Source organism: Indicator indicator, chromosome 14 (genome assembly GCF_027791375.1).
Source record: "Indicator indicator isolate 239-I01 chromosome 14, UM_Iind_1.1, whole genome shotgun sequence".
NCBI lineage: Eukaryota > Metazoa > Chordata > Aves > Piciformes > Indicatoridae > Indicator > Indicator indicator.
In genome coordinates, this window is record NC_072023.1 from 24159226 (window position 1) to 24284644 (window position 125419).

General features: G+C 48.5%; 1 protein-coding gene across 2 annotated transcripts; it reads left to right on the plus strand.

The window, feature by feature from the left end:
* The first annotated feature begins 5533 nt into the window (after positions 1-5533).
* IQSEC3 (IQ motif and Sec7 domain ArfGEF 3) lies at positions 5534-109674 on the plus strand. 2 transcript variants are annotated; one of them, XM_054386675.1, is made up of 14 exons: positions 5534-6027; positions 52493-52573; positions 72925-73213; positions 79482-80575; positions 85730-85891; positions 97398-97520; positions 98143-98309; positions 100945-101084; positions 101894-102019; positions 103223-103322; positions 105360-105521; positions 106282-106374; positions 107032-107075; positions 109237-109674. In XM_054386675.1, the coding sequence occupies exons 1-14, from the start codon at positions 5534-5536 to the stop codon at positions 109672-109674; spliced, it is 3513 nt and encodes a 1170-aa protein (XP_054242650.1). The 2 variants fall into 2 exon arrangements, with proteins under 2 accessions (XP_054242650.1, XP_054242651.1); XM_054386676.1 differs by lacking the exons at positions 5534-6027; positions 52493-52573; positions 72925-73213; positions 109237-109674 and adding an exon at positions 107159-107233 and having other exon boundaries at positions 79488-80575.
* Positions 109675-125419: the final 15745 nt, after the last annotated feature.

Genomic DNA, 125419 nt, shown 5'->3' on the forward strand with positions numbered 1-125419 from the left:
GATTTTTTCCCCCCTGTTCATGCGTTATGGATGAGTACATTGTGATTGTCTTGATTCTATCCTCTATTTTGAAATTATTCAGCTAATTCCTGCAGAAGTTTGCTGGGGTTTTGGGCGTTTTTGTTTGTTTGTTTTGTTTGCAAGCAGTTTGGAGGAATTCTACTCAAGTAGCTGCTAACTTCCAGGTGGGGCTACAAACCCCCTGTCTGGAAGGTGGCAACACAAGACCCTGATTCCATTATCTCATCTCTCCTATCTTTTTCTCTAATGCTTTTCCATATGATGTATGTTATGCTTCCTTGTGCACATGTCTTAAGAACTGTATGAGAATGGGTCTGGTGGGGAACACTGGCTGCAGGGATTTCACCTGACATTCTGCCATGGTTTTGAGAGACAGGAAGGATAGAAAATGCTGGGCTAATGAAGGTGCATTTGCTTGAATACTAAGGACTTGACCTTGAACACTAACAACTGCTGTGTCCAGGTGCTCCTAAAAGAGGAAAGTAGAAATACATGTCTTATAAAAGTATATAAAAAAACTTATCATAAGCTCCCAAGCTTATGGTAATAAGGCCATAAAATCATAGCAGGGAAACTAAGCTATGTGCCCTGCAGCTCAAACTGGCAGCACTTTGGATGCTGAATTACCAGAGGAAAGTTGTTACCTTGTAAGGCCTGGATAAAGAAGGTGGAGGAGAATAGAGTCAAATGCAAGAAATGGGAAGAAGACTGCCTGGGTTTGCTGTGAGAAGCCCCTGACCAGGAGTCCTGGCTCACTAGAGAGGTCTCTGATGACTAGAAACTGGCCAGTGTGATGCCCAACCACAAGAAGGGCTGGAAGGAGGAATCAGGAAGTTCCAGGCCTGTCAGCCTGACCTCAGTGCCAGACAAGAACAGGTCATCTTAAGGGCAATCACAGTGCACCTGCAGGACAGCCAAGGGATGGGCAGGATGGCCCAGCCAACATGGATTTAGGAAGGGCAGGTCCTGCCTGACCAACCTGATCTCCTTCTATGCTCAGGTGACCACCTGGTGGATGTGGGGCAGGCTGTGGATGTACTCTGCCTGGACTTCAGCAAAGCCTTTGACACCATTCCCCACAGCAAACTCCTGGCCAAGCTGTCAGCCTGTGGCTTGGACAGCAGCACTCTGCACTGGGTTAGGAACTGGCTGGAGGGCAGAGCCCAGAGAGTGGTGGTGAATGGTGCCACATCCAGCTGGCAGCCTGTCACTAGTGGTGTCCCCCAGGGATCAGTTCTGGGCCCAATCCTGTTCAATATCTTTATTGATGATCTGGATGAGGGGATTGAGTCCATCATTAGTAAATCTGCAGACAACACCAAGTTGGGAGCAGGTGTTGAGCTGTTAGAGGGTAGAGGGCTCTGCAGAGGGACCTTGCCAGGGTGGATAGATGGGCAGAGTCCAAGGGCATGAGGTTTAACACATCTAAGTGGCAGGTTCTACACATTGGCCATAACAACCCCATGCAGTGCTATAGGCTGGGGTCAGAGTGGCTGGAGAGCAGCCAGGCAGAAAGGGACCTGGGGGTACTGGTGGACAGCAGCTGAACAGGAGCCAGCAGTGTGCCCAGGTGGCCAAGAAGGCCAATGGCATCCTGGCCTGCATCAGGAAGAGGAGCAAGGAAGTCATTCTGCCCCTTTTCTGAGCTCTGGTTAGGCCACACCTTGAGTCTCATGTCCAGTTCTGGGCCCCTCAATTCAGGAAAGATGTTGAGATGCTGGAACGTGTCCAGAGAAGGGCAACGAGGCTGGGGAGGGGTCTGGGACACAGCCCTGTGAGGAGAGGCTGAGGGAGCTGGGGGTGTTTAGCCTGGAGAAGAGGAGGCTCAGGGGAGACCTCATTGCTCTCTACAACTACCTGAAAGGAGGTTGTAGACAGGTGGGGTTGGTCTCTTCTCCCAGGCAACCAGGGATGATGTTTGGAAGAAATTCTTCACAGAAAGAGTGATTTGCATTGGGATGGGCTGCCCAGGGAGGTGGTGGAGTCACCGTCCCTGGAAGTGTTTAAAAGCAGACTGGATGAGGCACTTGATGGTGTGGTTTAGTTGATTAGATGGTGCTGGGTCATAAGTTGGACTTGATGATCTCAAAGGTCTTTTCCAACCTGGCTGACTTTGTGATTCTATGAGGAGTTGTAACAGAGAGCAGGGAAATGAGAAATGCCTTGAAATGAATTTCAAACATGTGAAGTCTCTGCCTGTTACTGAGCTGGAGTGACTGGCCTGCAACAAGTTTCAGTGAGTAAAGTGGGATTAGGACCTCTCAGAAAATGTGACAAGAACATTCTGTGGTAAAATATTTTCTGCAGATGAAGCACCTGAAGATATGACTACCTTCCCTATTAGTATGCCCTTATTTATGGATTTACTTTCCTCTGACTGAATTACAGAGATAAATAAATATAAAATTAAACCATGTACTATTAGACCTTTTCATTAAATCCTGGGGCTTGACTAATTTGTATTGTGCTTTGGTTTTATAATGCATGCTTATTTTAATTAGTACTTCTGCACTTTACTTGTATTTGTCTGCAATGCCCAAGCACCTTGCTAAGTGGATAAGCGAAGCACTTTATTCCATAAGGGTGTAATTAATCCATTTTTATTCGTTGTTATTTTTTTTCTGGAATGGACTGAGAAGAATCAGGATTTTGAAAAATACAATACCAACAAATTATGACAAAAAGAATTTCAGCAGAATTCATACTTTCCTTATCTTCACCATTGTTTCCCTCTAGATATCATCTCTCCTAAAGAGAGAAGCAGCAGCAGCATTTAATGACCAGAGGACAGGGCTAAATGTGAAAGATGTCTGAAATCAGAGAACTGTCCCCTTGGCTTCCTGCATGGCCTCAGACAAGTCATTTAACCACTCTGTGTCCTTATTTCCCTGTTTCTGATGGCTACAGTCCTAACATTCACTAATGTGCAGAGATGTGCCAATGATGTATGCTAAGTACAAAGGTGGACAGTGATGGCTGGATAGAAGAGGAGGCACCTCCTAGCTCTGCAGGATTCCTGTTTACCAAGCAAAAAAAGACTTTCAGTCTCTTCTCATAACCTTGCAGACTCCTCCTGAACGAACACCCTAACTTCACTGACTCATTATTGTGAGGGATTATGCAACTTTTACCTCTAGAAGTTTTGCAAAGAGATGCCTGCATAGTCTTTCATGTTAGGCACAGAAGCATTATGCTGCGTTTTCCTTTGGCTCATGTTCCCTGTAGAAACCTGGAAGGTCAGGGCTACTCTTACTACTTCTGTCTGCCAGTCACCACAGCCACACAGAAAACTTTCTGATTCTCCTAGGCTGTCTGTAAGCCTACCTTTCTGATCCATGGCTGTAAGTCTCTTACTAATTAATGACAAAGCATAAACTAGGCTACTAAAGCTGGTCAAACAAAGTAAAGGTGCAGAAACAGTGAATGAAGGAACTCCCCGGAATAAAAGTCATGTCTTCTGATAGGCCTTTAAGCACCTTGACACTAGGCTTCCCAGCTCTTTGCCACATCCTCAATCATGTAAAGCAGGATGGCTTTTTCTTTGTAGTTAGTATTCCCTTCAGAATACATGCCACCACCTGCCTGACCTGGATAGCATAGTACAGTGTCTGTGACCCTTATTCCTTCATTGATGACCTGTACAGGGAAGTGATGTCCACTGCAAAGACAGAACTCTGTATAAGGCTTGTCTTAAAATAGCCAGGGCTTTGTGTGTGTGTGCAGGCACACCTGTGAGCCATGGCCACCCCTGGCTCTTTCCCAGAGCATATTCATGCCAAAGACATGTTAATTCCATTGGTGTCCCTGGGCTCTGCTCCTGAGGCAAGACTAAAATGATGCTGTCTCCTCTCTCTGAAAGGAGACAGCATGCCAGCACAATTTCCCACTCGCTCACTTCCACTCTTCCCAAAGTATAACTTAGGTCTTTCTGTGTGTACCTTTTTTTCACATGCCCCTCTAACCATCTCTCTCCTCTTGCTACATAATGCCAGTTCCTGCTCAGTCAATCTCCCGGCACAAGACATTGATGACACACTAGGCAATTAGCTGAAGGAAGGTCTCTTCTAAAACTTCTCAGTCAAGTAAGTGTGGAGGTTTTGACTGCTTTGGCTCCTAGGAATTCACACCAGGGTCTTCCCAAAACACAAAAGGGGAACATATGGCAATGTTTCACAATCCCCCAAAGCCACCTCTAAGTGCTTGAAGGAGAGCTGTGAATAGCAGTTCTTTTTTAGGGGGAGACTGTGAACAGCTTCTAATCCTGGTGATCCTGCTTGCAGTAGTTTACATTCCCAGGGATATCCGTAAAGAGGAAAGTCTGGAAACAGACCTTTCAGCTGAAAGGGGAAACTAAGATTCTCCTTTACATTGCTCAGCTACTCCAGGAAATTCTTGCCATGGTACAGGTTTTGCTGATCTCAAAAGGCAACACAAGAGTGATTGTACACTCAGAATCACCTACCTAAAGCCAGCTGGGTTTTGTTCTGTGGCCTTACACCTTTTGTACGCTCAGATAAATCTACTGACAAGCTTGCCTAAAACCAGCTCTGACAGCTCCTTGCACGTCCTGGCTTTTCAGCACCCACAGTGATTCAAAAGGACATTGCTTTTTCAACCCTCTATGGAAATCATCAAAGTTGTTCATGGCTCTATACAGAAGATCCTGAAAGTAAGTTCATCACATTAACCAGGTTACTTATTGACAGATACAATAGTGAGCACACACAGTTTGTCAGAACCAAGTGGTGAGTTTGTGACTCTTAACGCGGTGGCTGAAGAAGGGCAAGGGAAGGCATTTCTTGATCGATGAAGAAAACCTGCATAGAGTGCAACAGCAAAGTCCCTGTCTGTCCCTCCTGTGGTATTACATCGACAGCCCCCACAGGACCCAGCTGCCAAGAGCTCCGTAGACGAGCACCCGCAGGCCTCGCCGGCGGTGCCCGTTCCCGCCTCTCGCCTCTCGCTCCCCTCAGCATCGGCCGCTCCGCAGCCACCCGAAGAGACAACACACGTGGCCACAACCGCGTCCGCGACTCGCTGAGACGTGGCGAGGGAACGCTAGGGGTCCGGCGTCTGGGCCCCGCTACGCCAGCTTGCCCCTCAGACACAGCAGCTCGAAGCCAGTCCCGGGACGAGACACCCCCTCCCGCTGCCCCGGCCCCCGATTCTCTCTGCCCCGACCCCTCCGGCGCCTGCGCGGCCGGGCCGGGGCGGGGCCTCTACACCGGACCCCGCCCCGCCCCCCCCCCTTCCCCTCCTCGCTCATCTGGACCAGGCTCACCGTGCGTGGCACGTGGGGCCAGAGGCAAGGCGCGCGAGACGCTTCGATCCCGCCTCCTTCCGGGAGCGCGCGCAGCGGGTGAGCGAGCGAGCGGCCGTCGGTCGCGCGGGTGCTTGCGTGTGTGTGTGTGTGCGCGCGCGCGCGAGGCAGCGAGGCACCTCCCCGCAGCCCGCGCCGCTCGCGGTGGAGCGCCAGCGGCCGGGCAGGGGTGCCCGGGCCGGCAGCCGGGGCATGGAGAGCCTGCTAGAGAACCCGGTGCGCGCCGTGCTCTACCTGAAGGAACTCACGGCCATCGTGCAGAACCAGCAGAGCCTCATCCACACCCAGCGCCAGCGCATCGACGAGCTGGAGCGGCGGCTGGACGAGCTGAGCACCGAGAACCGCAACCTCCGCGGCCAGCAGCCAGCCCCCGCCGAGCCGCCGGCGGCCCCCGCGCAGCTCCAGGGGCCCCCGCCCGAGCAGCTGCCACCGCCGCCGCCAGGGCAGCCAGACTCGCTTCAGCACCACGAACAGCTCCCGGCGCAGCAGCCGCCACCGGCGGCAGGCAAGCAGGCACCCGCGGGCCCTGGCGGCGGCGGCCGGGCTCCCGGCCACCAGCACCTTCCTCTACAGCCCCACCAGCACCCCCCGGAGAAGGACGGTAGGGAGAAGGGCTGCTGCGCCGCTCTGCTCCAGCACAAGACTACCCAGGCCATCGGCAAAGGCGTCCTGAGCCGGAGACCGGAGTGAGTGAGAATGGGGGAAGGAGCCGTGCAGGGGCGGCGGAGGGGGAAGAGAAGCGTAATGGGCTCTTTCCGGGCCCGGTTCCAGGAGGGAACTGGGTTATACCACCCTGCAGCCTGGCACGAAGAGAGGCAGTTTGTGGGTGGGTGGGGAATCCCTCCCTCGATGCATTCCCGGGGAGAGCAGGCAGAATGCGAAGAGGAGCCGGCATGCTGCTGCCAAGAGGCGTTTGTCTCCTAGCTCTCCGCTTTTATTGCTATGTACAAGTGTCCGTGGCCCGCTTGAACCCGTTCGGGCTGCTCGCCGGCCGTGCTCACACACAGCATCGTGCCCTCCTTGTCATAAATAAATAAGTCTTTGATCAAAGATGAGTGCGGTCTAGCCCAGGCAGGGAGAAGCTTTGCAAAGGACAGCAGCATTTTGGCATGTTAGCTGGTATCTGTAAAAAACAATAAAAGATAATCATCCCTGGAATGTGCTGGGATTTTCCAGCCCTCACCAGTGCAAGGAGTCTAGGGTATGCATTGTGTTGCTCATGATATATATACATTCGTAGAGATACAGGTGCTGTATATATGTTTGACATTTAGGATGCTTAGCACATTTGTGTGGAGGTTGTCTGGGTTTGGGGGTTTGGGTTTTTGGTTGGGTTTTGGGGTTTTTTTGGTTGGTTTGGGTTTGTTGTTGTTTTTTGTCCTTTTTTTTTTTTTTTTTTTGAGCTGATACTGATCCAGCTCTTCAAAGGGACAAAATCTTTTCAGTGAAGAAAGCATGACTACTAGTACTGAACACTGATAGTGGTCTATGTGCATGCATGTATAGTAAACAAGGGTGAGCATTCCAGGACTATAGGTGGTGGAAGAGGTTGCTGTGGAAGAGTCACATTTTCTTGGATTTTGTAGCCAGTCTATGCCATCAGTTCCCCAGCTGGTAATTACTACTGCACTCATTGTCCTTTGTTTAGGCACTTTGAAAGCAGGGGGATGTTTTTTTGGTTGAAAGCCAGAGTTAGTGAGGTCGGGAAGAGAAGGAGTGTAGTTTTTGATGTGGCTTCTTTTATGGAAGAAAGAAGCTAATGTAAATAACAAACCTAGATCAGAGTTTCTTTCCTAGGACAAACTCTGTTCTTTTGGTTATGGTAATGTCAAAGCAAATGTAAGCCATACTTTTAAAATACTGTGCTGTAAGACCTGATTTGACAGTCACAGCTTAGAGGAAGTGAATAGGCTACTCAGAGTGTTCATAGTTAGTAAGCATTTGCAAGACATGGCCCTCGTTCACCAGGAAATAGATGGAGTTTTAAAACAACATAGGGCCAGATCCTGAACTATTGCCAATTGGTATAAGACCTGAGTAATATTGTTTGAGTAGAAACCCACATAAAAATGCCTAATCAACCTTCTTGTGTTTTCAGTGGTGAATCCCTGGAGCGAAGGCTCTGTCAGGAATATCCTAGCAGCAAGGGCTTTCGTTTCTCCTGAACGGAGTTTCTAGCATAAGTCATCACACAGACTGGAGAATCCACTATGCGTAATTCCAAATACCTCTTTCTTATCTGAGGTTTTTTTTGCAGTGGGGTTTGATTATAATCTTTTTTCCTTCGTCCCAAAATGCAAAAAGAGAAGTGCATGAAGTGTTCAGCTGATCACCGGTGTAGCATACGATGATCTTTATGTTTTAGACAGACAGACAGATACTTAGATGGATGGAGCCTGTTTGTGGAACGTCAGAGCTGCTGCTGGGGATAACAAAAAAATCCCTGCAGTGTTCTTCACTCAGGAAGATTAAAATAGACTGCTTCTGTTTCTTTCTATAGCTTAGGCAAACCAAAATCATTGAATAGAAAAGGAAGTATGAGGGGTGCCAAACAGTCTACATCTCTCTCTCCTGCAGGTTCTTTATTCCCTCCTTTGACTATATGTACTGGATTTCATTCTGTCTTCTCTGTTAGAAGGAAATCAAAGAGATTGCAAAGACAACTTGGATGGAGGATGGTGAATCTTTCATCACCTATTGACAGCATGCCCAGCATCCCCTACAATCCAGCTGGCCAACCTGAGAGTTGTGGGGTTTTGTGTGACTGTGTACTTTAATACCTACACAGACTAGGTATCTGCACTCTCTTCTTTCTCCCCACATCTGAACATGTTTTTTCCTCTGTTACAAACCCTGAAATTCAATGTTATCTATGTATTTTTTTCTCTTAGCCAAGATCATTGGAACTGACTATTCACTATAGAAAATGTTCACTCTAAATGGAACAGAAATGATATTTTAGCATGTCAGGATGTGCTGGCTGAAAACAAGGGTTAAAGCAGCACCCAGGCAGTGCCTGGGAATGGAATTTCCTCTGCCTCTTGCAATACAGGAAATTCTGGCTAGCACATTTAAGGGTTTGGCTCATTTTCAGTCAGGATTGAGGTGTTTTTATCAGCCCGTCTCCCCCCAGGAAGTGACAACATGAGCTTTTGGTCACGCTAGGGCAGCCTTCTCTAAGGGGCTTGGAAATAAGAACAGCAGAAGCATCTCTATTATTTGAAAGAAAAGTTCAGTCTTATTTTCACTGTTCACTTGTATAAGAAAACTGTTAAGTTTTATTTTATAACACCCCCTCCTCTGACCCCCGCCTTTAAAAAAAAAGCCTATATTTTAAAAGAGAACAAAAATCCAAGCCCATCTCTAGAAAGGGAAGAATTCCTGAGTTATGCACTAATTGCTCCTGCATGTCCTTGTGTGAGAAACAGCATGCAGGACCACCTTACCTACCCAAGGAGAGGCAAGATTTTTGCAGAGGTCCTCAGCAAGAATTAGGCTGATTATTATTCCACAGCATCTGTCTCTTTCTACCTTAGGAGTCTATTGCATAAGCACCTCACAGCTTTAAAAAACAAAAAAATAAGGTCATTCTTCATGGAATGCTTTGCTTCAAAAATACAGGTTACCAAATCAGCATAGCTTAGACCACCCTCACAAGGCAGCTTCTTGGCTTAAGGGACCATCCCAAAGTCTTGTCAAATCCCACAAATACCAGTTTCCCTTCTCTTCTTCCCCAGGATGCTCCTTTCTTTGCCAGTACCTTTTTCAGTACCCTTTCTTAGGCATCAGGGAAATGCCACAGGGCTGAATTTAACAGGTTAAGTCTAAATAGCCCAAATCCTGCTGTTTTTTTTATCAGTGAAACTCTCAGCAGCAGCTGTGCCTATGGAAGGGCTGCAGATCCAGAGCCCATGCATTAGCTGGAAAGCTCACTTGGATAGGTACAATTCCAATAACAGCTAAGAACCCCTTGTGGTGCCTGCCATCGATGCCATTTACAAACAGTCCACATTCAAGTGATATTAAAGTCTTCTTTTAGCTGTGCCCCCAACAGTGAGAGCACGGCACAGAAATGGTATTTGTCTAGCATGACAGGAGGAATCTGAAGCACTGCCTTTGAATTATTAGCCTGTGTTTGCTCTATGAGGAATCTCCTCGTGCAAAACAAACTCCTACATCTCCTGGATGAAATTGTCTACAGCCATGTTTCCCAGAAGGCTTAAACTTTACTTAGATTTGCATTGGGCTGAAAACTAATTTTGATTTTTTTTTTAATTGGTTAGGATTTTGTTTCTTATCTTAGTAAAGAGGCAAGTTGGAGGAGATGATGTAAGAGCTACATATTTGTTGCTGTGGTCTGAGGCTGCTCACTGTTTTGGTTTAGTTTCCAAAGCTCAGTTATGTAACTTTAAAATGAAGATACTGCATATGCAGAGGTGCTGTTTTCCATAATTTTTCTTTTTAACTATGCATTAATGTTCTGTCCTATGGATTGTCTCCGGGGTAAAGGACATTAGACAAAATCCCACTGATATCAATGGATACTAACAATAACTGTAAATATTGTGGCTTGCTATTACCATACATAGCTATATTTGCACATTTCACCAGCACGCACAAAAAGAAACAAACCAAAAGAAGCCCAGGACACCTCTGACTTTCCTGTCTATCCCAAATACTCATTCCTTTCACATGAGGTGAAAGATTCTATGGTCCTGCTCTGCAGGAGGTTTGGACCCATAGATCTCCAGAGGTCCCTTCTAACCCCCAACATCCTGTGAACCTGTGATGTGCAGGAGGAATGCTACATTTGCCTTCTGCTTTGATTCTTTCAGATTCAGCTTTGTCCCAGCCTATTTCAGGGTTTAACTCTCTCAAGTTTTCACTCAGCAGCAATAGTTGCATTGGTGCTGCCCTGGGTTCTGCAAATCCCTGCCAGCAGTGTACTGTTCCAGCATCCAAAGTTATTTGGAGTGCTGTAAGCTGGTTTCGAATGACAGAAGTCTGTATTGGCATAGCTATGCTGACCCTAAAGCCCTGCTTAAGTGAATAAAGACCATAATGGGAGGAAAAAAGGAAGACTCTCTCTGACTACATCCCATTTAAAGATATATCCACACTGGTTCCGTTCACAGCCTAAGACATTGTGACATGAGCACACCTAGGTCCTATCTATACCAGGTCCTGTAAAATCCCAGGCAGAGGAAGGTGGAATTAAGAATTTGCAACAGTTTTAAAGAAATAACAGGTAATTAAGAGAAGGAAAAGGCCTCAATTTAAGAAGGGTTCAGGATGAAGTTCTAGGTATGAAATTGCTGAGTAAGGACAGCATGTGAGGAGTTCCTCCCACCTGAGTGTGATGCTGCATAAAATCCTGCAGTGCAGTGTCACGGCTGAAAATACTCTTGTGGAATATCTCACTGGTGGGATGAGAGCCTCTGGAAGAAATAGGAAGGGAGGAACCTGTGTGAAGTATTACCTAGAAGTTTTTTGGTCAGACACTGCCTGTGTATCTGTGCCCTGACCTGGTTAGAACAGCACCTGGAGTAACAAAGACTCATATTAATCCTCTAAGAAGAGAAGCCAAGGGCTGAGAGTAACAGGAAAGAAAAATTATGAATTTTTTTAGTGCTTAAAGGAGGAGGGGTGGAAAGACATTATTTTGTTTTTCTGATAAGGTGTTTTTGTGTCACCCAGCTTTGTGTTATGTTGCAGCCAGGCTGCTCTTCTCCAGTGCCCTTGGCACTTTGTGTTGGGCCGTTTGGTGTCAGTTCCCAGGCAGATCCAAGGTAGGTTCTGTGAGAGGACTTTGCGAGCGATGGGCTCACATAGCAATACTGTTCAACATTCAAAGAGTTAGTGCATGGCTGTTTGGAAGAGTTACAAATGAACAAATGTCCTCAATGAGTAGGGGTTAAAAACACTCTTGAACCTTTCTGCCAGGGACTCAGGACCAGGTGACTCTCAGGCTGGCTGTCCTGTTCCTTGCAGCACATACATTGTCGAAGGTGTCCTGAGATGGCAAGAAGAGAGCAATGCTTCCATGTCCTTCATAAATTGTCCTGTGTGGACATCATTTTAGGCATGGTTCATACAGGTTGTGTGCAGCAAGTAGCTACTTACATGAAGCACAGACTGTGCACGTTCCTACCTACACCATACTTAAAGTTGTTTGCACTTTTAGTCAGAATAAGCCAGAGAAATCAAGGCTTGGGCTGCTCTTCCATTCCTCAGATGGTGTCAGATCAGAGCTTTTCAGCTGGAAGCCTGGTCTGCTGTTAATCATGGCTTCTACCTACTCACTGAAAAAAAAGTGTTCCTGTGATAAAGGGAAGGACACTCCTGCAAGCAGAAATACCTCCAGACAAACAGATTATTACATCATAGACATTTCCCAGCCTTGGGACTATTTTTTTTCCTTTCTGCCTTGGAATCCAAGTAGAAAGAGTGAAAAAGAGCTACTGTCTGTCTAATCCTTCTGTATGTAGGGTTTATCCATCTCCTCTTTTTTGGGAGGTTTACCAGTCTTCAATTATTTTCCCTATAAACGCCTGGTTAGGTTGCTTGTTTTCTCCTCTCTTTCCTAGTTCAGCACTCAGTTATGAAACCTTTTCTTGTTTTTCCCTTTGGAAGACATCATAGAAACCCAGAAATATTCCTCTGCCCAACAGATGGGAAATCTTTCACTTGGTAGAAAATGGCCTGTGGTTGTTACTTGGTCCTCATTCGATGAGACTGTGTAAGAGCAAATAATGAAAGAAGCAAAGAGCAATTTGTGAAGGCAGAGCCTGCAATGTGCCCATTTTAGCTTTCTCTTTCATACTTTTTTTTTAATTGTACATTCATTTTTTTCCCTGAAAGGGGTGTACCTTGAAACAAAGCAGCAATATTCCTGTAGTCATCTGTTCTGGGGTTTGTCATTTTGTTCAACTAAGCCCTGGGTAAGAAAATGAGAGTCTTCACTATTGCGTTTGTTCTGCCCAATGACTCTGTTGGAGATCGCTCAGAGCATTGGACTAACAGGTTTAAGATCAAAGTTTAATTGCTCCTAAATTAATTTTTAACATGCTTGTGACGCTGGATGGTCCCTTTCATCTCGGTGTATTTTGAGATCTGTAGCAAAGCAGTTGGATATCTACTGTTACAGATCAGAGCAGGCAGTTAGATCTGGAGCCATCCTTTTTGGAACTTTCAGCACAGGAAGCAGCATGAAGTTCCTGTCGTTCCTTGCAATGTGTGCTGCAAGGCAGTGGTCCCCTTTGCCTAGAGCAGACAGAATGTATCTGCATGTTTATGGTCAGTGTCCAGCAGCAAAGTTGGAAGAGCACCTAGTTCCTGTGCTTTGTACATCCAGAGAAGCAGATCATCTGCTGGAGGAAATCAGTGGATCGTTCCTGATGTCCAGCCCTGACAATTTACATCACCTGAGGATCTCCCCATGAGCTGGCAGTGTGCTCATCCAGCCCAGAAGGCAACCATGTCCCGGGATGCATCAGGAGGAGTGTGGCCAGCAAGGCAAGAGAGAGGATTCTCCCCCTTTGCTTTGCTCTGCTGAGAACACACATCCGATACTGCCTTCAGTTCTGGTGTCCCCAGCATAAGAGGGACATAGATCTGTCGGAATAAATCCAGAGGAGGCCACAAAGATGATCCAAGGGCTGGAGCACCTCTGCTATGAGGGTAGGCTGAGGGAACTGGGGGTGCTCAGCCTGCAGAAGAGAAGACTCTGGGGGAACCTTAGAGCTGCCTTCCAATACCTGAAGGGAAGGCTGCAGAGGGACTTTTTGCAAGAGTGTCCATCCATAGGACAAGGGGAAATGGATTTAAGTTGAAGGAGATGTTCAAGGCCAGGCTGGATGGGGCCTTAAGTAACCTGGGCTGGTTGAGAGATGTCCTTGTCCATGGCAGGGAGGTTGCATTAGATGATCTCTGAGGTCTCTTCCAGCCTAGGCTGTTCTATCATTCTATGATCTCTACCAGCTGTGGTGTGTCTGTCCTGCCACACAAACACAGATTCCCCCTGGTGTAAATGAGTGTGGGCAACAGCAGTGGCTATCAGCTCATCACAGAAATATCAGTGAACAATGAGAAAACCACTAAGGGATGTTCTGATTCTTTGTGTAATGAGTTTGTAATGTTGCCTTATGGCGTTAATGTGAGGTGGTAGGAGTTTTGTTGGTGCAGGGTTGCAGAGATATATTTGCTCTGTTGGATAATGTTATTTCTTTCCACCCGCCTGTGCATGCACCCTCAGTCTGCTTCTCACACAGGTGCTATTTCCATTGCTTTGCTAAGATGGTGCTTATTGATCTGCTGTTTTCTTGTATTCTGCAGTTGCACTTTTTGAGGGGATAGAAGGGGATCAGTATTTTCCATGATTAGTTGCATCCAAGAGGGGACACTTTGGTGAAATTGAGGGGGTTTTAAATAAGAAATTGAGAATGGCAACCCTTATCCTGCCTGCACTCTTCTAACTGGAAACAAGATGCTTTGTGAGGTACAGAGTTAATGAAGCTTGGCTTTCAGATTTGTGCCACATTTTCTGATGCCCAGCAAGATGTGAGTTCAGATCTAAGCTCCTCCTGGCATTGAGGCTTTTGTAACCTCTCTCCAACATGAAGACCTCTGTGTGGAGTAATGGCTTTGGTTCACTCAACAGCCTTTCCCTCAGTGCAGAACCTGCAAAGTTCTCTTTGTTACACCCTGCCAGCTGTTTTCAGGGAGCTTGTAAGAGGTTAGTGTCTCTGAGATCACTACTACTCACACTTGATTGAAACTCACAGTGGGATCTGCAGTTACAAAGTAGGGACTGATATAGACATATACCTACAGAGAGACATGCATGCAGAAGAGGACAAAGGAAAAGATGATGTGGTCACAGGAAATGTATTTTGCCCAAGACCCAAGGCAATAAAGACCAACTCCTAGATAATTTTTTAATTAGCTCCCCAGTTCATCAGAATGGCTGAACAGTCCACTCCCAATCTGTGACCCTTTTGTGAGGCTGCTGTTCTATGTGTAATACCCTTTAAAAAGTCTTTGAATATTGAAGTTTTAAAGAACTGGGAAATTATTGCAGGAATTCCTAGAGAGGAATAACCCATGCACCTGTACAGGTTAGGACTTGACCTCCTGGGAAGCAGCTCTGCAGTGAACAACCTGGAAGTCCTGGGAGACAAGAGGTTAACCATGAGCCAGCAATGTGCCCTTGTGGCCAAGAAGACCGATGGAATTCTGGGATACATGAAGAGGAGTGTGACCAGCAGGTTGAAGGAGGTTCTCCTCACCCTCTGTTTTGCCTTAGTGAGGTCACATCTGGAATATTCTGTCCAGTTCTGGATTCCCTCACATTCAAGAGAGACAGGGCAACAAAGGTTCACCAACATGATAGGGGATGTGAGCATCTCTGTTAGGAGGAGAGGCTGAGAGACCTCATGCTCTTTAGCCTGGAGAAGGCTGAAAGGAGATTTTAACAATGCTTCTAAATACCTAAAGTGCAGGTGTCGAGAGGATGGGGCCAGGGTCTCATCAGTGTTGCCCAGTGACAAGTCATGGGGCAGTGAGTACAAACTGGAACCCAGGAAGCTCTGTCTGAACATGAGGAATAACTTTACTTTGAGGGTGCTGGGGCATTGGAGCAGGCTGCCGAGAGAGGTTGTGGAGTCTCCTTCTCTAGAAGCTTTCAAAACCCACCCGGATGTGTTTTTGTGCAGCCTGATCTAGGCATACCTGCATAGTAGGGGGGTTGGACTAGATGATCTCCAGAGGTCTTTTCCAACCCCTACCATTCTGTGATTGTGTAATACAGCAGGCACCTAGGTGGGGGTTTACCACTGGCAAATGGAGTCTGTTGCTGCTTCTGGCTTTCCATATGAAGTTGGTGGATCATGGGCTTGGGCTGCTGCTGAGACAGTTACCATGAGAGAGATTAATTTCTATTTGCTGAAACATGCTAATGCATCTGTTGTGGACTGGATGAGCTTTCGGGGCCTCTTCCAACCCCTACCATTCTGTGATTCTGTGATTCTGTGATTTCATGACCTATGGCCTTCTGAAGAGTAGTAGAAGATTGACACTGAAAGGATGCCTGGGACTTTCTTCAGGCTTTGCTGCACTTTGGGTGTTTGTTCAGATTCTGACCTTTCTGTTAAAATTCAGGACCATGCTGTCAATCTGTTTGTGATGCTGATTTCTAGGCAGTCCTCCAAAGTGGTTCACACTATCCTGCTCCAGTGGGAGAGGTGTTCAACAGCACCTCTGTCAGTCTTATCATCCAGCTGAGAATGCTACTGTGCCTGGGTGGGGGGCACTGCCTCCATGGAACCATCCTCAGACCTGCCCCCTGGAGTAGTGTAAGTTCTTAACAGACTCTAGACACGATAGGCTCCTCTCCAGGTTTATAGCATTGTTACCTTCCTTTCTGCTTCAGTTATGGAACCCAGATCAGACCTGTCTTTGCTTGGCTTTGTCCCTCTGTGAGCAATGCTGTTTCTGCCTCAATTGAGCTGTTCTAGGCAAAGTTTCAGCTCTGCAGTCAGTTCAGAATTCTCACAGATGTCCTTGTCTTTCATTTGCTGGTTTTTAATTTGCAAATACATTCCCAAGGGGCCACGAGTAAATTGCCTGAGTTTGCCTACGTGCTCACATGGTCCCCTTCACCCATAGTAACTGAGTGTCTGGGTTTGTCCTGAGGTTCCATGCTGATATCCATGCACACTGAACCACTAGCCTTCATATAAACTAGCAAAAAATCTGAGGAATCTGGTCCCTTTTCTCCAAGCATTCCCTTGTTCTCATGCTAAAGACTTCTCTGCAAGCAGTTTTCACAGAATCACAGAATGTGAGGGGCTGGAAGGGACCTCAAATGCTCATCCAGTCCAACCCCCCTGCCAGAGCAGGGTCACCTAGAGCAGATCACACAGGAATGCATCCTGGCAGGTTTTGAATATCTCCAGAGAGGGAGACTCCACAACACCTCTGGGCAGCCTGTTCCAGCGTTCTGTCACCCTCACAGGGAAAACATTTTCCTCCTGTTTCCATGGAACTTCCTATGCCTCAGCTTCCACCATTGCCCCTTGTGCTGTCATTGGGCATCACCCAGCAGAGCCTGGCTCCATCCTCTGGGCACTCACCTTGCACATCTTTATCAACATGAATGGGGTCAGCCCTTAGTCTCCTCCTCTCCAAGCTACAGAGCCCTCAGCTCCCTCAGGCTCTCTTCATAAGGAAGATGTTCCACTCCATCATTTTTGTGGCTCTGTGCTGGACTCTCTCAAGCAGTTCCCTGAGGTCCTTCTTGAACTGAGGAGCCCAGAACTGGACACAAGACTCCAGATGCAGCCTCACCCCTTCTAATCCACCCCAGTATGGCTTTCGCCTTCTTTCATAATGTTTTGTGCCTATAAAGCTATGTCAGATCAAGCTCCTGATGCACACAGACTGCATGGCTCTGATCATGATCTCTGATGATTTGCAGTACTTTACAGTCTAGGTAAGACTGAGAGCCAGACTGGGTTATGACTCAGCTGTGAATCTGAGTGCCTGAACTCCCTTAACTAAGTGACTTCAGATCTGCAGAGGTCTGAGGCAAGACTCATGGAGAACTTCTAAAGTTACAGGTTTCCTTGAGCTGACTTCTGTCCCATCACTGGAGCTGGTTGGAGTTAGCTGTGAGTCTCTTAGAGTCTGTGTATGCTTACCATGGCAATCACTTGGGATGGCACAGCCAACTGCTCTAATGTTTCCCCCAAGAATTCTTTATTACTCATTTGGGAAACGACTGATCTCCGTGTGAGCTGCAGCAGCACCCGCTGTGGGGCCCTTGTTTCTGCCAGGAGTGCAGGGAGTTTCTCATCTTTGTCAGGCTGGCTACAGAAAAATTGGCTTCACTGCACATGCTCTGACTGGAAATACTGTACCACCTTTGGAACCTTGTTTGTGGTGGCTCTTCCACCCTGGTTGATTCTATGATTCTATGGTGAGACACTGGAACAGGGTTGCCCAGGGAGGTGGTGGAAGCTTCACCCCTGGAGGTTTTAAAGGGCAGGCTGGATGTGGCTCTGGGCAACCTGATCTGGTGTGAGGTGTCCCTGCCCATGACAGGGGTGTTGGAACTGGATGATCCTTGAGGCCTCTGACAATTCTATGATTCTATGTAAGCTTCTCCTCTACTACTTCTCTAACCATGGCAAGATCTTGCTGCATGATGGATAATAGAAATACCACGCAAAAATAGATAGTAATAGATAATAATAATAAAATAAATACTATAATAATAGAGTAAATGTATTAAACATATAAATATAAAAATATATTAAGATAAATAACAAATAATAATAATAAAATAGATAAAAATAGATAATAAATAAACCTGCTGTCTTTTCTGCATTACTTTTTTTATCAGTAGACCAATCAGTGTTTACAGAGGCAGTGCTCATTTTACATAAGGGGCTGGAAACATGGAAAATGTTCTGCTCAGCCAGCTAGTCACAGCTGAGAGTAGAACTGATGTCCCAGGGCTCTGATCTGTCACGTAGGCTGCAGTGCCTTAAAAGGAGACAAACAGGACAAGTGTTAAATGTTATCAGGTCCTTTCTGTGGCATAAATAACATTGCTCCAAGTGCTGAAATGTGATTCGCTCTCTGGACAGCTTGATATCAAGAAGACTTCTGGGCAATTAAAGATCTATAACTTGGCCCAAAAATCCCTAACAGTCTTTCCTGTTTGGTATCAGTTATATACATTAGCAAGAACGAGCAGTGGAGGGCAGAGATAACACTGAATATTGAACCTGAGGAGGGGCTGGCATGTGGTTTCAGGTTGGCAGGGCTGTGCAGGTGTCCTGCATGCGAGTCCAGAGAGACTTACAGAAGCAGCCAGTCCATCAGAGGTGTGCAGGACACCACATGTGCATGCCGGAGCCTGCCTTGTTTCTTGGAGCAATGAACCGCTTAGGAGTTGTACAGAATGGTGAGGGGTTTGGAGAGAAGGGAGCTGAAGAGTCTGTAGTTTCTGTTGTTTCACTCTGGTTTGGTGGGAGAAAGCTCAGCGAGCACATGGAAGACACCAAAAATACTCTCCTGGTGGGAGCAAAAGGAAAAGCCTCCCACAGAGGCAGCACTGCGGATGAGCTGGGGAAGCGGAAAGCAATTATCACATCCGTGCCTGTGAGTAAGTTGACAGAGCACCTTCTCCAAAATGCACTGCCTACCAAGATGAAGTTTCTTTCCCCACAGCTTATTCTGCTGTGAAACACAGAACCATGCTTGGGTTTGATGCCTCCTTCCCTGCCTCCCTTGGCACAGCAAAGCAGTACATGCAATCACTTATTTTATGCAGACAGTTTGGAGGTCTTGCCCTGTTAGATTTTTCCTCCCTTACCTGTGGAGAACTCTTGTGTAACTGATATGTATGGCTCCATGGATTCTGGGCTCAGGTTTTAATTTCCAGTAACAAGAAGGGCATTTTTGGTCCCTCCTTACCTCCTTTTTGTGGTACAGGGCTTGATGGTAACAAGATGTCAGTAGCTCAGTCTGATTAGCAGTTACCTGGGGACATCATTTGGATAGGAATCCTCCACGCTGCCTGTGTTTTCATTCAGTATGGGGGCAGGCCCCAGTGTTTTGCACAGCTGGACAGTGCCCTCTGGCACACTCTCCTGCCTTTATGAAGGGGAGGCACACTGGGAATTCTTGTACAGCTTAAGTACATTTCACACAGTCGAGAGCTGGATTTGGTATAGACCTAGGCTGCACTTGGTAATGACTGAGGTGGCAAAGCAGATCTGGAGCAGGGGCAAGAATGCCTTCAGAACATGACTGTGCCTTGGATGTTTCTGGAATTCTTTTCTTTAACCAGCAGGGAGCTATTCTTGTTGGTTACTTTTCGCTCTCAGCTCGTACTGTAGGATGTATTTGGTTTGGCTGAGCTGGAGTTAATTCTCCTTGGAGCATCTTTGCAGTGCTGTGTTTTGCAGTGCTGTAGCTGGGTGTTGATACCACACCAGGGTTTTGGCTGCTGCTGAACAGAGCACCCAGGCTGAGCTTTTCCAACATTTCCATGCCCCAAGAGTACACTGAGGGGTGGGCAAGATCTTGGGAGGAGACACAGCCAGGCCAGCTGACCCAAAGTGGCCAAAGGGGTGCTCCATGCCATAGGAGGTCAGCTCAGATATCGAAGCTGAGTGTCAGAAGGCACTGCGGGGACACTGGTTGGTAGTGTCTGTACTTCAGAGCAGCTGCTACATGTGGAGCCCTGCACCCCAGGGATGACCCAGCATTGCCTGCTGATGGGCAGCGGAGAACAAAAGCTCTGATTGCTTTGATTCTGTGTGGCCTTGCCTTATTAAAATTGCTTATACCTTATTTCCAGCCTTTGGTTGTGTTTTCACTCTGCCTGTCCATCTAAGAAGGGCAGTGATAGAGTGGCTTTGGCAGGCATGTGGCCCCCAGGCAGGGCCAAACCAGCACATAGGAGCATGCTGATTTCCTTGGTTTGACAGCACTCAACACCTCAGAGGATCAAGACCTCACTCTCCTTTATCTGCCAGCTCTGGTTTTTATTTCTCTGTTCTGGTTTTACTTACTGCTTCTTTGGATTCCCTGAGATGAACGCTACCCAGAGGCACAATTAGTAACTGTTCCCTTGGGATCCAGCATGGCACCAAAAAAATGGATAAGATATGACTGATTTAAGGATATTACTGGTTAAAATGTGGGTTTGGTGGATGGAGCACTGGGTGGATAAAAAACTGGCTTGATGGCTGCACCCAAAGAGTGGATGTCCATGGGTCCATGGCCAAGTGGAAGCCAGTGACAAGTGGAGTCCCTCAGGGATCAGTCCTGGGACCAGCCTTGTTTAACATCTTCATTGGTGACATGGACAGTGGCACTGAGGCTCCCTCAAGCACCAAGCTGCATGGCCCAGCTGACAGCTGGAGGGAAGGGATCCATCCAGAGGGACCTGGACAGGCTGCAGAGCTGGGCCCAAGCCAACCTCATGAGGTTCAACAAGACCAAGTGCAAGATCCTGCAGCTGGGTCGAGGCAATCCCAAACACCAATACAGGCTGGGCAGGGACTGGCTTGAGAGCAGCCCTGAAGAAAAGGCCTTGGGGGTGCTGGGGGATGAAAAGCTCAACATGAGCCAGCAGTGAGCACTTGCAGCCCAGAGATCCAAGCAGAGCCTGGGCTGCAGCAAAAGTGTGGCCAGCAGGGCCAGGGAGGTGATTCTCCCCCTCTGCTCCACTCTGCTGAGACCCCACCTGGAGCACTGTGTCCAGTTCTGGAGCCTCTGTTACAAGAAGGATCTGGAGGTGCTGGAAGGTGTCCAGAGAAGGGCCACGAGGATGAGCAGAGGGCTGGAGCTGCTCTGCTCTGGAGACAGCCTGAGAGAGTAGGGGTTGTTCAGTCTGGAGAGGAGAAGGCTCCAAGGAGACCTTCTTGTGGTCTTCCAGTATCTGAAGAGGGCTACAAAAAAAGCTGGGGAGGGACTTTTTAGGATGTCAGGTAGTGATAGGACTAGGGGGAATGGAGCAAAACAGGAATGGATAGATTCAGATTGGATATTAGGAAGAAATTCTTCCCCATGAGGGTGGTGAGACACTGGCACAGGTTGCCCAAGGAGGTGGTGGAAGCCTCATCCCTGGAGGTTTTTAAGGCCAGGCTGGATGTGGCTCTGAGCAACCTGATGTAGTGTGACGTGCACGGGAGTTGGAACTGGATGATCCTTGACGTCCTTTCCAACACTGACAATTCTATGATTCTATATTTTTCTATTGCCACTCCTCTTTTTTAAAGTCATGAAGAACACTCAGGAGCTGAGTGACTCCTGATAGCACAGTGAGATTTACAAAGATATCAGCAAGAATGAAACGGCCTTCAGGAAATGACCTTCGAGTCCCTCTCCAAACTTCACTGGCTCCTTCCAGACACTTGCAGATATACCCTCACTTGCAGATATACCCTCTCCCCCAGACCTCCATTCTACAGCTCTCCTCTCTAGGTGGCAGCTGCACCACAATGGCAGTGGCAGTGGAAGAGCACAGCACTCATGGCATGGTGGCATGAATGGGTAATGTGAAGTAGCCTGTGAAAGATCCCCATGAGAATGACTTCCTTGCCCTCTAGATATACATCTGTGTGGAGAACTGAAGTCTGAGGGAATGAGGGTTTCAGTCCCAGCTGGCTGGGTGAACAGTCTGAAGGAGAGGTGCTTCATGCCACGTGTATGCGGCTCTTAGAACTGGTGCCTTACATGGTGTCAGGAGGATGGAAGCGAGGATTTGCCCAGTGTTTTTTAAAAAGAACTTAACATCCTTAATTGTTTTGTTTAGTGATGTGGTGATGACTAGAGAAAAAAAAATCAGCTCTTTTGACCTGTGCTTTATGCTTCAAAGAGTAAGTGACCACAGTCGGGAACTAAAAAGGCTCCAGAGATAGCTTAGAAGAAGATCTGAGTAGGCAAAAAGGAAGTCATGCTTCAAGGAGGGAAGAACTAAGTAAAGGTTTCTAAACAAGAGGAACTCAGAATTGGGAAACTTCTGACAGTGCACAGAAACCCCATAGATGGGATGGAAGTGCTCAGGAGGCAAGTAAAATGCTGGCTGTCTATCTGCTACCCAGCTCCTGCTCTGTTCTGAACTACGGACCTACAGTTATGTGCAATATGAAAATCAAGCTTGGGAGTGCTCAGCATCAACTGCCAGACCACGTGGAGCTGCAAGTTTCATCACCTTCTCCTGCCACTCCATTTCCGAGCTGTTGTAGCAGACAGTGTGCCAGGTGCTGTAAGATCATCATCATCATCAAAGTTTTGTTGTGACACAAACTTTAGAGGTGTGTATGGGGAAGGTGGTGGTCTGGTGAAGGGGAAACATAAGCCCCATTTTCAAAAGGGGAGGTAAGGAATAGCTGGGGAGCTACCTGGCAGCCAGTCTCACCTCAGCACCCAGCAAGATAATGGAGCAGATCCTCTTGGACTCTGGTAGGGCACATGGAAAACAAGGAGGTCATTGGCAGCAGCCAACACAGCTTCACTGAGGGCAAGTCCTGCCTGAAAAATTTGGTGGCTTTTTATGACAGGGTCACAGCATCAGTGGGAAAGGGAAGAGCAACTGAGGTCATCTTCCTGGACTTCTGTGAAGCGTCTGAGAGTGTCCCACCTGACAGTGTTCACCTGCAATTAGTGCTTCAATGTCCAAATTGAGACCTGTGATGAGTGGAGTCCCTCAGGAATCGGTACTGGGAGTGGTGCTCTTTGACATCTTTGTCAGTGACGTGGGCAGTGGCATTGAGTGTGCCCTCAGCAAGTCTGAAGATGACACCAAGCTGTGTGGTTTAGTCAACATGCTGGAGGGGAGGGATCCATCCAGAGGGATCTTGTCAGGCTGGAGAGGTGGGCACAAGCCAAACTTCTGACGTTCAACAAGGCCAAGTGCAAAGTCCTGTGCCTGAGTTGGGGCGATCCCAAGCGCAAATCCAGGCTGGATACTGAGTGGATTGAGAGCAGCCCTGCAGAGAAGGGCTTGGGGGTGCTGGTTGCTGAGGTTCTTGATGTAGGCTGGCAATATGTGCTGCAGCCCAAAAAGCCACCTGTGTCCAGGCTGTATCAAGAGATGAGTCAGCAGCAGGTCAAGGGAGGTGATTCTGCCCTTCTGCTCTGCTCCTGTAAGACCCAGCCTGGAGTACTGTGCCCAGCTCTGGAGACCCCAGCACAAGAAGGACGTGGATCTGTTGGACAGGGTCCAGAGGTGGGCTGTGAAGATGATCAGAGGGCTGGAGCACCTCTCCTTGGAGGACAGGCTGAGAGAGTTGGGTCTGTCCAGCCTGGAGAAGAGAAGGCTCCAGGGAGGACATTATGGCAGCCTTCCAGTACCTGAAGGGGGCCTACAGGAAAGCTGGAGAGGGGCTATGTATAAAGGACATGTGGTGACAGGACAAGGGGCAATGGTTTTAAACCAGAGCAGGCTGGATTTAGATTAGGCATCAGGAAGAGGTTCTTTACTATGGTGTTGGCAAGACACTGGAACAGGTTGCCCAGAGGAGCTGTGGATGCCTCATCCCTGGAAGTGTTTAAGGCTAGGCTGAATAAGGCTTGGAGCAACCTGGTCGAGTGGAAGGTGCCCCTGCCCATGACAGGGGTTTGGAACTAGGTGACCTTTCAGGTCCCTTCCAGCTCAAGCTGTTCTGTGGTTCTGTGATTTATCAATACCCACCTGGTAATCGGGAATGATTCTGTTCAAACTGGAACAGTGCAGTTTGTCTACTACCACTGCCCACTGCTGGGTGGGGAGATTTCTGATGGAAAACAGTTGAAGCAGTGGCTGCCATGTTAGTAGGTTACCATGGCTCTGCCTTAAGATAAACCTGGGTGAGATTAGTTATCTTTGTCTACCTCTTTTGTGTGTGTGTTTTCCTAAGTGGGAAACCCCAGTTTGCTCCGTGGAGCCACTGTGCAAGTCCAGAACTGTGTTTGTGAGGTAGGAGTCACTGGGCAGAAACTGAGATGAATGCAAGAGGTCTGCATTTGGAGGAAGAAATGTGGAGAACTGGAGAAAGCTACGTGGCAGGACTTGGAAGAAGTCTTTAGTGCTGTGCAGTGGGCTAGCAGATGGTGCATGTGGTGAGACAGGTGAAGAATAAGACTGGAGCAGCATGGGAAGGAGTGAGAGAGGATCCTAATGCATCAGCAGAACTGCATGGACCATCCAGACTGGAATAACAAATGATTGCATAGGCAGCTTCCTGTATCACTAACAAAGTTATGTAGGTGAACAGGTTTGGGCTAGCAGTGTGGGTGCACTGCCAGCTGCACAGCTACTCAGGATGAAGCTAGTGAAGGTGCTGCAGGTGAGGAGAAAGTGCAGAGCTGCACATAGGAAGCCTCCCTGCACTGTACTTGGCACCAAGCAGTTGGCATGAATCTTTCGCCTTCCCAAGCACTGATATTCATATAAATTATGAAGGAAAAAAAAAAAAAAAGTTCCTCAAGTGCAGCAGGAAAGGCTTGAGATGAATCTGCAGAAGTGACATCTCAATTTTATCCTGCCCATCATGATGATGAGAGCAAGCATGGCTTGATTACCTGGTACTGACCCTTCCTTTTCCCTCATCCTCTGTAAGTTCTGTTTCTCAAGGAACTCTTTTCATTGAACAGTTCAGGCTGTTCCTTGTCCTTATGGCCTTGTGATTGCCACTAGTGCCAAGCCAGAAACCACCTCATTTGCTAATGGCTATTCTAGTTACTAATAGCAAATCCATCCACGGAGCGTATTTCTGGTCTGCTCTGCAAGACAGGAGTGCTGTGGGGATGGCTCAGTTCTGGCACACAGGTGAGAATGCCTGCACCCATTTCTGTACCTGCATCTTGCACACAGTCTATGCAGCCCTGGGGACACTGCTCACCAAACCATAATTGTGATGATGCAGTGAGCACAACAGCTCTCCATAGCTCTCCATAGACAGCTGAAAAGCTCCTGGGCAGAAAGACCTGCTGAGCTGCCATGCTACAGAATTTCTAGGTATGTGCTCATTGGCTGTTTTGGGGATTTGACTATGAAGAACACAGGACAATTTTCTCAACCAGGTTTTTGATGTTGTTGTTTTAATTATTAAATAAATAGGAACTGGTTTTCAAGAAGAGGCAGATGAAGCCATCTCCCAACAGCATGCAAACCAGTCTCCAAAACCAGATTTTCTGCAGAATCAAGCATAGATCTAACCAAGAAAATTACTCACACATTTTGCCTGTTCCCCAAGTCTTATAGATGCTTAGTGTATAATTCTTGTTTTGTTTACCTTGGCACAAGTGGAACATAGCCATTGAAAGTAATGAAACCAATCCAGTGGCAGCCCAGAGCCACGAACAGACATAAGTGAGCTCCTTGGAGTTCTAATGGGCCCACAGGCAACAGATGCAGATTTAATTAAACTTTGAGTATAGCTAGATGGAACAGTTAATAGGGAAGACTATTTCAGCCTTGGTACAAACATGGACTGCATTGCTAAATAACTAAAATATCTTGAATAAGCAAAGGAGAAGAAGGAAAGAGCTGCAGTCAAGAGTGGCTATTGTCTGTAAGAGAACAATTGGCTGTAGTGCCAGGCATGGCATGGCTCCCAATGCCACAGGAGATCTTCTGTGCACTGATACATGCCTCAAAGTTTATGCCTGTCCTGGTTCTATCACGACTTTTCCCAGTCAATGAGCATCACAAATAGGAATAGTGGCTGCTAGCCAGTGCTGTTGCCCACACTCATTTACACCAGAGGAGACCTGTGTTTGTGTGGCAGGACAGACACACCACGGCTGGTACAGATCATAGAATGATAGAACAGCCCAGGCTGTAAGAGACCTCAGAGATCATCTAATCCAACCTCCCTGCATGGCAGGGACACCTCTCAACCAGCCCAGGTTACTCAAGGCCACATCCAGCCTGAGCTTGAACATCTCCAGGGAGGGGGCATCCACAGCCTCTCTGACAATCCATTCCAGAGCCTTGCCACCCTTGTAGTGAAGAATTTCTTCCTAAGATCCAATCTAAACCTATTCTCCTTCAACTTAAATCCATTTCCCCTTGTCCTATGGATGGACACTCTTGTAAAAAATCCCTCTGCAGCCTTCCTGTAGGATCCCTTCAGGTACTGGAAGGCAGCTCTAAGATCCCTCCAGAGTCTTCTCTCCTCCAGGTTGAACAACCCCAGCTCCCTCAGCCTGTCCTCATAGCAGAGGTGTTCCAGCCCCTGGATCATGAAGCCAACACTGACAGTAATTCTCTCCTTCACATTCCACAGTCCAATATTTAAATAAAATAAAATTAAAAAAAAATCAAATAAAATCATCAACATTAAAGCCCTCCCAAAATGAAACAAAAACTTCTGTGTATTTACCCCTCATCCCCTGCTTCTTCCCTGACATGCACTACCAAGACCAAAAAGTTCCTTTCAGTAAGGATCAGAATCAAAAGAAAAAGGAGTTAAGTTTGAATGAAAACCATGAGAGGAAAATGAAAAATCCAGACTTTTCTAAATGCTAAAGAAGCAAAAAGCCTTAGAAAAGGTTTGCTGAGGCACAGGAGTGCAGCTGTCCATCTGCTGTGATACATCCATGGGTTTTAGCACACTTAGTTGCTTTCTTTTAGCAGACTGAAAGGGGTCTTGTAACAGACTCCAAGCCTTCCCATGATGAGATATTGAAGAGAACATTGATGAAAAACTTTTTCAGGCAAGTGGTGTTCAGAAGAGTGATTTATGTAAAGGATCTTGTGACCCCTCCAGCCCCAGCAGTGCCTGCCAGCAGTTGTTTTTTGTGTGACAGCTGCCCAGCCCTCTCCTTTGAAAGGCTGGGTTAATTAAACACAGCAAAGCAAACCTGCACACATCTGGAAGGAGATGATGATGAGACAGCAGCTGAGCAAGGTGCATGGCATTGAGGAGTCACAAAGCCTCAGCACGTTCTCAAGACAGCATTTGGTCATCAGAAGCTTTGCTCCTCGCCAGATGGCCTTACTTCTGCTGCAGGCTGGAGCAGGCTGTTCTCAGATGCCAGCTCTGTTGTTTTGTGGAGAGCTGAGGGTGATGTGGCAAGTTTCCCATTTCCAATTGTGCTGCTATTGCTTGAGCCCAGAGGGTCACAATTGCCTCACAGCTTGTTTCATATGGAGCCATTGATGGGAGGAGTCTGCACTTCGTCTTTGAGGACCAACCTCCAGATGCAATTGAATTTCAGTTCCAGAAGGTTGGACAAATCTTTTTTTTTTCTCTTTCTTCTTGACTGTATCCTTTATCTCCTTCTCTTAGTAACAGCTCCTCATCTTATCTTTCACCGGATCACTCCTTGGCTTAACCTAAATAAATTAGTGTCCAAGGCTGAATTAGGATGCTTGAACCCCATCAGAACACACCACACCCACCCCTTGTTCTTCCGTCATACTCTGTTCCTTTTTTGCTCCTTGCATATTTTTCTTGCTATGATTTTTACAGTGGTCAAAACCATCACATAACTAGACAGAGGAATTTTACTTTGTTTGAGGTCAAACAGTAAATATAAGTGCAATCCTCATGATGTTTTTGAGAGGCTGAGGCTGCCGTGGTCTTTCTGAGCCATTACAAACAAGATAAAGGCTGAGGAAGTGGAATGAAGCGCAGGCACCTCCTAGTTTCATCCTGACACTTGGAGGTATCAGTACGAGCTGTTTCCAAGTCACCAGTTCTAGTTCGTTGCAGACAAAAGCAGACATGCAGTAGATAGTGACAAAACCCCAGTGCTTTCCAACAAACTTGCAGCCTAAAAGGGCAAGAGAACAAAAGCTAGAACTAGAAAATGTCAGAGAGAGAGAGCAAAGGAAATAAAAAATACAAGATAAGTCTTAGCTACTGTAGAAGTGTGGCAAGTCAGACCCACTGCCCCCAGAAATCAAGCTCTGGTGTCCACTGTAGAGAAGGACAGTCAGAAAGTAACCATGGACTGAGTAGGTCAGGAAGATCATGACAAATGCTTCAAGTTTGGGATCTTCCCCCAAGGAAGAACGGCACAGACTTAGATACATATCCAAACTCCTCCCTCCCCAGCCACACTTCCTCAGCAACCCTCTTTAGTAACCTGTGTCTGCCTCCAGGCACTCACAGAATTTTGTTTGGAGCACTTGGCATATGAAAAGGCCAACCTATTGAGTTGGATTAAGGTGTCCTACACCTGTCATGTCTACATAGAGACTACATAACTTTAGGTACTATATAAAGGAGAAAGCCTCCAACCCTACAGAGATTCAAAACATCACTCTTCTACTTCTTAGCATCTCATTAGCACTTTGTGGCTTCAGCTGTGTTGTAGTTTCTAAAAGCTGAGGAGTCACTTTAGTTACAGACATACTGTCAGAGGTTTGAGAGTTCAGCTGTGGGTCATGGGGGAGAGCTTGACAGGGACATAACTGAATAATTGTCTTTCCCATTTTAAGGATCATGTAGGAAAATGTAAGGCTCTGACACTGAACTGTTGAGTAAATAATATTGAAGAGCATCCTGCCAGCCTCTAATATCTAACCCATTCCAGGTAGATTTCCAGATTTGGGGTTGTGCAGAGCTGTACACACATGTGAAAGCTCAGCTCAGCCCATAGCCTCTTTTCTACTTGATTTTCCTAAGGAAAGTCTGCCACATCCTTCTCCTCTGTGTATGGCCCTTGGCAGTGGCCAGCCCTGCAGGTCATCCCCAGAGCATGCCTTTGACACAACCATGCTGTTCTACTAATTCCAAGTATGCTACAAAGGTGCCCATGACCATTCCAATGGATTCCACTTGTCCTGCTCTATGATCCAGATTCTATTGTCTACTAGAGGCTTTGGTATGCACTTCACATGTACACTGCAGTGCAATTAAATTTCCACTGGTTTTCAATGGTTGCATGACCTTTGTCAGCGGAATTCTTGACATTCATACCTTGCACTGAAGTGGTTAAGAAACATTTTCTCTTAACACAACCTTACCAAGGCTTTTTGAAAGGATTATTCCCCTTAGGGAAAAAAAAATGTGAATTAAGGAGTTCAGAATTGGAAAGAATTGGAACCAATTCCCTACCCTAATTGGAAACAATTCCCCACCCTAACCCTAACCCTGACCCTAACCCTAACCCTAATGCTAACTAACCCTAACTAACCCTGTAGGCTGTAGAGTAGAATTCCCTTCTTGCCCTGGGGGCCATTATGCTTTGTTTCCAAGCCAGAAGAATATTAATTTCCATTTACAGAACTCTTCTTTCTGAGCCCTCAAGCTGACCATTACCTGCCACTGAGACACAGCTGCTCTGGGATAGAAGGCAACAGTCTTTTGTGAGAATTGCAGGCATTGGGCAAAGCAGCTGAGAGCAGGCTGCTAGCTGTTGTGTATGACAATAGCCCCAGTGATGTCTGTTAACCACACGGAGTTTGACAGAAGTCTCTTCAAGTTTAGGCATGCGAGTGTGGAGCAGAACCACCACCACTCCATTTAGTCATGCTAGGAGTTCAAGTGACTTCAGCATTGTATCTTGCTAGGGACACTGAGCCTTACAGCACCATGCCATGGCATTGCTGCAGTGCTGACTCAAGATCCTCCTAGGCAGATTTGAATCCCTAAACGATCTTCCAGTATATTTTGCAAGGGAAAGGGTTTGTGAATGCCTGGTACATTTGTGTGTGCAGCTGTAATTGTGCTTTGGTGGAGCTGGAGGGGGGGAAGGAATGACATGGGCTTCTGTTTTCTTTTTGTTTATGAAGCTTCTTGCTCAGGAGAAATGAATAATAAATAGCACACATTGATACTGACTGGCTGAAGCCACCTCTCCTGTAGGCAGCTTAAGGAAGAAGTCCACTACTGCTTGTCCAGAGCTTCTGTGACTAGTTCTCATCACTGTGGGTTGGGAGGTTTATTAGATCTCATAAAGCAATCCTTTGAACCTGGCTGGGCAGTGTCTGAGAGATCCTCAACAAACCCCCAGGGTGCTAGGAGAGGTGGAGTATCCCTGTCTCAAAGCTCCTCCTCAGGCAGCTCTGTGGCATACTGGCTGCCAAATCCCACCTGAAAGACAGCTACACATCAGTGACGCTCTGGTTCTCTCTTCCCACGGCTCTCCTTATAAAGCACTTAGAGATTAGTGGAAGTAATCCTATTGTTCTTGTTCCAAGCACCTGTACCTTAACTGTACAAAAGATGCTGGTAGTGCCACAGTGGGTAAGGTGCCTTCCCTTTCTGCTTTGCCCAGCTATGCCACTCACAAGTTTTGGGGACTCAAGACACTTGACTAGCACCCAGGCATTAACTTTTCCCTCTTTAGCATCTTCTCCAGCAGTCAGGTTTCTAACGTTTCCCTGTGCTCAATACAAATGCAGTCACATCTGTACTCGTCGTCACCATGGCTGTTTGACAAAGAGCACATGAAATATCCCAGAGCAATGAGTAACATCACAGTGCCTTTCCCACAGCTGCAGCATGAAAACAGACATCATCATGGCAGTGGATGGGGTGGGTGAGGGAGAGGAGGTGGGTGTGCCTTATGAGGTAGTTTTGAGCTACACTAACACCATTTCATAGGAAGGTAAACTTCACTGCTCAAGGGAAGTTCAACCATCCTAACCAAGATGGGTCATGCTACCAAAGGGAGGGAGAAAACACTGCCCTGAGGCCATGGTGATGGAATGGTGCTGCCAGAGTAAGAGCATCTAGTGGCTAGTCTCCAAGACGAGAGGCTCTCTATGTTAAGAAGTAGCACAGATCAGTTAGAATTCAGAAGCCCTTTGTGTTGAGCAGAGGCATAAGGAATTCTTATCATCTCCTTCTGGCATTATTGAGAATATTTATGAACACTAAAACTGGTTAAGAATACACCTACACCTTTTCAGTGTATGATAAGGCCTCATGATAACCTGTATCTTTCAATGAGATGTGACACTTAAGAATCAGAGAACTGGGGTTTGTTCCTAGGTTTTCCATTGGAAGGTCGTAAAAAAAAGTTCATGAACATTTAAACATCTTGAAGTGTTCCTTCTGGGACAAAAAAAAAGCACTTCTTGCAAAGGGAATGGACTCTAGCAGCTTGTGGCCATTTGCTGTTGAATGAATTCTCATTTAGACAAGAACCTGAATTCTTTGCCTTCTTTTCCATCAACCAGAAGTGATATAGGTTATGGCATCTTTGGAGCAAGCTCTCAGAAAATGATTCGATGATTTCCCCCTAATTGTTCCCATTAACAGAGCAAGGAAACTTCCTACTCATTACTCCAAGAATAGCAACAATGCCTTTTGGAAGATGAACTGATCTTTGAAGTGTGCCAGTACTCCTCAGCTCTGAGAGCTTTTCCTCTGCTGCCAAACAGCAAGATTAGTCTGCAGGAGGAGGGAGGCTGCACAGCAGTGATGTGGTGTTTGGAGTTGATGACAGAAGTTGCAATGTGATGAAAACTTCTGGCTATTCCATAAGAGTAAGCACAGTTAGAGCAAGATTCACAGATTGCACAGGGTTGGAAGGGACCCTCAAAGATCATCTTGGCCAACACCCCCTTCAATAAGCAGGGTCAGCTCCAACTAGAATAGGCTGCCTAGGGCCACATTGAGTCTGATCACGAATATCTCCAGGGACAGGGCCTCAACTGCATCCCTGGACAGCCTGTTCCAGTATTTTACCACTCTCATTGTAAAGAACTTCCTTTTTAAGTCCAGCCTAAATCCACCATCATCTTTGTGGCCTTCCTCTGGACCTGCTCCAGCAGGTCCATGTCTCCCTTATGCTGGGGGTCCCCTAGCTGGGCACAGTACTCCAAGTGAGGTCTCACCAGAGCCAAGTGGCAGAATCACCTCTCTCTATCTGCTGGCCACACTTCTTTTGATGCAGCCCAGGATGCAATTGGCCTCTGGGCTGCAGACACTCACCATTGGCTTGGTGGTTTCCTGCTTGCAGGCTTGGAAGAGCTTAGGCCTGTGGGAATCTGCAAAGGCTGACTACCTGCTTGAACCTGGAACTAAAGACAAACCACAATGCTAGAACAGCATGGAAGGGGGAAGAAGCCATTCTGTGTGCATCCTGTGGCCCATTGCTTTCATGGTTTTTCCTTGTACTGCAAATTCCACATCATATAATCTGTCCTTGTCTCATAAATACCATGATGTGGGGGCTGCATCTCATTGCCTGTGTTGTTGGCTATGGAGAGAATGTCTCACATGCTATTATGAAAGTGTGTTGGCATTTGTTCCTGCTGTCTGTCTGAGACTTCCATTTTGCTGGCTATCCAGTTTGGTTTTCCCTCCTCTTGTGGTAGCTGTTAGTGACAATCAGCACAGGTCACACAGGAACACAACCAGACAGGGCTGGAAAATCTCCAGAGGAGACTCCACAGCCTCTCTGGGGGCTCCATTTCTCTACTCTCAGCAAACAAGCAGATGTTCAACCAGGTGTTGCTGTGCCCATTTGTACACGGCTACAAGGCTTTGCTGAGCTTTGGTTTCAACAGAAAGGTGTTGCTTGGTTGATGTACTGATAAGGAGCTGGAAATTCTCAGGGTATGATGGAGGCTATGTGTTTCCTCTGGAGAGGAAGAGTCTGGTTAAAACATCTGTAAAGCTAGCCTAGTGGTGACAGCTGAGCAGCACAGCTCAGCTTCACTCCTGTTCCTGTGGGTTATTGGTGATGTGAACCGTTTCATTCCAGTTCACTTTGTGTTACCTTTGCTGCTTGTAATGAATGCATTGGTTTGCTCAGCCTGGTAAGACCAGTGCTCTACTGGTCAGGTTCAAGGGCCAGCAATGTGTCCTTGTGGCCAAGAGGCATTCTGGGGTGGATTAGAAGGGCTGTGGTTAGTAGGTCAAGGGAGGTTCTCCTTCCCCTCTACTCTACTCTGCCCTTGTGAGGCCACATCTGGAATACTGTGTCCAGATATGGTCCCCTTAGTTCAAGAAGGACCTCAGGGAATTTCTTGAAAGAGTCTAGCAGAGAGCCACAAAGATGTTTAGGGGAGTGGAACATCGTCCTGTGAAGACAGGCTGAAGAAGCTGTGCCTGTTTAGCCTGCAGGAGCCTGAGGGGTGCCCTCCTTCCTGTTGGTAAAGATGTGCAGGGCAGTGTCGGGAGGACGGAGCCAGGCTCTGCTCAGGGATGTCCAAGGACAGGACAAGGGGCACCACGGGCAAGCTGGAGCAGAGGAGGTACCACAGGAACAGAAGGAAAAATTTTGTCACTGTGAGGGTGACAGAGCCCTGGAGCAGGCTAGCCAGGGAGGTCGTGGAGTCTTCTTCTCTGGAGACTTTCAAAACTCACCTGAATGCATTCCTGTGTGACCTACCCTGGGTGATCCTGCTCTGGCAGGGGGGTTGGACTGGATGATCTTTTGCGGTCCCTTCCAACCCCTACCATTCTGTGATTCTGTGCTTCTGGGATCTCCGGTTATGTGAGCTCATTTGCTGTTCCAGAGACAGCTTACATAGCATCTACAAGCATGGCAGAACAAGGGTAATACTTGATTCAGATACATACAGCATAGTGCTTCTGAGACAGACATGCTCTTCTGGGACCACAGTTTACATTATGTAGAAGACCATCAGGATTCTTTCCAAGGAGAGGTGCTCAGTTATTTTCCTTGGGGCTGCTATCCAGTAAAGAAACTTGCAGTAACCTTTAGGGGAGCATCTGGCTAGGTGAGCCACAGGGCAGAAGGGATTTGCACTGTTCTCTAGAAAGTTTCTCCCTCATTTAAAGAAGTTTTTGTCTCTTCAAATGATCACAGGGCAGGGGGAAGCAGTATGGGAAGGTTGGATTTGATAACTACAAGCCATAGCAGTCAAGTATAGGTTGCTTCTGTCTCATAATCAGTAAATGCTCTTCATCCTCTAACTTGTCAAATTCTTTGCATTGGTTTCTTCCTCTCCTGTGAAATGGCAATTTTGGTTCCTGTTTAATATGGTGTTAAGCACCTACTTAATCCTTTGCAGCAGTCTGAGCTGCTGAATAGAGAGAGGCTTGGGCTCTTGCTTAGAAACCAGGACTGAGGTGTTACAAAGGTAGGAGCTTGGTGCTACAGAGAAGCTGGCTGTGTGACAATGGGCAAACTGTATTGCTTTGTTCCTTTGACCTCTCCCTGTGTGCCTGGGTGAGTGTTGCTTACTTCACTTGCAGGGGTAGCAGGAACTGTCTGCCAGCGGGGTTTGCAAAGAGCTCCAAGCCTGCTGCCTGTGACATACGAGCAGTTTTGCTGCAGTGAGGGCTGGGAGACTGGACATACTTGACAGTATTTTGAAGAACACAGAAACAGGGGGGGACTGCTCATTGCTATCACCAAGGGGAGCCAGTTTCTGAGGCAGTTTGCAAAGGTTAATTCTGTGCATCATTTTAATGCAAGAATGTGTTTTAATTCTGACACAATACAAGGCACCACAACTTCAGAAATTAGAATAGAGGCTGAACTGAGGCAGCCATGCTGCAACATTCCTAATGCTGCCCCAAAGCCTGTGTGGAGCTTTGCATTGTGAGAGCCTCTGATGGAAAGAGTCACAAAGTTTAACAGCTCCATTTTCTCTTTGAGCCAGGTCAGGTGAAGCAGCCTGTGGTACACTCTGGTGAGAGAACTCTCAGGATAGCTTATCCATTTTTTTGTTGTTTCAGCACCTCAAAACAAGCAAAGTAAGACATGTGGGTGACAACACAACTTCCTATCCCAGCAGGTGCAAGATGGACCTTAAAAAGAGTCAAGAGTTGCCTGGGAAAGCTCAAAGAAAACAAAACAGTGAAAGTGTCCTGCTAGTCTCTGACAAAGATTAGTCCTAATTCTTTATATTAGGTATGTTTGATTAGTAAATCTGTAGATGGCTGTGGCACTCCAAATGCAAAGGTATAGTTTGCAAATGAGGATATCAAGAAAAAAATGTGGAAGCTGAATTTCAGATCCAAGCTTAGCATTTTTGCAGGTAAGTGAAGGGAAGGAAAAGCACAGGTTCAAGTCCCTGCAAGATTCAGAGCAAAGGTTTTCCTCTCCAGTCATTCTGCATTGGGCAGAAGAGGAGTATAGCTCATTCAGTCTCCCACATGCCATATCAACAGCTGGAGCAGCCTGTTATGCAGGTTGTGCATGACAATCAGAGATTCCTTTTTGACCCTCTGGCACACCCATGAGAGGAAGATATGACAAGATAAGACATAACTAAGCATAGAGATCATTCCTGCTGCTCTTTCCCCTTCAAATGGAATTTAGCCCTGGTGAGAAGTTCAGAATTGACATTACTGAGGTCTTAGATTTCCTGTTTACCTCTGAAAACAAGCACAGCACAGGCTGCAGTGGCTTAGGCTTTCAGGGACTGCCTCAGCAAATCATTGTCACCCCTCACCTAAAGGTTCTGCAGGAGCATGGGGGCAGTATCCTTGCAGCCGCCACCACTTCACCCTTTCAAAGTGTATTTGGCCCAAGGATCAACTTTCTTCCCAGACATTCCTCAGTGATGTGCCTGGCACCTGCCAGAGGCTGTCTGAACTCGGTGAGGAGATGGTGTAGGTAAGAACTACTGCATTCTACTCCTAGAAGTGAAGCACACACTGCCTTCTGCTGCAGGCTGCCCTTGCTCTCAGCATCGTCCTGGTGGGACATAGGAAGCCATGTAGCACTGAGGAGCAGGGTTTGTACAGGTGAATGGCTCAGTTCACACCTCTCTTGCTGTTGCTTCGGTCTTTTTCCAGCTGCTGCAGGATGCTATGTTGTGGATTGTTTGTAAGCCCTCAGGCTTTTTGGAGCTGCATGCCCACACACAGAGTCTCTCTCTAAACTCACATGCAAGAATTGTTCAGGATGGAATCATTAGAGGCTTTTAAGATCAGGCTGTTGATTCTGCTACCCATAGAAAATATTCCCATTTGAAAGTCTTTAATTACAAGTGTGGAAAGATTGAAGACAAGAGGACAGCATAAACGTTTCTAGGGGAGGCTGCTGCTTGGGGAGCTGTAGTGTTTACTGATGCTCCCTCTTGAAATAGCAATAGATGATATTTCTCATGCAACAGACATGAGAATAAGACCTGTTCATAACTTGGAAGAGCCTTCATTTGAATGCAGATAATTAGCATTTGAGTCAGGACAACCCTATAGAGCTGAATTGGCTAGAATCCACTGAATGGGCCTTGAAATCAGATTATATACAAAGTCAGTGGAAATACTGTTTTAGTGGGAGTTGGAGGAGATCCCAGATGAATAACAATGAGATTCCATTTCAACCCTTACTCTTGGCCAGCTGCTTCTTTTGTATGTGCTGGGAAAGATTAAAAAGTTTGGAAACATTATTCACATGGTACCTTATTTCAGTTCTGGGGCATTTCTGGTCTCCCTCACTCACCAGAAGTGCTAATAGCTTAATAAGGCCAGGTTTGGGGGTTAATAGTCTGACGTTAAAGGATTGCATATAGCCAGCCAGGGTACACTTTGCTTCAGCTGAACCCATTCTGCCTTGAGAAAACCTAAGGGACAGAGGATGATCAGATGTAGAATTGATGCCTACAGAGGCAAGCAGGTAGTCAAAGGCATTACAAGCTTTACTTACCCTTTCCTGGCTAGCATATTGATAGTAGGTATTACCTATTTCATCTGCAAGGAGTAAGAACTGAACAGAGGCCTCCAAACACCTCCCTTATGTTCTGTACCTGACTCCCAGTACATCAGTGGGAACCTTCCAGTCTTGTGGAATCCTTTTTGTTTGTGGGGAATCTCCTAGTACATTTAAGTTTTGCTTGTCTCTTCTCTATGTGGTATCTTCCAATATGTCTAACCTTTGCTAGACTCTCTGATCCTGTCTCAGAATGTTAACAAGTGATTGCACAGACACAGGGAGGTGGTGAAGTCACCAAGCCTGGATGTGTTTAAAGGTGGTTTGGATGTGGTGCTTGGGGCTATGGTTTAGGGATTAACCTTGTAAAGTAGAGTTAATGGTTGGACTTGATGAACTCGAGGGCCTTTTCCAACCTGAATGTTTCTGTGATTCTGTGAATTCCACAGTAGCACAATTAAAAGATGCTATCAAGAGAGTAACTTCTAACTTGCCAGAATCAACCTAACTTCTTTTTTCAGCATTCAGTCTTGTAGAGAATAACTGTAGCTCAGGACTGCAATATGCTGCTCCTTTCTACCACACGCAGACACAGACCAATGCTATGAGTGACCTCTCTTTGGGATCACACATCACACAATACATCATTGCCTGCAAAAGCAAAGCTTCTCCTGATAGAAACTGCCTATCAAAGCACCCCAGCACATACTCTGCAGTAACCACTGTTAGTGTCCTCTTGACAAAGTGTCTCTTGCTTATGATGATTTAGATCCTAGCAAGGACCATTGTGCTGAGTCCCACCCCAGTTGTATTGTGGCCATAACTGCTGCTAAGCAAACCAGAGAGATCAATCTTAAGCATCAAGCTTAATTTGAAAGTATGGTGGTTGAAGGAGAAATGAACACACCAATGAAGTGTGAGTCTTTGTGGCTTGAATAAGCACTGAGTAGAGTGGTAGTGAAAGCAGACAACATGCAGCTGAGAAACAACTGTTAGGAGAGGAACAATGAGAAGAGGAATAAAATGCAATGAGAATTAAGTCTAGACTGAGCTGGGAGATCTGTTTGATGGAGAGGTCAACTGAGAAACATGGAGCTACCAATAATATTCTCATCTGGTCTGAATATGATGTTGGCCATTGTTGGAGGAAGGAAGGCCAAGGAGGAGGCAGGGCTAAGGAAAGCCCTGAGGAGAGGCCTTTCTAGTTAAAATAGAAGGTGAGTGTATGAAGAGTAAGTTTGCCCCTTAGGGTTATCATTAGCTTTGCAAGCAGGGCAGACCAACTTTTATCTCAAAACTCAAGAGGGTGCCAGAGTGCCCCTTTCTCACCCCATTTAGTTGTTTTATCAGTCTCCTGCAAGTGTGGACATTATTCACTGCTACTTATCCTCCACTGCAAATTCTTTCTGATTTTTTTTTTAAATCAGGTTTGTTCAGCGTTGAGAAGCATAGGCTCTTCTCAGGGGAGACCTGAACCATGTACAGGTACACATAGTGCAACTCTCATGAGGAGAGAGACTCCCTTTGTACAAAGAGTCCTGTGGTAAAGACCAGGGGTGATGGGCACAAGTTGCTACTGGGGAGCTTCAGACTGGATGCCAGAAAAAAAGTTTTCACCACTGAAACTGTTAAACATTGGAATAAGCTTCCCAGGAAGTTTCAAGACAGTTTCAAGGCCCAGCTTGCCAGGGTACTGGGCCAGCTCATTTGAACTGTATTCTTACCTTGAAAGGTTGGACTGGATGATCCTTGAGGCCCCTTCCAACCTGGTATTCTGTGAATCTGTGGACCTGTGATATTCAAGTGCTGAGCACAAAAGCTGCATCATCTCCCCCACTTGCCTTAGTGCCAAAGGATACTTTCCCTCCAGGACAGCTCCATACACAGGTTCAGCAGGTTCTCTTGGTATCAGCCAGCTGCTGTGTCCACAAGCAGTCTTGAATGCTGCCTACGTTCCATACATCCGGTCCCTAGTGGAAGCACATGGGTGTTGTGGAAAAGAAATGGGGAAATTAGATTTCCTCTGAAACAATGGTGACTGTTCCTATCTGTCACCTGGGGCACCAGAGTCAGCTCTGCAACTGCTCTTACCCTGTTCCTCTGCTCTCCCCTTCCCATAGCAGAAGCAGCTTAGCTCTGTGCATCCACACCAAGCAGCCTGTGTCTGGTTTTTTGTTCTGAATTCTCCTTGCTGCCCTGCAGAAAACCTCTCCACATTGAACTGTAGGTGTCATGGATGCCACAGCCTCAGACACCTGCAGCTCTGCTACTAACTGCGTCTCCTTAGCCAACACCCCAAACCAAGAAGCCTTCTGCAAAGCAAGCCAAGCCAAGCCATGGTCTTTCTCAGTGCACTTCTCATGTTACTCTGTTTTGTGTCAAGCCTCAGCATATAGCAGAGCCTAAGTAGCTCGGGACCAGGCAGTAGGACTAACCCCACAGAGCAATCTTGTGAAGACTTCAGTGAGTATGCAGAATAACCCCACTGGTTAAATTTAGTGCAGCAGCATGATATGGTAGCAGCAAGCTCTTGAGCTTGTCTCCAGTAGCTGTTGCAGTTCAGCGCCATGCTGCTCTGGTACCCAGCACTGACTAAAGAGCTGCCTGCGGGGCCCAGAGCTGCACTGGTAGGAGCAGCGAATCCGGCCATGCATTTCCATGCAGGGGCAGGTCTGCAAAAGACAATGTTGCTGAGATGCATCAAGAGCTCAGTGGTGAGCCATTCCCATGGACACAGCTCATTTGCATGCTCATGGGATTCTGAATTATTGAGCAGCACTGCTTCAGAAAGCTTTGTGTCATTCTCCATCGCTGAGGGGCGGTTTGATTTTAGCCTCTGGAAAATTCCAGGGCTTTCTTCCTGTACTGAGGGGTTAAACCTGATCCACGTGAGTGAGAAGCCAGTTAAGAAGCCTAAGCCTGTTTTAAAACAGATCTAATAGTCATATCAAAAATCCTTCTACTGAGTCCAATTCTGACACTTACTCAAAAAGTAAAAATAATTTATTCTTCCTGAGAAAGAGACCTAAATTCTGTTTATAGTCCCAGTCCCAGTCATTCCCAGAAGGTTTGTCAATTCCACTAACACAAGCCTTAGCTTTTTCATGGTGTTCATACATATTAGCCCAAAGTAGGAGAGGAGAAAAACGTGTTTGCCAGCGGAACATTGAGGCAGTGTGCTTGTGTTGGATCTCTTTAAGAGGATCACATACTTGTTGCTTTTAGGCTGACGAACAATAATTATTCTATTAAGAACTTGAGGGGATTTGGAGAATGCTCATCAGTGTAATTAAAAGTGAGCTTTTGCCAGCTATTTCCATTTGACGTGGTTATAATTCTATTATTTGAACAGAGAAGAAGTGGTTTTTGTGTAGTACTAAACAGAAGAGGTATGAGAAGATGTTTCCAAGCTGCAGCAGGTCGCTCTCAGCCTGCATTTGCAGACATGCAATTACTCCATTGTACAGACAGCCTCTGGGAGAAGTGATGCTGTGGAAGGTAGCTGGAAGGGAGGGATGCTGCTGTAGTTTTGTGCCATCTTCCCATTAAGGAATCAATTGATACTGCTGCTGCTTGTGGTAATTAGTTAATTGAAGCAATTTCAGGGACTTACACAAACTCCCCCTCACACATGCTTTGCATTTACATAGCCACTTGTGATGGCTGAGGTATAGTTCTGGCTACAACACAGTGAACCTCTGCTGGCTCCCAATGTGTGCTGCCTGTGGCACAAGAGGATGCCCTCCACACGATTAGCTGTGCCAGCTGTGCCATACTCTTACAGGGCCAGATTGCTCTTTCAGGCAGTAGCTCTTTTTCCTGGACACCACCATTCCTTCTGCTAGCAAGTCAGAGCAAATGATGTTGTGACTTGTCTGTCACAAGAAGTCATCAAATGTTTCCAGCATTGACTGTGGATCTAAACAAGACTGGTGGTGCACAGTGCAGTGTTGCAGCCCAACATGCAATGTCTTCTCCCATCGTGGTCACTTTGCCTTCTTCCTCTCTACGCTTACAGAGCACCAACTCAGTCAGCAGATAGCCATGTTCTGTGTGGCTTATGTTCCTCTGGAAGAGAGAAATCCAATTTAAATGGAGCGAATGGACTCCCCACTGACTTGTGATTCAAAGGCACTTCAGGAGAGGCAGCCCCCCAGTCCCTCCAGCAGCTGATGACAAACTCTTCTTGGGAATTGCTTAGCAAGTACAATCATTTCCCTCATCCCTGTTTGTGCTGTGCCTTAGGAAAGAAATTAATAGTAAGAAGAGATGCTTCTGAGTGAATCACTTCTGCTGGGCAAGTAGGAGAGTGTAAGAAACATCCCCCAAAAACCCAAAGAGAAGTTCCTCAGCTAAGAATTCCCTGAGACACCAGCATGGCCATAGCAGAGGTTACAAGTACCATGCTGCAGAGATTTTCTGCAGGGCTGGCTTTTCCCAAGCCATCCACATGTCCAAATTGGAATCACAGAGTTGTCTGTGTTGGAAGGGACTTCAAAGATCATCCAGTTCCAACCCCCCTGCTGTGTTTTGTTCCATCCAAGTTGAATACTATTTCCAAACCTCTTCAAGCTGCTGCCTTTCCTTGAGACACTGCATGTGTTTACTGCTCTAAGAATCAGACTTTCTTTGAATCGTTTCTTTGAACAACTGTTCAGGTTTTCTCCTGGGGACAATTCCTGTCACCTAGACTGACTGGTTGTGGTGAAGTTTGTGCACAGATAACTGAGAGTGAATGCATCATCCTGAGGACACCATAAGTAAATTATTTTACCCCACTGTAGCTGATGCAACAAGAGCTACAAAAGTGCACAAAGAGTGATGCACCACCTAGCATGAGAAGTGCTGAAAGTGGCTTCAGAAGCTGGCCCCAGACTTAGCTTCTGATTGTCACAAGACGGTGTGGCAGACTGGACCGAGAAGCCAATATGGACTCTGCCCTTGGGGTTGATTCCTGGGGTGTGCTCCTGGGGCCCATTTCTAGCACACAGGGGAGGTCTGGCAGCCTGTCCAACCCTTCCTGGTAGGCTTAACAAACAGATTAGATTTACCCAAGTGTTTCTGGGTAAGAAAATGGACTTGACAGCTGCAATTTGCACTGAATACAGTGAATCTGCAGGTGACATCTTTCCAATCTTCTTCCCTCTGGATGGTGATGTCTGGAGCTTAGGTCGAGACAAAAGAGAGTGTCTGTGTCTGTGTAAGACCAGACCCCACTGAGTCAGAACATGAGAGGCCACTGCTCATTTTCCCCATCCCACAGATGCATTGCTGACTCTGACTTGAAGCCCACTAATGCCAACTCATGCTCAGACCCTCGTTAGTAACACCCATCCCCACCTTTATCCACTGGTCATGTTCTTCGCTCTGAGTTGGTGCAGAATACTCTAGATTCTTTCCAAAATTCTTGCACTCATCTGCCAGTGCCTACACTTTTCACTATGAATTTCTTCAAGGTGAGAGTGAGAACGTACAGGAGAAATACCTGCCACATAAATGGAGTAAAATAAGCTGAGAAACCAACTGTTGAAGAAAATACAGCATTAATACCTCCATCTCTAGAAGCAGATGGTGATAAATGAATGGCATCTCTGACATATCTTTTATAGTCAGCTAACTAGTAAACCGAAAAAAGATCACATCACAGCATTGGCTCAGATCCTCTTCCTCCAACACAGGAAATTCCATTTCCTCAGCACAATGCCTTGTGCTTGTCCTTCCAAGCTGTGCTGTACTGAAGAACACACAATAGCTCAAAGCCAGCCCTTTGCGTCATCACGTCACATTGAGTTTCCAGTTTCCAAACAGCAGTGTGTGCACGTGGTGTTGCATACTACTAACGGGATGTTTTTTTAAGGCACAAGTTCTCAAAAATCAACATATTCTGGGGAAAATCTAGGATTACTCTGGGAATCTTAGCTTCATTCCATCCCGCAGCACTAGAAATCCAAATTTATAGCAACGCTATGCAAAACATGGATGACAGTAAAAGAATTTGTAGCAAGACACAACATGATGATTAGGTGAGTTTTAGAGCATGGGTGCTGATTATAGAATCACAGAAATAATCAAGTTGGAAAAGACCCTCAGGATCACCAAGGCCAACCCAGAACCCTACTCTACAAGGCTCACCCCTAAACCATAGCCCCAAGCACCACATCCAAATCACCTTTAAACAGATCCAGGCTTGGGGACTCTACCACCTCCCCGGGCAGCTCATTCCAATGCTTGACCACTCTTGCTGGGAAAAAAATCTTCCTACTGTCCAGTCTAACCCTGCCCTGCTGCAGCTTGAGGCTGTTCCTTCTTGTTCTATCACTAATGACCTGTGAGAAGAGACCAGCACCAACCTCTCCACAACCTCCTTGCAGGTAGCTGTAGAGAGCCAGGAGGTCTCCCCTCAGCCTCTTCTTTGTCTCACTAACCATCCCCAGCTCCTTCAGTCACTCTCCATCAGATTTATTCTCCAGGCCCTTCCCAGCTTCCTTGTCCTCCTCTGCCCTGGCTCCAGCACCTCCACATCTCTCTTGGATTGAGGTGCCCAAAACTGGACACAGCACTCGAGGTGTGGCCTCCCCAGAGCTGAGTCCCAGGGGACAATCCCCTCCCTGCTCCTGCTGGACACAGCATTTCTGATCCCAGCCAGGATGCCTTTGGCTTTCTTGGCCACCTGGGCACACTGCTGACTCCTATTCAGCTGCTTGTCCATTAGCACCCCCAGGTCCCTTTCTGCCAGCAGCTTTCCAGCCACACTGCCCCAAGCCTGTAGCATTGCTTGGGGTTGTTGTGCCCCAAGTGCAGGACCTGGCACTTGGCCTTGTGGAAGCTCCTCCTGGTAACGTTGGCCATGGATCCAATCTATCCAAGTCCCTCTGTAGAGCCTCCCTACCCTGGTGCAGATCAACACTTCCACCTAACGTGGTGTCATCTGTGAACTCTCTGCTGGCACACTCTGTGTCCTCATCAAGGTCATCAATCAAGATGTTAAACAGAAGTGGTCCCAATGCTGAGCCCTGAGGAACTCCTCTTGTGATCTGCAATCTTTTGATCATCAAATTTCTAGAGAAACGTCATGGAAGAGGACACTTTCCCCAGCACTCATGAGGTGTTCAAGACGAGCCAAGGTCCAGACTACAAAACATACTTGATTTTTGTTTTTTTTGGACAGCAGGCAGGGAGAATAGATCCTCCTGTTCACCGTTCCCATCATGGCTTTGAGGGGCAGAGGAGAGAATGGAGAACATCTTTGAGAATGCTGCAGAAAGAACTGTGGAATGACAGTTTCTCAAGAGCTACCCTGCATGCAGGGAGAGCTAGGCACATGTGTGAGTGTTATACATTCATCCATTGCACCGACACTGCCAGAGGGTGTCTTCAACACTTTGTTTGGGCAGGCAATAATTACGTGCTGGCATCTAGACATCATCTAGACAGATCTTCATTTTTTTCCATACAATTAATTGGATAGCTAATCTTATAGGCAGAGCTAGTCAGGCCTTGGTCTGCAATGAATTAAGAAAATCCCAGATGTGGAGATGTAATGACACTCTGCACAGAGATACATTATGGACACCAATCCCTGTAGGCAACAGCCCAGACAGGCAATGCCAGGTTTGTGCAACAGGTATAAAGTGGTTCTGCATAGACTCCAATGACAGCCAGCCTCTTACAAACATGGCACTGATCTAGCACTGTGGATACTCAGTGCCACTTGAGAGGCTGTTTCTGATGAGGGAGTGAAGGCAGTAATGACTTGGAGAGCAGAGCACATCTATAGCCATAAAACACCAAATGTAGAGTATAAGAAAAGGCAGATGTTAAGAAGTTAGAGAAGGGGAAATCAAACCAAAGCAGCCTAAAAGTGTCAGTAAGAGCTTGCAGGGTCAACACACAGAAATTCCAAATCAGCTTCTGGTCATCTTTTGCTCAACACTTCCTTCTGCTTCATTTGTTGTAGTTTCACCCTGACCAGCCCACCATGGAAATCTGACCTCAGATTACTCAGTCTCATTCTCCTCTTTGAGGATTAATCATGGGACATTTTTTGAGTGACTACAGAGGTCTGAGAGTTCAGAGAGGATTATCAAATCAGTCCATTGCTAAGATGCATCCAAGGGAGGCTGAGAGTGGGATTATTGTAGTTACTGGGAATGCAAAATAAAATAACAGTTTTGGTCTTGTTGCACTCCTACACTTCAGGGTCTTGGATGAATCCCTTGCCCTTTAACCCAGGATTTCTCAGTCCACATGTGTGGATTTGCTTTGTGCATCTGCAGAGATAGTCAACATCAGTTGTGCAAGAGGGAAGAACAAGAGTTACAGTAAATAGCCATGGGACACCCATAAAAGCCTTCTAATGCTGAAAAGTTTGAGTCCTGTGCATTAAATATTGTCATGCCTCTAAAATGTCCATTTCCTCTCTAAATCTTGTCAAATTCTTGCCATTAGCAGTACTGCATAACAATGAAAGGACCAGCAGACTTACAAGGAATTAAAGAACTTAAATTCCAGAAATTACCTTGAATTCTTCTTCTTAAGGCATGGTTTCCCTATAACACAAATTCTGCCCATACTCAACTCCCTCCGAACCACCACATCTAATGACCTCCAGTGAAGATGCACTCCTCTTCATTAAGACAGCTGGGAGGCCTTTGTGAAAGTGTTTTGGAGTGAAGAGTGAAGAAGCAGGGCAGAAACAGCTGGATGCTGCCTTTTTCAGATTTCACTTCAGCTCTCAGCTGAGTGGAGTCACTGGGTCTTGCACAGGAAGGAGGTGATAGAAGGAGTCAGGCCTGAAGCTAACCTTATCTGGGTTGTGACACAGCTCTTTTGGTAGGTAGAGGTAGCATGGAGCATTTTGGAGGAGTTAGAAGACTGTGCTAACAGACTTCCATAAACTTGACATTGCTAAATAGGTCTTGTTTGTGGTTCTCCAGTCCTCATTTTAGGAAAGACAAGAGCCAGTAAAACTTCATCTCAGATTAATTCATTTCTCCTTTGACTCTTTCTGCCTTTAATCTTCCCCTTCTAGGCCATGGTTTTCTGTGACTCCATCTGTTCTCTTGGCAGCTGTCTGAAAAAATGCAAGATAGAGACAAGCAGCAAAATGCTCTGGGAGAGCTGAGATCCCAAGCATTGCAAACAATGACTTTAACATTTGTTTAAAAGATGGAGTTTTAAGGAGAAACCAGAAAGGCTGTATGAGTTGGGCTGGTTATTTACTGACAGAACATTGCTTGAGACACCACTGTTTGCCTTTCAGCATTGCCAGGTTTCTAGGAACTGATGTGTGCTTTGGCCAGGGGCAAGGCTACTCAATATGCGGGGCCAAAGTACCAGGCTGCAGCACAGCTGGAGAACTTGGGGATGGCTACTGATTAAGGGATTAGTTTCCTAAGAGTAAATAAGTTTTTTTTCTCTCAGAGAATTCCAGTCCAGTGGGATGGACAAAATCTTCAAGGGGCTGAAAAGAATATAAAAAAGATAAATTTGATCCATTTCATTGGTTCTGCAAGTTTCTATATAGTTTGGGAACACAGCTTGTTCTTGCTCTTCTGTTTTTCCCTCTTTTTCTGCTTTTCTGGCCTTTGTTTCATCTCTCTCTGCTGATTGTTTAGGCTGTGGGTAACAAAAGTGGCTGGGACGAGAGGAAGATAACTTAGCTGGGACACAGCCCTTGGGGCTTTGTCCAGGGGGGTGTGTGGGATCCTTTGTGTACAAGGGAGTGTGTACAAGGTTTAGCTGCACTATTGTCTAGTTTTATTTGTGTAAATCTATTTTTTTTTTGGTTCATGTTTATTACCTTTTGTATTTAGTCTGTTTTGATAAATAATAATTTCATTATACTTCCATATTCTGTGTAGTGTGGCAATTTACTTCTTGAGGTAAATTCCATAGTCTGTGTGGTGCAAACCCAGTACAGTGATCTTCATTGCTCTTGCAGTAGGGACCATGCCAGCTATTCTACATAGCTGACCAGGGCAGCAAGCACAGTGGGGTGCAGGGGTGATGCAGCACGTTAGAGAGGAACATCTTCTGTGTACTTGTGGTGAGAACAGTTTTCATTCTGTCTTGTTTGGGCATTTCTTGCAGTCTAAAATCATTCATGCAGAAAAACACTGAGCTGCTCTTTATCTGTGGGAAGAGGCCACACTGGATGTTTGTTTAATTAAAGCTGACTGCTGGAGAGCAGGGAGCACCACTGTCTTCCATATGCTGTCTGGGTTGGGGGGTTGCTTTTCTGAGGGGCAGGAGAAGAAAAAGAAAGACTTACTTGCCATAATGCAGCTCCAGCAGACAGGCATCTCTGTTTCTGGACAGCTAGCATCAGTGCTAAACTAGTGGGCACAACATTGTAAGAGCATAAAGCCCCAGGCACTTGTCCAAAGGGAAGATACAGCATCAGAGCAATTTTGGGGAGGTTTCCACTCATTTGACCCTGTGAGATGCAATCTGGGTTGCTACAGAGACTTCCAGGTTTTGGAGCTCAACTCTTGTATGCTCTACAACAGCAGCTTTTAAGAGAAAAGAGGCTTATCCTTTGGGATCCATAGCTGTAAAAGCCAGTGCAGCATGAGTCTGGGGGACCCTCTGCAGCACAGTCCAGCTTTCGAAGAAACCAGAAAGGTAGAGCTAACTCCTGAACTGACTAAACAGCTTTTGCTAGCCAGAAGGATTGGCACAGGTGATCACAGAGAGCCACACTGAGGCTGCAGCCAGCTGGCTGGAGGATCCCTCTTGTCAGGGGCAACGTTAAAGACAACTGCATAAAATTCGGTCAGTTGTTTTCTCTCCTAGGAGATGAGGCCAACGTTTCCATTGCCAGCACAGGTTACTACTGAGCCAAGCACAGCTCTCTTTGCACTGAAGACAGGTTTGGACTGGCATTCCTTGCCTCCAGAGCACACGTCCCAGCTAGACGGAGCAAGGCACCGACAGACTCAGTCTGTTTCCAGTCCTCCTTTTGCATCTACATTTGTCCTTGTCCTTTGCTGCCCCTCCACACAACTCACACACTGCTGGCAACACTGATCTCAACAAGCCCTTCAGCATGCTTCTTCCCCTCTGCTAGATGCTTCCTCTTCACCCACCCAGAACACCTTTTCTTCTTTCTGTCTTTTCCTTTCCAAGCTTTCATCAGGGTGCAGCCCAGGAAATAATAATTTGTTTGTTCTCAAAGCAGTAAATTTGAAATGGAATGGTTCAACAGTTTCTTGACAGCTGAGAGACATCATTTGTCTTCACAATCACCTGCCTGATCTGCCCATGAGAGTGTTTGTTTAGGTGCAGTTTCTGCAATGGCTTGCAAGTCTGAGAAAGGCAAAGTAGAGGACGGCAAAAAAGCAAGCCCTGGACTACCCTTTTAATTGGTAGACCACTATCACCTGCTTTAAGTATTTAAAAAGGAAAAAATAAATTAGATTGGCAACTGTTGTGGGTTTAAGGCTGGATGCCTTTAAGAACCCCAGAGCTGAGGACCTCCAGAAGGGACTAGAGAGTCTAGAGGTGCACTTGAAAGTGTAATTTTGTTATTTCATTCCCATAAGTCCTGCATCTCTATAAAAACTGTTATCCAACCATGCTGCAGTCATGCCAGCTTCAAAAATGAACGTGCTGGCTGGAGCAAAGTGTAGTGGGGCTTGAAATTCAGATTGCTGTTGCAATCTGGAAGGCTTCTGGTTCCAGTTGCTGCTTCTGGGTTCCAGGTTCTTGGGTGCTGGCTCTTTTCCACAAGGATGTATAGGTGTGGGGTAGCTCTGGGTTTGGATTTCTGTTTTATGCTGTTTGTTTTTTCCCTGCATTTCACTGTGCTGCTTCTGCAAAAGGCTGAGCTAAGGTAATCAGGCATTGCATTATTAGATGAATTAGGTTATTAGCTAAGGTCATTGTGCATTGTGCTTCTGATATCTTCTGTTACATTTAACTCTTACCTCTGTATCTCAGCCCTGAGTTGTGTCACTCTTCCCCTCATGTTTGTGTTGGGGTAGCAGGCAGCTTAGTCCTTGTGCTAAACCTTTACAGATCAGTGTCTGGTCTTGGTAAAGTGCACAACTAGTCCAGAGATCTTGGGATCTCAGAGGTTCAACAGGACTCTGGTTTGGGCAGAAAACACCCAAAGTTAGTTTTAGACGAGAAATCAGAAGAAGCAGGGTCTGCAGCTGCAGTGCTCAGAGCACACTAATTCTCTTGAGTATCTGTGAGATGTTTCTTCTTAAAACACCCACAGGAGACTGCACCCAGAGCCCTGTAACTTCTCACAATTCTTCCTTTGCCTGTTTCCCTTTGACTTTTTTTCCTGTGTTTCTGTTCTTATAGTTAGCTAGCAAGGCATTCCATCTATATACAGGCTTCTATTTCTCAGGCTTTTGTCTGTCCTTGTTCCTTCCTCTTTTCCTTATGTTTTCCCTCCCTGTTATTGGCTTTCTTCCTACGTAGAAAGGAGTTGGGGTGATGCATCTCCTGTTTGAATTAAAGCAGTGAATGGTGTAGTTCATTTAGAGAAATGTTGAGATTAGAAAGGGCTGAAATCTAGGGCATCCATGTTTGGGGAAGATTCCATTTGGAAGGTAGTGAAAGGTCTAGACAAGAAGTCTGAGGGGAGCAGCTGAAGGAACTGGGGTTGTTTGTTGAAAAGGATGCTCAGGGGAGACGCTATAGAAAGCAATAAAATATTGCTTTCTACACAATCTGAAAGGAGGTTGTAGTGGGATTGCTGTTGGTCTGTTTTCCCAAGTAACAAGTGACAGGACAAGAGGAAATGGCCTCAAGTTGTGCTAGGGGAGGTTTAGAATGGATATGAGGAAAAGAACTCTTCCCTGGAAGGATTAACATACACTGGGACAGGCTGCCCAGGGAAGTGGTTGAGTCACTGTCCCTGAAGGTGTTTAAAAGATGGTAAATGTGGCACTTAAGGGCATGGTTATTGGTGAACTTGGCAATGGTAGGTTTATGGTTGGACTTGATGATCTTAACGGTCTTTTCCAACCTAAATGACTGTGATTCTATTATTTCAAAATATGTTGTTACCTTTATCTGGAAGGAGGCCCTCTTCCCTAATGGTTCCTGTAGAGCTGAAATTCAGTAGAAAATTCCAATATCTTAACACTTCTGAAATCAGCCATGCTCCTCAGAATGAGTGCTGGCTGTTGCTGAGTCAGCTGAGAGCCTCCTGCCTTTCCATGCTGCAGCTGACCATATCTGTGACTCAAGGGCTTCTCTGCAGAGCCAGCTGCTTTGGTGCAGGTGCTGCACACCTCTTGGGCTAGCAGCTCCCAGCATTGCTGCCTTGGGAGCTGGGCAGGACAGGGTGCTGGGAAAAAACCTGATGGCCTCTCTCTGAGTGGCTGCTTGTATGGCTTGACTGCACTAAAGAAGAATCTTTGTCAAACCCAAGATGCTTACATCTGATGAATCAGTGCTGTAATAAACCCCAGCCTTCTATCAGAAAACTCCTGAAGGATCCTAGCAGGAAGCAGAGTGACAAGATGTAGGAGCTGGAGTATTTTTGTGAGCCTGCTTGAACAGAGACTTGAATGTGACTCCAACACTTGACTCAGTAAAAAACCACAACACAAATAATGTCTGGACACAGCAGTCAGCTACTTACTGGACCAGCAACAACCAGGCTGGCAGGAGAGCAGGGATGGGAGCTGGGTAGGTGGAGAAATGCAAGAGTAGGAGCTAAATTTGGTATGTCACACAAACATGTCCTGTCTTCTCCAGCGTACCAGGGACAGGAACCAAGGGCATCTGCAGAGCTCAGTGAAGTCAAGCTACCACTTTTGTCTTCCTCCTGCTGTGCTGCTTCTGCCAGTCCTGTTGTTTCTAAGGAAACATTCCTTTGGAGAATGCCTTGGGAGGCAAGAAAACAGAAGAGCTAAGCAGTTTGTTATGCTGTTGGCTGTGAGGCTGGAAGAAGGTGGCTGGGAATAGTCTCATCATTGTAACGTAGCTCTCTTTGTGACCAAGTCTGTCAGTGTTTGTGGTGATAAGCTTCACATTTCAGGGTGATGGAAAGCAGGGCAGGGCCTTTGGAAGAATCTGACACCCCATGACAAGCCAGGAGAGTTAGCTTTACTGCTTAGGTCTGGGTTAGAAACTGCAAAAGTATTTTTTGAAAGGAAACGATGCCATTCGAGTTCTGGGTCATTGCAGCAGCATTCAGAGCAGAGCTCCAAGTGCTGTTCCACTGACCTGGGGACAGGGTGATTTTGTGCCATGTGAGGATGCAGCCTGATTTATCTCACCTGCTCTTCTCCTCTTTTTATTTCCTTTCCATTCCCCCAGTACTTTTCCTTGTAGACACTGAGTTTTCTTTTTAGTGACTCCTTTTCACTGATGAAGGTCAGTGTGTTCAAAACTGGATGTTGATTTGTGCTGCCTATGTCACCTCAAGGGGTTCTTGGGAGGTATCTTAAAAGGATGTCATTGTTAGAGGTGCTGAGCAGCTCTTCCTTCGTTCCTGTGAACAACCCTGCCCAACAACCCTGAACACAGACTCCTTACAAGTGTTTCAAGTCAATCAAGATTGGTGAGCACTTGTGAAAGCTCGATCTAGGGTTTCTTGCTTTGGATGAATTCTTTTGCCTTTCTTTTCTAATAAACACATTTTCAGCCTTTTGTTTTTAGTGTCATGGGCTGAGGTCTATGTCCTAACCAGAGAGATGATTCTTCCAGAGTACCAGAGGGTACGAGGAGCTGAACAGTCCAGCCCAGTGGGTGGACACTGGAAGTTATGTTATCCCATTCCCAGAATGCCAGCATCTCCCTTTTTATAAGGGAACAGCACAAGCTGTCCCTTCCCCTTCTTCTCCCTCACTCTCTCTCTTCCTGGCCTGCTCCCTTATCTTTGCTATGCATGGGAGCAGGCCCCAGAGCAGCCCTGCTGGGCCCTGGAGCAGCCCGGAGTGGCCTGGCTGGAGCCCAGAGCAGCCTGGAGCAGCCTGGCTGGGCCAAGAGTGGATGGAGCAGCCTGGCTGGGCCCTGGAGTGGCCTGGAGCAGCTTGGCTGGGGCCCAGAGTGGCCTGGAGCAGCCCAGAGAGGCCTGGCTGGGCCCTGGAGTGGCCTGGAGCAGCCCAGAGCAGCCTGGCTGGGCCCTGGAGTGGCCTGGAGCAGCCCAGAGTGGCCCTGGAGTGGCCTGGCTGGGCCCTGGCGCAGCCTGGCTGGGGCCTGGAGCTGGCAAGCTAAATGCTGAGCTGCGTCACTCAGGTTTGGTGTGGGGGGTGGGGTGGTAGAGTGGCATGGGGGAGGGCATTTGAGGCCTGGATTTTTGGCCTGGTTTGGAGGGAGATTGTATGAAGCTTTGGCCTAAGGAGGTATTTTGGAGAATCGTGGCCATGGTGAACTATGAAGCTTTGTGTATTTTATCTGCTTTGCACTGTAGTATGTAGTTATGGATAGCATTTCCATTTAAACTTTCCATTCTATACAATCTTGTGTGGAGTGCTTTTCTTTAACTCCTTGAGAGGGGTTGAAGAGCTCTGTCTCGCTCCTTAAAGGTAGACAGTTAGTTGTTACGGTTTTGATTTCTTTGCTGTGATCTCTTGTCATGATCTCAGCCCCCTGCTGGTGCTTGTCCTGTCAGTATTCTGCTTCTATGTCTGATGTCCAGTGCTGCTGTGCTGAAGCCATTTCTGTGCTCTAGAGAGGTTCCAGGAGAAATGCCTACAGAGCTGACTTGGCCACTCAACACAAAGACAACTTCTTTGCCCTGTGCTGTGTAGGAAACATAGCTAAGGAAACACATCTCAAGAGATGTTTCTGTCCCAACAGAAATAAAAGTTAGAGACAGGCAAAAATGATGTTCATGAGATGTGTAGGATCAGGAGACAAACACTGATGAAAAGAAAACTTTTTATTTGGATGCTTTTGCCCTGTTCTCTACAGCTTGACGTCAGAGCAGGAGAGATAAGGCAGAGAATGGTATTGCCGCCCCCTCCTCTCCTGCTCCCCACCACCTGGGAGTGCAAAACATTCATGTAATAAATTTATCTTTAAGCACTACTGGGAATCACTGTCCCCTTGGAACAGCCCTGAGTAGGGAATGCTCCCTTGAGTTTTCTGCTGAGTGAGCTGAACACTCACCTGCTATTGTGTTCTTTTTTCTTACAGGAATGCAACTGTTTTACACCAGTTCTGTTGCCCAGCAGCTGATGCAGAGCAGAAGCCTCCATCTCCAGACTCCTCATCAAGGTGGGAAATTGCTGCCAGCAAGACCTTTTCTTTTCCATCCCATTTCCTTACCATCCATCACTAATCTTCCAGCCCCAGACAAAACTCAAGTATTATACACACCCATGCTCCTCTATGCTCTCTTATGCCCCATTTCACCAGCACTGCTGTCCTTCTCTTTCCCCTCTCAGAGATTATTGTTCCTGCTGTTGTGTGATTGCTCACAATCCCTCTCTGACCTTCGCTCACACATGCATGCACCTCCAAAGGTATCAACAGACATTCATGTTTGTACCTTTACTTACCCATCTGCTTCACTTTGAAACCAACACGCTTTGCTCCTCTCCTTCTAATTGCTTATTTCCCATTATAAAATGCCTGAGGACACAGCACTATAGACCCATAGCCTTTTGCTGTAGTCTTTAAGCTACAGCAAAAATCACCAAACCATCTCAGGGCTCTGTCTCACACCTGGAGACAGGCTGGGAGGTGCAGTTTTATACACGTTGCAATGGTCTGAGCTTGCCAGTGAAGGACAGTTACAGACAGGTACTCTTAACTGTTACCAACTTGTGTTCAGTGCAGCCAGGTGTGGGCACAGCAGCAGCTGTCATAGTGCTCCCTCATTGGTGAGTGACATCAGTGCCACAGGGTCCAAGCAACTTCAAAAACACTTGAGATGCACATACTGCACACACCTCCCATGCTCGGCCTTGTCCCTCTGTTCTTGCCATCTCCTTCTCCTCTCACAACTTCTTACAGTTCCTTCACCTCACAGATCTACTCCTCTTCCTCATTCCTCATCATCCTTCTGTCAACAGCAAAGAGGTTTGTCTTTTAAAATTGCCCTCATCACCTTCTAGACTCTTACATCTGACCCTTGGCATCTGTGTAAGAAGGGCTCCGGGCAGAGCTGGGCAGCTGAGCTGCAGTAGTGAGGCCACAGCATTTTTAAAGCTGTATTTTGGCTTGCCCTGCTTACTGCAGCTGACTGTGGTTTCTGGGTTCCTTCCAAGTCAAAGTGTGAGTCCTGGACAGCTGTGAAGAGGGCAGTGTGTGTCCATAGGAGTGTTCTAAAGCAGGGTGCAGCCACGCTTGAAGACAGGGTAAAGAAGCAGAACCCTTCCTCCTGCTGCTGTATGAGGATGGAAATATTAACCTTCAGGATAGCTGTGGTGAGGGCTTCCAAGCATTGGTAAAGTTTGCCTGACAGCCCTGTGGCTGCAGGCATGGTGCAGTCCACAGCTGTACTTCAGTGGCAGGTGAGGAGATGCTGGCAAGGAAGGAGACAGCAGAGGTTTCTGTGGTAGGAGCAGCCACCTCTCCCCTGCATTTCTGGAGAGGGAGAGCTTTATGTGCTCTGCTTTGTCTGAACCAAGGCTCTGTTTTGCCATAGTATTCGATAATCATACCCTGACCCTTGACCTGGCCCATTCCTGCCCCAGCCTCCATCTTACTGCTGATAAGTTTGCTTAGTTTCTAGCATTTTCTTATTCTATAAGGCTGTCACTTCTGCAGTGTCTTATGCTCTATAGTCATTCTTGTCATGATATTTGTCAGGCCTTCCTTATGTCCTAGTGACCCATCTCTCAAGCCTAAGTTTGTCTGCTGTTCTTGTCCTGCGTACTACCAAATTTCTGACCAGGGCTTTGGGTGGGAAATTGAAGAGTAATTTAACAGCTTGTGATGGTTTGGTCCTGGCTGGTAGCCAGATGCATTTCACCCCCCTGCTCTCTTTTTTCCCTTCACTTTTCTCTCTGGGCTGACATCATATGGTATGGTATGGAATAGCCCTTTGGTCAGCCTGGGTCCCCTCCCAAGATCCCCAGCCTACTGCTGGGGGCATGCAGCCTTGGTGCTGTGTGAGCACTGCTCAGCAGCAGCCAAAACACCACTGTGTCGTAAACACCCTTCCAGCTACCAAGACAAAGATGCTGTGGGGAGAATTAACTCCACCTCAGCCAAACCCAACACACAGCTTTGGCAAATGGCATCCAAAGCTGAGTCTGAGCCAGGAAGGTGAGAAGTGGGGAATAAATGCCCATAGGATGTTGTAGGTGGACTTCTACTTAAGGGGCTTCCCACACTGATACATACCTTTTTTGTAGCTCGTCCCAGCTCTGCACACCTCCTGCCTTCCTTACCTTTGTCCTAAGGCTTTCCCTTTCCTCTCCATTTCTAAAGCCCCCAGGCCCTGATAAGAGCCCTGAATCTCTCTGTGTGTGCCACAACATTCTGTGTAGAGATAGAAATGGCTGAAGCCACCATAGCTGTTTGAAAGGGAGAAACAGGCACACATGATCTTTGCTGTTTGAAACAAAGCAGCTTTAACATTCCTTCTGTTTGTGACTGTCTCAGGTGAGAAGAGCATCCCTGCTTCCCATGCTGTGCCAGCAGAAAGGCAGAGCACATGCAGGGCTATTAAACTCACTGGTAGCTTTATGCTGGCCAGAAAACATCTAGCCTCTGCTAGGCCCTGTAATCATCCATGGGTTTCCTTCAGGTATGAAGTTGCATAGACAATGCAGCGAGGCGGAAAAAATGGTAGAGAGGGAAAAACACAGGGGCATCGTGGAGCATATGTCCATAGCTGATGGCTATTCTGGAGTGCTGCAATACAATGCTGGTAGCTCATCAGATCGTTTACAGAGCCTGTCACCCTGCTCAGATCAGAAACAAGCTTCCCATTGAACCAGGACAGAACAAAAGTCAATCAAGACTGAAATATGTGGGTCAGAGAGCTTCAATAGGCAATCAGCTCCTGGGTGAGCCAGGCATATCCCTAAATAAGCTCATCAGGCTCCTGATGAGAAAGCCTGGGACACAGGGGCTCCCTGTGCAGCTCCCCTGAGCCCTGCTGAACGGACAACCATTCAGAAGTGATGCTGTGGTGAATGTGATAAACCAGTTAGGGTTTATTCTTTCCTTTTCCCCTCCATGATCAGACGTTTCCCTAAATGAGATAAATCCTGTCAGAAGTGATGCCACTAATAACCATCAGCCATCTAGTTTTAATTAGAGTTTGCTTCATTAATGTCCCAACTTCTCTCTGCACAGCAGATTAAATAATGTACTTGCAGCTCATTTACACAACCCCCCCAAACTGCAGGGCTGAGCTGCAATCCTTTAATTAAGCAGCCTGGCTGATCCCTGCCTCTGCCTTGGCTCATCAGTCTAAGCCGATTAAAGAAAATGGGGACTAATAAAGAGTGTATATAGGGAAGTGACTCTCACCTCTGCAAGGGACTTGCAGACTCCAGTGGTGATTGCCTACCTTCTCTACCAGAAAACCTGCTTCAGCCCACATCACTTCCTTGTGGGACCTGCAGGAATGCTCCTGCCTTCAGCAGAAACCCAGCCTTATTTTGTGGGACAGAGAATCTTTGTTACACTGAGAGAACAAGGGCAGCAGGAGGATGACACAGCAGGGAAGGTGAAGATAGAGAGAGGTATCAAAGAAGTAAGAAGAGTAACTGCCTGACTGCAGGAGAGAGCCTAGAGTAGAGCTCAAGTATGGAGCAGGAGGAGAAGGAAACACAGGGCTTAACAGTAGGAGATTGTCTGTTAGGAACGGCCTGGAACAAAAATTTGTCTCTGCTTCCAGTTTGTGGTGGTCGTTGTTCTTGTGTGGTCTTCACTAATGTTTGTCCTGCAAGATTTCTGACTCTTTCCCTGCTACCTGTCCAGCTAAAAATGCTTTGACTTCACCTGGGTGGGAACACTCAAGAGAAGCCAATTGGATGAGGTGGTTGTGATCATTCCTGTCTGCGTTGCTCTGCTGTGCTTCACAGACTGTGATGAGTAGTGCCAGACCCTCCTCTCCTCCTTGTGGGGCATTACAGCTCCATGAGTCTGGCAATGTGTTGCACCAGCAATCAGCAAGACTGGTGCCATGAATATGGGGAGATGGATTCAATCCCTGAATCTGTCCCCAGGAAGTTCAGAGGCATAGTACAGTATGAGGAGATGGCAGCATACAGGCAGATTCCTGTTGCTGAACTCTTAGGGCTTCCCCATTTCAAAGTGCAGTGTGAACCCTAGCCATGAACCAGCATTGTCTCTATTGGACTGGCACATCTCAGGCTTCATGACCATAACCCATATGCGGGTTGGGCTTCCACAGGGAATAACAAAGATCAAGTTGAGGGGAGTGGGGAGGCTCTGTGGATGGCAGCAGGAGCTAACCCTGCACCTTTACTGAGGTGCTGATTGCACTCAGATTTAGCCAAACCCAAATGCTCTTTTTTTTTTTTCCTTTTCTTTTCTTTTCTGGCTTCTGCCAGTTATCAACAACAGGGTTTCATTCTAGGGTTTTGAATATCCATGGTAATTGCATTTCCCATTTCCCCCAGTCTCACACAGGGGAGACAAGAATCCCAGAACAATGGCCTTAAAATGTGTCCAGCAGCATCCCACCTGTAGCAGGACTGCATACCATTTTCCTTTGTGTGAGGTAATAGGGCTGAGATGAGAAAGGTTTGTTTCCATCAGAGTGATGAGGGGCAGTGGTGGAGTCACAGCTGAGGGGAACAGCATATTCACTAAGTTGCCTTTCACAGGCCTTTTGGAGCCTGCCTCTAGCCTGCCTGTGGTGCTGAATGGGAAATCAGCAGCAAATCACCTCTGCTCCAGTGATAGGAGAGCACCTGGGGCAGGTCCACTTTGGCAGTGGACATGGGGATAGCACTTGAGGACTGAAAGATCATGTCACAAAGGAGGCTGAATGGAATCCAGGGACATTTGTATGTCAGATAGCTCTTTGGGAAGGGAGGATTTTCCACCTGCCTTTGTGGGAAAAAGAAGGTCCTTCCTATCTGGAAGAAGTGAAGTTGAGACCTGACTTGCAAAGGAGATGAAGAATCTGCCCAGGAAGAAGAGAAGTTGAGGATCTGAACAGAGTCTTCTGGAAGATCTTGGATGTATACTGAATAGAAGGGCTGGGGTCTAAAACACCTGTGGAAACATCTATGGAAAAGCTGGGCAAGCTGTTCTCATGTTTGACCATAGTATTTCCTCCCTTTCTGGTAGGGAGAATGCTGCTTGGGTCAGGGTTGAAACACCGTTACTGTAACTGGCAAATGTTGACTTCATGATTGCAGACCAATTAAATTGTAACTGAATATAGTTGAAGACTTCAAACAGCTGTGCACTCAGTTCAAGTGCTGCTGGATTAGTCACTGGCACAGGTTGGTTCCTGCCTGGCATCACAGCAGTGATTGGAAGCCATGTAAGCCATTGGCTACATCTCCAAGCCAGCCCTCTTACCTTTAGACTGGACATTTGGACATTAGGAATTTTTTTTTCCCAGCAGGAGTGGTCAGGCATTGGAATGTGCTGCCCAGGGAGGTGGTGGAGTCCCCAAGCCTGGATGTGTTTAAAGGTGGTTTGGATGTGGTGCTTGGGGATATGCTTTAGAGGTAACCCTTGTAGAGTAGGGTTAATGGTTGGACTTGGTGATCCTGAGGGTCTTTTCCAACCTGAATGTTTCTGTAATTCTGTGATTCTACCTCAGTCCTGACTTACCAAAGTAGTCCAATGGCAATGTGTGTTCTTGCTGGAAGGGGCCCTTTGTGCCTCCGATTCCGTTGTTGCATGTGGGAGGGTAAAAAGTGGATGGACAGATTTTGGACAGTTATTTGAGACCAAACCTTCAAATACCTTCCTTCCCAGCTCTCTGAGAGGCATGAGAGTGTGTTACACCCTAAGCCCCCCCAAGATTTTCTTTCATTTATTTCTGGAGGTCAGCTGTCTCTGACTCCTCACATCTCTTTACCTGAGTGTGCTCTTTCCATTGAGCATGCATTTGTTCTTTGCCCTGTGACTTTGTCATGCTGGAAAGCACTGGCACAAAAGAGCCATGGGTATCATCCACCACACAGTCACAGCATCCTGTCCCTCTTTGACTCCTCAGTGCTGTAGCCCAGGAGCATCTCTCCTCCCAGTACAGCTCTCATTTTGCCTGTGGGTCAATCTTTGCCCTCTGACTCTTAGATCTTCCTGAGAAATCCACAAGGCTTTATTTGGATGATGAATGCAACACCCCTTAAGGCTGAGGCCCTTGGAGTTCATGAGAACTGCTGTCCAATTCTGTTCTCCTTTTAGATGCCACTGAAGGAGCTTGATAAAAAACAGGTGAGCACTGATGATTTTCCACCAGCATCCATCATTCCTTAAGCATTATAGAAACCAGCGGAGCTATCTAACATTTTGCCTTTTGTGAAAAGCTGACTTTGCCTGCCAGGAAGAATGCCGATCTGGTTCAAGGAATAGGAAGATAGTTTTTTCCAGTTTAGGATTACTGGCAGGATATTGGATATATAACCTGGAGATCAGTGCCTTCTCTCAGCTCAGAGGTACTCAGTGGCTCTAGCCCAGGTGTGAAGACACACGATAATGATTTTAGTCAGTGTCCAATCAGATCTGTAACCTACCATGCAAAACAGCATAACAGCTCTGAATAACTGGCCCCCAGCTGGCAGTGTCAAATGCAAGCTTCTGCAGTTAGTGGACAATGCAGGCTTTGATTCATGTCTGCTACAGGCGGAGGGAGCTGGGGTTGTTCAGCCTGGAGAAGAGAAGGCTCCAGGGAGAACTAATAGCAACTTTCCAGAAGGGGCTGGGGCTGAAGGAGCTACAAGAAGGCTGCAGAGGGACTGTTTGCAAAGGCCTGCAGTGACAGGAAGAGGGGCAATGGCTTCAAACTAGAGAAGAGCAGATTGAGATTGGATGTTAGAAATAAGTTCTGCACCATGAGGGTGATGGAACACTGGAACAGGTTGCCCAGGGAGGCTCAACAGGGCTCTGGGCAACCTGATCTAGTTGGGGATGTCCCTTGTGATTGCAGAGGGCTTGGACTAGATGACCTTTGGTGGTCCCTTCCAACCCAGACCATTCTGTGATTCTGTGACTCTTTTCAGAGAGCACTCCAGGTCAGGCTTACAGCACCTGGACATGCCAGTGCAAAGCAAGGCTCTGTGCCCATGGTCTGTGCCTTGTGTGCTCCGAGGGACAAACGACTTTAGATACAAAGCTCTTTAATCTGGCTTCTTTCATTCATGTTAAGGTCCTCCATTGTTTCTGAAAACCCACAGGAGAAGTTTGTGTGACATTTCTGCTTTCTTAGCACATCCTGGTTATGCTTTTTTTCTCATTTATTTTCCTTATTGAGGTCACAGGCATGGAGAGAGGATTTTTTTTCTGCTTCTTAGCAGCTCATCTGCTTCTTACTCTTTCGTCCTTGTAGACTTAATCCTATTCAAGATGCTATGATTGGACATTGTGGGGATACAGCACATGGGCAGGGATGGGTCAGCAAAGTTCACATACATATTCCCCAGACTCACAGTTGTCAGAGTTTTGCTATTAGTCTGACACAGAGTGGTGGGTGAGGAGTAATGTCTAGGCTCAGATTTGAGCCCTCCCTAAACTCAGGAGGGAGCAGATCCCTCACTTTTTATGAGTGTTCTGTACGGTCAAGACTAGCACCTTGAATTGCTTTGCAGGAGCCTAGGTCCAGAACCACGAAGGGATTTACCAAATGTAGATCTGGGGAAAACAGGGAAGCTCCTGCAATTAGAATAAAAAAAATGTTAGGGAACATCCTTAACATCATAGTTACCTACCACCTTGGGAATCTCTTGCTTTGGGAATCTCTTGCAGGGAGGTATAGTTGATGACTCTTCCACTGCTATGACCTAGGAGGAAAGGCTCTTTCTGGAAGCATCCAAGGAAACAGCAGCTGAGTTTCAAATGCACTGTTTCAGTCCTGTGAAGGAGATCCACCAGAACACTTTGGCACATCTTCCTCCTTGGCTGCTTCTCTGCACATCTCCAGCAGCTGGTGCAGCCACTTTCAGGCAAGTGTGAAGAACATGAGAGTATGGAAATAAAGTAAGGAACAGATAGACTCTTCCATGGGAAAAAAACCCTCTGGCATAAACTAGAGTCTTCCTGTCACGTTGCTTGCTTTCTTTGCCTCTGTCAACACCATTCTTCAGAAGGGAGGAAGAAGGCAAGAGAGAGGCACCAAAGAAAACCCGTCTGAAGTATCCTCTTTTGAAGCTGCAAAGGTGCCCATCAGACCCATGTTGTCTGAGAGCCTGAAGCTGTCTCCAGCTGTTGCCTGGCCACATGTTCTTCCAGACCTTCCTTTTCCCCTTTCACTTCTGTTGCTTGCATGGGTCCTGCCCTAGAGGAACTCAGAGCTGAACTCAGGTTCTCTTCTCCCACATCTGACAGCTCTTGCCATTTCTTGGGCCACAGCAGCAGTAATGATGGTAAAAGAGAATCGATCACAGCAAACCTCACAGTTCTGGGAGCCACTTCCCACAGCTATGGAGATCAGTAAGTTGCTTTAATGCTGGATGATGCATTCATGGCTTACAGAGGATCCTCATGGTCTTGCTCCTGTATTGCAAAGAATTCTTTGCATGTAGCATAGTCACATTTTGGTACCAGTGGAATGCAACACAAACGCCTGCTGTACCCTGGCTTCCTGTGTGGTAACACCACAAAAACACAGAACAGCTTTGCAAATAGTCCTTTATCTGGCACTGGAGAGCGGACACAGACAGCTGATAAAGTAATAGCACATAGACTTGGTGGAGCTTAAACCATCCATTTTAATCCTCTGCTGGTAAGATCTCTCCTGATCTGCATCAGCCAAGATGCACCCACCCCCAAAAGAGGGCCATTCCAGATCCTTTGTACACTAAAGCACCCCCATCCACACCTTGCTCATGGCTTACTAGGCAGAGACAGGTAAGGTGAAAAGGTGGATGAAAGGGCTGATAAGGAAGAGAGGCAGACTCACCCCAACAAAGATAGCTGTGCTACTCTAACAAAATGGTTGGCAAACATGCTGTGTGGAGAAGGAGAATGATGGGAGAGAGGGATCAGGAAAAGCAGACAGTTAAAAAACTGTCACAAGGAAAGAAGAAACTGGCAAGAACAAGAACATGAAGAGATAAATGAGCAGGTCTCTTGGCTGGAATGTTCCTGTTCATGCCAGCATTCTTTGGCAGCCAGAGAAAGGAGGCTGTGGCCTTTTGTTACACATTTCCTTGTAGTGTGCTGCCAACCCAAAGGCCTTTTGCCTTTTTTGTGCTCTGCCACACTAACTACTCTGCAGTTGCATCTTCTGACCACCCCCGTGGGGCAGGCTTTGTGCCCAAACACAGTAAGCTCTCCTTTTGGAAGAAACATGTTTGTGCTCCACAGTTCCTTCTGCTGCATGTGGCCCTGGCAGCCTTTCAGATACTCCAGATGAGTATCCTGAGGAATCTGAGATGATGAAGAGGAGCATACTGCTCAGGCCACTCTATTTGGGCTCTGCAAACACCTAGTTAGCTGAGGGAGAGGATGTAAGATCGTTGCGAGATTTTTGGGCCTGTCATCTGGGCTGTTCAAGAGCTGCAGCAGAGCCAGAGACCATTCTGTCTGCTGTGAGGAAACACCATCCTGAAGGAAAGCATCAGGATGTAACCAGGAGCTGAGTTGAGGGATATTTTGCTTTTGAAACTGAGGACTTTGACTCTGGCCATACCATTTGGAATTGTGTTCTGCTGTTAATCATCTCTGTTTGGCATCTTGGTTCTTTGCATGCGGATTGTACCCACTGGGAGCTGTGCTTGCCTGGTGACATGTGTCACCTTTGTCCTGCCCCACACGGTTACATTGCTGCTTTCCTATAAACAGGTCACGGTTATGTTGTGTCAGGACTGGGTGCAGCCTCTCTCATTTCTTCTTCTGGGGAAAGTGAGGACAGCCTGCCCTGTGTGCACATTGCTGCTACTCTTTTGCATGTCTTCCAATTTCACAGACACCTGTGATGTCCTGAATACCCTGATGTGAGAGTGGTAGGTCCAGCTGCACAAGAATAGGTAGTGCAGAATGGCACTGTGAGAAACATTGCAGTGCTGTCACAGGATTACAAGATGTTGGGGGTGGAAGGGACCTCTGGAGATTGAATCCAACCCTGCTGCCAGAGCAGGACCATAGAATCCAGCACAGGTCACACAGGGACACTTCCAGACAGGGCTGGAAAGTCTCAGAGAAGGAGACTCCACAACCTCTCTGGGCAGCCTCTTCCAGTGCTCTGGGACCCTCACAGTAAAGAAGTTCCTCCTCATGTTGAGGTGGAACCTCCTGTGCTCCAGTGTCCATCCACTGCCCCTTGTCCTATCCCAGGGCACAAGTGAGCAGAGGCTGTCCCTGTCCCTTCCTTCCTGACCCTGACCCTCAGATACTTATTGACCAGATCCCCTCTCAGCCTTCTCCTCTCCAGACTAAACAGCCCCACCGCTCTCAGCCTTTCTTCACAACACAGCTGGATCTGATAAGCAGATTGTCTTAAAATGCAGCATTTTGGGCAAGATCCTCCACTGACCTTGGTGCAGTCCCCTGGCATAATGCTGTTTAGCACCAGCCATAGTTCTGCTCACCAGCACAGCAGGATTGTTTGTGTCAAGGCAGACTCCTGTTTCTCTTAATGATAGGTCCTGAAAGGTTCATGTCTGGGTAAGAAGTATAGGGATTAGAATCATTTTCATTCATCATAGGCAAGAAAAGTTCAAGTGGCCCTAGGGGAACAGGAGCCTGTATGATCAAATGTGTAAGCTGCTAAGTCACCCTGTTTCCCAAATGGGAATGAAGGCAGTTGAAAAAGGGAGTAAGACCTCAGGGAAGAGAAGTGACATGAAATGGATCAGAGTGTGAGTGAAGCAGCAATAACAAAATAGGTTAGAACTTGGAAAAGTAGAGTTTTATGCCTGCCATGTCAGGCTGTGGGGGTGGTCACCAGCTTGGGGAAGGAGGAAGCAATGCTAACCATGCTGTTTCTATCTTGGTCTTCAGGCACAGGCCAACCCAAAACCCTGGGTCTGAAAGTTCTGGCAAAGTTAAAACCTGGTTCATGTCTGATTTCCTAAGCTGAGGAGTCGTGTTTGGACTGTTTGCATTGAGGATGGTGATGTGCTATCTGGAGGAGGTCTGGGCTTCCTTCTCCTTGCTTTGACAGAAGCAGTGGCCTTCTACTGGGCTGCAGTGATCACAGGAGAGAAAAAGGCTGAGATTTGTGGGTTACACAAAGATCTTCCTGTGAAGCAGTTCAGCCACTGCCTTCAGAAATCAGCTACCCTGATGCCTTATAGGAAGGAATCCAGGGTGCAGGCCAGCCTAGGGTCAATCGCAACATGAGGAAAACAAAGACCATAGAAGCCCCTGCCCAGGTCTATAAATGCCAACAGCTATGTTTTCACCCAGGTCATGTGGAGCTGGAATAGGAGAGCAAGGGGCTGAGGGAATGTGCAAGGTTCCCTTGCCTTGTGGAGGCTCTGTGGCCTCCCAGGCCTGAATTCATCTCTTCCAAGCAGTGGGATTCTCTCTTCTACCTGACTGCACTGCAGGCTTTTGTCAGCGAATCTGGTGATGCTCAAACCTGCCTCAGGGACCAGCAGCCCAGAGATCTGAGTTGAAGTGGCAGCAAGGCTGCTGTTGAGAAGCAAAGTTTCTCTTTTAGGGGTGCTGAGTGGGCAGTTACACTAATGCAGGAAGCCAGCTGTTTTTCCCTCTCTAAAGCGTCGTGTTTACCAAATATTGCAGAGGTGAGAGAAGGCTGGGGTTAAAGTAGAAATAATTAAACCCTGTGGAGCAGGCCCTCCCTGGGCCTTTGCTGTCCACTTTGCACTTCCCACACCTTAGTGTCAAGCACGGGTGCCCTGTGTGACAGTCACAAATAACCCTCTCCAGTGACAGGCTGTGGGACCTCCTAGTCAAACCTGCAGGGACAGCACAGCAACCAGCCTATGGTGTCAAGCATGGATGTGTGATGAACATCTCAGAAAGTCTCTGTAGTTCCTAAGCTAAGCCTTGTGCTCCTGAGGCTGGTGAAGCAGGAGGCACGGCTGGGAGTGGAGGAAGAAAGAGGGGGATGCTAAACAAGTAACCCCAGTATCACTCTAAGATATCACCCAGACATGTGGGGACTACAAGAAAAGAACTGTGGCAGCCACACCACCCAGCAGAGCCAGCTTTGCACCATAAACCCAACTCTCATACAGTGGGAGTTTCCTAGCTGTTCCAGGTCACCCTCTAAAAGAAGCTTATCTCCATGAAAAAAGTAGAGATCCCAGTCCTCAGGTGACTGAGGTTAGTCATGGAGAGCCTGGCCTTTAGGCAGCCAGCTGAGACCTTTGCACTGTCAGGGCATGAGGTGCATCAGAAAAGTTCAGCTCCTGTAGTGCAGTTCTGTAGCAAACAACACAACACCACAGCAAGGTGGGAATTGCACAGCACTTGGGGATCCTGTCTGAACACCAAAGCCAAAAAAGGAGGCCCTGGCTTTGGTGTGTTGGACCCTGTGGGGCTTGAGGCATTTGCTAGTGTTATTACATTTTCTGTCTGCTTGATGTATGTCTCTCTGAAACCACTTCAAACAATGCTGAGGAGATGTTACCGGCTTCAGTCTGTGCTACAGGATGTTAAATTCAATTGGTTTCCAAGATATTTACTGTGCTGTACTGTCAAATATGTCTTACAGATGTGTGTGCCAGCCCTTTCATGAAACAAGCAATATATTCTGGGCTGGGTAATGAGTTTGGCTAATTATCATTAATTCCTCCTGGGTGAAACTAGTGTGAGAAGATGGCTTGGTGCCACTGCTATGCAAGGTGTTATGTGAATGCAGACAAAATCAAATCTTGTTCCTATATTTGTCTGTGTTGGGGGAGACTGTCTGAGAAAGCTGCAGCTCAGCTGGCAGGGGATGATTTGCCAAGATCAAGTTCCAAGTTCCCTGCTTCTCTGGCAAGAGAGACTTTTGCTTTCCATCATTTTCAGCATGCTCCCAGAGACCATTGCTTCCAAATCTCCCTGAGACCTGAGCTTGAAAGCAGACTGGAAGTGATTCTTTTTATCATGGTGTGTCATAAATCTCCGAGCCCTGAGAAGATCTCATCATAGATCACCAAGTCTGTCTCAGCCATTTATTTTCTTGAGTTCTGGCCAGCCCGTTCACATATTTGAGTGTCCTTGCGGCATGCTGAGCTGAAGCAAACTGAAAAGGCACTTCAGACACTGCTAACTGGGCAATCCATTCTTACTGTTTTTTTATTTTCTGAGCAGGGAGGGGAGAGGGGACAGAGGAAATGCTAAAATGTCAGAGGGAGCACAGGTTCTTGATGACTCAGAGCCTGAACTCTGTTCTCTTGGCATTAACTGGTGACCTCTTTGTAGAATCCTCCATGTGGCACTTCATAAGGGCTTTTTTCCTGACATTTCTGAAGCTTTGAAGCTTTGTGTGGCTCTCAGGCCATGATAAGGCTAATCACAGCACGTACACAACAACAAAGTGGTCCTCACAAGCAGCTCTGTGAGATGGGTTCATGCATTTCTGTCGTCCTTCACAGCTTGGCCATGTAGTCTTTGCCTCAATTACAGGTCACAACCCCACACCCTGACCGTGAGTACCATGAAGATGTGTGGTAAGCTGTACATGGGAAACAGCATTGTGGCCTCCTCCTGGAGTGACACAGGGACAGAAAAAGGAGATGAGATCAGCCTCTGTAGTACTTTTGTAACACCTCACACTCACAGCTTCCTCCTGTCTAATTACTCAGATCTTTTTGCATAGTGACTGTACCTGCCAACAGGGCATCTGAGCCTCATCCTCTTCTTGATGAGTGAGAGAGCTGCCTTGATTTCTTACACTGTCCTTGAGAACAGGAGCTCTGCTGGCCCTAGCTCCCTGTTTAGTCACTTGGCTACCCTGTAAATGCCTTTCAGAGAGCTCTAAAAATTGCTCTTAGACCATGAACTGGTTCTGGTATTTGACAGCAGGACAATGGAATGCAATGTCTGCAGCATCCAACTTAACATCGCCATGGTCCAGCTCCACAGCTGGGTGAGAGAAGCACAGATCCTTGACAAGTTGCAAACACATTTCCAGCAGGAAGGGGGTGGTGAAGAGTTTACACAGTTGCAAACAAATTTCCAGCAGAAATGGGGTGGTGAAGAGTTTACACCAGGATAGTGTAAACCTGGTGCTGCAGGAACTGAAAAACAGTTAAATCTCTCACAGGACAAGGTATGGTACCAACATATAGGGGGAGAAGATGCTGCCAGCAATGAGTGGATGGACTTATCCAGTTTGATAAGTTAGTATCACTGATTCAGACTTTAGGCTTCCGAAGTACCAGGAAGGAATAAAACAGGAAGTAAAAAAATACTCTCTACATAATACCATTTCCCTCTATCATCTCCCTACATCCATCTCTTAGTGTACTCCACATAGAAAAGCTCTCTGGGAAAGCTGCACACAGAAGCTGAGTATCCGAAGTCCAACTTACCCCTGCTAGAAAAAAATATCTGTGGGCATCATCTGAATTGTCCCAGTGAGAGCTTTCCCACATCCTACTTTCTTGAAGCAAACATTAGAATTCATCCCAGAACCCTGATATCTCTGTTTTGAAATTCAGCCCTGAGTCAGATTGTCTGCAGGCAACACTTCTGTTAACAAACCTGAGTTGTGTCTGCAGTATGCATGTGCAAGCCAGCAGTGCAAAAGCAGCAGGACATATGTGAGACATGAGAGATGTTTTCCACATGAGAGATGTTTTCCAGAGCAGATGAAATCTATCTGTAATAATGACTGAGCTAGTTGCTGTGGGTCATAAAAGTCTCATAGGAACAGCTAAGGAAAACAGCAAGCTGATTTTGTAGTCTTGCTTTTCTATCTGATTGCAAGTGATTTGCATTAATGTCACAACTTCCAATCAAACAGAAATCAAAGGCATTAGGAACCTTCCCTACCTGATTGCATGACTAGCAGAAAAATGCCTTATTCATCATGCAAGAATAGCTTTAAATACTGTGAGAGATGGTGGTGTGTGATACTTTAGGCCAGCCAACACTGATCACAGCTGGATCTGCAGGGGTGATGCTGGGATGCACAACTAAATTAACCTAGTTGGAGTTTGGCCAGGACATTGGGATTCACACCTTAGACTCTGCATGGCACTTTGCATTATTACAAGTGGTTAGAAAAATGTTCTCATCCAAGAAATATTATTGTGCACTAGCTCCGTTCCCTTCCTTCCCATCCCACAGCCAGGGAGGCTGATTGCTCGCTGGCCAAGAGCAAGCAAGTGGATCTCCATGATTCTCACAGAGGTCTTCCATTCTGTAGTGTCTGTCCTTGCCCTACTTGTCTTACCTGCTGTTGGGGTGTGTTTGTTACTGTGATTACAACAACTCCTGAGCCTGTGCTTACCAACAAAATCTGTGCTCTGCCAGTGCAAATCAATGTGCCACTCAGAACAGAGGGGAAGGATCAGATTCCTTAAGTTTTTAGGCTATATTTCACTTCAGCATCAGTTCTGATCTTTAGCAGTGTTTTGTTTCTCATATGGGGGCTTCATCAGTGGCTGCTGCTGGCCAACAGAGTACAAGACTCCCTGCAACACTTCAAGCTCAGAAACAGCTTCAGGAGAGGAGTAAATCTGGGGGGAACACAGGGTAGTAAGTGGAACCATAGGGCTGTAGTGCTGGCATTCAGGCTGCTAAGCAAACTGTCTTTGGCCTTTTCCCCATCATTTCTAAGTCACTGAAATTTAGAAGCAGGAGCTGAAATTTCCCAGGTTTGCTCTCTTGCCCAACAGTGAGAGTCCTTTTGAGATTTCCTTGCCACTATGTAAAAGTGGTTCATCCATATTTTATTTTTTTCCCCACAAAAGACCATGTAGAAACTATTCCCACTTTGAGTATTTGCTATTGCTTTCTGAACAGCACAACAGCCAAACCAGCAGGGGGTTATAAGGCTTATATTTAGCATAAAAATATCTAGCTGAAAAATGCCTTTGAGTGCTTGGGTGGAATCTGATTTTGATTTGACTGAGTTTTGACCTTCAGAAAGTGCTCTGCATAAGCACAATCCATTCTGCATCGGGTGTGTTCCCTGGGCTCAGAGCGTGCATGGGGAAGGAATACCTGTGCCTGTGGTTAGCTTATGTCCTTATCATACCACAGCTTCCTCAAGGGCTTCAATTATGCATCATGAGTGAGAGTGCTGAGCTCAGTGGTGCTTCTCTCATGCCTGTGGCTGAATGTGTGCACTTAGTGCTTGCAATCTTAGGGCTCCCTTGAGTCTTGAGGAATAGCCTAAATGCCTAAGGAGGTTAAAGGGGGGTTCTAAGCATTTTGTGTTGGTCCAATGCCATCTGCCTCACTGGCCAAGGTGAAATTCAGGTCCTAGGGTACCTAGGGTCTGATACAGCCCAGTCATCAATGGGTAGGTCCATGGAGGCAGGTTCACAGTCAAGCTGGGGTGTCAGTCATTCTGCAGGTCAGAGCCCAAAAGGGAAGTGTGTGGCAGAACTGAAGAACAGCAGTCTCACTGCAGCAGAGACTGACTGCGCTGGGCTGGGCTGAAAAGGGGCAACTGTGAAGGGAATATTTGTGGGGGCCCTAGGTGAGCCTGGGCAAGTCATTAAGGTCTGTTAGTGCTCTAAGGGTCCTGGCAAGGCTTTCCAGAGAGCCTGAGGAATCTTCATGCCTAGAGATACTCAAGAGTTGACTGGAGAATGCCTAGATAACCTTAGATGTCTTTGAAAATGGCCCTACTCTGAGCAGGGAGTTGGAATAGAGACCTTCAGCCTTCCCTCCTAGCCTAGGTTATTTTGTGATTCTACAGGCCTGCTGGTTGTTGTTCTATGTTAGCAGTGCACACAGGTGTGCTGGTTTGAGGCCAGCCAGAACATCTCTTGCCCCAAAAGGGACAGAAGAATGACACACGCAAATGGATTGGAGAGTGATGGAAAGTTTAAATGGAAAAGCAATTGGTGAAGCTACAGAGAGCTACAAACTACAAAGCGTAGTGGAAAAGAACATCCTAAAGCATACAGAGTCCCTTTATATAGTACCCAGAGGTTTCCCAATCCTTCCCTCCTCCCCACTCAGGGCTCTTCCTTCCCCCCCACTCCCGCTGCTAGGCAAGTCTCAGGCTGGCCAGGTCTCAGACTGCCCCCCCCCTCCATTCTCCTCCTGGCATTAGGCCTAGTCAGGCCTAAGAGGCCTGAGATACCCCCCCCGGCATTACCCGATAAGAGAGAGAGAGCATCTCCCACGGGGCAGAGAGGGAAGAAAGAGGAAGAGAATGACTCTGCAGAGGGCGCAGGATTTATGGGTAGAAATACGTCGTTTCCTGTGTCCACCCCTATTGGGTGGGCACCCAGGACACCAGAGGTGTATCTCATGCAGCAGTGGCAGGGGGCACCCGGCCTAAACTGCCACACCAGGATATCCTGTCACTATGAATGTCACTCACTCAGACTCTAAGCTGTGTGTGACAGAAAGCCAAGCAGGTGCCATACACTACAGGTGATGTACACCTACAGCCCTGCAGAGCAACAACCACAGGTGCTGCAAACTGTTGTGCACACACTTCACATTCTACCATGAGCAAGCAGTGGAGATCCTCAGTAAAACAGTGTCAAGCATATGTGTGAGTGTTTAGAGGGCCATAAAGTCAGGGAATATTTGCTGGCATTTATAGTCCAGTCATGCCCCAAGGGAAGTCAACTAGCTCTCTAGTCTGCTGCCTTGGGCCCTGATCTGCCCATGAAGATCTGGACAGCACACTGTGCACTGTGGTCTTGATTTAACAGAGCACATTGGCAGGGGGGAGGGGGTGTGTGTCTTGCTGAATCTGAGCTCATGCATCTAGCCGAAACCGCTTTGTAGGGCACACTCCAGTTCCCACTGAAATACTGCAATGAAAACGTGATCAAATCCATGCTCACCTGGTCAGCCCTTGAGCTGAGGATAACAATTACTGCTCTGCTGCTGCCAATAAAAATGTTACAGTGAGAGCTATCAGGGAGGAGTCTTTTATTAACATCTCCTGCAATGTGGATGGATATAGAAGAGCAGAAGTTAAAAATGGGTCCATGTTTTACACAGACAGCTTCGGGCTTAGAAAAAAGTATTCATTGCATAATATCAGGAGTAGAACAAGGAAAGGTTCCATAAGGTATGCAACCTAAAAGGAGAGTTCTATGCCTCATGCTAATGGTGGCATTTCCTGCTTGCTGAGCATGCAGATGTGTCATGTCACTGTGCTTTGGTAAAGTGGATTGTATGGCATTGCTGTAAGAGACTGGCTTCTTCTGCAGAGGTATATTTAAATCTTTCTGGTGGCTACAAGCATGTGTCTAAAAGAAGAAATTTCCACCTTTAGATCCTTTATCTTGGAGTTAAGGTACTGTCTTTGGCTCATCAAAATTTGGAGACCTTTTAGAAACAGTGGGAATATTTCTAAATTTGATTGTGAAATGTGCTGAACAGAAGAGCTGCAAACAGAGAGGATAAACTTCCTGTTAAAGTACCAGTAAATATACAAAAGTGCTCTGGGGCTTAGGAGGCAAAGTCTATTTACAGACTTGTGTTCTTAAGTTCATACAGCACTTTGGAAAATGAGAAATACTTCTGTGTAATTTGGGCACCACAGAAAAGCCTATTTAATTTCCCTGATTTCACTCTGACATCAACACCAATCATAAAGTGATTTGTTATCTAGATGAAAGCAGAACTAGTCATATGAGGAGCAAATCCAAGAGAAAGAAATGTGATTCAGAAGTGAATTCAGTGATTTAATGGTGTTTAAATATGAGAGGCAGTACCCATCCTTGGTTCCAGTGGAATGAAATGCATTGGTTCTTTAGTAAATATTCCCATTTAGATCACAGAATCACAGAATGTTAGGGGCTGGAAGGGACCTCAAAAGCTCATCCAGTCCAACCCCCCTGCCAGAACAGGGTCTCCTAGAACATGTTGATCACACAGGAACACATCCAGGCAGGTTTTGAATATCTCCAGAGAGGGAGACTCCACAACCCCCTGGGCAGCCTGTTCCAGGGTTCTGTCACCCTCACAGGGAAAACATTTTCCTCCTGTTTCCATGGAACTTCCTATGCCTCAGCTTCCACCACTGCCCCTTGTGCTGTCATTGGGCATCACCCAGCAGAGCCTGGCTCCAGCCTCTGGGTGCTCACCCTGCACATCTTTATCAACAGGAATGAGGTCACCTCTCAGGCTTCTCCTCTCCAAGCTACAGAGCCCTCAGCTTCCTCAGTCTCTCCTCATAAGGAAGATGTTCCACTCCCTTCATCATTTTTGTGGCTCTGTGCTGGACTCTTTCAAGCAGTTCCCTGAGGTCCTTCTTTAACTGAGGGGCCCAGAATTGGACACAGTATTTGAGATGCAGCCTCACCAGAGCAGAGCAGAGAGGGAGGAGAATCTCTCTCAACCTATTAACAACAGCCTTTCTAATCCACCCCACAGGATGCCATTGGCTTTCCTGGCCACAAGAGCACATTGCTGGCTCATGATCAACCTCCCATCCACTAGGGCCCCCAGGTCCCCAGTGACAGTGCAGCACAGATGTTGCTCTCATCTAAATACTTGTCCCCTCAAAACCAGTGGAGCTGTATCTAATGTACACAGTGCAGTAGAACCCAGAGTCCATGTGGCCTGGCCTCCACACTCTTGGAAAATGTAAATCATGTCTCTGTAAACATTGGAAGGAGACTAAGGTAACTGTTATGGTTCAAACAGTGCCCTAGAATACAAAAAATTTGTTTGAAATTGGATGATTTTGGAAAGTATTTGTTAGGAGAGGTTAAGAACAGACCTCCTCAGCACTTCAGTGGGTCAGACACCTGCTAATCCCATCCTGTCTGGAGCAACCTGGTTTCACACAGTTCCTGCAGTGACTGACAGAAGAAAAGAGTGTTTCCCTTATGGACAAAGTCTCAGTAGGACAGCAATCTGTAGGCGTCTTTCATGGGATCTCTGCAGTCTGCTGTGGCTGTGTTGCAGACATGCTGTGAAGAGCCAGAAGCTCAGGGCTGGATGGCTCTGTTGCATCTTTACACTCTCAGCTCTCCAAGAGCTCTTCTGGAAACATGTCCTTAGAAAAACTAGATCCTTGGAATCCAGGCTCTGTGCCAGATGGGGCTCTGGGATGCATAGGGAGATGCTGAGCACCAGACAGTGAGGGCACAGGGATGACTGCCAGGTGCTAGATGCTCCAGAGAGCAGAAGTGTCTGTTGGCCATGACACTCTCCTGAGCCCCTCACCTCCACAGAAGCAGCTGGGCAGTTCCAAAGCTCACAGGAATGCTTTGTGCAGTGTGCAGGTGCTTGCTCTGGAGGGATCTGAGCTTTGGCTGCATCCAGCAGCGACAGAGGCCTCTACAGCCTGGTCTCCCTCAACACTCAGATGCAGCTCAGTGAATGAGTAGAGGCAAACATGGCTAAAGTTGCTCCTGGGTGGAATGCAAGAAAATAAACAAGCGAACCGTTCATTTTGTTCACAGTGACGATCCCAGCGGGTCGACAAGCAAGAGAGCCGGGTGTGAGACAGAGGATCCGGAGGAGGCCGGCAGACAGAGCGGCCAGGAGGGGAGGTCCGGCGCCCTGACGCTGCAAGGCCAGCCCGCGGCGCTGGCGGAAGAGCAGGCGGCCGGCGGCTCCCCGCTGGTGCCGAAGGCAAGCCTCCACCACACGGGCTCCCCAGTGCGGGTGCAGCGCAGCAAGGGCACGGCCTCCTGTTCCCATGCAGCTGCCTCCGATTATGAGCTCTCCCTTGACCTAAAGAATAAACAGGTACAGAGGTTCCTCCCCAGGCTGCGGGAGAAGGGGACGGGACGGGTGGGGCTGCATTCCACACGTGTTGGGCACCTTGCAGCAGGCACTGCAGCCTTCCTGCACCTGCAGCGTTGGCCCTGCCCGGGCACTCTGACCCTCTGGCTGCGAGGGGCTGGCAGAGGAAGCAGCTCCCCCACCTCTGGCTGTGACACCCACACCTGCTGGGCTCTGTGCCTCGCTGCCTGGGCTCTGTGGTCCAAGGTGGACGGAGATGCTCAGCACTAAACTTTAGACTTAGAAATGGGCTGTGGGCAGCCAAAAGTGTGCCTGATGAGGCATACCTGCATGAGTAGTGTGGTTGGACGAGATGATCTCCACAGGCCCTTCCAACCCTTACCATGCTATGAGTCTGTGATTCTAAGAGCTGTGGCATCCAGAGGTACTGCCTTGCTCACAAGCATGCAGTGGCTGTAGGGCTCCCAGCAACTGATTGTCCCATAAGACCTCCCTGATGGGAGCAATGTCCAAGAGCCATCGTGCCCTTTTGGATCACACTGCACAGACCCCTGGTGCACTTCCACATTAGCTTCTTCAAAGCATGAGCTTTCAGGGCAGATGGGTTTATTCAATGAGTGTCCTCTGTGGTGTCTCCAATGATTGTGTGTTCCTACCATTACTGCCTTCAGTCCAGTGCTGGATGTTGAAAAGACAGGTTTACCAGACAGAAAATAGTTCAGTGCTTGAAGTTGTGAGCCTTTCCTCCTGTGCTTGGGGCTACAGCCTAGCTCCAGAACACAAGTGTGCCCATCTCTAGCTGCATCTCCTGAAGGGCTCCCAGCAGGGGATAGTGGGACAGGGGCTAATAGCAGCTGGCCTCCTCCTCACTCAAAGGCTGTGAGGTGGAATGTACCTCCTGCCCTGCGTCTCTGCAGACTGCAGCCCAAGAGAGCTGCTGTGCAAAACAAAACTTAAAGAATCGTTTCTGATTTTTCCCTTGGGTGGCAGCTCAACCAGAGGCTGTTTGATATGCAGGCCCTGCAGTGTGTGAGAAAGGGAGGACAAGCAAACACTAGTGACAATGTCCACATTATATTCAGTGGGAGAATTCAGTGGAGCTGTGCTACTGCAGGTAAAGGGTCTCAGCTAATGAGATTCCTACAGGAGAAGCTGCTGCTTCTGGGACATCTCTCTGTCACTTCCCTCAGGGCAATGCTGCTGTCCCTAAACATACATGTCAGATCAATAGCCAAATAAATTCCTCAGCAGAAAGGAGACCTTGGCTCTTTAGCTCTGTCTTTCTCAAAATGCTGCATACTCAGTCTGTACAGAATTCTTGCTTCACACCAGGAAAAGAAACAAGAGGCACTAATTAACTGGCTTCACAGACTAATGTGACATATCCTCAGGGTGAGCCAGATCTTCACTGCTATATATGGGTTTTGCTTCCTCAGTGTCCTCATGCTGCTCTGATTTGTCCTGGGGAGTGCCTGTCCTGTGTTAAGGTCATGTTGTCCTATCACTGTTCTTGCAGCAGAGGCCAGACCTGCCCTGGATGCATGAGACGGACATGCTAGCTGCTCATTCATTAAATTCTGCTGCCCCACAGAACTGGCCTCACAGGCACTTAGCCTACCTATTGAGAGGAAACACCACTTCTCACAGCAACGGGGACTTGACAAGCCTAGGTGTTTTACCACCTCCAGTGTGATTTTCCCCACTCAATCCCTACACCCTCCCTTTTCCACGAATTTTCCACCCTTGGGTTAGGTTAACCCTTATCAACGACATAATGTCATCAAGTACCTCTGCTTACACTATTCTACACCGTCCCCATTAGACAACTCTCCATAGCTCAACCATTGACTCGCCCCCCAATCCCCCCGCGACTGATGTCCCCTGTCCTCCCCCCTTTTTGAAAGAGAACTGGCGACAGTTGCTGGAACGAGGAAGAAAAGCGGGTGGGTAGGAGAGCAGCCTTTTATCCTCATCCTAGCGCCTTATCCACAGTCCACATCTCTGCCAATACATACTATTCTGCCCGGGAAAACCCTCAGCACCACACCTCACAACTTGATGTTCGGTGGCCTACCAAGCTGCCCACCTCCACCCACACTAATGCCTCTACTCTTACCTCTCCCATGAAACAGGGCCATGCTGGCCCGTGCAACAGTATCGCCTGATCCACTCTCCCTCCCGAATAGATTCCTTAAGTGCGGACGATTCCCCACTTATCGTCATACCCCCATAAAGTATCAATAAGAACGTATTTCCCTCTTTGTGCACCCTCAACATTCTCTTCCTCCATAACCACAAATGCCCCCCTCTAACATCATGGCCTCTGCATTCAAATCTTGCCTTAACCAACCCTTCATGCACTGTGGAACAAATAGACCCTGCAAGATCCGTCCTTCCTCTTTGTTTTTTGGTTCACCTTCTACAGTGCATGCAGTGACCTGAGTGTCCATCACTGAGCCTGATTCTCATCTTGCTAACATGGTGGCAAGTCACCGTGCCCAGTGGCAGCCTGGGTAGAAAACCAGTGCTAAGAATAAGATCAGGCTCATTCTCTCCTGGCAGGCATATGACTTTATGCCCGATGGGCAGCAAAGCCGTGGGGTGTGCACCTCAAGTGCTTGATCATATTCGGGCCTGGCACCCTGGTTTGCCTTAGGCTGGCCTCATTAAAGCTCCCTTCATGTGCAATGGACATTTCCCAGCCATTTCTAATTCAGCCACAAGGCCTGAATTGCTCAGGCTGAGTGTTCATATTGAGGGCCAGAAATGTATTAAGCTAATTATTCTTTTAAATCCCCCCACCGCATCTCCTGCTTTCCCCTTCCTTTGGTGCTGGCTGTTGGATCATTCCCCAGAGAAGAGTAGCTTTAAGTAGGCAATTACTTGTGATTCATAGGGTTTATTAGGAGTGAGAGAAGGCCAATCATGTCTGTCCTTTCTCTCCTCTCACATGGGAAGAGAAGGCTCCTCCAGCAAGCCAGGCATACATCTCCATTACCTGTGACTGCTGTGGTGCTAATGGATGCCCTTTCCTCCTTCTGAGAAGAGAAAACAGGCCACAGCTGTGTGAAATTCCTAATTCCTTTAGAATGTCAGTTGTCTCGATCCCATAGCAAATGTGAACAGCTCAGGTATCAGCAAACAGTAAATGGATGGGTTACATCAAGGAGAGAGAGGCAGAGATGAACTCGTACCAAGCAAGGGCAGGGAGGACAGTTCTTTATGGGCATGCTGTTGCTTGTTTTGCCAGTCTTCTCAAACACCTTTTTGACCAGTCCCTGGTACCTCTTATCTCAGTTGCCTGTCTGCTGTGGACAGGGCTGGATGGCAGTGGATTGCACACAGAATCTGTCCTTACACACCTGGTATAAGCTGGGGAACAGACTGGGTTGTGAGTCCTCTCACTTTACATCTTGTTTCTTAATGCCTCAGTCCTGTGGGGTGATTGAGATAATGGACTGCAAAACCTGGTGATATTTTATTGGGATACTGACAGCTTTCACCATTCATTCAGACTCTCCTCTTAGTGTTTTAAATTCTGTCTTTTTGGAAACTGTCCTTGCATGAAATAAACTGGCCTTTTACTTCAGACCAGCAATGACATCTTGTCTTGGCCTCTAATAAGATCAGAGCATATGAATTTTGTGTTTGCAGAATGGCTGTCACCTCCTTGGAAGCCTCAAATTTCAAGGCCCTTGCTTCTGCCTTATTTTGTACTTTAGTATTCTTCCCTCAGATAGCTGTGCCTGTCCCTTCCATTTGTTCCTCTTTCCCTCCCAACACAATTAGCTCTACATTTGCATTAACCAGACCATTATATTAAGTGCTTATGGTCAATTGTCAGTACTAGCTGTCTGGGTTGGGCCTCTGAAGATTATTGGTTTAATTCCTATTTGTCTGTGTGAGTTTTCCTCCTGAATGGAAAGACCAAGGGATAGCTCAAAGGCTTACCAGGGGGAAAAAGGCAAGTTTGAAGACATGCAGCAGGAGTGCTGGCTTTATGGTGATATTTAAGGTGGTGGGTTTAGGGATAAGGATGAAGAACTCCAGCAAAACTCTTCTACTTGCCACCCAGAATCTTTTTTTGCCCCCAAATTCCTCTTTCCCACGACCTCAACCTCTGTAGATAAGCAGAGACCTTGTTTATCCAAAAAGCCTACTGAAATGTCTTGTGGTCACTGAACCTGAATCCATGATCATTGTGTGGATGATTTTTAGTGCCAGTCCTGCAGATGCTCTTGAGGAGAACAGCAGGGCCAGTACTAGGCCAATGCTTTTTCAGTTAGGAGGAAGCAGAACTCTGAGTCTGCTGCCTTTACAACTGGAGTGGCCAACCCCACTGCTAAGCAAGTTGCTCATGTTTCTCAAGGTTGGGCTTTGATGCTTGATTTGGACAGGTGTGAGTTCAAGAGCAAGGCAAACAGGGAACAGCAGCCTACCTTTTGTTTGAGCACAAGGCAAAAGGTCCCTGCTTCATTTCCAGAGACGGAAATCTGAAGGGATGTGCCACATCCCTACGCTTGTTCCCTTCCAGAAATGGCAACCTCCCCTCCAGTGCAGCAGGATCCCTAGACCTGTTGCTGCCTGGGATGAATGACTCCCAGTGTCCTCTGCCCTGTGAAGTGCCAGCAATGTACAGTTCAGATCTGTTGTGTGTTTAATTCTGGATGTCTTAACCATAGGGAAAAGTCCTCCAGAAGGACCAGGTAGTCCAGGAGGTGGACTGGAAAGTGTAATCTATATTATTTCATTCCCATCGTGCTGCATCTTCCCTATGTAAAGGGGGTTCACAGTTTGTTCTGCCCCTTTTCTCTTTTTCTCCCTGCTCCCAGCATGGATCCTTATATCTTGCGGTGTGGGGGAGGTTTGTGGCCTTGAGCAGCCTTGGCAAAGCTAAGTTTTAGCTACACCATTTTGGGCTTCATGGTGGGGGGGGGGGGGAGGAGGGGAGGAGCAGGAAGCAGGGAGGTATTGGAGGGGGCATTGAGGTTTGGGGTTTTGGGCCTGGCTGAGGTTTTGGAAGGTGTTGGCCTAGAGAGGTTTTGGTAAGCCCAGGTTGGAGAACTGGGCTGAGGCAGAATATATATTTGTGCATTTTGTACTGTTATATATACGCTTGTGAATAGTATTTCCATTTAACTTTCCAATTCTGTGTGTGCAGAGTTTTTATTTTACTCCTTTGAAGAGGGGTAAAATAGCTTTCTGTCCACTCAACCCAAGATAAGATCATCATCCATCCAAAACCTCAGTGAAGGTAGTTGGAGTTCATCTTTCTCTTTACTTCAGTCCTACCATCTGCCATCATCTTCACACTGTCCCCCTTATCCTTCATCAATCACTTATTGGAAAGAGTCATTCAACCGTGCCCTGTAGCATGTTAGTGAAAGCTGAGCTGCAGAAGAGGAGTGAAGGGACTGCCAGGAGCTATAAGTACCAAACCAGGGAACAGAAATTGCCATACCTCCTGGCTTTGTCGAAGCCTGCTGCATTACCACTGAGCTGTGTGTGCATGTGTTTGCATGTGTGCTTGTTGCTACCAGCTCAGGAAGGAGTAAATAATCCTTCTTCTACGTGTTCTTAATGACTTGTCTCCACATCTAAAATCAGATTTGTTTACCTTTCAAAGCTGAGAGCCTTTCTTTTCTTGGGCAGTGTTCATTCCAGTGCTGTCTGACTCCTGAAAACCCCAGGTATCAGAAAGGAAGTTGCTCTGGGATCTGGAGTGCATTTGGAAACAAACCTGACCTCTGCTAGCTTCTGAGTTGATGTTTTTCAATAGCTCCTATGGTCAAGCCAACATTTTCTGCATTTAAATGTTAACTTTTCTTTCCTTTCTCTGAATGGTTTTTCTTTTCCTGAAGTGACTGAGGAGGGAGAGCAGCACTGGTAACGCTCTGGGTCAAAGGATGATGCTTGATATTACAGGAGCGCTGCTGAGAGGGAAGACACCTGGCTGGAACCCTGTACTTGCAGTGGTGAACTTGTGCTCAAGGCCATCAGAAGTAGGTGTGCAAGGGCACCTCCAGGCTTCAGCTTGGACGGCTGTCACTCTAGGAAGAGGCAGGATTGTGTAACAGCTGTGAGAAGCTCACAGTACTGATGCTGCAGCCAGCCGTGGCCCGAGTGGGGCCTTCTGTTGAGATGGAGGGCAGGGGAGTGCAGGTGTTCCAGGCTCTTCTGACAGCCACTGCAGACCGATCAGCACGGGGTGGCAGAGGGCAGTGAGCAGTCAGTCAGCAAACCCCAGTGTCTCTGTTTCTGTGTCTTTCAGATCGAAATGCTAGAGCACAAATACGGCGGGCACCTGGTGTCTCGCAGGGCAGCCTGCACCATCCAGACTGCCTTCAGGCAGTACCAGCTCAGCAAGAACTTCGAGAAGATCCGCAACTCCCTGCTGGAGAGCCGCATGCCACGACGCATCTCCCTCCGCAAGGTCCGTGTCCAGAACTCAGAGAGCTTCTCTGCGGAGAAAGCCCTGGTGGAGGGCTACAACTTCGTGGGCATCCCTTTGGTGAGATCCCCATCTTTGCCAGCCACCATCAGTGGGGCTCTTACTGAACTGGAGGACTCCTTCACGGAACAAGTTCAGTCCCTGGCTAAGTCTATCGATGATGCCCTCAGCACCTGGAGCCTGAAGACCATGTGCTCGCTGCAGGACGGGAGCTCGTATCAGATAAGGGAGACCTTCAGTGCTAGCTCAGTGCAGCCAAACCAAGACTTTGAAGCTGAGCTGCAGGACAAGGAGAAGGAGGAAGGGCTCCTGCCAGATACTCTGCCCAAGAGCAGCAGCACTCTCATGATGGCTTTTCGAGATGTCACAGTCCAGATTGACAACAAGAACATCTCTGTCTCATCATCTACCTCGGTGTCCATGGCAAACTGTCTCAGCAACAAAGCCCAGGCTGAGCTCTCTCAAGCTACCAAAGCTGAAGAAAGCCCAGGAGAAAGGGAAGGAGAAGCCAGTGAGCCACTGGCTGCCCCAGAAAGCTTGCCTGAGTCTGGAGATCTCCAGAACAGACACACCTTCACTGAGGCAGATGTCAGCACTAATGGCACAGGGGACAGCAGTGTTGAGCCTGGGCAGATGGCAGTGCAGAAGCTGCAGTTTGATTCTAGCAATGAGACAGGGCAAAACAAAGGCTCTGAGTCTGAGAATGCAGACAATTCAGAGCAGCTGAGCAGCAGCAGCACCTCCACTTCAGCCAAGTCAGCCTCTGAGGTGTCCTCAAAAGAAGCACTGCAGGCCATGATCCTCAGCCTCCCAAGGTACCACTGCGAGAATCCAGCTAGCTGCAAGTCCCCCACCCTTTCCACAGACACCATGAGGAAGCGTCTCTACCGCATCGGCCTGAACCTCTTCAACATGTGAGTGCCTATGCCTCCCTCACACAGCCCAACCTATTGCCTGCCTCACAGGAGCAGGTGATGGCAGGCTCTTGCTCTGCCTACATCAGTCTGCAGGGAAGTTCTTTCATGTTCGAGAGCATGACAAACCCATTGCCCCATGAGCAGTGCCCCATGGGCAGTGTCCATGCTCTCTTGAATTCTGAACCTAGTCCTAGTTGCTGTCTATTTGGCATCTGCCTGCTCAGTCTAGGATCTAAGCTCCTGCTCCACTTTGTTGCAAAGGAAGAAGTGTAGCTGGGACTTTAAACTCGGCTCTGGTTACTTGACATGGGGCGTTTCCAAGTAAAAAGAGAGAGTCAGAGGTAGAGCTGTCCAGCTAGACCAGTGGGAGTCCACTGGCTTTGATTTTCCTTCTGATATTTGGGTAGATTTTCACCTGACAGACCAGGAATAGTCATCTGCCTCTCACACATCTGAGTCTAATATCCTGTGCAAAGGTGTGAAAGCAAAAGCAGATCAGTCAAGAGGTCATCATGAGAAGAGCCCTTGAGGGCTCACATATAGTCTCCTGGATTGGCAGAAAGCAGCTGAGCTGCTATAAGGAGCTTTAGATTTATTTGCTCATTGGCTTTCCAGGATACTTTTCTCCTCTAAGCAAGCCATGAGCAATATTGGGTTTTGCTCCATCACATTCTTATCTCACGCTGTCTTGGTTTCCATTTGAGTCCCCTGATGAAGATGCTGGGCATGGTAATGCACCTGTACTAGAAGAATGTTTCATCACACATTACCGTAGGCCTCTTGCTTAGAGCAAGGGCTAGAGGTTATGCACTTCTGGGCAGAAGTTTTGCGCAGGCAAGGGTGCAAGGTATAGGAGTGTATGTATATATATAGTATGTGTGCTGTGGAGGCTGTGGACTTTTGAGAGATAGGAATCTGCAAGAGAATTTTTCAGGCCTGGGCTCAGAGGACATCCAGGACTGCAGTGGTGTTAGAACAAGTAGATTTGGGACTCAGACAGAACCAAAGAAGACTTTCACTAGCTCTGAGATCAGACTGTGGACAGGTGGGTCCATGCGTACACTATCAAAATCAGACTCTGAGCACACACAGATCTGCCTGATGAGCACAAGAAGGCTGGGAGGAGAGAAGCTAGTCACCAAACACAGGCTGGGGTTGGTTATCACAGAGATAGTTCTGGATCCACACAGAAGTTGTGGTGTTTGTGTTGGGATAGGTGCACTGCTGGAGGGGGGCATGCAGTCTCTGGCACGCAGTGTTCTGGTATTATAAGCTATGCTTGGCAGGAGTGTCTCCACCTAGTGTGGTTCCTGTGCAGCTGACGTGACCACTGATGTGAAGACAAAGCAGGAGTGAAAATTCTTTTCCCCAGCCTCTCCTCCTTCCCCAGTCTGCCTGGCACACATTACTGTAACAGACTAGCAGCACCAGGTCTGTTCTGGGGAAGCAGCTCTGCCATCCTCCTTCATTCAGTGACCTGGGCTCACTGCAGCTCTCAGGTCCCCATGGGACAGAAGACTTACTGTGAAGCTCCAAAACACAACTTCCTAGCCAGGTCTGCCCTGTCCGCTTGAAACTAGGTATATATGCAATAATGTGTGGTGACCTGTGAAGTGCAGTTTTCTTGACAAAACATTGGAGGATAAGAAGGAGGAGAGCTCAGCTATGAGCTCTGGGGAATGAAGCTAGTTTTGTGTTCTGGGGTCTGAGGGACACCTGACTTTCCTTGGGACACTAGAGTGCATCTTCATCCAAAGGGCTGGAAAGACCATTGGATGCTTATTTGGTTGTTGGTTACTTGGCTGTTGGTTTCCCTGTCATTTTCTAACCAGGATCCAGTTCACCTTTGTAGGCTTTGCCATGTGGGCACCAGCTCACTGGGCATGGAGCTGAGGCACTGCATGCATGTGTGCATGTCCCTCACGCTGGCCATTCCCCTGGGTGAAGAGCTGGCAGCCTCCATCCCCAGCAGCTTCTGCCATGGTCTGGCTGGCCCCGTGCTGTGTGGCCAGAGAGCAGCACTCTGGCTGGGAGCAGGCCCCTGGACAAACACTAATGCTGCACTGCTATGGCATTTTCCCCATCCCCACTCCAGTGAGGGGGTGGAAGCCCTGGAACGGAGAGTGCTTCATTATGCAGCACTGCTGCAATAACTCTGTGTGTAGGCAGCTGGCTGCGTGGGCAGAGGGAAGCCAGTGGGGCCTGAGGAATCCCACAGCACCATCAGCCCTGCCTCATGCCCCTGCAGCACTGGGGAATGGCAGGGACCAGGCTCAGGAAAGAGGAAAGAGGGGCTGTCCTGCACATCTGGGGGAAAGCTGCATGCTGCAGTACCTGGCATACATCTGTAGCTGCTCAGTGAGAGAGAGGCTATGCTGCTATCAGGCTTTTGTGGAGACCAAACTGAATCCTGGGAAAATCCTGATGGAAGGCTGCTGCTAGTGGGAGAGTGGTGTGGGCAGGAGTGTCTGAGTTCTAGTGCAGGAGTGTCTGAGTTCTAGGGCAGGAGGGCTGTCAGAACTGGGCAGCCTTAGCCTGCATCCTCTTGGATTCTGTGTGCCATGTCTACTGAAATCTGCACATTCATGACAGTGTGTGAGCTGCCTTTATCTGACCATACTCAGCTCCCGGCTCCTCTGGAGTGAATCTAAAGACAGTCCAGTGGATTTGGAGCCACATCAGTGTAGCTGAGATCATCCTTGTGCTGAGAGCACCATACTGCCCCTTGCTAAATACCAAAATGTGGAGGTGGAGGTGCATTTTGTGAATGTGTTGCTTATCTTGACTTTACTCCTGATCATGTGGCCTTTGCACTTAGCAGAGAACTTGCCTGTGCCCTTCAAAGGTGAACCAGGACATCTGTATGATAACAGAGGAGGTGCCCTAGTGCTTTTCCCTGAAAAAGGCCTGGGGTTTTCAGTATCAGATCTTGCAGCTCTCATGTTCATCAGTGTTGTTCTCCCAGCCACTGTCCCAGGGATGTCATACTGAGCATAGTATTTTCTTCGTGACGTCACAAAGTAAGCAGAACTATGGCAATCCTCTCCCCTTTTTGTATCCCCTTGAGCCCCTCTAAGAAACAAGGCCATTCTGGATGCTGGTCCCCTTCTAGCTAGTCACATGTTGCTCACCCACATCCTTCACAGTGTCACAGTCTGTGCTTTCACGTGCTCTGAGATCTCCTGTCCTTCCCTCACCCCAGGAGACTGCCTGAGCAAATTCGCTCCTTGAGCCTTGACTAAGGTCCCTGAATTTGGATTGTGATGAAAGTATGGCTTTCTACCATGAGGAAGCTACCCTCTTACCCTCCTCAATCACCAGCTCAGAGAACCAAAGGAATGTGGAAGTCTTTCTGGCATTACAGTAGTTCCCCTCAGCAAGAGTGCAGGATGACAGAGACCCTTTAGTGGGCCAGACTGAACTATAAGAAGGAAACTTCCTGCACAATACACACAGACACTCATTCCTATGTGTACAGGCACCACACAGTCACTGCTAGGATAGACAGAAGCATGGCTGCTTACAAGAGGCATGAGGAGAAAGACAAACCATGCAGACACAGGGGCTGTGGTGAGCATTCATGGTGCAAGAGGAATCCGGCTTTACAGGACACAGACACACACACCCTTGCTGAGACATGTACTGCCCCAGGAGCTGCCTGTGCAGGAGGAGGCACTGCCATGCCAACTAGCAGAAAATGACTCCCACAGCCAGGCAGCCAGCCCCACTCAGCACCAGGCACCCACAGTCACCCAGGAAGAAAATCCCTCTGTCTGGGAGCTGCTTGCAGCTCTCCCAGCTCTGAGAAGGCATTCTCCAGGTGGCATACTCTCATCCACCCACACAAAGAGATTTCTGCCTGAGGAGGTAAATCGATAGAAATGGGAAGAATAACACAGCTAGGGGTGGGGGGAGGAAGAGATAAGCAATGCTGAATGTGGGATTTCCCTTCAGGCGGCCAGCACCAGGCTCAGGTGAGGAAGGTAGAAAGTGGCTTTCAACACCCAGCAATAAAAAGGTATAAAAGAGACATTTTTTGTCCAAAGTGCCCACTTTGGTTAACCCCTTCTGTGTCAAGAGGTTCATTTGCCATAGGCTGTGGCAAGCCTCTTCACAGCCATCTTTTGCCTTTGTCTGCCCTGCATAAGGTACCACCCTAGCTCCTCTAAAGCTCTCAGCCCTGATCTCTGGGGACAGCTCACTGTGGGTTGCACTTGGAGTAGCTGAAGTGCTGTCTCTGTGGGGTTAGGAACTGTCTGGAGGGCCAGACCCAGAGAGTGATGGTGAATGGTGCCACTTCTGGCTGGAGGCCTGTCACTAGTGGTGTCCCCAGGGATCAGTGTTGAGCCCAATCCTGTTCAATGTTTAGCCTGGAGAAGAGGAGGCTCAGGGGATTGCTCTCTACAACTCATTGCTCTCTACAACTACCTGAAGGGAGGTTGTACCCAGGAGGGGTTTGGTTTCTTCTCCCAGGCAACCAGCACCAGAACAAGAGGACACAGTCTCAAGCTGCACCAGGGGCAGTTTAGGCTGGAGGTGAGGAGAAAGTTCTTCACAGAAAGAGTAATTGGCTATGGAATGTGCTGCCCAGGGAGGTGGTGGAGTCACCATCCCTGGAGGTGTTCAAAAAAGGATTGGATGTGGCATTTGAAGCCATGGTTTAGTTAGTCATGAGGTGCTGGGTGATAGGTTGGACTTGATGATCTCTGAGGTGTTTTCCAACCTTGTTGATTCTATGATTCTATGACATGGTCTGATCATGTCCTCACAGGGACTCTAAACAAACCAGGCTGGAGCAGGGTCGACACAAGAGCCTTTGGCTCTGAGGCAGACGAATGGCAGAAGAGAGTCACTGATGAGGCTGGGAATGTGCAGCAGGAGCCTTTGTGGCAGTGGGATGACGCTTGGGATTGCCAGGTGACAGTAGGTGATGCAAGTGACACAGCAAGTCCCATGGCATCCTTTTGACTTCAGCAGTAACTTGGGGTGGACTCCCCGAAGGCACTTCCGTGCTCCCCATGAGATCCATCCCTGCCATACACACAAACTCATAGGAGCCCATGGACTGGGGGCTGCATTGCTGCAAGCCAGAGGCAATAGTGCCTCAAAGAAATCCTGCAAACTCACCATGTCTCTATTCTTCCCTTTCAGAAACCCAGACAAAGGGATCCAGTTCCTGATTTCCCGGGGCTTCATCCCTGACACCCCCATCGGGGTGGCACACTTCCTGCTGCAGCGGAAGGGGCTCAGCCGCCAGATGATTGGGGAGTTCCTGGGCAACAGCAAGAAGCAGTTCAACAGGGATGTCCTGGAGTAAGTGTGCAAACTTCTTCCTCTCCTTCTTGCACTGTGAAGGAGTTGCCAGCCCACTCCCCACTGGCTGCACATGCAAGCACCCTGTCTTCCATAACCTTCTGTCCCCACTCTACAGGAATGTTGCCATTCCTGCTCTGTCTGGCAGCTCTCAATGCATTTCCCAACAATGTTCCTCCCCTAATCTCTTCAGCCCTTTCATTTCAGTCTCTCCTCAGAGGGCCAGCGATCATCTAGCAGGAGGTCAGCACCATTGAGTGGTAGCCCTAATCATGCTGGGAGGTTTGACTACTGTATTCACAGAGCACCGAGGAACATCCCCACTCCAGAAACTCCACTTTTCTGCACAAGATCTCATATTTGCTCTCTGCTTCTGTTCAGTGGCTGCCTTTGCTAAGTTGTCCTCTTCAGATCTCTCACTGTGACCCTCTCCTGGTCACAAAAGCCACACATGTCTCAGCCTACACCTCTCCTCGCTCTCAAGTCTTGCACTTCAGACTGCAAAATGCTGTGAATAACTGAGACTTATACTGCCTCAGCATCTGCCTGTTGCTCTGTCTTCCACACTGTAATCGCTGCTAACTAATCAGCCCCTAGCATGGCAAGAGTAGAGTCACAGCATCACAGAAAACATCTGGCTGGAAGAGACCTCCAAGCTCATCCAGTCCAACCCTCGACTCAGCGCTGCAGGGTCAGCACTCAACCATGTCCCTAAGCACCAGCTCCACACACTGTGCAAACACCTCCAGGGATGGGGACTCCAGCACTGCCCTGGGCAGACCATTCCAATGGCTGAGAACCCTCTGGGAAGAAATATTTCCTAGCATCCAGCCTGAACCTCCCCTGCTGCAGCTTGGAACCATTTCCTCTGCTCCTGTCTCTTGCCACCAAGGAGAAGAGTCTGAAGTGTTAGGAAGAGCATTTCTCTTGTTCTGAGCACTGTCCAAGGTTCCAGGCCTTCTGCAAGGACAGGCCTGGGGAACTGAGATGAGCCTTTGTTTCCTGCTTGGTTCTGATCTGCTGCAGATGAAGGAATTTGGGAAAGTTTTCTGTGTTATAAAAAGGAGACATCAGGAACAGGGGAGGAACATTCCCTCCCCCATCCTAAGAATTGCTATAGTGCAAGCAGTGGAGGCTGCTGTGTTCAGCAGGGTGATGAGTGCAGGCAGAGGGCAGCAAGCTTGTTCAGAGACCATCTCAAGAGATGACCAGTACTCAGGAGGGGCTTTTAATAGAAGCACAGCTCTTCCTGCTTTTCCATTAGGTAGGAAGCCCTTTGCACTGGATCCTTTATCATATTCTCCCATTCTCCAAAGTGTTCTCTGTCTTCCTTAAATTTTTCAGTGATTTCTCTTGAACCAAACTAAATGGAAATCCTAAATCCAATACACACAACACTTCTACTCCAGGCAAAGACAGGAGGGTTCCAGGTCAAGAACAAAACCTGCATTCCTGCTGCAATTTCTGCTGCTTATTACTGCAGGTACCTGACCTTTGGTTCAACTTTTTTCTTTTCTTAATATACTGTATGGGTATTGATTTGGCCAGCAACCAGACACATGTTCTCTCCAATCTCCTCATGCTGAGAGGTACAGTTAAAAGTAATTGCATCTTTTTCTGCAGCAATCAATATGTGGGCTGCTTCCCCTGACAGATACCCTGCTAAAGTCCAAACATAGCCTCAGCACAGACAGGTAAATATTGCAGTAGTAATAGGCTCACCTGTTGGTCCTGAATTTATCCCTCATTCTGGCATCATTCCTGCAAATGGCCATGTTCTGCCTCTCCTGTGCCTACAAACTTCGTGTCAGAATTGGTCCCTGTTGCAAAGCTTGGTGTCTGCCTCCCAGTCTCAGTGCCAGGACCTGCTGTGTTGTGGCTGCCTGTCCTGTTCCTGCATGCTGCAGGAGGGTCGTTAAAGCAGGTGCCCTACTCCATCATGCTCATTACTCTCAGTTTCCATTGCACCTCTCATTGTAGCGTACCAAATACTTGGTGAAAGAGTGACCCTGCCACCCTATTTATACATGTGGCAAGCAAGGCTCAGAGATGGGAACAGCTCTTCAGGCTGTGTGTAAATGGACACATTTGGGTCATGGACTGTGTGGACATGGACATATATCAAGCAACCAAGCCTGTGGTTGGGATTCAAACCTGTGGCTGATCTTTCTGGGCAACAGATGATATTCTTGCACTTAGAGTCTATGCTGTCACCACCTCGTCACAATAAATTGATGATTTGTCTTCCTTAAAGGCAGAGACAAGAGTAGACACAAGATATACACAAGTTGTTCTAGAACAAGAAGGAAAATCCACACACATTGAGGCAGTTGGACCATGCTGCTTGCAGGCATTTTCACTGCCTTCCTGTGTCATGTCTGAGCTTGTGAGAGCTGGCTGGGCAATGGCAATTCCATGCATGGAAACAAGGCATTTCCAGGAGAAATCCTATCACCTGGATATCTTTGCTGTCCATGCTGCAGGAGGGAGAGGGCTGACAGATAAGCACAGTGTGCTGGCATTTCCTATGCACTACAGCTTGAGGGTTAATGACAACTTGTGAGCATTTTGTGTGGGAGCAAGAGGCAGCTCAGAGATGTTTGGGCATTTTATAAGTGTCTGTGCCCTCGTCTGGTTCTTATTCCCCATCCAACTCCAATGAAGCCAGCTCAGGAACACTGGCAGAGGTTGGGGAATGGACTCTGCAAGGGCAGACCCCCAGTCCCCACATCTGCCTGCACTTAGCAAGCCAGCAGTAGGGCACATGGCATTCCTTGGAGAGCATATGGCAGACAGGACACCTCCTGCAGTAGCCTCTATGCAGTTTGCCCAGTGCCACAGCCAGGGTTGTGGCCCAAGAGGGCAGGAGAGGAACAGGCATTGATATTGCTATGGAGCTCCAATGCTCAGGCAGGCTGGCCATGAGCAGGCAGTAATTGTTGGCCAGGCTCTGACCACGTGCAGTAAATAAGCCTGTATGCAGAGGGAGGCATCTCTGCTCTGTAATAGCCCAGAGCTGGCCCTGGAGCCTTCCTGGCCTCGAAGCAGTCTCAATTATTGATGCTATGCTCTGTGTTAGTTTAGCTTTTGCTCGATGTGAAGTATGGTGTTAGAATTGTGTATTGTAAGCAGTGTTTCTATTGCAGCCAGGTCACATGAATAAATAATGGGACAGCTTTTAAAACATCTTCAGAAGTGTAAGCTTCTCTTGTGCATTTGGAGGTGGACAAAGCTGCCCAAGTTGCAAACTCCAGACTCAGCTGTAAGTGCAGGCAGAAAATACACTGTAGAGTTCTCTTGGCTTCCACAGGTATTGAAGCTGTGCTGGCTGACAAACTGCTGCCTGTCCCTAGAGTCAGGAGTGCACAGTGGCGTTTAACACTGTGTGGGTGATCCCTCTTTACTGCCAACCTAGTTAATGCAAAACTCCAGGGAAGTGCCATGCTGCTTGCAAAGCCTCTTATATGTACATGGGCAGTGACATGAGTGAGACCAAGTATAGTGTAAGGCTTGAGCACTTTGGTGTGCACTTTTGCCTTCCCACGTGTTGTGGGAGGGGGATGATTAGGGATGGAGGATGATGGTTATTAATTATGAATTATGAAATATGAATTATTAAAAATATTATTTATTAATTATTAAAACAATTAATAACTATTAATCACCGTATATATATTGATTCGAATGCACGGTTGTAAAAATATAGTCCATAACTGGTTCAATATTTACAACTATACCCAATTAGAATATTTACAGAATCGGTTTCTAATTAAGGGAATGAAGGGTGCAGTTCTGCCGCTTGTCCACTAGATGGAGACTCGACAAGACGCTTGCGGCTTGCAACTATGTACACATACATTTATGATGTTATCACGAGGCAAGTTAAGCTAGAAATATCACGCGGCTACGCGCGGGCGCTTTGAATAGAATGTTACTGAAAGTTGCACACACAGAAAGATACATTCTGTCTTTCTAGCGAGGCAAGTTGCTAGGTTACGCAGGCTCGCTGCTTGTCTGCCCGGGTCTGGTCCCATCTGGGCGGCGACTTTCTTTCTCCCCCTGCCTCCACGGGTGGGGGCAAGGCTTGCTTTCTCCTCCCGTGGTCGTGGGGAAGGGCGGCTTGCTTTCCTTCTCCCGCGGTCGCGGGGAGGTGACGGTTCCTGGTAGGCGGGACCGGTCGTCTCCGATCTCGGAGATGGGTTTCGGGGGAGGGGTGCAGTGACGCGGCATTTCCCCTCGGCTCGGCTCGAAGTGAGCTGACTATGCCGGATCGGTGACTGCTTCCCGTTTAGGTTACAATGCAGTCTTGCGCTTTGACTTCAAAGGAGGGGATGTTTTCTCTCCCTCTTTCTCTCGGGGAAATCCCGGGTGCTTTGCCATGATGGCACAGGGCTATGGTGCAGCTACAGCTCCTTTTCTCTCCCGCAAACGGCAGGGGTTACGCAAGATGTGTTTCTGCTTGATTAGCTGCTTAATCAGCTTGCAGCAGATCTGGACTGCCAGGCTTGGGCTAGTCCTTCCCCTTCTGGGCTAAAGCTTATCCTCTCTCAGGGTTTCCTCGGTCCTTTCGACTGGGCTTACGATGCCAGTTCGGCGAAGGGATCATCCTTTGCTGGTTCCTCGAGCAGATCAGTGATCTGGCTTCTGTCCATATTCAGAGGCCTCTAGTGCACTTGCATGTGGGATTGAGAAGACTAAGGGGTTGCGAGCTTCTGTGGCTCTGCCAAAGTGAGAGAAAGCAAAAGGAGAGAGCAAAGTGGTAAACAAAGGGAGTAGCACTTATAGATTCCTCGAGGCTGGATCTGGCCAATGGGCACACTTGTCAACAACCTGGTTCAATCTATAGAAAGGATGAAGCTAGAATTATGCCCTTAGATGGCAAGAGCATGAACACTACATGCAATAGGTGCATGCAGTTGTTTACCCCTTAGGAGGCAGGTTGGCGCCTGGGCCTTTGTCCTCCTCTCCTGGAAGGAGGGTGGAAAGGGGTGACTTAACAAAACATGTTGGGACAAGTTTGCTGGTATCTGGGGGCATAATTCTGGGCATATGATGCCTTCACAACACCACACCTGCATGCCCAGCACCTAAATGTCCTAAAATTCTCCCTTTCATCTTCCTGCTTTTCAACCTTTAACTGATTTTCTTGGAACCCACAAAAGGTGCCAGGATAACTCACAACTTAAACACACTAGCCAGGAGGTCAAGTGAGAGAATGATGTCTGACAGTCATTGTCATACATCAGAGAATCATTCAGGTTGGAAAAGACCCAAGTCCAACCAAGAACCCTACTCTACACAGTTTGCCCCTAAACCATATCCCCAAGCACCACATACAAGGAGCCTTTCTGTGGAGGGAGATGCAATATGTCATTGCTCTTGCAGAAAAGGCTTTAGTCTTTAAAACTAGGACTTGTCTAACCTACCATTAGCCACCACCAGGTTCAATACCTTTCACCAGTTTATGATTTCCTTTAGTCAGTGGAGAGACACAGATCCCTTGAGTGTTGATTTGCTCCATGTGTTAGTTGAGGCTGGACCTCTAGCTTTGGACATTAGCTGTTACAGGAGATCAGTCCCATCTCTAGCCAGTTTTGAGCATGCCACAGTAACAACTACTCACTGTGGTCCAATAGCCTACACTAAGATCCAGCCTCTTCTCCTGGGAATCTGCTTCCATAAGCTGCCCTGCAGCCAGGTGGGAGGACCTATCCCGCAGCTGCCGTGTCTGCCAGTCCAGGGAATGCAGCTGTAAGAGAGGCAGCCTGAGCCACCGAAACACTGCCCTTGTACTGAGCAGTTTTTATCAAAGCTTCGCACAAGTACTACAGAAAAATCACTTTATTACTTTGAAAAAGTCATGCCCAAGACATAATGTGTCAGTGTGAGACACATCATCACAGACTCACAGCATCACAGAAAACATCCAGTTGGAAGAGACCTCCAAGCTCATCTAGTCCAACTCTTGACCCAGCACTGCAGGGTCAGCACTAAACCATGTCCCTAAGCACCAGCTCCACACACTGTGCAAACACCTCCAGGGATGGGGACTCCAGCACTGCCCTGGGCAGACCATTCCAATGGCTGAGAACCCTCTCTGGGAAGAAATATTTCCTAGCATCCAGCCTGAACCTCTCCTGGTACAGCTTGGAACCATTTCTTCTGTCCTTCTCTGGACAGGCTCCAGATTCTTGATGTCCTTCCTGTAGTGAGGGGCCCAGAACTGAACACAGCACTGGAGGTGTGGCCTCAGCAGTGCTGAGCACAGGAGGATGATCACCTCCTGTCCCTGCTGCCCACAGTGGTTCTGATCCAAGCCAGGATACCATTGTCCTTCTTGGCCACCTGGGCACTGCTGGCTCACATTTAATCGACTGCCAACCAGTCCTTCATTCCTCCTGTGCCCCTAATTCTGCTGTTTAATAATCTCAGATGTATTTTTTATTTCTTTCTGTGCACTCTTCATTCTGTGTTTATTTGTTGATTGTGTTCCTCATTCGTACTTTAGTTTATTCATCCCCTCCACCTGTTTCTGACTCAGGAATTGTTTCAGTTTATATTTTGTTCATGAACAGTATAATGTTAGTGATGCTGTGAATGGATTCAGCTGTGCTGCTGGTACTGGATAGTTTGTGTTGCAGTTTGTGGGACTTGGAAGTGCATAAGTGGCTGTTCTGATGCCTTTGCTGTCAGAGGATAAAGGGGCAGGGACTGAAGCAGAGGACACATTGAGCTGAGCTGAGGGCTGGTTGGTGATAGTTGCTGTTACACAACATTCTTCTTGTAGGTGAGCATCTGGCCTGGCTGCCAAGGCTGGATTGTCTTCTCTTTCTCTTAAAGGAAGTCAGGGAGAGGAAAAGCCACTCTTGGGAGGGAAAGCACAGAGCTGGAGCCGAGCAAAGAGGCTGTCTCTCAAAGAAGAGTTAGATTTCTCTGGGGCTGGCAGAGTGACCTTGACAGGTTAGCCCAAACCAGCCTCTTTTCCCCTTCTCACTAAGCACAGAACAGAGGATCAATAGAGGACTTGCATTAGAGGAGGATTTGAGCAGCACAGTGCTGCAGCTTGTGCTGTGGAGCAATAGATAATGATGTGATGAAACCAAGACAGGAGGAAGAATGTCTTGGCAAGTTCTGACCTCCTGCTGCAAGCAGAGCTGTTGTAGAGACCAAACTTGTGAGCAGGATCTGCTTTCCCATGCTAGTCTTGCAAAGGCTGAGGGTATATCTTGAAACTGCTTAGGTGCCCAGGGAAACAGTAGTTTCCCTTGTTCCTTGGGGAAAAAGGGTTCCAAATGTCCCTTGGAGGGGAAAATTAAGGCTAAGCAGAACCCTCTCCTGGAAGACCACTGTGGCTTGAATGGAACCTTGAGCTCTCCATCCTGTGAGACAGCTCCTATGCAAACCACAGTACACTAGGAAACCACTTGCTTGGGAAGGAGTGAATGGCCAGGTGAGTACCCATGTGAGCCACTGACAGCCCTGGGAGGGAAAATAGCTGTGACTAAAACACCAGCCAATACAGATAGTGCAGCATCCCCCAGAAAAAGGAAATTAGTGTGGGCCATGGTCTCCAGCGTAGGGACTACCTTTGCACAAGGAGAGCATGGAGGGCAGGATTGGGACACGCATACCTGTGCCTGCTGGTGCAAGGACTCACTGAGTCCTCCTCACTCTTCTTTCTGAGACCCTTAGTTAACATGTGCATGGCAGGCTCCTCCCAAGGACATTCTCTGCAGCCCACCCTAGGCCTGCTTCATCTTCAGAAAGCTTATGGGGTTAGGAGAGCTGGGAGGAGGGATGTTTTTCTTAGTATCTTTGTGCCTTGTGGTTTTAAACTTTCCACCTGGCTGCCTTTCCCCTTGTTCCCTCCCTGAGTGTGGGCTGCAGGTTCATTACAAATGCTTTTAGTTGCAGCCCAGCTTTTACTGCATTGTCACCTGAGTGGAAAAGATGGAAAGTAGGTCATTACACTTGGGCAAGCAGATTCCAGCCCCACATGATAGAGCTGCTTCCTGCCTTTGCTGAACCCTTTTGCCACAAGGCATTTTTGCCATGCTTAGCCCTATGTGAAATCCTTGCAGCTCTGCTGCCACTATGTCCACCCTGTCTTGGGGTCAGCTATGCTCTAAAGCCTAGGAGACAGTATGGTCACCCCAGAGGAAACACTTGAGCAAAAAGATCCATCTTTGATCAACAGCCTACCCTTTAGTGCTGTCACCTCACCCTTGGGGTGCAGTTCTCTGCAGGCTGTGAGATGCCTGCTTGCCAAATGCCTCAGGACAGACTGAGCTCCCTCTGCATACTGGGGCCACAGGAGCCCTCCAACTGCACCACCTTGTTTGTGAGGCACTTTTCCTGCTCACTTCAGCAGCACAATCCCAACATCCAAAGTCCTCTCCTGGTGGGTTCTGGGACAAATATGTTTTGCATGCTCTGTGATCTCAATTGGTACGGCTTGTTGTAAGTCCAGGGGAAGGAAGGAGTTGAAACAGGCGAAGATTTTATAAGGTGGGTGGGGAAGGATTGAGGACAGAGAAAAGGAGCAAAAGGTACATGATTTAATGCTGACCTCAAGCAGGTTTCACTGATGCATGCAAGGACTCTGCTTTCACGCCTCTGGAAGCAGATAATAGCAGAAAAATCATTTGGGTCGGTGCTGAGAAACATTGTGCATTGGAAAGGATGAAAAACATCATCACAGAAGTCTAACTGCAGAGGTGGATGCAGCTGTGAATACAGTCACAACCTTCCTTACCATCAGGCATGAATTCCAAGAAGCAGGCAAAATGCCTTCATGGTAACCCAAGGGACATGTGAGCATAGGTATGAGAAAAGTAAAAATAACAAAGGAAAGAAGCAGTGAGGAAGTTTTTGCTGTTGCCAGAAACCATTTGTGAGTGTTTCTGCAGTCCCCCACTTGGAGAAGAAAGAGAGAGCCCTATTGCTTCTCTGCCCTTGCTCCTCACCAGTCCTTCCTACATTTTGTGCAGGGAATGAGCTCACTTTTCCTAGCTGAGGTTGTAGCAACTCTGGCTCTAGAAGACACTGAACACTCTGTGTTCAGCCAGAGCTCTTGATAAGTTTTCCTGTGGGTGTTGCTCCAGCTAAGTAGTAATATCTGAACTCCTGAATCAACTGGGGAATGGAGAGATGTCTCTGAGTATTTGAAGCCTATCCCCCACTGATCTGAGACATGATGCCACAGATTTTTATTCTAGCAAGGCTGCACATAGCACTCAACAGCCTAGCTCACAAAACACTTCCCAACAGCCTACAGCAAACTGCAGAACTGTAGGAAAGACCAACAGACTACCCCAAGTTTGTCACAGAAAGGAAGAAGAAACCACTAAAAGAACTGAGATGTGTTTGGTAAAATTGCTAGATCATCCTAGGAAACAAAAGGATCCAGAAGAGTGCTCATTCCCTTCTCTTCTGTCTTCCCTGCACCACTCCTCATACAGCCCCAGACAACCTGTCTTGGGGAAAATTAATGGAGAGTAATTCAATGTCTTTATCTGTTAAATAACTGCTTTTCTATACAAGGGACATGCAGAAGTTAATTCTAGACTTCAGCAAATCATTCAACATGAGAAATTGTTAGCTCAGAGTGGAAGAGAAAGAGATTAGCAGAGGAATCATAAATGAGAGAATTGGCTAATGCAAACGTTAGTGCCTGCAGACTCTGCTGAGCTGGGAAGCTGGGCTTAAGGGAGGTTCTGAGCAGAGTTTTCTGAGTCTAGTCCTTTGATTAATGCTTGCAGTAATGGTCTGAACATAAAAGGGAGCAATACGCTACCAGAATATGCTGAGGCCACGTGGTGAAGCAACCAAAGTACCAGGCAGTGAGAATAAGAAGCGTATTACTTGACCAATACAGACAGCAAGAACTGTGGTGGTAGGTTTTGCAGACTAACAGCAGGACTTTCATAAGCTGAAAATGCTTTAGTATGAAACAGGAGAGGTGGCATCCCCTTCTCTGGACATCTTGTGTGGCCATGAAGGGCTTGCAGTGTGCATTGTGCATCACTGTGACAGGAGGAGTGATGCTGATGTATAAGGTTGAGGAGTTTAACCAGCTGACAGGGAAGTGTGGTTCTGGAGTGTGATGGAAATGGAAAACATTGTGTGGAATGAGTAGGATTGTATAGAATGAGTAGAGGTTTAGACAGAAAGGTTTGCTGGAGGCTCCTGGTGTTAGACTGCATGGCCAGAGGTTTACCCAACCTGGATGGTACAAGCCAGCTGATGTTGCAGCCCTGTTTCTGTGATGCAATGAATGTTGTTGCTGCAATGGTTGAGCAGGAGTGAAGAGTCTTGAAGAAGACAGGAGCTTCAAATGAGAATGTTCATTGGGCAAAAAGAGAAGGGATAAGTGCCCAGGGAATGGAGATAAGAAAAGGATGCATAAGTGAGCAGTGAACAAGTGTATGTGCTGGCTTGGATCAGAAATAGGGTGGGCAGCAGGAACAGGAGGTGATCTTCCCCCTGTGCTCAGCACTGGGGAGGCCACACCTCCCGTGTTGTGTTCATCTCTGGGCCACTCACTCCAGGAAGGACATCGAAGGGCTGGAGAGTATCCAGAAAAAGGCAACGAGGCTGGAGAAGGGCCTGGAGCATCTGGGCTATGAGGAGGGGCTGAGAGAGCTGGGGGTGTTCAGTCTGGAAAAGAGGAGGCTGAGGGGAGACCTCATTGCTCTCTACAGCTCCCTGAAGGGAGGCTGGAGCAAGGAGGGGACAGCCTCTGTTCCTTGGTGGCAAGAGACAGGAGCAGAGGAAATGGTTCCAAGCTGCAGCAGGGGAGGTTCAGGCTGGATGCTAGGAAATATTTCTTCCCAGAGAGGGTTCTCAGCCATTGGACTGGTCTGCCCAGGGCAGTGCTGGAGTCCCCATCCCTGGAGGTGTTTGCACAGTGTGTGGAGCTGGTGCTTAGGGACATGGTTGAGTGCTGACCCTGCAGTGTTGGATCAAGAGTTGGACTGGATGAGCTTGGAGGTCTCTTCCAACAGGATATTTTCTGTGATTCTGTGAAAGAGAGGTGAATGGACAGTGTGTGAAGGATTACCAGGTGATAGGACAGGCAGAACTGAATGGATCTACATATCTATTGCTATTGGTATAACATAAGTATGCCAATCTATGTGTCTCGACATCTGTTATCTCTACAGATACAGATAATATCAATACATATCTGCATACTTCCTCTGTACGTGTATCCATGTATGTGGTATGATAGGAGACAGATCTGTGTGTGTGTATGTGTGTTTCTCATGGTGTGTACACACACACTGACCCATGCATGTGTGTTTAGGTACAAGAATTGCTTTCCTGTTGCAGAGCACATGGTCCCTTGTCTGCAATGACAGGCCAGCTGCAAGCATGGCAGCTGTAGTGGTTTCCTGGGGCCTCTCCCATGGCATTTGCCGTGGGAAATGCCAGCAGTGAAGGAGCCTGCCTGGCATCCCCTGCAGGAAGAGGTGCTGATGAAAGCTGTGTCTCCCTCCCACAGCTGCGTGGTGGACGAGATGGACTTCTCGGGCATGGAGCTGGACGAAGCCCTGCGGAAATTCCAGGCCCACATCCGTGTGCAGGGCGAGGCGCAGAAGGTTGAGCGGCTCATTGAGGCTTTCAGGTAAGAGAAGGAGCCCTGCACGCCACACTGCTGCACCAAGGTGGGAGCAGAGAACACACCTGAGGCAGAAAACAGACATGGAGCAGGTGGACAGGGACCTCCCTTCCAGTGAAGGTGATCATGGAGTGGCTTCTGAAGAACAGAGTCCTCTGAGCTGCTACTCTAGCAAAGCTGTGTTCTTGTCAGATGTTCAGTGGCATGAAGAGCACAAAAGGCCAGAGTGAGACCAATCCTGCCATATCTGCCATCAAGGGATTCCCCTTTCATTGATGACTCAGAGGAAGAGCTGTGCTAGGGTTTGCAAGGGACGCTGCATTGTTCCCTTGGTGTATCCAGAGGAGTGCTTTGCCCTTAGCAAAGCAGGCTGGATTAGATAGCTGCTGCTACATAGCAGCACCTGCCTGAGTAGTCCTCCCTAGCCTCACTTGCTCTTTTGCTTCCTGAGGACAAGAAAGATGAAGTTTCAGTGGCCTGCTTCAGAGAGCAATCAGTTCCTGCTCATTTGTGTCAGAGGTGGAGTCAAATGAAGAATTTGATCCACCTATGGTGAAGCTATTGGCACCCTGGAGCAGAGGACTCCTACGTTCTGTGTTAATTGTGCGTATCCCTCCTCCTGCTGCAGCCAGAGGTACTGCATGTGTAACCCAGATGTGGTCCAGCAGTTTCACAACCCCGACACCATCTTCATCCTGGCCTTTGCAATCATCCTCCTCAACACGGACATGTACAGCCCAAACATCAAGCCTGATAGGAAGATGATGCTGGAGGACTTCATTCGCAATCTAAGAGGTGAGGGTCCTGCTCTGATTGTTTTGCCCTCTTGCTGGTCTAAATGCTGTCTAGGAGAAGATGGCAAAAACCTAGTGGAGCTGCCTTTCTCCAGGGCTGCTGCTGCTCCCTGTGAGCCAGACATGGAGGGCCCTGTGAGGTGTCTTCTAGGATACTTGGAAAGAGGGAAATGTAAGCTTTGTCTTCAGCAGAAAGCTGCCCAGCCCTCTCAGAAACCACCCTTATTCCCTGAGAGATAGTCTCCTCTTTTCATGGATCTCCCTGTGTGGAAGCAGGGAGTCCCTTGTATTACATTTTCCCTCCTTCTTAGACACTGGTGGATTGTGCTAAATAAGCCCTGTCCCTCCTTGCTGCTTGGAATGTTTGAACACATTTTCATTCTGTTCAGGCTAAATTTTCCCCTTCTTAATTGCTTGCAATTACTTATAGCAACTGTAGGCGTGACAGAGTTCATGCATACATTGCCTCTTTGAAGTTTCTGATACATCAGTTCCCCAAATCAATTTTCCTCTGTTTTTCAAGGTCAGCGCTTCCCATGTTCGTAATAGGTTGCTAAAAGCACTTTTTCAGCTGAGGTCACAACACACTCATGGCAGATCCACTACCTCCTCATTTCAGATCTGCTAATGCAGCTTCCAATTGTTTGGCAATTTTTACATCATGTCTAGACAGATAAATTCTTGTCTGGTTTTCCAACCATGTTCACTCCTAGGTCATCCCAGGTCAGCCATCTTCCAAGTGTCTCTTACTGCCCATAGAATCACAGAATCATTAAGACTGGAAAAGTCCTCTGAGGTCATCATGCAATTCAGATGAAACTCCCTCAGGTTTTTCCAGCATAAATTCCTGTCTAGATTTTGAACTTCTCTGGGTTCCTTTGACTTTTTTTCTTTGTCCTGACTGCTGTTCAGAAAGCATTGTCTGAATCTCCCACACCTTCCTTGATTTGGCAGCCACTTTGTCATCCACTTCAGATGGGTATAATGTGACTTTGAGGCCCTCTTTCAGGTGATTTCCTCAGCTGCTGAATGGGGCTGATAGCTGCCAGCATCCCCTTTGGTACTACAGCTGATAGCACTAACTCAAAAGTGTTATTTCAACTTACACCTAGGGTTGCTTGAAAATCTGCCAGTTCTCATGCCGATGCATTCAGCCACGATGAGGGTCACTCACCTCCATGTTGTCACACCCTACAGCTCACTAGAGGGAACGTCACCCCCTTGCAGATAGGGTGGGGACAGCTCATGCCATGGTGTCATACACTACAGCTCACTACTGAGTGAGGGTCAGCTGTTGCAGTCAGAGGGGTACAGCTCATTCCAGACTCACCTGTGCCCAGCTCAGTAGCTTCCCCAGCCTGTGTTTGACAAAAGGCAGGGTGTTAGGACTACATTTGCAAGGATGTGGGTAAGGGAGCCAGGAGATGACAATGCCTCTCCATTCCTCAGCAGTACCTCCCCTGCATCACTTAGAGTAGTACGTCTCAGACCAGGGAGATGGAGAGAAAGCAGAGAAAATCAATATTAAACAGCTGAAGGGATTTGGTCAGAGACTGGCAGTTTAATTGGTGGTGTTTGGCTCAGGGAAGGGTGAGAGAAAACTTTTCTGCCAGACTGCAAGAGTCAGACAGCAAAATTTGAAGGGTTATCTAAGGAGAGGTAAAAGAGGAAGGGACAGGGCCAAGACAGAGATATCACAGACAGAGCAATGAGAAATGTTGCTCTTAGGGACACCACAGAAGGAAAACGGTGGTGGCCACTGAGCAAGCAGGAGAGCTGATGCTTGCATTGGCAGAAGGAACAGCTGAATCCCATCACAGATCTCCTCCACATCTAGCATCTCTGATGATGTGAAATGAATGCAGGGCTTGCTGCTGAGTGGCCCAAGATACATGAATGTGAAATCATGGCTATAAAACCTTAGGGCATAGATGGAAAGGAGCCACCATGCAGAACAATGCAATGCATTGGCCTTGGAAATCAGTTCCTCCTGCTAGTGCATTAGGTGGCCTATAGCAAGAAAGGCAACAGCCTACAGTGAAGTGTTGCTCTTTCTCTTCAGCCTTCCCAGCACTGCACGCTGCAGAAGTCATAATTTGCCTGTCAGGGACCACTGGTTCTTACCTTTCCCTTTCTCCTTGCCTATCCTGTTTAGCACAAGGGCTAACCTGCCTGCTCCCCCAACACAAACGTGGGGAGAAGAGTGACACAACTCAGGGCTGAGATAAAGAGATAAGAGTTTAATATAACAGAAGTTATCAGAAGCACAATGCACAATGACCTTAGCTAATAACCTAATTCATCTAATAATGCAATGCCTGATTACCTTAGCTCAGTCTTTTGCAGAAGCAGCACAGTGAAATGCAGGGAAAAAACAAACAGCATAAAACAGAAATCCAAACCCAGAGGTGCTCCACACCCACACACCCCTGAGGAAAAGAGCCAGCACCCAAGAACCTGGCACCCAGAAGCAGCAGGCAGAACAGGAAGCCTCCTGTGGTGCAGTGTGAGCTTCAAGCCCAATCACGCTTTGCTCCACCCTGCACTTCCATTGTGAAGCTGCAACATGGTTTGGGTAACAGCAGCAGGTTCAACTCAGCCCATGACACCTGTCCCACATTTTCTGTGCTTGGCAGGGGTGGACGATGGTGCTGACATCCCCCGGGAGCTGGTGGTGGGGATCTATGAGAGGATCCAGCAGAAGGAGCTGAAGTCCAACGAGGACCATGTGACCTATGTCACTAAAGTGGAGAAGTCCATAGTTGGAATGAAAACGGTGAGCACCATGACCCCCTGGCAGCCACTCACCCCTGCCAGCCCCACCTTCCTCTCTGTCCTCTTCTCTGCCTTCTTCCTCTATGCCCCTACACATCTTCCATAATACTTCCTTGCTTGTCTTGGTGAATTCACTCCTTTTTCTCCAAACACTTCCTTCCTTTCTGTCTCACTCCTCCTTCATTTTAGGGATGTCCTTGGCCAGAGCTGACAGCATCTGGTATAGTCATTTTTGTCTCCTGAATCTCATTGCAGCTTCTGCCTGCAAATGCAGGTCCTGCTCACCACTGCTCTGGTGGTAGCTCTGCATTGTTTCAAACTTCAAGACCTTGTGAGGCCATAGAAAAAAAAATTGACCCACCTGTCTGTAATGAGTTCCCTAGGGATTACTGGGGCTAAGAGACCCCCACAAGCAGAGACAGCTTCTATAGCTGTAACCAGTCTGCACTGCAAACCCATGCATACTGCTTGCCCCAAATGAGCAGAGTCAGCTCCAAAAGCCCAGGACACCTGCAGTGTCCAGTGAGAGAGGATGGGCAGTCACCCAGTGACTGGAAGGCAGCAGTAGATGAAGACAGGACAAGTGAGCAAGAGCTGTGCCTGTAACCTGCTCCACTGCTCTGCTTTATCTGAATTACAGGGGCAGAGCTCTCTGCTACTGCACCAGCAGGAAAAGTGATGGTGAGGGGTGGCAGTGAGGAGACAATCTGAGTGGGCGGTGGGCAGAACTGGCTTGTGCAGTCTGAAGGTGGCAGATGCCCACAATGGCACTTCTCTCAGCCCCTGTGTGGTTCTCTGGGTCTTGTGCAGGTTCTGTCTGTGCCCCATCGCCGGCTGGTCTGCTGCAGCCGCCTGTACGAAGTGACTGATGTGAACAAAGTGCAGAAGCAGGCAGCTCACCAAAGGGAAGTTTTTCTCTTCAATGACCTGCTGGTGGTGAGTGTGCTCTGGCATTTAGGCACTGCAGTGATAAAACTTGTCCTGTTTTTTATAAAGAGATCTAAACCAGCCCACAGCATCCATTTCCCCTGTCCTGAGGCCAGGCCATTTCCTGGTCCATCAGCATTGTAAGACACAGCTGTGAGTCTTTCACTGTTAAAAGCTTACCAAATCCAAAACTCCTCAACCCTTGAAAAAAGAAATTGTCACATCCCACAGCCATCCAAGCAATGTCATTGCTCTCCCTCATGCCTTTGCCAGCAGGGAGGTTCATCTCATGAAAGGGAGGTTCGTTTCTTTGTCTGTTTGTACAATAGTAGACAGAGCCCTCCCATGCACTTTCAATCTTCCCTGCCAGACACATTAAAACCACTGTCTTCTAATACTGCAAAGGCTGTAGAAGAGAAAATATTACATACTGGAGCCCTACATGCTTATAGTATAGTATTCAAGGCCAGGCTGGACTAATGGAGCTTGATGATCTTTAAAGTCCTTTCCAACCCAAACCATGATTCTATTCTGTGATTCTATGACAGTAGTTTAAAAACTGTCTTGCCAGCAAGCTTGGCAGCTGAGTTTATACAGGTACAAGGGAAGGCAGGGGTGCACTGAGGCTGGGAGGAGGCTAAGATGGAAGTTCTGATGTATTTAATGGCAAAATAAACCCACAGATGTTTCAAGTGTAAGGCAAAACTCAAACCCTTTTGTAGGAGCAAAGGATGAGAGAGCTTTCCCCACCTATTCCTTTGCACCCATTTGTACAGTTGTAAACCTGAGCACAGGTTCAGAAGAGATGCTCTTTGCTGTCTCACTGCTCCGTGGGATCAATCAGATCTGTAAGAGCTAGCACTGAGGTAGACAGGGAAGTGCAGTAATTGATGTGGTCTTTTTCCCAGCTCTGAGGTATTTCCAAGATGTTTCCTTTCACCTTTTGATCTGGCCCTTGGTGAAGAGAAGTACCCTTGCAAGGTGTAAAATGTGGGCATCCTGGGGAGAGAGAAAAACAAGTGGCCCCAGGGCTATGCACGCAGAACTTCAGAAGCTGTTACAAGTGCAGCAGGCCAGGCAGCTCTCTGTGTGAGGAGCCTGACACTCACCAAGTGTTACTGCCATGTACAGTTAATAGGGCTTGCAGTTTACGTTGCTGTTGCCTCACTGTTCCCCAGCACCTTCCCCAATGATTCTCTCTCCCTCCAACAGATCCTCAAGCTTTGCCCCAAGAAGAAGAGCTCCTCAACATACACATTTTGCAAGTCAGTTGGCCTGCTGGGAATGCAGTTCCATCTGTTTGAGAATGAATGTAAGTCCACTGCTCCTACATCATCTGGAAATGTTTACCAGTGAAAAGGAGAAGCAGGAGGGAGGGGACTGTGCCACCCAGTGTGAGTTCACATCAGAAGAGAAATACCATCAGGGTTAGAAGTGGATGGAATAAAACTAAGGCTTGGCACTGAGGATATCACTGCTCTGGTACAATGTGATAAGGAGAGGCTTCTGGTTCCACTTGCTGGGTCTGAGAACCTGCAGAAGGGTTGAACTCAAGCTTATTGAAGAATCTGGCTCTTTGTGGTGGCAGAGAGCACTATGGGGGAGGAACGAGGCAGGCAGTCCCCAGGTTCATCTCACAGTAGGTTCTCTCAGGAACCAACTGTAGGTGGAGAAACTCACTGACAAAACTGCTGCTGTCAGCTTTAGCTACTCTCCCCTTCTGCCCAAAGGCACAACTCTCACCTCTATCTTTGACACTGGCAAAGGCTCAGGCTCACTGTGCCATGCTGTGCTTTGCTGAAAGCTTCCCCAGATAGAGTCAGAGCCCGTGGAACAGCACCCACCAAAGATGGCAAGAGGCAAGCCCTAGTCAGCCTGACCTTGATGGTCTGGGAAGACAGCCATGATGTGTCATGACTGAGGCTGTTTTTTTGGTGGAGGAGTTCCAGAAACAGATGGGCTTCCTGCTGGCACAGGCAAAGCGGCTGCTCAGCAGTCCCAGGCAAGTGACTGATGCCCACTGGGATTTTTGTGAGCATCTGCAGAACATGCTGCAAAGAAGGAAGAATGTAGGAGCACTGTGGCCATGCTAAATGTTTATACCCTTCCTCTACCCTATTGGCAGCATAGGTCACTCCCTCAATGCCCAACCCTCTGCAACATGCCAGAGCTTTCACATCCTTGTGTGTCAAAAAAAAAAAAAGAGTCATTCATACCTCAGCCCCCAGATGATCAGAGCTGGGATCAGCTTTCAGGGGTATCCTGACTTCCCTGGGAGTGCCCGAAGAGATTCTGGCAAAGTCATCCTGTTTAGTATCTCCTGCAAAGACAGAGAAGCAGATGTCCTAAACATCTTGTTATATGCACAAATGAGATACACAGGGTGGGAAAAGGCATCTGGGACACTGCTGGAGGGTGCTGAGGGCTGGCAGGTTGGTCCTTTGACTTATTTGGTAAAGTCTGATAAAGAAAGAGGGTGAGGAAGGTGGGCAGAGGCAGGAGCAGTGGGGAAGGACAGAAAACAGGAGAGGGGAAGAGAGAAATGGAGCGTAGAGAAAGGTGAAAGAGAAGAAAATGGATTGGAGCCACTAGGCAGTTAAGCAAAAAGTAGAGAAAGTCCAGGGGCAAGCACAGCAAGTTCCCTTCAGGCTCTCATTCTGCTTCTGCTGGCTGAACCTCTTGCCACCACCTGCCTGCACTCAAGCTGATCTTTAAAACTCAAGGCCTTCTGTTATGATGTTTTCTCTCTCTGGGCACGTCACTTCGTCTGCATTGCTGTGTGCTTTGCTGTGGGGCCTCCTCTGTGCCCTTCTCTCTGCACAGCGCAGCGAGCTTCCCAGCTGTGTTGTGCTAACAGCCCATGTTCTCCACTGATGGAAATAAACACTGGGAAGAAGCCCTGCCACTGCAGGGTTAATGTCTGTTTCTGTCTTTGACTCTAGCTGCCAACCTCTGCCCTGCATCTCGCACAAGAAAAAAGAGGTTGTTGACCTCTTGTATGCAGTTCACTTTTCCACTGGTTCAGAAGGGCTTTGCAGTAGTACCTTTGTGCTCAGGTTCCTAGAAACAATGTGACACTAAGGAAACGAAAAGCTGGAGTTTGCTGGGTTGGGCAGCACTGTGGTGCTGGTAGCACTTGCCTTGCTGCTGCAGCTTGGCCTTTCTGTTCCCTTAAAGGGCTGCAATGCTGCAGCTTCCCACATTTTGCAGCTTTACAAACTCGCAATGTTCCAGTCAAGATGATTGGACTCATGTCGGAAGCTCTGTCCTTCAGAATCACCAGAGCACCCACTTTCTCCAGCAAGAGTGCCTTACACCTCTTCATTTTGTTGACATGTCTTCTTTACAGATTACCCCCATGGCATCACACTGGTGACTCCAGTTTCAGGCTCGGAGAAGAAGCAGGTACTGCACTTCTGTGCTCTCGGAGCTGAGGAAATGCAGAAGTTTGTGGAAGATCTGAAAGAGTCAATAGCAGAAGTCACAGAGCTGGAGCAGATACGAATTGAGTGTAAGGGCCTCTACTACAATTCACACTCCAACGCCATCACACTGTCCCTCTCTACAAGGGAGACAGGGAAAAGGAAATGTTCTTCAGGAACAGGAGGAAAGGGAATGAGTACTTGAGTCTGCATACGACTGTTCATGTGTTCACCACAAAAGCAGTCAGGCTGTGTCACCACCTGGCAGGACAATGGGCAGAAAGTTACTAATGATGCTTATGTGTGTGACACAGTGGCCTGGAGTAGTGAAGCCTGGACTGTCAGACCCAGAAGACTCTTCTCTATCCCAGACTCCCTTGACTATGCAAACATGATATATGCAAATATAGCTGAGAAAGAAGTACAAAACAGATCTGGTAGTTTATCAGAGTTGTCCTTCGCTGCAGAGATGTCCAGGGAATGAGCAGTCTGTAATGTATTCCTCTGTGACCTGTTTTACACAGATTAGATGTCCATGTAGCCTTTGATGGCCTGTCTCTGTTTGAGCCAAAGTAGCTCAGCATCATGGTCCCTACCTGTGTGGGAATAACCTATTTTGTATAACTTCAGGTCATACATAGGAGGTCATGGAGAGACAGGAGTTCCTCCCCATGCCAAGTCCTCTCCAGTTTCTGTATTTTTTTCTTGGCTGTTTCTCTCCCCACCCGTTCTCGACACTCTCTTGTTTAGTTTCTCGCACTAGCTCTTCTTGCTGACTTCCCATATTGCTCCTTCAATATGCTGTTCTCTATCCCTGTCCTCATCCATTTCTGTATGTCTGTCCCGCAGGGGAGCTGGAGAAACAGCAAGGGGCAAAGCCTCTCTCGTTAAGGACCAATGGAGCCCAGATGGAGCTACAGCCTAAGCAAGGCTCTCCAACAGGTAAGAGGACACCCAGCTTCTCTTGGTCAAGCAGTGCTGCCTTTGCAAATGTGGTCTCAATGATTCCTGTGAGAATAACTGCAAAAAGAAGTGCTCAGGTTGGTAGCCTTTAGCCTTGGGCTAACAGTGCAAACCCCAGAGCAGGCGTGTCCTTCAGATCCTTTGGAGAAGCCAGCAAAGTCTCCTGGCTCAGTCTGGAGCTGTAACAGCTAGCAAAGAGGCAGAACTGATGGAGCATAGGGAACTTCTGGAGGACCTGGCCCACATTTTCTCCCCTGAATTGATTCAACACCGTGCCAGCACTATTACATGCCTCCAGCCACTTCACCAACACCTTGGACTGGCCTCTTTATCAAAGGCTTTGTGTCCGTTCATGCCTTGGTTTGTATGTCAGCAAAAATCAGGTGCATAGGTGAGTGGTTGGCAGCTCACTAGAATGGCACTGAGATTAGGACCTAAGGGTAGGACCCCAACAGGTCCTCCTCCTACCTGGCTAAGCAGCTACATAGTTGCAAGAGGGTCTGGGTTTGTTCTTGCAGGCAAGGGCCTTGCTTGGCCCTGCATCTCTCCCTGTAGATTTCCAGTTCACAGCAGAAGGGCCAGCTCTTGGGCAGAGGTGCAGACCTCATGAGTGAGATATTTTGTTTCATTTCACAGGCAAGAAGGATGTGGGGGAGAAGGTTTCAGACAGCACAGTGGAGGTAAGTAGAGTGCAGAGCAGCTGAGGTAAGTAATTCTCTCTCACTTCAGCTCTTCTCACATTCTCTGTTGTTTCTCTTCTCAGGTTTTAATCAATGCCTCCCCAGCCAGACTGACAATTTTACCAATTTCCAGAGATACAATTAAAAGTTACTGCTAGGACGGGTAATACAACTTTCAAATCCAAACTAAACTTCAAAGCATTTTCAATCCTTTTTTATAACTGTAACATCCCTCATGGACCAAGCTCCAGAACGCTAGAGACTAACCCACCCCACTGCTTATGGGGAGACTGACAACTCCACAAAAGACTTCCCTGACATGCTAACTCCATGCAGCATCACATGCAAGTTCCCTGCAGCTACCCTGCACAATTTCTGCAGCTCTGTCCCTCCACCTCCCCTGGAAGGGGATTCAGCATGGCCTTTGTATACCAGGCTTTCTCTAGAGCTTCCCCTTCATAGGCAAGGAGCTTGGCTGTCCTGTGTACTTCTCTCCTTGCAGGGATGTCTAGCATCCAATGGGTTGCCTGTTTCTTCACAGACACCCTTACTCCCACTGCCTGTGAGGAAACAGGAAAATGTGAGCTTCACACAGAAAATCTTATCTGCTACTTCCTACTCTTTCCCTGTCTGGAATATTTCCATTGCCCTGAATTTGCCCTTTTCCAGGCTATTCTTTTCCCTTGCGTCATAAATATTTACTTGACGAGTTCAGCTTCTCTGTGGGGAGTGGGTACTGCTTCTCTCCCCTGTCAAGCACCCCACTGCCCTGCAGACACCACCTTCCTTCAGGTGCTGCCTCTCCCAGACAGGTTCCTATTCCTGTTGGGAGGAGAATGGCTTCCATGACTTCTGTCACCCATGGCCCAGCACACGTTTTCCCATGGGATGTTCCACTGCCTGGAAAAACATTGACATGGAATTCTGTCCTGCTGTGCAATGAGTCTGAGCAGCCTCCTTGCTTGAGTGAGGACACGCAGCTCCTCCTTGTCCCAGCGTGGTGGGAAGTCTGTCCACTCCTCAGCTTGGCCTCCCTGGCTGTTGGCACTGCTGCCCAGCATCTGCACCATGGGGCACCCCTACTGTCCATAGCCCATCAGTACCCCTGCCTGGCTGGGAGCACCATGCCAACCTGCAAGCACTTGTTCCCTGCCCAGAGTTTGTCACTTAACTTCCATTCTTTATTTAACTGGCAGCTTTGCTGTGGATTGGGGTCTCCATCATCAGCCCAACTCCTTGTGAGGCAGAGCTGTAGCTTCCTCCACCCTTCGGGAAGCTCTGTTTCCTGCTCTGCTTCCCGCACTCAGGGACCTCCAGGCTGGGCTCAGGCTGCACTCTGAGCTCCCTTAGCTGACTCCATATCAACAACTCTCTGTGAGGACCCTGATGACCTCCTGATTCCCTTTCCCCTTTCAGCTGCACAAGCAATACTCTGCCAAGCAGAGAAGCATTTCCATTTCTCTGAGGTTATCTAATCTGCTACCATTCCATCATGAGTTTCTTTTCCCATTGTGTGAGCTGGATGGGCATTTTTTCTTTCTTTTCTCTCTTTTTGAAAATCATTTCCTTCCACTGACAGCCATCAAACAGAGCAGAGGGAGCTGCCTTGTGCTCGAGAGCATCAGATCTCTGCTTTCCCTTTGTACAGAGATTAGCCAGGCATGTGCTGCTCCTTCCTACTCAGCAAGGCAGGCAGCTGGGCAAGCCTTGAGCCTCTCTGCCTCTCTCTGTCTCAGATTCAGCCACCATTGTTTTGCTGAAACGTCCAGCCTCAATTAGCTGAGCCCTTGCTCTCTGCTTTCCTTCTCCTTTTGGCTGGTGTGGACCAGGGCATGGCCTCCAGGGTCTGCTCATGACTGTCAGCCTCCAGGGACACTTCCTCTGCTAGAGCTGCGTTCCCTGTGCCATTTGATAGTCAAAGTTGCCCCTGTGTTTGGGAAGGCTGCTGCCTTTGACCTGATGGAAAGGGCAGGGGCACTGAGGCCTACATGGGGCTGCTGGGGGAGCTGTGCAGCTGGGGCTGATGCCTGTCCTGATCTCTCAGGCGTGGAGGGTTTAGTGCATGCAAGGCCGGCTGGTGGCGGGGACTCAGGGCAGCCAGCAGCCGCGGATGGGAGAAGTCTTGTAACATTTAATGCTTCTTTGGCTGTTTCTAAACTAGGTGTCAATTCACAACAGGCTTCAAACGTACCAGCACAACTCCACCCCGGGGCCCAAGAGTGGGATGCAGCCCAGCACGCGGCTTAACGTGCCACGGGAGCAGCTGGAGGCAGCACTGGTGCCCTCGCACCCCGCCTCGGCGGGGACCCTTGTGCAGTGCCAGCAGATTGTCAAAGTCATCGTCCTGGACAAGCCCTGCCTGGCCCGCATGGAGCCGGCCCTCAACCAGACTCTGACTCGCTACGTCACCTCCGACTCCTGCACCTCCACCCCCTGGCGCGCTGTGGGCAGCGGGCTCCCCGGCACCCCCATGAAGCTGCTCCATCAGCCTCCCCTACCCCCTCCCCCGCCTCCCTACAACCATCCCCACCAGTACTGCCCCCCCAGCTCCCTGCTTCAGAGGCGCAGGTACTCCAGCGGCTCACGCAGCCTGGTGTAGCCGCACCACCAGCACCAGAACAGCACAGACTTCCCTGCTTCCCTTCCCCACTGCCTCCCAGGGACCCTTTCTGCCTACAGAGATCTAGTTTGTGATTTATTTTTTAGTAAAAGAAGAAGAAAAGAAAAAAAAACAACCACCATCCAACTGCTCCACCTCTCACCAGTGTCCCCTTCAGACAATGCTTTGTGGAGCCATCTCTAGACCCTGCCACCCTCCATGCTCACACCCTCCTGCCAATTCAGTTGGCCTCCCATGCCCCTGCCCACCCGCCCTCCTCCCCCATAGCACTTTGCTGCCCTGTTCCTCAGAGGCTTGATGACCTCCTGCTTTCTAGGCACTGTCTTCCATTTGCTGCTTCTCAGCCTCCTTCCCTGCCTTGCATTTAGCTGACCATAGGTTTGTACCTGCCCCAAAACTTCACCAGCCTCAGAGAGAAATTAACTCACCCATGCCAAGGACCGACCTTGGGGCGCTCCTGGGGGTGGAGTTCCCCCTACCACCACTGCTGCTGCCTGCTAAGGTGGAGCTGAGAACTTGTACCTCTTGCCATGCTTTGTCCTCATCACTCTTCAGCTATTATCTCCTGCAGCAGCCGGTTCCAAGAGAGGGAGCACACAGTGAGGGAAAGCTCAAGGAGAAGAGACTGTCCTGAGCTGCAGTACAGGGCAAAGGTGGCCTCACTCTGAACACCAAAGCTTTTTCTGTTGTTGTATTGGAGCGTTGTGCCAGTGAGCTCTGCTGATTCCCAGCAGACCTCCTCACATGTAAATACACCTGGCTGGCAGTGTATGTATGGAGCATGCTTCCCATCCAGCACTTCTGAGGGAGCAGAAGGGAGGGACCAGCCCAGGGAATGCTCTCCCAAAGAGTTGGCCCCAAGCGGTGCCCTGCCCTCTCAGCACACATGCACACAAAGATTGTCTTCTCTAGCACAAACCTCTGCTTTCCTCCTTCTAGCTGCCTTTGTGTTTCCTGACCACCTGCTTTTTTATGTTCTGAAAGCAAAGCCAAGTGTTAGGTTCACCTGCTGGAGTGGATGTTCCCTTCACTTGGGCTCTTCCTCCTCACCCATGTGAAGTCCCATGTGTATCTCTTGCTTGCCTCCACCAGCCCCTCCTGTAGGAAAGCTGCCCAGATACCATACTCCAAGGCCTTTTCTCCTCTCTCCCTCCTTATGCCAGCTTCAAAGTGAGCGGAGGGGAAGATCCTGAGATAGAAATGCCAGCTCTTCTCTGCTTTATTTGGGACATTGATGTGAAGGAAGACAGCATTAAAAATGGGGTAGGGATGTATTTTTAGAAAAAACATGTATTTGAGCAGTAGTGAGGGGAAGGTATTAATTAGCTCTCGTCTCAGCCACTTTATCTCCCTTTGAGGCTTAAGAAGATAAACTTCAGGATTTTAAAATAGGACAGAATCCCTCCCAGGCCTTTATTTTACTTTAAGAGAGAAAGGTACAAATACTCTGCCATCCTGTGCAAGGCTGAGACATGTGCACTGGGTGCTGATGACACAGCCATGGGGTGAGGATCTGCTCTCAGTGGTGGAGGCAGGGGGGTATCAAAATGCCAGGGAAAGGAGGGCAGTGCAAACAGATGCAAGACACTTTTTTTACCTTGTGGGGTAAACGCTGCACGTGGATGTCCTCAGGGATCACGCCAGTGTGCTCATCTCTGGGGATAGTGCCAGGGCATCAGGAACTGGCTCCTCTCTTTGGGTGTTTCCTGGCTCTACTGGAATGTTCAGGTGAAAGTTCACATATCTGATCTGAGCATAAGCCCAGCTGGGGTTAGGGAACAGGACAGGGTCTGGGGTGAAGGGGGAAGGAGGCTGCTCACTTCCAGGTCCCCTTGTTTCTGAGCCTGACCATGCAGCCAGGTGCAGGACTTAGCTGTCTGGAGCAGGGCACTAGGATGATGCTTTTATACACAGTAGCAAATGAACTGACCAGGAGCCAACAGGCATAACCTTAGGGAGGACTGCAGGAAAGACAGAAAAGATTGTAAGAAAACCCTGACTAGAAGCCAAGGCTGCCTTTGAACCAGAGCAGCTTTCTTCTAGCCAGCCACTCAGTACAGCAAGGATGCTCCATGTCTGAAAGCCACCCACAGGGAGAGGTTCTCACCTGAGGGCATCAGCCAGCTGAGAGGCACAGCTGGCCTGTTCTGCTGCTGGCTCCCTCCAGGGTGACACCCTGCCACCCAATGGCAGCCAGGATGTCTGACCTGTCTGTAGCTTCCTGGGAAAGCAGAGGTGTGGCATTTGCCAGTGTCTGGTCAGATAGTGTGGCTGCCATTTGATTGCTTCTCACTGCTGCTGTCAGAGGGTTGGCATCCAGGAGGGTCTGGCACAGTCCTCCCTTCTCAGAGGTCACTTTGCTGTCCCAGAATGGCAGTACCTGTTTGCTTGGGTTTTTCCCAGCTTGCAGTGAGCCACTGGAGGTCTGCATGTGTTAAAATAGATAAATTACATTTTGCTTGGCATTTAACACAAAGTGACAACAACAAAAACCTTAAGGTACTTGATGACAATTTTTTAGATGAAGTATTCGTATCAGTGTCTATGAAGTTCCTACAAGAGAGGTTTGCTGCTTTAATAATTGATTGGGAGATGTACAAGAATGTAACTAAGAAGCAAGGAAGCTTCCCTGAGCCTCCCTTCGTTGTGCTGGATGAAGTGAAGGGTGGGAGCGAGTTCAGTGGAGTGCTCTCAGGGCAAGCTGGCTCCATTGCCCCTGCCTCTGCCAAGGCTACTGCTGGCCTTCAGTTCTGGGCACAGAAGCAAACAGAGATAACCTGTGCTGTCTTTAGCCTAGAAGCAGCAACATCCTCTGTGGGTTTAGCTGGAGAGACACCAAAGTGTTCCATTGCAAATTGCTCTAAACTCTCATGTGTAGCCCTTCAAAACGTGGATGAGCTGTTTGCCTTTGGAGGTTGTTCTGGAAGGGTGACAAGCACTTTAAAGCATGTCTGCACCTCAGCTGATGTATTGTCTGCTCCCACAGCCCTCCCACACACAGGCAAGACACATGGACTCTGAGTGTAGTCCTATGAGCAGACACCCGTGCACACAGACTGGTTGTCATCAAGATGCAGGCTGGAGAGCCTTAGGTTGTCAGTGACAGCATAATGAAGGATAATATGTATGCTCCAGCTCAGCTGGAGAGACCAGCCCAAAGAAGAGTCACCAGCTCATGACAGTTGTCCTGATCATGAACCTAGCACAAACTTCCAGATGGAGGGATCAGGCAAGAAGCTGCTGCAGCAATTAGACTGACCCAAATGAAATGGTGGCTTTTCGCTTGATGAATTCATATCCTTCTGTAGCAAAACAGGAGGAGGGGAGAGAGAAGAGAGAAGCCCAGAAAAAAAGTGTTCTGCAGTGAGTATCAGGTGGCTGGCAGCCAAACAAGAAGATGGTTCTGCTGGACAGTGGAAGAGAGCAAAGGGTTACTGAGGTCTACACAAACCATTAGGCTCTGTCCTGATTATCTCTTTCTTATGCCAGTGCAGATCCCATAAAATGAATCTCTTTATGCCAGTAGCAAAGGGATGGGAAAAAATGCAGCAGGAGAATCAAGCTGAATGCCAGCAGTTTGGGTTTAATGTGGTGTCTGCTGCAGTAGTACATCCAGTGCCATAGTCTGGGCCGCTGTGGTAGCAATGCTCAGTGCTTTCTCCAGGACCTTCGAAGCATCCTGCTGCTCACAGTTTCTCTCCCTGTAGGTGAAAGCTGTGGGTATAGTCCACAGCCACAATCTCATCAATGCCCAAACTTCTTTGAAGAAAGATACAACCAAATGTAGAAGTATTTGAGGGCCTCTGAGCTGTAAGTTCGAGTGCTGCATTTGTCAGAAAGCTCAACGTGCAGCTACCTGCACCTGTTCCTGAGCTTTCCCAAACAAATCTCAGCTCTAAATCATGGAAGCTGCTGCTTGGCAGACTCTCTGCTGTGAAATGCAAGTTGCTGAGCAAGCTTCACCATCTCCCACTCCACCAGCTGCCTCACTGTGCTCTTGTAGGCTCCAGGGACAGTGTTTCCCAAGCTAGAGCTGTCACTGTCCTGCCTGCCCTCCCACAGCCATGCCTGGGACAGAAGCTTTGAAGCCACCCAGCTCTTCAGCACTACTCACAGCCCCATCTGAATGTGTCTGTTAAAAAACACCTAACAGCAGAAGTGTTGCCTGTGTGTAGGCTTTTGGAAGCACCTGTCTGTCTGTACTTATTTCCTGTTGTAAATATCACCAGGGAAAGCTTCCTCTGGGAGGAGCGGTGTGCCCACAGCCAGCACAGTCCAGGTGGTTCATGTTTTGTGACACAATGACAGACATAGATCAGAGGTATTTTATCTGTTCAATTAATAGAGGTTTAGAAATTATACTGAGACATGTCCCTTGTGCACTGATGTCTTCTTTGCCTCAGCACCCCCTCCCGTGTGTCCGGGCTGCAGTGGTGTGTGGAAGCACACAGGTGGCACGGCAAGGCTGTGACCCCAAAGCAGGGCCACTGTGGCTTCCTACCGGCCCCAGGGGCAGACTGCTGCAGCTGCTGATGGTCTTCATCAGATGCAGCAGGAGCTAGCTCAGTGCTCAGGCTCTCTGAGGATCAGATCCAGAGGAGACCAGGAAGAAATAATCTTATCCATGAAACAGCAACTCAGTGTGGAATTCAGCCCTGTAGTGAGGCAGAGAGGAAAATGGTGAAGGGGGAAAGGCAAAGCCCTTCCATGCTGCAGCTCCTTCCTTTCCAGAGCTGGACCCGAACCCTCTGCTCACATCTGTGTACCTCTGCAGCACTGGGGAGGAGGCCTGCTCACCCATGCAGAGTGCACACTGCTGCCTGTGCACCCTGCAGCAAGGAGAGCAGCTTCATAAGCAGCTTGTGCCAATGCATGCATTGGGCGAGCTGACTGCAGCAGCACCACCAGGTGCCAGTGCACCCCCCGGGTGTCAGTGCACACACCATTGCCAGCACGAGGGACTGTGAGGCACAGAGCAAGCAGGCAGGCACCTCTTCTGCCCATGCAGGGAAGGTGCTCTCTGGAATCCCCAGGCACACACGGCCTGAGCAGGGTGGCTGTGCTGCTGCAGCTCCCATTGCATCTCCTCTCGCCACCTGCCTGACGCAGTCTCAGCCTTGGTTCACACTGGGATGGGAGACACAATGGGACAGGTCCATTTCTTGTGCAGATCAGATGTGCCTGCGTGTTCACACAGAGCATAACCCTAGGGGTATTGGAATTGAGCCTCGTTAAGTTCTGCACAGGGATGAGAGCGGTGATGGGAGACAGACAGGTGCCCGCAGAGCAAGTTCTCTTCTTCAGGAGAGGGGGAAGGCAGCCTCCATCTCTGCAACTGAGTACAGTAGATGCTGCGTTCAGACTGCACCTGCTACAATCTCCTGCCTATAGGGTGCAAATTCTTCACTGGCGTCAGAGAATCCCTTAGATCTCCAGGCCCATGGTAAAACACTTAGGAGGACAGAAAACCCTCTGAGACACAGACAGGAATTTTCCCAGGGATCCAGAGGCTTCCATTGGTGTTCTTGTGTGTCATGAATATGTTCCAAATCACCCCATCCCAAATAGTGATTTTCTAAGATGTTTTGGAACAGGAGATTATTGCAGAGGTTTTTGCCTGATGTTTAGTTCACACACCTGGCTGTAAAGATGAAAGCAATAAAACCAGATTGTCTCTGTGAAATACTCCTACCTTGCTCCCATGTGCAGATGCTGTTATTAATGAGAAGATGGCAGGCCGCTCTGGGACGCACATATAGATAGTGCTGATCCAAAGAGATCACAACCCAGAAAGCATACACAAACCACCCTGCATCTGTGCACTTCCGTCCCTACAGCATCCATTATGTGTGATGATGTCTGGTGTGTTCAGAGCTGACCAAACACACTGCTGCTTTTCCACAGGGAATTCTGAGGTGCCAATTTTCTGTGCAGTTTTCAGAGGGACTTTAAGTTAAGCACATCCTTCCAGGGCTTTGCTGCACATCCCCTGTCATACAAGATGCAGACGACTTGCCACTGACCTCAGCACCACACAGCCTTCTGTCAGCTGCTTTGCAGGTGTTGTCCCTGGAGTCTGATAGCTGTCCCAAGGCCAGTGCCAAAAGTGGAGCCCTCAGGGAGCAGTGTGGGGGCAGGAAGGCTACCACAAACCCAGAGCTGCTGTGCCACAGCAAGAGGACAGTGCCTACAGTGTCTCTGCTGCGTGTGGGGTGCCACTGGCCTCTTGCCACTGCATTTAGGGCGCTCTGGAAAGATTGTGCTGATGACTTGCATGTGCTTGGGAGGGCAGCTGATGACAGAGTTGGACTCCGCTGTTGCCCGCAGGATCAAATCTCCTCTCAGCAGCTGCTGGGGCAGATGTGCATATCTGTAAAGTCACTGCCCACATTCTAGGTCTAGCAGCCTGGAGTCCTGTGCATGCTCCTGCCCTCACCTGGGAAAGGTGCTGAGCAGAAGCAGGTGTCTCATGGGTGAGGAAATCTGGGCAGTGGGACAGTGGTATTTAACCAGTTTAGGAGCTCTGTGATACTTGGTTGGTCTTGGAGCATCTTTCTTGCAGCTGATGAATGCAGCTGAGGCTAAAAGCTGGCTGAGGAGCTGTTTGCTGCCTTAATCCATACAATCCACAAGCTGGGATTGTTCTCAAGCACATAGGGTAGGATCTTGTTTTATTTAACACCCATGCTCTAGCCTTGTGCTCTGACAATATGCCACAATCATCAGTGACTTCTTGAAAACAAGAGTCATGTCTCCTGAGCCTGCCTCATGAAGGGGGAAGTCTCCCAAACAATATCAGTTTAAGAAAACCAAAGAGTGGCAGGGGAGAGGGAAGGCTCCAGCAGCAAAACCACTGTAAGTGCTGGACAGAGCACTGTGCCTGTCCTGGTGTTCCACACATTCACCTTCCTATTTCAGCCCATTGTAGAAGGCTTGATTTTTTTCAGCATGTCTCAGCACTTCTCAAATGTGCAGCAGCCTCATGCTGATTATTCACGGGCTTGCTGACCAAAGAGGACTCACACAGTGCCAGCAGCTGGAGGAGCTGGCCCTCTCCTCCTCTCACCCAGCTGCGTGCCCAGGATTTCCCTGAGCTGGTGGCTCCTCTGCTCTCTCTTGGTTTTCCTAATGCTGAATCAGAGTCAGCAGGGCAGCCTCCTCCTACACCCTGCTGCAAACCAATGTCCACCCACAGGGTGCTAAACCCACTGGTGTCCCCATGCTGCCACCCTGTGCTGTTTGCAGGCTGACTGGGAAGGAGCTGGGTTGGTTCAGGGTGGCCTGCACTGAAAGGCAATGGCTCTGCAGGACTCCGTGCTGGCAGCCACCGCAGGGAGCCCAGTGCCCTTCCTCAGGACACATAGCACAGTGCCATGGGGATGCTGACTGCTGCCACAGCCACCAGCTGGCTGCTGCCTGCACACCCTCCTGCCTCCAGTTGCTCCCTGCAACGGGCAAAGTGCTTCCCCCTTCCTCCTCAGCCTTTTCAAAACAAGTTGTGCATTATTCCTCATTTAAAATTGGGAGCAAAGTATTCAGGCAGCACAGGAGAAGGAGAACAACACCTTCCCTGTAGGGAAACATAAATTCACATGTTCTGAGCAAGCATCTCTGTGCTGGCTCCAGCTAGACCCAAAACAGCTAAACCTGGCACAGGCAAGGCTGGCAGGGCAGAGTGTGGGATGCTGCCAGCTGGGCTCTGACAGCGTCTTGCTAGACATCAGCCCTCCTGGGATGCTGTGAGCAGGGTGTTTGCCCCACCAGGACAGGCAGCCCCAGACATCCAAGTGAAAGGCAAGAAAAATTGCCAAAACCCTCTTCAGCTTCCTAGGGAGGGGGAAAGAAAAGCAGGGGGAAACACAGCAGCAAGCAGTGCCACAGCTCTGCTGTGCAGGGAGCCCAGAGCCTTCGTGCTAACCCCCTCACCAAGACACCAAACACCTCAGTGCTTTGAAAGCTCTCACCAAGGCGAGCCTGGCCTGGTTCTTGGTTCTGGTGTCTCCACTGAGGCATTTCCACAAGGCAGCTGGTGCCCAAAGCTTCCTTCTGTTTCCCTGGTCTTTGCTCTCATCAAAAGCGAAGCTTTCCCCTTGCTCCCTGGAGCAGGTCCAGAAGGGTTTGAGTGCACTCCCCTCAGAGCCTGGGAGACAGCAACAGGATGGGGAGAATCCAGATTTAGCTTTCTGAAACAAAACTTGCTGTGTCAGTTTGGCACACCAGGACAGGAGGGTGCAGAGCCTTCCTTGTGCTCACATGCCAGTTACACAAGCTGCCCACCCCACTCAGCTCCCCAGCTGCTTCTGCACACCAGTAAGGACAAGATCCCAGCCACTGCGACTTTCTGAGATCTTGTATCAGATCTTGGCCATGTGGCTTTCAAGTACAGTGGCCCAGGCAGAACAACCACCATCAGCCAGCACCATCCAAAGTCACACATGGCTCTGTGATGCATTCAAATTCCACATCCCTGCCACTGCTGGCTCTCCCTCTCTTCCTGCCACAGCCTGGTGCCCTCTGCCTCCAGAAGGAATCAGCTCTTTTGCTCACAGTGGGCCACAGAAAAGCCACAGAGCCAGTGCCAGCATGAGCCAGAACACAGGTCAGGTCCCTGCAAGCTGGGCTTCAGCTTCATTCTTCACATAGGGTCCCCGTGGGACCCAGCACCTGACACAGCCCTTCTAAGCACCCCCTGGAGTCCAGTTCTCATCACATCTTTTTTAAGGAGGAAGAGCATTGCTCAGCAAGGGCCACATGAACCTGGGCAGAATTATCTTCCCTTTCTGAAGGGAAAGGAAAAACAAACCATCAGATTACATCTTCTGGCATCCCCAGCTCAGAACACACAGCCAGAGAAGAAAGGGAAGAGCAGGAGACCTTATTGAATAGCTTGTTGAAAGCTAAAGCCCAGCCATCTGTCGTCTGGCCCTGGCACAGGCACTGCCATAGCAATTAGGAGGGAAAGGGAGCAGAGATGCCAGGGAAAAAATAGCAGTTTGCTAATCCTGTAGACAGCCACATCCTGAGCACAGGGAGGGGAAAGAAATACCAAAGAGGAAAGATGGTGGTGCCTCGATGGGGTGGGCTCTGCCAGAGGTGTGGGGCAGAAGCCTCCCAGGCCAGCAGGATGCTGTGGGCTGATGCAGTTTGGCATGTGACAGCCAAGGAGTGAATGCTGCTGCAGGAGACTCTCTCAAATCCCGGGGCTCTTCTCTGCACAGGAGTCCCCACAGCTGGGGGAGCATCCTGGGGTCAGTGGTGCTGCTGGGGACAGGGGCAGTCCCTGTGGGGTTGGATGCATGTGGCATCCCACAGGGCAGTGGCTGGGACACCACCAGGGTACTGCGCTGCAACACAGCCCTCCTGTGGCTCTGCTGCTCACCCAGCTGGCTCCCATTTGAACAGTGACAGCTAACAGGGACTCAGCCTCCACCCCCAAAGAAAGATCCTTCAAATCATCCAAAACTCCTCAGAAGTCATTGGTGCAACCCAGTCACAGAACCACAGAATCACAGAATCAACCAGACTGGAAAAGATCTCAGAGGTCATCAAGTCTATTACCTAATACCTAACTTCTCCTGACAGCTAACCCTTGACTCCAAGTGCCACATCCAAGCTTTTTTTGAACACCTCCAGGGACGGTGACTCCACCACCTCCCTGGGCAGCACATTCCAATAGCCAGTTACTACAAGCCCCTGCCCAGCACTCAGACACACACCACGGTGCCAAGGCAGGTGCCCAGCCACAGGACACCTCCTGTACCCTGAGCTGCAAAGCATCCCACCAGCTTCCACCCACCTCCCTGCCAAACTGATACCCGAGCAGCTGCTGCCAGAGCCTGGAGGGCTCGGTTGGGCTTTGGCTGCCCAAGCACCTGCAGGAGCTGGGGCTGTGACAGCTGCCTAGGAGCAGCACACTGAAGTTCCTCTCACACAGCTGAAAAGCTGCTTTTGAAATAAAGAACCTTGGATAATAATCTCTAATCCCTTCATTCTCAGGGAGTGCAAAGAGGGGACAGAAGAGCCAGCTCTCTTTGCAGATGGGACAGAGGTGCCAGTTCTCTTTGCAGAGGGCACAGAGGTGCCAGCTCTCTTTGCAGATGGGACAGAGGTGCCAGTTCTCTTTGCAGAGGGCACAGAGGTGCCAGCAAACTGGCCAAGAGCCTTTGCCATGCAGTCTTCAAAGGGAGGGAAGCACCCAGCCAGGCAGCCATGCCCTGCTCTGCTGGTGGCCCCGGGGCACACTGGAAATGTGCTATTGAGGCAGAGCTGCTCCCCACACAGTGATACCTGCCCCACGCTGTGACTGAATGGCCCCCACTGTGGTTCCATCGATAACCTGAGTGTGGCCCTTCCTGCTCTGTTGTGTATCCTTGCCTGGAAGCAGGAACAGCTGTGGACCCTCTGGAGTCCCCTCTCAAAGCTCCTGTGGTGCACCAATACCCCTGGGTATCTGCCCTGGGGGCTACCACCTGGGGTTCCCCAATGGGCATGGCCCTGGGGATCAAAACTGTCTCTCCAGTGTTTAACAGCTGAACACATGTGCCAGCCCTTTGAGATATGCCAGGGTAAGCTGCAAAGCCAGGGGAAATGCCACGCAGCCCCACAGGCAGCCCTACCCATGCACACCACTGGCACACAGGAAGGGACTTGTGAGGATCGACACTGGACAGGGCTCTGGGTTCACCTGGAGGGAGGGACAGCAGCCCCAGGAGCTGCTCCTGATGGGGTAAGCAAGGGCAGCAATGTCATGGCCGCTGCACAGCTCTGAGCAGGTCCAGCCCCTGCCTGGAGCTCATCCACTGAGCATCCTGCTAAAGATGCAGAAGGTGGAGGAGAGCTGTCAAAACACATGTGGGGTGCAGTGCTGTGGCTTGTGCTTGCACACCACCCTTGCTCTGCTCCATTTCGGGCTATGGAAGGCTGGCAGCAGGGGAGAGAAAGGTATCTGATAACCCAGGCAGATGTCAATGACAGCCTTGGATTCCCACACTGGGCAGAAACTTTGCTAGCAGAGGCATTGGGAAGCCCCAGGGGAGAAGGGAGATGTGAACCCTGCACAGAGGTGACTGGGTGAGCAGAGAAGGGTCATCACCCTGCCCCACTGCTCACTGCCAAATTGCCCTCCCCAGCCTCTCCCTGGCCTGGCAGCAGGCACACCTGTCCAGTGACACAGAGCTGACAGGTCACTGGCACCGAGCAAGGCTGAAGGGGAAAGAAAACCTGGCATGGGCAGGCAAGCCTGTCTCCAGAGGGGACAGGTGAGCAAGAGGAAGGAAAGCAGAGAAGGAAAGACAAAGTGATGGGTACCTGACCAAGGACTGCTGTGATGGCCAAGATAGTGGAGGGGGAGTTGGTAACTAACCCCCACAGGAGCCCCCACCTCTCAGCCCTCCCTTGGCATCTCCTTTCAAGGACTTTGACAGGATGCAGTGATCAGAATTACATTTGCACTAATTTTGAAGAGCTGGCTCCCAGGTGTCATAAGTAGGTTTCAGGGGTTGGAGGCTTTTTCTTGCCAGCCCTACGCTGCTGAGGTGGATTCTGCCCAACAGCTGCAGTTGTACAGAGCCAAGAGCAGCAATCAGGAGAGAGACACCATACTGTGTGGCACACTGTGCTGTATGCACACTCCAGTGTCAGAACTGGCATCTGATGCTGCATACTGTGCTGTATGCACACTCCAGTGTCAGAACTAGCATCTGATGCTGCACACTGTGAGGACAGTAGGCAGTGTGCCTGTGCAAGCTCTGTCACCAGGAGAGTGCTGGTATGCACACTCCAGTGTCAGAACTGGCATCTGATGCTGCACACTGTGAGGACAGCAGGCAGTGTACCTGTGCAAGCTCTGTCACCACGAGAGTGTTGGTAGGCCCCAGCAGAAGAAACACCACAATGGACTTGCCTCTTGCAGACTCCCTCCCTGCCTGACCATCACCAAATGAAACCAGAGTCCCCCAGCACACAGAGAGTTCCCCTGGGACAGGAGGGGGGGTGAGGACAGGTTGCTGACGCAGAGTGACAGTGGTTTTAATGGCATCCCCCCATGCCCAGCAGAGCTGTGCTCAGCACATGCTGTAACAGAGCTGTTCACAGTCTTCCAGCTACGCAGCAGCTGCCCAGAGCCCTGCATTGCCCCACGGCACCAGGGCCCTGGCATGGACACTGCACATGTGCTTAACAACCAACTGCCAGATGTTGGAACACATCTGGGAGAAGGGCAGCAGGAAGAGTTCCCTTCTGCTATGGGAGAGGACTGAACTTGTATCTGCAAGGCAAGAAGCACTTAAGCAGCAATGAACCAACCTTGCTTTCCCATTGCCCCTCTCAGCCCTCACTGGGGAGGCAAAGGATGGGCCAATGGCATTTATTTTATTTTTCACAGCCCTCAGGAAAGAGGATTTCAGAGGGATTTGAGCACAGCTCCCTAAATAGCTCCTTAGAATTAAGAGGTTTCATGAGGGTTATTTCAAGCGGCTGACTGTGGTGGGAGGGAAGGACCAGCAGGTGCTGGGGGGGGGCAGGGGCACAACAAGACAGGAGAGCTGTGGGTGAACAGGGGGAAGCAAGATCCCCTTCTGAACCACAGCATGGGGGAGAGGGCAGCTTGAGAGAGAGAGAGGCAGCTCCCAGACATACACTTGTCTGCTCTACTGGGTGAGCCTTTTGGAACGAGGAGCAGAGTGTGCTCAGAAAGGATTCACCTTGGGAAGGGCCCAAAAGCACTCATCACAGAGGAACTGCTGCCATGAAGCACAGCATAGTCAGCTGCTGTCTGAAGCCTGGCATCAGAATGCAAACAGGCAGAGAGGGCTTTCTGTAGGATGAGCTCAAGGGACCACTGCCAGCCCTGCCTTCCCACCAGACTGGAAACCTGTGTGCAGTGCAGGCAGGAAGGCTCCTCCAGCACTAACCATGGGCTGAGTTTGGAATGCCAGAGAAGGACATCAGGCAATCAGGGCAGAACTTTACTAAGGGCAGATTCCTCCCTGCAAAGCTACAAATGCCAGACTTTGCAGATCCAAATATTCATGGTATCAATAAAGTAGTGCAAACCAAGGAAAGCCCAGAAAAACTTTCCCAGAAGGCACAACTTTGCAGGCTGATGGAATCCAGGCTGAGATGTCTCTGCTAGTCATAGCAAGAGACAGCGGTGCCTGGCGCACTGCTTTCTAGACCAAGTAGGAGGAGAAGACAGCTGGAACATCATTATAATTTTATATTGGGATGGAAATTGGTTCTCAGGGTCAGATCCACAAAAGGCTGAGCTCTTCCATGGGTTGCTGAGCTCTGGCTTTCAGCAGGCAGGAATGTTGAAAGCCTGCTTGGCAGGAGGCTTAGCCACAGGCACGCAGGAATCAAGTTCAAGGGAGAGTGCAGGAGAGAGGCAGGAAAGTGAAGCTGGTGGTCATAGAGATAGAAATGAGGGAAGATTGGAAAGAGAAATGAGAGAGTGCTGTGATGTGATAGTATGGAAGGAAAAAAGCAGAAAGAAGCAGAAAGAAAGGAGAGAATTTCCACTGGGTGGATGACAGTGAGGAAGCAGTGAGGTAAGAGAGCAAAAAGAAGCAGGGCAGGAGAGAAAGCAAAGAAGGTCACAGGCAGAAAACAGAGAAAATTGTTAAAGCTCATCAAATATTGCTGTTATGGGCAGCCTGTATGCAGGGTAGGCCCTTCTGCAACACCTGGAGTGATATTCTGCTCCTGCCACATGCAAGGCCACAAGCCAGGCAGATGTTTGGGCTAAGATCCCAGCAAAATAGAACTTGTTTTCCAGGTCTTTGTTTTCTAAACCATTCCTTCTCAATGTTTCTGGAGGAACACCTTGAGTGGTACAATCCTTTCAACAGCTCTTCCAGCAACTGAGTTTAAAAAGTGACCAATGGCTCTGATTTGTTCTACCTCAGACTCGAGCTGCCCCAAGAGAGTTGAAAACATTGGCATCTTCCATGGTTTTAAGGCCTCACTCAAGAACTGACTCCTTTGCTTATCACCCTCAGGCTGCATTTGAGAGGAGAGCTAATGGTTGCAGCTTTCAGCTTTACAAGATCAAGCCTGCAAATCCAGCACCTCCTCGTGCCTCGTTGACAGCCATGGGGTTTGGGACGTGAACATCCTGGCATGGGACAGGGCATGGTCACAGCTCAAGGTGTTGGAGAAGGCAGAATATGCACTTGAGGCCTGGCAGCCACAAACTCTAAGAGCCAGGAGACAGCAGATGCCGCAGGTACAAACACAAGCTGGTTACACAGCTAGAGCAACATCAATGGAGATGCATCGGCAAGCTGGCAAGGGACCCAACCCCAGCTTGATCACCAGATTGCTTCTTTCCTATTGATACCACCACTGCTCAGGCTGGGAGGTCAGAGAAGAGCAGACTGGCCCTGCACAGGATGGTGCCAGGGACAGGCAGCACCTGGCTAACCTTCACCATGTCAGGTGTGCACGGTGGGGATGGGACACTCCTTTAGGAGCTCTGGGATCTGGGCCTAGCAGCAGCAGCTGCAGGGAGGGCAGGCCAGCAGAGCTGGCAGCACTGTCAGGGTGCCAAGGGAGGTGAGAGACTAATCTGCACTGAGCCCTGCCATGTGTGCACAGCGTGACAGGTGCTCATCAACTGCTCTGAGCACAGAGGTGTCTCTGCAGGAGGTCGTTAGGAAGCTGTAACAAAGGGGAGCATCACTGTCACACCTGTGTGGTGCTGTGATGAGCCACCTCCTCTGCAAGACTCTGTGACCCAGGAATGTGCTGCTGCTTTAGGGCTGCTCTGCAACACTTCCCAGCATCGTTGAGGTGTTATACGCTCTCCCAACACCATCCATCCACAACAGCTCATGGCTCCTGCGATGTGTGTGCTGGGATGCTCCAGCAGCAGCAGCTGGCTGCTCAGATGCTTCCCATGGGAAGCCAGTGCCGGTTCACAGCTGTGAGCTTGGTGACTGTGTCCTACCAGTTACCCCCAGGAGTTCCTGCCTTCCCCCAGCTAGGATTTAGGTGTTGCCATGTCCTGAAACAAAGCATAAGCTGAACCACTCCTTGGCACTATGCTGCATCTTACTGCTTCCCACCTGGGGACACAGTCAGGGAGGGTATTTGGCAAGAGCTACCTTGCTCCAGCTGGGGAAGAAAGGTGCACACTGCTGGAATGTCCCCTGTCACACAGCAGGCATCTTGCCTCTGCACAAAGCTGACTCCAGCTGAGAGCGGTCAGTGTAGGAGACTAGGACAGCCTCTAGCAAAGAGCCCTCCTCTTACCCTTTTAAACTACCCCTTTTAGGGTCAGGGAGTGCCTACTGCACACAGCTGCAGAGGGCAGGGTGCTGCAGAACTAAAAGGCTTCCTGGCTCACAGTGCCAGGCCCAATGGATGCAATGAAAACAGACACTGCACAGGGCCGAAACGTGGCACCTGTGAGCGGCATGCACTGCCCTGATCCCTTTCTCCAGTTTGGGGGCTACAGCTATAGGCCTTAGCTACAGCCACCTACAGCTGCCAGAACACTGGACCCCTCAGTGGCATCCCTCATTCTGCCAGGCCCCTCTCAGTTATGCCTGTGCTAGGGGTGGTCTGTGCTGGCTCAGCCAACAATCACCTGGGATCTGAACCTGTGCCAGCTGGCTCTCTGCAGTGACAACACAGCTGTGCTCTATACTATGCTCTGCCGAGGTTCATATGGGAAGGCAAAAAGCAGGACAGGGAATTGGTCAGGAATCAGTCTAAGCTCTTT

Excerpts from the sequence above, each read along its gene's own strand:
- IQSEC3 (XM_054386675.1), top strand. The coding sequence starts at position 5,534 with ATGGAGAGCCTGCTAGAGAACCCGGTGCGCGCCGTGCTCTACCTGAAG. Across the intron at positions 103,323-105,359 it reads CCATCTGTTTGAGAATGAAT|ATTACCCCCATGGCATCACA; the intron begins GTAAGTCCACTG and ends TCTTCTTTACAG. Across the intron at positions 107,076-109,236 it reads TTTCAGACAGCACAGTGGAG|GTGTCAATTCACAACAGGCT; the intron begins GTAAGTAGAGTG and ends TTTCTAAACTAG.